This window comes from Nyctibius grandis, chromosome Z (assembly GCF_013368605.1).
Source record: "Nyctibius grandis isolate bNycGra1 chromosome Z, bNycGra1.pri, whole genome shotgun sequence".
NCBI classification, from domain to species: domain Eukaryota; kingdom Metazoa; phylum Chordata; class Aves; order Nyctibiiformes; family Nyctibiidae; genus Nyctibius; species Nyctibius grandis.
The window spans coordinates 43,272,043-43,385,562 of NC_090695.1; the positions used below are offsets into that span (position 1 = coordinate 43,272,043).

The 113,520-nt window shown below is 41.6% G+C and overlaps 1 protein-coding gene across 1 annotated transcript; it reads left to right on the forward strand.

Moving 5' to 3' along the window:
• Window positions 1-1,354: 1,354 nt before the first annotated feature.
• On the forward strand, window positions 1,355-102,480 carry APBA1 (amyloid beta precursor protein binding family A member 1). Its single transcript, XM_068422350.1, has 12 exons — window positions 1,355-1,485; window positions 60,439-61,643; window positions 74,321-74,422; window positions 77,881-77,920; window positions 80,964-81,109; window positions 87,533-87,619; window positions 88,203-88,388; window positions 91,706-91,885; window positions 92,697-92,909; window positions 96,804-96,923; window positions 97,561-97,701; window positions 99,040-102,480. Exons 2-12 carry the CDS (start codon window positions 60,492-60,494, stop codon window positions 99,109-99,111), a joined length of 2,439 nt encoding a protein of 812 aa, XP_068278451.1. The 5' UTR covers window positions 1,355-1,485; window positions 60,439-60,491; the 3' UTR covers window positions 99,112-102,480.
• Window positions 102,481-113,520: the final 11,040 nt, after the last annotated feature.

The window sequence follows — 113,520 nt, forward strand, 5'->3', positions numbered from 1 at the left end:
ATTTTGGCTAGGATAAAAAAGTACAGCTGTGCTTACAGAGTGGCCGAACCATGTCATAATAGGGGAACAGGCGCTACCCTGTTACCAAGAACCAGAATGTCTCTTTTGGGTATGTTTTTGGAAGGGGAAAAAACAGAATTATATTCCAAGCTAACACTATGTTAAAGTAGTTAATAATTACAAGGTGGTGATATGTACAGATTAGTTATGATAGTTTGCAGTGGTGCATGCCTAAACACCTCATAGATGTTTCTCACGTTCTCTGAAAGACAAATTCACAACACTGTCAAAATGTACCAATTTAGGTTACAAATACTATAATTTTTCATTAATTTTTTGGCATCTTGAAGTCTCACGCCTTTTTTTTTAAATGGAAATCCGATCAGATATCAACCTGGCTGTGAAAAAAAAAGTGTATTTCTTCTGATAGTTATGACTGTCCAGATATATTGATTTAAATACCATAAAATGCAAGACACTATCTTGAGGAATTCAGAATTTTGTTTGTACGTGTAGAATCACTGCAGCAGGGATGTACAGGGAGCAGCAACTTGGAGAAGCAGTAACGAGACAAAATAGCTGTTATAGCCTGGGCTATAGATGCAGCCTAAGGACTAATGCTGTGTTTATACATGCGCACATGCGAGTAAGTAGCCCTCTTTCACGAAAAGAGGCACCGATTAAGAACGTGATAGAGGGGAAATAAGCCTCCATACAGGCTGCTGGTGCACGTTGGTTAGGTGCGCAGCACCACGGTCTTTGCAGCCTCTTGGCAGCTGTGCAAGATGCCCAAGGCCGGCTGGCAGCTGCACGGAAGATGCACTGCCTCGGTACATCCACCCTTACACATCTCAGCTCCGCGGTGGGAGCCTGCTCCTCTCTCCCCGGGCACGCCAAGGCTGTGGGCCCGCGCGAAAGCCAAGGCGAGAAGGAAAGGTTCGTGGCCTGCCGGGCCTCCTTCGCTCTGCACTACCCACGCAAGAGCTGGCCCTCAGAGAGGGATGAGCGTTTCATCAGGGGCCACTTCCGCACCCTCCGAAAAGCAGCGCTCCTCGGTGCCGGGAACCCGCCGGGAGAAGACGAGCCGCCCCTCTCCCCGCATCCTGCTGGGGCAGCGCAGGGTTCGGCTGCCCGCCCCGGCTGCCCGCCCCGGCTGCCCGCCCCGGCTGCCCGCCCCGGCTGCCCGCCCCGGCTGCCCGCCCCGGCTGCCCGCCCCGGCTGCCCGCCCCGGCTGCCCGCCCCGGCTGCCCGCGGCGTGCGGGGCGGGGGCAGCGCCGCGAGCGGGGCGGGCGCGCTGACGCGCAGAGGGCGGTGCGGCGCGGCAGGAGGGGCCGGGCCGGGCCGGGCGGCGCTGGCGGCGGCGGCAGGAGGAAGATGGTGGCAGCGGGAGGAGTGGCTGCCTGCCGGGCTTTCCGCCCCGCGCTGCGCTGCCACCCCTGCCGGAGCCGCCCTGCCTGCTGAGGGGGCGGCGCGGACCCGCACCAGGTGCGGCGGGGCCGCGGCCGGGAGCGGGGGTTAGGGTCCGTCCGTCCCTCCCGCCGTTGGGTGGCGGGGAGGCCGGTGGGCCCGCGGGCGGGCGGGCGGGCGGCGCGGGGTGGGTGCGCGGCCGGGGAGCTGCGGCGGGCTGCGGCGCTTGGTGTACGCTGCACGGCCGTGAGCGCGTCCCCGAGCGAGGAGGGCGGCCCTGCACCTGCCCCCGGCTGCGGGGAGCGGCATCGGCGCGGACATGGACGCCTCGATGCCAGCCTCCGGCGGGCAGTTACGTGCTTTCGGTCGTTTTGTCTGTTTAATTATTTCATTTAGTGTTGATGGGTTATTCGTGGAATAATACTGCGTGGAGCTGTGCATACCCTAATGCACTGGTTTGCTGGTTTTGATTTTTTAATTATTGTTTTTTTTCCCCACTCCGCATCTTTTCTGTGGTGAAAAGGGAAACGAGAAAAGGGGCGGGGGGGTTGTGGTGCGGAGATCTTGCAGCAGCCGATCGAGTGGTCAGGGCCGCAGGCGGACGGGGAGCAGAGCCCTCTCGTGCAGGAGGTGCTGCCGGGCTCTCGGCTTGCGGACGGGAACCCAACGGGGCCTGTATCTTCCCATCCTCTCTGTCGGGTGCAGCGAGTTGCCTGTTCTGCTCTCCATCCCTGGGGTGGAGGTGACATCTGCTACCATCGTGTACTGGTTTCAGGAAAGGGAAGGCGTCTTGATTTTTTTCTTTCCGGAAAAGCAGTTTGATATGACGATTGCCTAAATCACAGTCGTGGTCAGTGCAGCCGTGTGTGCTGCGTCTGCTTTCTAGAAAGATCAGTGTTAACAGGAGCAAATTTCCAAGGCTTGTTTTATTGCCATCGTCAATAAATCTGCCTTTTAAGAGAGATGGAACTTGAGCCTAGGCTGGAAAACTACATCTTCTTGCTTTCCCGTGTTGTGGCTTTTTTGGGCTGTGGAATTGCAGTTTACTTTAGAGACTGTGTTGCAGATCTGGCTGTTTTCATAGCTGCTGAGAAACCAGAAGGCAGAGATGTTTGCCTGACTCTGCATATATTAAGAGTGAGCTAATGTGGGTGTAGGGCAGAGTGGGCATGTAGCATTTTTCTTGTCAACATGCATCATGTTATGCCAGCTGATAGGATTACACCCAGGTGGCTGCAATTTTGCGTCTGCTCTGTAGTTGTGGCCCGTGGGGTCCCAACCAGCTTGCCCTGGAAAATATTCCAGTCACAGTACTCCAGGTTCTGCTGCATTGCCGTTAAGATCTGGACAGGCTGCACCTGCCTGTGCAGCCCATGGCTGGAACAAGCATGTGATGCCTGATTTTCCCAAGCAGTGGCGGTGACATAGAACATGTTATTCTCTAGGTGCTACGTTTTAGTGGTACGCAGATAACCAAAAGTGAGGTGTGTGTTTACCTTTTGCTCTAATGTGTAGGGGCGGGGGGGGAAGGAGAAGGGTAGACTGCACGGAAATGCTGTTTGGGAGTGAAGAACAGTTACTGTTGAATTCTGTGCATTTGTGTGTCTTTAGGCTGAAAAATTAAATGTCCAGAAAATAATAATGGAAGGCCACAGGAAACTCTGCAAAAGCACAAAATTTAGCCTTCTAATGCACCTTGGGACGGATGTTGTGGATGTCTAATGAGTGAAATGTAAACCTGAGTGAAAGGCAGCTTGCCTTCATTGGACAATGTGATCTGAGACTGAGAGATCTGTGAGCTTTTAGGCCCAACTGATTTCTACAAAGTAACAGCAGTTCAAGGTTGGCTGTGTAGTATGAATCATATAATTCACTGGTCTAAGTTTTCTTGGACGTTTCTAGTTGTAGCTTGAAGCGATACTTTTATCTTACATTAATGCATTGTCCTCACTGAAAATAGCAAATTTTTTGGCTACTATGCTGTCTTCTAAGAGATGCAAGGCCAGCCTTTTGGAAGGCTATTAAAGTAAAGGTATTCACAGATTAGCCCTTTGGTTATAAAAATGTAAGAATGCTGGGAAGGTGATTTGGTACATCTAGGTAGATAGAAAAGATAGATTTGGTGTGTTGGAGAGGAGGAAGAGGCACTAAAGCTTTTTAGTATGACTCTTTTTGGTTACTCAATATAAAATCCTTTTCACAATTTCTTGAGTTAATAATTTAATTCTCAATCATTTGTTTATGATAAGTTTGCAATTCCTTACATGTTGGAAGAAGTGTAAATGCATTCCCAATTTTTTATTTGTTAAAACTGTCTTCACGTGTTTAAACCATAGGAAGAAATGCTTTAGAAGAAATTTCGTGATGCTGGATGTGGTGGCATGGTGGATGCCGGAGGTTAAAATCTTGGTGTAGTCCATCGTGCCCATATTCTCGTGGGACAGGGAAAGTGGGTGTGGATTTTTGGAGATAAGCCTGAGCATCATGTTTGCTCTATGTGGATGTAAAGATTCCATAATGCTTTGAAATCAAGTACAACTGATTTTGAGGCTAAATTCTGTGTCATCTGTCTAATAAGCAATACTAACCAGAAACCTGGATTCTTTGCATATGAGATTTGAATGGATTTTAATTGGACCAGAAATTGGCTTCTTCAACCTCAAGTGGAAGAAGAGGGTGTACAGATCATGGAAGGAGGGGCTGGCCACTTGGGAGGAATATAAGTCTGTTGTCAGAGGATGTAGGGAGGCAACTAGGAAAGCTAAGGCCTCCTTGGAATTAAACCTTGCAAGAGAGGTCAAGGACAACAGAAAGGGCTTCTTCAAATACACTGCAGGTAAAACCAACACTAGAGGCAATGTAGGCCCACTGATGAATGAGGTGGGGGCCCTGGAGACAGAGGATGAAAAGAAGGCGGAGTTACTGAATGACTTCTTTGCCTCTGTCTATACTGCTGGAGGCTGTCCTGAGGAGCCCCGGACCCCTGAGGCCACAGAAGAAGTCAGGATAGAGGAGGAATCTGTCTTGGTAGATGAGGGCTGGGTCAGGGACCAATTAAACAATCTGGACGTCCATAAATCCATGGGTCCTGATGGGATGCACCCGCGGGTGCTGAGGGAGCTGGCGGAAGTCATTGCTAGGCCACTCTCCATCATCTTTGCTAAGTCGTGGGCAACGGGAGAGGTGCCTGAGGACTGGAGGAAAGCGAATGTCACTCCAATCTTCAGAAAGGGCAGGAAGGAGGACCCGGGTAACTATAGACCGGTCAGCCTCACCTCCATCCCCGGAAAGGTGATGGAACAACTTGTCCTTGGTGCTGTCTCTAGGCACATCAAGGATAGGGGGATCATTAGGGGCACTCAGCATGGCTTCACCAACGGGAAGTCATGCTCAACCAAATTGATAGCCTTTTATGAGGACATAGCCCGGTGGATAGATGATGGTAAAGCTGTGGATGTGGTCTATCTCGATTTCAGTAAAGCGTTTGACACGGTCTCCCACAGCATCCTCACAGCTAAACTGGGGAAGTGTGGTCTGGATGATCGGGTAGTGAGGTGGATTGTGAACTGGCTGAAGGCAAGAAGCCAGAGAGTGGTGGTCAATGGGACTGAGTCCAGTTGGAGGCCTGTGTCTAGCAGAGTCCCTCAAAGGTCGGTACTGGGACCAGTTCTATTCAATATATTCATTAATGACTTGGATGAGGGAATAGAGTGCACTGTCAGCAAGTTCGCTGATGACACCAAACTGGGAGGAGTGGCTGTCACACCGGAAGGCTGTGCAGCCATTCAGAGAGACCTGGACAGGCTGGAGAGTTGGGCGGGGAGAAATTTAATGAAATATAACAAGGGCAAGTGTAGAGTCATGCATCTGGGCAAGAACAACCCCAGGTATGAGTACAAGTTGGGGACAGACCTGTTGGAGACCAGCGTAGGGGAAAGGGACCTGGGGATCCTAGTGGACAGCAGGATGACCATGAGCCAGCAGTGTGCCCTTGTGGCCAAGAAGGCCAATGGCATCCTGGGGTGTATTAGAAGGGGCGTGGTTAGTAGGTCGAGAGAGGTTCTCCTCCCCCTCTACTCTGCCCTGGTGAGGCCGCATCTGGAATATTGTGTCCAGTTCTGGGCCCCTCAGTTCAAGAAGGACAGGGAACTGCTAGAGAGAGTCCAGCGCAGAGCCACGAAGATGATTAAGGGAGTGGAACATCTCCCTTCTGAGGAGAGGCTGAGGGAGCTGGGTCTCTTTAGCTTGGAGAAGAGGAGACTGAGGGGTGACCTCATTAATGTTTATAAATATGTAAAGGGCAAGTGTCATGAGGATGAAGCCAGGCTCTTCTCAGTGACATCCCTTGACAGGACAAGGGGCAATGGGTGCAAGCTGGAACACAGGAGGTTCCACATAAATATGAGGAAAAACTTCTTTACGGTGAGGGTGACTGAACACTGGAACAGGCTGCCCAGAGAGGTTGTGGAGTCTCCTTCTCTGGAGACATTCAAAACCTGCCTGGACACGTTCCTGTGTGATATGATTTAGGTAATCCTGCTCCGGCAGGGGGATTGGACTAGATGATCTTTCGAGGTCCCTTCCAATCCCTAACATTCTGTGATTCTGTGATTCTGTGATTCTTTGATACCATTTTAAGCCACAGTCATGTACAATGCTTATGTTCTTAAACTTAAAAAGCCTGCAATATGAGGATTATGTGCATCTTTGAAACAAAGTTTGCCTTTTCTTTTTCTGAGCGGTGCCTGCTGGTGCTAGAGCTGACGTGAAAGACATGCGGGCGCAAAGAAATGGAATCTCCTGTTCAGCTGCTTATTTTGTATTTTTAACAGGCCAATGTGGTAGTCATTTGCAGTGATTTTGTTGTTTGGCTTTAGGTTGTCTCAGTGTGCAGTAGTGTTTATGGCAAACAAAATCAGGAAAAAGTAACAGTAAATCCAGAAAACGTGTCTGGAAAAATACACACTGCATTGTTTCTGTGATGTTACTGCGTGTATGTGAGCTCAAGGTTAGTATCCCAAACGAATGGTCATGTTTGTCATGGTTTAAGGCTGGGCCAGCTAATAAACTGGTGACAGACGCTCTCTCTTAAGCCTCCTCCCCTCCCGAGAAGGGAAGGGAAAGAGAACAGGGAGAGAGACTTATGGGTTGGAAAGTTAGAACAGTTTTAATGAACTATAATAATGAAAAATATAATAATAATAATGGAAATAATTAAATATATACAAATGTATCCAAAACCAAGACTGAGCTCCCCCGATGTCAGTCACGTCACCACCGGCACTGCAGGGCAGGCTCCAGGAAGACGCAGACTGGGCCCAGCTACAGACAGGAACTGGATTCAGGGATGCACAGATCGGGATCGGGGACAGCAGGAAAATGTCCTCTTGGGACACCGGCCATAGCAGAAGGTGGCGAGACCCTCGTGATCCCCCCACTTTATACTGAGAATGACATGTATGGGATGGAATACCTTCGCTGGTCAATTTTGGGTCGCCTGTCCTGTCCGCTCCTCCCTGCAGGTGCGACCCTCCTGTGGCTCTTCACTCGTAATCAGTGAGGAATTCAGCAGTGACCTTGGTTTCTCTAATAAGTACAGCAAGAGCCTTTCTGCATAACATCCCTAACGGGTACCTCAGTGATAACTACAAACTTTGAGCGTTATCAGTCATAGAAGCAGACACTGTCTGCAAAACATGCAGTTAGTTTCAGAAAGTGCAGTTACTTAGAAGAGACTTAGCTGAAAGTAAAAATCACTGAAAGGAAAATTAGTCTGGTTTAGGCCAAACCAGGACAACGTTAAAAAAAATTATACAATAAACTTTAGAGTCATCAAATATACAAAACAAAAGAAAAATCAGAGCTAAAACTTTTAACTTGCCTCTCATGGCCTAGATACTTCAGATCAGATTCAGCATCTTTTCCCTTGGCACATGAATTGTCAACTATTGATCATAGCTATTTTGGATTTATATGACATTATGAATTAGAAGAATCAGACCTTTTCTCTTATGCTAAAAGAAAAATCTAAAAAAAATTAGAGGTGCTTCAGATAGTGTAATACATGTTGTCCATAGGCAGTGCAACTTGATTAATTGAAGCTTAACTTTGGACAAGATCCTATTACTGTAGGTTTAAGCTAACCTTGATCTTCCAGTAACGCATTTTTAAATGTTTTTTCTGTTTTCACAGAAAATGAAGATTCCTGCTTAATGAGAGGTCTAGCAAACAAACGTCTGCTCATTTATTTGTGATAGATTGTGTGTAATTCATATGTTGTAAGGGTCAAAGGTTTCTGAAAGACAGATTGATTGTTTTTGATTCATAGTATTGGTTGATTGGATAAGCCAGCTGTTCAAAGCAGTGTGATAGTATTTTTCGGTTTCCACTGCATGAGACTGTATGCTTCTAAAAAAGCTGTATGTTTGTTGCTTTACTGAAGGGGCCTAGGGAAACATCTTTGTGTGTTGCTTTCACATATGCAGGCAAATGATGATAATACCTGTCCTAATACTGAAGAAATAAATACAGGAGCAGTGTAGTGGGTACGTGACAGCTGTGGATGGCAGAGGACTTATCTGAGGGTACTCTAGGACCGAAGGATGGTATTTTTCCACTAGACCCTTTCTGCTGGAGAGATTCCATCTTGACATGGGAGGAGGAGTGGGAATGGGAGTGCAGATCTGTTTCCAAGGAGCCAGCAGGGAGATGCTGCTGGGAAAGTGGCATCTCACCTGCTCCGTTGTGTTGTCCTTTGAGGATCATGTCCTACAAGGTGTTTCCTGTGCTGTGTTCTGTCTAATTGCAAATACTTACTGGGAGAAGTTTCCATAATCCAATACGCCTGTATAAATGGCTGTGGATAAGCAGTGGGGTTTTGTACATCATCAAGGAAACTAGTGAAAGAAATGGATTAGAAGTGTTGAAAACAATAAATAGTCGAGGTGAGGTAGACCACACTGGGAGACTCTGTTTTTCCCATTGCCTAGCAAAAGGAGGAGGTGATGTTCTGCAACATGTAGCCAATTATTTCAAAATGTTTAAAAAACTTAAGAGTGTTTACATTTATTTTTTTTTAGACATGTATGGTCCCCACCATGCTGTCCAGCATGCTCTTGGATTATCTGTTTGGTCTGTCAAATCTTGCTCGTAAGGCAGCAATTAAGCATTACTTGCTTCTTTCTTTTTAATGAGCACTTCAATAAAAATTACTCTCCATAGAAGATGACCACCTTGTCACATATCTGAGGAAAATTAAGTTAGAGTAGGGAGTGAGAGACCTCATTAAAAGTCTGTGGGTGAATGTGGCAGATGAGCAGCACATCCTTGGAATTTGGGCTGAATCCTTTTAGGGGTAATTTCTTTTTTAAACTGATTTAACTCTTCTGAACCTCCGTGGCACCCTTTTTGTGCATCAACAGCATCCCTGCTGAATTCGATATTTAGATTTTCAGCTCTGAAAGATGAGCACAGATCAGGAAAACACCAGGACAGCAGAGCCATGGAGTCTACAAAACTTGGCCATCTGCTACCAAGATCGACTGAGCAACTACCCTACATTAACTCACTGTTGCTTTATTTTTTCCATGCTGGGGATATCTATCAGGGGAAGAACTGCCTTTCTCTATATGTGTGGTTGAGGTACTGGTTTGATATCTGGGAGATACAGGTTTGGTGCCGTGTATTAATCCGGATAAATAATTTTGTTTCTCTGCAATTATTTTCATTTTTGTACATAAGAGAAAAGGTCTTTCTGATCTTCTGGTGATCATTCAGAATTTTTTTACAAGAAACATCCTTTGCTCAAAAATTGGTGGATATTGGGGTGGGCAAGAGCTTAGGGGCTGGGTAAAAGAAGGTATTTTTAAACAGAAGAAGGAGGAAAAAAATCAGAACATAATGGAATATTTAAAACATAAGTGAATATTATTTTTTTTCCTAACATATGCTTAGGTTTTATTCATGGATTTCTTTTTTCATTCTGATATGTGAGTTGCAATTCTTGCCGACAGTGTTACTGTTACTGTGTATTTATATAGTGTCTCTTCTGTTGGGACTTTGATCATGTTTGAAACATTGGTGCTTTGGAAATCTTAAATATAGCTCTTTAGACTAAATAAATATAAATTAGAAAAACATTTTTAAAAGAACAACTGAGAGTAATATCTAACAAAGCTCCCGCCAGAGCAGGGGGAGGAAGCGGAGGGTAAAAGATTTTGCTCTAGGTCTTCCTCAAGCTAACATAAGCAGAATGCTAACTAACACTCTTCAAATCCTAAGAACAGGCAAAACCAGTAGTTTGCTGTATGTTGGCTGTCTCAGGTGAGTTTTGGGAGCGTGGGTACTGCCTCCACTCTTGGAAGAGGAAAGTGGTACATTTTGTGTGATGTGTGTGGGGAGGTGAGTTGTTTTTCTTCTCTTTTCTTAACAGCTTTATCACACGAGCTTTTTTATGATCACAGAGTAACGTGAGTTGGAAAGGATCCCTAAAAGCCATCTGATCTAAGCCTTGCTCAGATGGGGTGACTAAGACGGGGGCTGCACATGCCATGTTTGTAGCTTTTGTCTTAACTAAAGCATGAAGCTCTGAAGCCTAAGCACGGTGCCTCTCCTGGGTTTCAAACACAAGAGTGTGCAGAAGGTTTTGCCTACTGCTCCGGCGGGATGGGGCACAGCTCCTCTGCCGGCCGAGCTGACGTGCAGAGAGCTGCTCACGCTGCCGTTGGGGCGACGGGAGGGTTGGGGTGAAGAGCGTCTACTGTGCGGGGGGAATGACAATTACCTCCTGATGGGTGCTGGGTTTTAAGTCCATCTTAGCATAGTCATTCCACCCAGGAAAAGGCTGAAATGCGGGTGTATTTGCTGTAGTAGCTTATCCAGTGATCTGATAATTTTTTTCTTTTTTTTTTTTTAAATTAGATTTTTAAGATGATCAAAATGGAGAAGAGTACGTCCAGAAGTTTAGAAAACATTTTTTTGCATTAAATTGTGTTGCAACAGATTAAAAATTAGAGCACTATTTTTAAAATTGAAAGATTTATTAAGCAGAATTCATACTAATTATGTGCTGTGCAGTTACCTTTTACCTAATGAAGAAAATCTCCCCCAATAACTTTGTGGTGAGCTGACAGAAACTTGTACTAAATAAAAGAGTCAGTGTAAAACTAGTCTGTAGCTTTGTAATTCCATTGCATTTTCTGTGGACATTTTACATACCCTTTCCATGAACTTTACATGTATTTCTGATATCCACAGCTCTTGTACCTTTTGTCTCAGAGTGACAAACAGGGATGAACTCAGGGTTCTGCTCTCGCTCAAGAATTATCTTCCCTTGCTGATAAATGATTAATGTAATCCACTTATGATATTGCCATGACATAATTCAGATTTTGGCATGCTTAATTTTATTTCATAACAGTGAGAAAATCCCAAAGTCCTTGAAAGCTTCTTCATGCAGGACTGTGCTAGGTCTGTGAGGAGTGTGGGAGAGACGTTTGAGCTTTATGCCTTCTTGGCAAGAAGTTGGGCATTGGTCCGAGGGGACAGCGCCGTACTTTGTAATGCTGGCTCTGCATTAGCTTCCACATCCAGGCTTTAGAATTTTAACTACAGCCTTATCATAATTAGTCTGATTGCTTAGCCCTTGTTTAAAGTCTTGTCCAAGCCAGACAGTTTTAATGGGTTGTATTTTGAGTGCGGTGGCCCTTTGGGCCACATCGATTTTGGAATCAGCCATTTTAGTTGCAGTTAAAGTTGAGTTAGGCACTTAACACACTCTCACATCTCGCCTTATTTCTTTACCTAAGAAAACTGTAAAAGCGGAATGTCTTTATTTCAGCTTAGGTCAAGGTGCTTTTGAATGCAAATTTAAAGGTAATTAAGGCTACAGAAAACACATCTGTACTTTAGGAGTTACACACATTCAATGCTTTGATATACAATACATCAAAACATGTTCTGGATTCAAATATACCTACTTTATTAAAAATAACTAGTATTTCTACTTAGCTACTGGCTTGATTATTTCTGGTTTTGGAGCCAAGATATCCCAGCCTCTTGAACAAATTTTTTGTCTCAAAGAAAGCCAAATAAGTAAGGTAGAAGGAGAAGAAAAGAATAAATTGATGAGGATTTCTATAAGCTGCATTTATCACTGCTTATTTTAGATAAAAAGTAGTTTCGGTAATGTATCAGGTTACTCTTTGGGTTATGTTGGTTATCGTAGGTGACATGGAGCATTGCCTCATGTCTTCTGCTGCACTGGTTATGAGAGTGCCTGTGTCACTGGGATCCCGTTGTTAATCCCTTTGTTAGCTGTCATTGACCAGGAATAACAAAACATTTCCTAGAGGAGACCTGGTTCTCTGTCAGACCCCTCTCAGGATAAATTACTCCCTGAAGCATTACCCCAATAGAAGCATTTTGAACTGAATGCCAGCATGGAAAGACAGTTGCATGAGAATTAAATATTAAAAGCACAATCCTAGCTTTTATACAGTTAATATTCATATAGTCAATTATCAAAAAAGTAGTAAGTTCTCTACTCGAAAAATGATTGCCTTTTGGTGATTCTCTAGGAATTAGAACTGCAATGAACAGCCTTTTTATGCATGGAGCACAGGCCATTTTTATATGTCACATTTCTGATATGCAAATGTGTATTTTATTGAAGGTACTTTTTTCTTCAGCATCTTTATCCATGAAGATAATGACTTCTTAGGTAGAGGTCCAAAGATATTTTTTAGTATTTTTTCTTTCCACTGTATAACTGTGTTGAAACCTCAGCAGTTCACAGCTCAGTTTTGATCTGCAGTGTTAAGCTCTGTGTTACGGTCTTGTAAGCAGTGGCATCCACAGGCTCTGTGGTGCAGGTTTATATACATACACTAGATACACTCTGGATAACAGAATAGCACAAACAGCAGTAAGGTAAGAGTTCCTTTTTTATTAAGAAAAGCACTTCATTTATTTGGAAAAGGAAGACTTTTTCAGCTGCCTGTCCAAGAGCCTCGTGTTTTCAAATGGCAGAGTGTGTAGAACAGTGACTTTAGGGCCATTGGGCACTGGAAACACTGAGGGATATGTCCTGTACTTTTGTAGGTGTCTTATACCTGAAACCAGAGGTGAAATTACTGGGAAGGAATTCACAGGGTGAGGTTGAATAATTCGGGTCTTTTTGTGATGCAAGGAAGAGAAAGATATTTTTTCAGTCAGTTAAGATACTTATGAAGTCAGTCTGAAGGTTTAGTAATCATATGAACTGCAAGGACTTAATGACAGTACACAAAAAAGCTGCTATTTTTCTGTTTTTTATAATATTCTGTGTCTCGGTTATTAATGCTTAGTGTGTCAAAAAATCAGACACACACCCCCCAAAGACTAACCTCCTCCAACTAGGTGCACATCTAGTGTCACTTTATTTACTCTGCCTGTTGAAGACTTTCCCTCTCTCCAATGTATGACAGGAATCCTGCGGCTTCATGGCCTTTCGCATTATTTCACACAGTTACTGCAGTGTAGTAGTGTACAAACCTTGGTGATATCCATTTTGTATTTGCTTTTCAGATTTAGCGAGGTGCTGAATAGTGGGCATACCTGATAATCCAGATAAAACTGAGTGCTTTAGTGGCTATGAGAAGAATCCAATGAAGTCTTTGGATGGATTTCGTTGGCCTTGACCTGGCACCTGTGGGGGTTCATGCTAGGGAGAGAAGACACATTTGCGAATACGAAGTCATCAGATCTTTGAAGTATGAAGTGGTGTGCTATGAAGTCACCTATAATTATTCATACTTAGTTTGAACGGCATGGGAGACCTGGCTGAGATGCTGGTGGATTTTAGGAAGGAAGGCTCTGCTTGCAGAGAAGAGTCACTCAACGCGAGGCAGCGGTCTGTCGCTGCAGCTTCACTGGAAACCCACCCGTTTTCCACTGGTGCCACCTGAGGAGGAAGAGATCTTGCACTGCTCTTGTGGTCAGTCCTTCCAGCAGCAGCAGTCTACGAGTGACATGTCTGCATAACAGGGAGGATATTGGAAAGGGAGGAGTCGAGTTAATTTCCCCCCCCCCACCAAGAAGACAAATTGGGATGTTGAAAGTCCAAAAAAGTATCAGTCACCAGTTAAGGCGATGTCAGGGGATCTTGCATGAGGTTGGTGGCAGGAGTGGATTATTTAGGGAAGAATCAAGCTTGCCTGAGACTTTCAGTTGTGCATAGTTCTGTGTTCATGCTGGTCAAACTAGACGTTCCTGAAGCCTTGCAAGCACTGCAGCAGTACAGCTTTGTAAACGGTTTCAAGATCAAGGATCAGGACCACATTTTACCATTAGTTTTGACTAAAGTAATTGGAGCGGTGATTACACTTTGGTAGGTAAGTAATTATCAACATAGGATTTTCCATGTTGGTGCCCACCATTGCTCTGTAAAAATCATATCCAGTTTGGAGGAAAGGAGTGGGGAAGGGAAGGGACTTTGTGTAATTGGATCATCCATCTGGTGCTTCTTGATGATACAGCATGTTAGTGAGTTGAGTTGTCTCATACTTGCTGTAACCAAGCCAATGCCAAATACATAACGAGGGCTTAGCATCAGTATAAAAAGTACCTACTGTTGTACCTGAATATTATATGTTCAGACTGTTATATTTCTGAAGTCTGTTTATTCTTGTACACTTGTTTATTAACTGATCTTTTGAAGACACCCTAAGATCCCATGACCACAGCTATTTAACAGCAATGTTCATGAAATGTGAGTGTTTTTTACCAAGAGGAAGGAATCCCCCTAAAAATCTCCACCATGCTTTTATTATCCAAACAGCAAAATCTTCTGGCTGCAGTCCTGTCTAAAGAGAAAATGTGTGGATCAACATGTTAAGCTTCAAGGGTACAAATCTGGAAGCCATTTTCTGCTGAGGAGAGACTAAAGCCTTAGAAGCTTAGTCTTTTGTTCTGTTGCTCATCAGCAGTGATACGCTTTCCCCACAGGCAGTGGTTTCTGAATTCTCTTTTAGTGGCTCCCAGATCGGTTCGTGCTGATATTTGTAGCTTACCAAGCACTGACACAGAGAACTGATGAGATTTTTGACACTTTCACTTGTGAGGGGGTATTTGAGTGTCAGAAGCAAACATGGAGTGAAAATATACCAATTTCAATTTGCATTTTATGAGATGGCAGTAGTATTGTTGCCACTTTTTGTCTGCGGCCTCAGGATGGTAGCACTGCTTTTATTTGTATTTGCAGGATTATCTTTATGATCACAGTTTCTTCAGTCTCAGGTCCAGGTACCTCAGAGGAAACCTTCCTGTGTGCTAGTTATAATTTTATTTTTCCTGTCCCTAAGTGTAGTATGTGAAAATTAAATTCCTTCTTGTAAGGCACAGCATTCTCATCCTTCAGCTCCATCTGCATGTGCACTGCACTTGTAACAAGATCTGGGAGGTAATCTCACATAAACATTTTATTTTGCATCTGGTGTGTATCTGTTCTAGTTTTGCTGTGAGTACTGTGTATTTTAAATGCCTTTGAATTGTATGCACTGAGGATTTAATCCTCTACTTTTTTTCTGTTCCCTCCCATATGTAGCTGGTTTGTAAATTACGTCTCATCGTGTTTTCCAGTTGTTCTTTTTTGTCCTGAGGAGGCTAATTCTTCCTCTTCTAAATGTAGCCCCATTCATGAGTTCCCAGTATGTGTGATGTATTCCCCAAGAAAAAGCAATGATGTAATAGTGGATTTTTATCTGTGAGGGATCGAGGTTAGAAAAAACATTTTTGCAAAGGATCTGATGAACCTGTAGAGGATGCATGGGGATAGAGCTGCATGAGTTCATGTCTGAATGTATATTTGGTCTAAAAACATACGTTTCAGGAGAAAATAACTTTATCTCTTGGAAATTATAGGAGAATCATGGACTGGGTTAATGGGAAAACCTTAAAGCTTAAAAATTGGCAGATGCTTCACCATTGTGATACAAACAGCTTCACAGTCCACAGTTTGGAGCCAGTGGCCCATAGTGTCTAAATAAATATTTATCTCTTCATGCTAAAGACTTGGCAGTGGGTGGTTACTGTTCTGCATAGCTCTAATACTCCAGGCTCAGCGAAAGTCTTTCCTTTTTCTGTGGCCTAGTGAATTTACGGTCAAAGAAAGAAATTTTTCTCAGTGTTATGTTTGTTTTTTTAATAATGCTGAATATAGTGTTGGGATGGTATCTATATGTACATGAATAAGATGGCATCTGGTTTTCTTCTATCACACTGATAAAGATGCTGAGTGAACTACAGAAACAGAGGACTTCATTGTGACAGCTGTGGACACAGTTTCCCTTGTTATCATCTGCGTATCAAGTACATGGCACTTCTGTAGTGTTCAGTTAGCAAAGGAGGTTACCCATTGTTGCTGCTGTGATTGTACGCTGCCTTATTCAAGGGTTTGTGTGATTTTTATTGATTCATTAGGGACAGATGCATTACTGGATTGCAGAAGCAAGCTTACTTCATTTTACTTGGTAAACTTTATGCTGTCAAGAAAAGAATTACAGTAATTTTGAGCGGAAATTGGGTTATTAGTCTACCCTGTGAAAATTACATTTTGTTTCAACATCAATAAAACAATTTCTTTTGTTCAACTCTTTGAATTGAGACATGACAGAAGTCCAGGGTTAGCGGTTTTGAATGTGTCTTGTGAGAAAAAGATTTCACTCTGCCAATTTTTGACCTGTTGAAGAGAGACAGCAAGGAATACAGGGAGTGAGTTAAGGGTAATGTTACACTCTTAATAGCAGGTTTCCAGTGTTGGAGCTTAGCTTGCCATTGAAGCTCTTTGCTTTAAAAGAACCTGTAAACTTTTGATCTCTGCCTTAGTTGTGTGTCTCTTACAACGTGGGTTGTTTGTCTTGAAATAAATAACACAGGGATGCTCAAAGGGTAGGAGAGATTCCTAATAATTGCAGAGGACTGAAATGTTATCTCCTTTTTGTTAACAAAGGGGAATAATCTTGCTTCCTAACCGAAAAGCCCTGGCAGAAGCAGCAGAAAGCAAAGCTATGTATGGTAAGGAGGACCTAACTGTGAATGATGGGGTGAGATACAGAAAGGAGAACTGAGCATTGGAAAAAGCTCAACACTGAGGTCTACTAGACTGTGAAATAGTCTCCCAGGGAGTGAGGGAAGATATATTTTTGAGAAGTGAATACTCAGCGGTGCAAGGGCTTCAACGATACTATAGGGAGCAATCCTCAACTTGAATGATCTCTTTCTGAGGGATTTTGACATGGCTTTGCTTTTCACGATCTGGGATGACTTCATCTTTGAAACTGATATAAGCAGATTTTCTTTCCTTCTGTTGTTTGTTCTTTGTTTGTTACCAGATGTAGTTTTCTGATACTGTTTTTTTTTCCATGAGAACATCCATTTGGTGATGTGGTAAATCATCTTCCATTTTAGTTTTTCCCTTGAAGCGGCATTCCATGACTCTTGCTGGTCAGCTGTTTTAGGTTGATATTTGAAGTTTGATTGAAATATAGTAAAGTTTAGGAATGAACATTGGTATGTTTGATCCTTGCAAAAGAAGATCAGAAGTTATTGGTGAGTCAGTATCACCTGTCTCATAGGTGTAGTGTAATTGCATATAGCCATGCTTTGTACTATTTTTTTTATTCCTTTGCAAGTTAGTGGAATGTTTCTAACAAGTACGCCCTGTACCGATGGGTCTATCTTTCATGTAATTCCAAACATGACCACAATTTGTGCTACTTGCCTTTCCTCCTTAAAAAAATACAGAGGAAGTAAAATCTGTAGAAAAATCAACTTAAATTGTAAGGATCAGATAAATGCACAGTGAGTGGCAGAGGGAGTGCAATACAGGTGCTGGGTAAAAAGAGATTATGAGAAAAATAGTAATGCTATACAAGTACCCTCAATGAAATAATGGCCAGTGTGGGAAGGGGGTTAGTTAATTTTTTTGAAAGTGGTAAAACAAAGAAGGATGATTGGGAGTTAAAGGTGTTAGAAAAAGCAATTCTGAATGTTAGGAGAAGCTGTGATAATAATGCTGGATTAGCTGAAACACTGCTATGGCATACTTTGGAAATGATTTATAGGATTTGGGAGTTAATATAGATCAACAAAGAGTTTTTTAGATCCTGATTGTTGTTTTCCAGGGACAGTATAATTTCTAGCTGAAGTGTCTTGATTGCCAGAGCTGGCTGTCAAAAGAAGGTGCTGTGTGTTTGTACACAAACTTTTTTTGCTGGAAACGTGAAGTAGGTACTATGATTGAAAGATGCCTTGAGCTGTTTCAGAACATCTTCTCTCCTTGCTTTCTCACAGGTGGTTCAAGCTATGCCACTGTAGCCCTGAGGATTCTCATTGACACTTCTCTCCAAATCTTGTTCCCCGTGCTTTTAAAATCTGGCATTGTGGCAAATGCTCATTAGTAATAGAAGACTGATTAACATTATTTCTGTACACTGTTGCTGTCTCTGTAGTCATCCTGAATTTCATAGTGTTCTTTATTGTATACCCACATTTACACATTTTACCCATCACTGTAATACCTTCAGCATGCAAAGCAGGCAATGCTGCTATTGAACACTTGCAACCCGTACTTGCACAGGATCAAAAGATAATGAGGCATCAAGCCTGACTTCATTGAGTGGTGACGTTTTGATTGCAAATGGTGTGATTACAATTGTGTGGAACTGACGGTGTGGCTTCAGTGCTACTCAGAATTGGGAAAATTATTGTACAGCATGTCATTACATACAGCATGAATTAGCTGATTCCTTGGATGTATTTTACTTGCAAGTATTTAATGGTCTAGCAGGTTGTACACACTGTTTCTCCTTCCCTTCCTCCCTCAACCTTTTTGCCAAAGAAGAGTCTAAGTTTTAAGTCAGAGCTGAAAAACTGTACAATCTCCAATAAAGCAGCTTCTATGAGTGGTATACAGCAGATACTGATATATTTTATCTCTTTAAGGTCTTTTTCCTGCTTTTGAAAGCTGTGTGAAATCCATTAATTGGACAGACCTTTCCACATCTTTAGCGTGGGAACAATGGTGAAGTAGGGTGGAGAAGCTGGTGTGGTCCGCATAACCATGAGCTGCACATGAGTTGCTCAGTCTGCTGAGGTGACCCAAAAGACTGCTGCAGCAATGGTTTCTGATGTGGAAGCCTGTTGGGTGAGACAGAGAAGTTACCTGCTCTACTGGTGGTCTGGCTGTCCGTTGTGGTTCACAACCGCTGTGCTTTTCCTGTGTTGTGTGAGTAGTTTGAGGAGTTTGAAGGCACACCAGTAAATCTTCCAGGGAACTGTCAACGTTTGTGTTTGGTTTTTGTTTCTAAGTTTGCTAGTAAATTGCTGAAGTTGTTGGTGCTCTATATATAACCCAGATCAGAAGTCACTGAGAGGGTGGTGGAATGGTAGGAGAGCTCAGGTGCAGTTTGTGACTTCCAGGAACCTACAGGGTTTAGAATAACATTAACTTTATCTTTTCCATAAATACAAAACATGTAATTAAACGACTACTGCCTGATGCCTGGGCCTTGTTATTGAGGCAGTTCAGAGTTTTCCATGAATTTTGGCTAAATTCACTGAAGTTTGTGCAAAGGTTTAACTTGTATGTGTATCGTGTGAAAAGTGCTACAAGTGCCTGGAAATGAAAAATATTTCCAAGTGCCCTTCTACTTGTTTCTTTCTGTGTAGAGCAACGAAAAAAAAATTAAGGTGACATTGCTGCCTTGGTGTTGGGAACGTAAGGGTAGAAGAAATGAATTGATAATCCTCTCTACGTGTGGGAGATGACCTTTTTTGTTTAAGGTAGCACTTAGTTTATTTTGACAGTAGTTATTGCGTTGCATGTTTCTGTTTACATTTTCGCTAACTGCTTGCTCTAGAATAGCTCCTAGAAAGACCCCATAGAGATGAGCATGTGGGTGTTTTCTGAGCCATTAATAGGCTAGCAGAGCATGGCATTGTGGAAGCCCTGGGTAGCAGCTGAGGCTATACTTTTGAGCAGTGAAATCCAAAATATCTGAGTTGAAAATTAGTGAAAGTGCAAAGGGTATTATCAAAAGCGTTCTTTCTGAATTTGTCTTCCCTAAGTGAAATTTTCTTCCTGGGGATTTCAAGATTGCAAATCCTTGGGAATTTGAAAAAGTGCATGAGTAAGAACTAGAAAATATCTGAGAGTCTCCAAAGGTCCTTTGACTTAGCAGGTCTCACTGATCTGCTTCTAGCATAACTAGCCAGGTCCCAAACAATGATTTTCACTTGCTCCAGGAATGTAGGAAGAAACAATATTTTTAATGAGGAAAAAACAGTCTAGAGGCATCTGATTTAAATATCTGTAGCTGTGCTGTAATCCTGTCAGTAACACAAAGCTGTATTCAATTTTGTGGAGTTACGTTTATTTAGAATCAACTGGAGGTCTACCCTTAGTATTTAATCATAGAATCATAGAATGGTTTGGGTTAGAAGGGACCTTAAAGATCATCTAGTTCCAACCCCCCTGCCATGGGCAGGGACACCTTTCTACTAGACGAGGTTGCTCAAAGCCCCATCCAACCTGGCCTTAAACACTGCCAGAGAGGGAGCATCCACAACTTCTCTGGGCAACCTGTTCTAGTGTCTCACCACCCTCACAGTAAAGAATTTCTTCCTAATATCTAATCTAAATCTACCCTCTTTCAGTTTAAAACTGTTACCCCTCATCCTGTCACTACTTGCCCTCGTAAAAAGTCCCTCTCCAGCTTTCCTGTAGGCCCCCTTCAGGTACTGGAAGGCTGCTAGATGGTCCCCCTGGAGTCTTCTCTTCTCCAGGCTGAACAAGCCCAACTCTCTCAGCCTGTCTTCATAGGAGAGGTGCTCCAGCCCTCTGATCATCTTTGTGGCCCTCCTCTGGACTTGTTCCAACAGCTCCATGTCCTTCTTCTGTTGGGGGCCCCAGAGCTGGATGCAGTACTCCACGTTGGGTCTCACGAGAGTGGAGTAGAGGGGCAGAATCACCTCCCTTGACCTGCTGGCCATGCTGCTTTTGATGCAGCCAAGGATATGGTTGGCCTTCTGGGCTGCAAGCACACATTGCCGGCTCATGTTGAGCTTCTCATCAGCCATCCCCCCCAAGTTCTTCTCCTCGGGGCTGCTCTCAATCCATTCTTCGCCCAGCCTGTATTTGTGCTTGGGATTGCCCTGACCCACATGCAGGACCTTGCACTTGGCCTTGTTGAATTTCATGCGGTTTTCATGGGCCCACCTCTCAAGCCTGTCAAGGTCTCTCTGGATGGCATCCCTTCCCTCCAGCATGTCAACTGCACCACACAGCTTGGTGTGTTACTGTCATGTGTTTGTTATCCATGTGTTTGTTACTGTCAAAGGCTTACTTGAGAACTAAGCTGAGGTGGCACTGAGGCATTGTGGGCATCTCTGGAGGATAAGCCCATATTCTATTCTGAAGCGATTTTGCTACATAAGTTTCCATGTTTCTTTTTTTTTTTTTACTATTCTCAAACAGAATCTGTTTAAGTAACTCTTTTCTTTCTCATTGGAACCTGTATACCATACTCTTGTCATGCTTGCACTCTTAATTCAGAATGACTTAGTTGATTAATGACTTCTTCAACTTTTTGATGAGCTCAAAAGCAAAGATAACTTTTAAAAATTTTGCACACTTACTTGTAGCTGAGATAAAAATACACCCAAGGAAATCTGTAAGAGAGCAAACATGCTGAATAAGTAGACTGTTTCCTAAATAGTGCTCTTATCCAAATCTTTTTTCAGGCAAAATGACTTTATTACTCTTCCGTCTCTTTTCCTCTCATTGTTTATTTTGATTCTGTTCTTGCTGGAAGAATTTGTTGCTTTGGTTTTGATTTTTTTTTTTTTTTTTAAGAAGAGCTATTGGGCAATATAATAGAAACAAACAAAGAAACAAAACCAGCCATGAACAAAAAAACCCACACCCTAATCCCAGAAATCAGTCAATTTGGACTTTGGGCAGCTGTTTTAAGGCAATTTTGGTATTAATAAGGTATTTTTTTTTAATGAGCAACTAAAAATCATTCTCCTCTAATGTACAGGTTTATGAAGTTTGAGGAAAGTAAAAAAAAGGTCATATTTATGGGAATGTAGACAGGGTGAAAAAAGTATTCTAAATCAATAGTTATATGGTAGTTTCCACATGAAAGACTAAGGTGTTTTAAGTTGCCTGCATTTAACAATGCTTTCTTCAGATGATGTACAGAACCTTCCAAAGCTTGTAATTATTGTTTTGTTTGTTTATTTCCAAGTTTCTACACAATCAGTGTTTCTGGCATTAATAAGCATTGTGAGAGTCTGTCGTGCAGGATTCTTTAGTCATTTGTCCACAGTGACAGAATGTATAAATTAATACAAAAGCCAGTAATGAAATCCAGCATATGCTTGTGGGATGGAAGAGGCACCACTTAACCTTGTTTTCTGGCTATATTTTTAACTTCTCCTTGGAACGATTAGGATGGGAAAATGCCCTTTCAAGTAATTGCTACTACTAGATCTGCATTTCTGTATTTGAGAAGTGCCCTTGTGCAGTTACTGCTATGCTTAATCTTTTGCTTTCTGTCACAGTTTGTCCTCCTTTGATGGTATTGTCAGAACACAGCAAAGTTCAATAGGCAGGTTGCAAAATTTCAAAGAATCAGTCCTGGAGTAAAGCCAAGCAGAAGCATCATTTATCAAAGAAATTATTGCTAAGTAGGTGGATTCTGTATACTGGGAAGGAACTAAGCTTTTGGGAGTATAGTGTTCAGACATTTTTATAGAATCACCTGTATTAAACTTGCAGTTGATAAGGTTACAACAGAGTATCTTCCATTGTATGACTTGTAACTGCATGGCATACCTCCTCTACTGCCCAGGCATCAGTGCCTGGCAGGCAAAGGGGGACGGCTTCTGATCCCTGCTGCAGTGGTGTAAAACTGTGCCAGTACCAGGTGTTTTAAAATTTAAAGCCTTTTCAGGTTCTCGTGTAATTCAAAGCAGCAGACTGTCTAGACTACTCACTTTCAAAATACAGTTAGTTTATGTTTGAAGATGATTGAAAGTGAATTTAGGAATCCTGGCACAAGTGGCTAGCACAGCTTTGCTCGGGGAGTGGGAACAATCCCTTCATCCTTCCCCTGCCAGAGACCAAATGGCCTTTCTGTGTCCTGTGCATGTCCCATGCAGAACCCTTGTGTGGCTCTTGAATATGGCTTCCTCATGCCTTTTCCCATGGGATTTTGGGGTGTATTTTGTAATGTGGAGCAGGTTTATTGTGTAGCATCATGGAGAAGCTGGGGAAGAGGGGGGCAGGTCTCCTGGCTGGCATTAAGGCCACACTATAAGTGACAGACAGGTGGGTGCAAGGTTTTAAGCATGGACGTGAAAGTGCTGCTTGGAGGGTCTGGGAGAGAGGTGTGGTCCGAAGCCAGGACTGGTTAAATGAAGGCAGCCTAGCATTGGGGATCTGTGTGATGCACTAAAGACAACCACAGGACTGCGATTCCCCTGGTGCTTTGGAGAAGAAAACCCGTAAAGACCTATACAAGCACAAGGACACATGGAACCTGATTTTCATAAGATTCATAAGGATTTCAAAAGTCTGGCTTTCTTTTACTGCTCTGTTGCTTTTTTGTCCCATTCCCTATACCTTATTACACATCCCCCAAGAAAGCCAGGAAATTGGTCTAGAAGCAGAAGAGGGTGAGGACAACATCAGGCTGAAGATCTGCTGAAGTTCGGCCTGGTCATGCCCACAGGTCTGTCTGGCAGCTGCTGCTGGACTTCTGCTTGCCTCTGCCCTACTGGGAGGGTGAACTGGGATTGCCTGTGAAGTTTAAAGGAAGTCATTATCTCTGCATGCCTGATTACTCAGGTAGACTATGAAAGAGCTCTGCCGTATCGGAAAGTATGCAGTTGCTATGGAGGCTATTTACTTTTTAGGGGTGGCTTGTTTTTTTTTTTGGTTAGGAGTCTAATGCTAAACTTTAGATTGAGTACTAAGCTTGTTTGGATCTCACAAGATTTGAATGTCTTTAATTTTCTAGCCTGTGCTTTGACCTTCTGCTCATTTTTCCGTTATTCTTTCCCAGTCGATAGCTTTCATTCAGAAGTTAATAGCTAATAATTCCACTTAAGCAGTAGACGTCAGAGTGCCAAACAATAGTCCCACTCAATCTTTGTAGGAACAGATAATAATCTGCCTTCAGAAGTATATCACCTTCTGTTAGCGTTAGCGTTGCAATTCCTGTTTGATTTGAAGAATGATTTCCTGGTTTCTTCAATGCCTCTCTCAGAGGATGCTGTTCAGTATCGTTCATGGAGGAGGTGGTACTTCACATCTCGGAGGTCAAGAGTGCCCTTTGGTGGTATTGCACACTGGCACTCTCTAAGTACTGGGGTTTTTACTGCTGGAGCACAGAACAAGGTATGTATGCTATGGCGGGGTTTACTGGCTGAAGCTGAACTGAGGCATTTTGTCCCTGTTTTCACACATCTTTCGTGGGTGAAAACTTGTTGGTTAGTGGCAGATGAAGGGATTTTTAGCCCGCTGCTAGTTATTATAAATTAGTGTTTGTTCTTCTGTGAAGTGCCTGCATACTAAAGTAGTGGGAGCTCTGTGTGTTGTTATAGTGAAAGAGCGATTCTGTCTGTAGGAGTTTTAAAACAGGATGCATCACGTTCTGTCATGTTTAGCGGTGTGCAAAACTACATGGTCCTTACGTTGGTGCGACACAGTGCTTTCAGAGGTTGTGAACTGTGGAACAAGGTTAAGTAGCTTAAGGAGATGTATGTGTTCTTTGTCAATGCTGAATCAAGAGGTTTATTTTGAAAACCAAGTTAAAGATGTAAGAAAGAATCTAATCACAGTACATTACTCTTTTTACCTTTTTTAAGAATTTTAAAGATTAATTTTTATTTTATCAATATATGATTTTATTAATCTGTTGCCTTCTACATTTTTAATTCCAGTCCCTGAGGGAGAATTGTTCAAAGACTGTGATTGTTTTGATGATTGATTATTTTGGCAACGTTTTTAATCTTTTTTGTCTGGTAAGTGTGACATACAGAAGTATTCTTGTTCTACAGGTCGAGTCAACTTTTTTTGGGTGATTTTTTTTTTTTTTTAATTTTAAATTTAGCATTTTTCTTCTCTTTGCAGAAGGTTTCCTGATACACTTCTGGTCTAGATTTATTTATTTGTTTCAGTGGCAATGGGAAGAAGCTGGGTGAATTCCACTTTGTGCTTCCTGTGAGATTAATTGTAATCTCGTCCATAAGACATATTATGCAAACGACAGAAAGGAATCCAGTAACTCATTGCTGAAATGGAAACCTGCATCACGGTGGATTTTGCAGGATTTTGTTGGTAGTACTAACATTTTAATTACAGGTGTGAGAACTAGAATAGGGAGGTGACAGCCTGGGGGTCCCACCAGGGTGTTGGATGACAGAAAAACAGTCGCATTAAGTCTTCAGAGGGGCAAGGGAGAGGGAGGTGCTCTTCAGCAGGGACCAGAGCAAGGTGTGTGGTACTGCGGTGAGGGAGCAGCTGGCTAAGTAGCAGGTCTGCAGAAACCTCTCTGGGTGTTGCATCTAATGACAATGTAAGATGGGTTGTCGGTGTGGTATTGTTACTGAAAGGCAGTTGCTGTACTGAGAGATCAGGAATATAGCCTTAGGAGAGGCACAAAGGATGCTTGGTGAGGCCTCAGATGGTATATCCTATTTGGCACGCTGTGTTGGAGAGAGCTGGCGAGAGTCTGAGAGAGAGTACCGGAAGTCTATAGGTGGACAGGTAAGACCATGAAGAGTGAATCCCCACTATCAAGTGAGGACTGTTTAGGCCAAAGAAAAGAGGGTCTGCACAGGGCACTGAAAATAGCTGTGGTAAAGAGGCGGCGGGCAATCTATGCTTGGTTTGGCAGGACTGGCTATGACTAACCAGCTTCCTCCGAAATGGTGAAGAGTCAGATGAGATCTTGGGAAAACTTTACCAACAGTAAGAATATTGAAACACTCAAATCTGGCCAAGTAACCATGGGTGCTTGGAGGCCTTTGAGGATGGGTAAATGCACATATCGGAAAAGTCATTGGTGTCACTGATGCTGACTTCAGGGACAGGGACATTGATATGATTGTGTCAGATGGCATCTCAAGATATGACTCAGTGATTGCAGAGTTTTTGGTATGCTGTCACATAACTGTGCAGTTTGATTGTTTTTGTAGATACAGGGATAAAATCAATCCACTGGAGGGGGTTTAAACATGCCCACTCTTTTTTTTTTTTTTCCCCCTGCAACGTGCTATAAAGCAGTAGAGAAATTTTCACAAGCTTCCATGTTCCTTTTTTTCTCCCAGCAGTACCCTTACTGGTTAGTTCCAGCGAAATTTGGAAGAAGAGTAGAGACCTCAAAAATAAAGTAAGCCATTAATTTTTAATGAAACTGGTGGTCAGATAATGGCAAAATGCGTTGACTTTCCCCTCTGAGAAGAAGACAAGCTGAACTAATTTATGTATAAATTTGGCAGTTGCCAGTTGACTAGACAGTTGTGTGTATTGGACAACCATTGCTTGTGTAGCTCTGGACTCATTGTAGCTTGTTCTGTTTCTTGTCTGATCAGGAGTTCTTCAGATGTTAGAATTAACTTTGTTATAGTAATAATAGAAGGTGGTGTAGAAGACGAAGAATAGAAAGCCATAGGGATTTGAGCTTCTTTTGAGTTGTCTGAGCAATGAAATTGTTTTAATTTGTGAAGCAGTAATCCCAAGTGTTCACTGAAAGAGTACCTCCATCACAATACTCATATATATCATTTTATGACTTCCTTTATAGCTCTTGACTCCGTCCATTACTTTTTCTTTTGTACTGATTAGATTCCATATGTAATCTGTAGCAGGAAAGATAAGAACCATGTATGTATTTGAGAGAATAGCAGTGACTTTGTCAAAATTGTAACCGGTGATTTCCAATATACGATTTAGATACTGAGCTGAAATCTTGTGACATATACTCAGGAGGCATCTGAAAAGGGAGTCTATTTACAGTTAATGATTTTAAGTGAGGGCTGTAAACCCAGTGTAACGGCTGCTTGTTTACTAGTGTTTTAAACATGTTAACTACATTCTATATTGAATGCTAGCTGTCTCCCATGTGCGTTAGAAATTGTAACACATCTGAGCCTCCTCTTTACACGGCTGGTCTGTAGGTGGAGTGGAACGAGTCTGGCTTTCTTGCTTTTCAAGTAGATCTGAAATCCCAGAAAGCTCACATTGGCTGAGCCTCTCTCTGTCAGAATCTTGAAGCCTCTACACTTGTCTGTACATGTGAAGTATTTTCGCCTGACATGGATCCTGTGTAGCTGGTAGTCTGACAAGAAGCTTTGATTTATGGTGGAGCATGGACTGGATTAGGACACATTTACTCTGTGAGCTGTGAGTATGGCTTGTTTCCTGCCTGTTTCTTTGTTTCCTTTGAATGCAAGTTCTGTGATGCAATTTAAAAGGACAGTAGATGTTTGCAAATTAATGATGCCAAAGCCACAATTGAAGCCTGGAGTAATCAGTTCTGCAGGCTGACGTTGTTGTTGCTCAGTTTTCCTGGGTGTTGTCTCTAAAACCAACTCTGCTCTCTCTTTTTGCTTACATTAGGGAAAATGTCCAAGATAGTTCCCAGAGGAAGAAAGTTGCAGGAGATTGGTTTGGTGCGAAATACTGTCCTAGCTCTAAGTAACTGAGAATAGCAATATAATTCGGTTCATGTCACAAATAGAACAGTATGCCTGAGAGAACACAAATAGAAATTGCTTATGCAGGAAGGGAGAGTGAGCTGCAATATGCTGGATACTATTTTGCAAATATAATCCGCAAATCCATTCTGCTCAGATTCTTATCCCGTGCCTGCCTCTGTAGTATTACAGAGAGCCTCAGTATAAATGAATGGGTAACGTAATTAGTTTATCTCAGCATTTCTGTATGTTGGGACATCTTGCTGTCTGGTGTGGTATGAAGTTTCTAGAGCTTTCAGAGGGAACAATATAGTTCCAATTTGAAACACTTTCATAAATTTAATTAAGTTTATTTTACTGTACAAAAGCAAAACAATAATGTGTCAAATCAAACCAAAGTAAATGAGTGCTAAACATGAGCAATCAGGAATCATTCTTGTTCAAGTACAACTGTTTTCCATCTTTTTTTAGTTTTGCATGGTTAGTGACTACACAGAAGTGATTTATACTGTGTTCCAGAAATCAAGTTTTAATCCGGAAGGATTTGCACAGGTGTTCTGTCATCTTTGAAGGTTCATGTGGATTGGGAAAGGTCCCCCTTAACTTAAGAAAAGCAAATGCTGTGCCCATCTTCAAAAGAAAACATCAGTCATGGAAACTGCAGGCTGATTACCCTCAATTCTGTCCCTGGAAAAATGCTGGAGGGAGTCCTGTTGGAACACATTTCTGGGCAAGTGATGGGGGAGGCAGGCGTCAGGAGCAGTCAGCATGGATTGACCAAAGGTGGATCATGCTTGACCCACTTGATTGTTTTCTGTGATAAAATGACCAGGTTTGCAGACAATGAGAGAGCAGTGGATGTTACTGACCTTGACTCTAGCAAGGCTTTGACACTGTCTCCTACAGTATTCTTGTATCCAACTGAGACATTACAGTCTATGAGGGAGGACAGCCAGATGGGTAAAAAACTGTTTGGATGGTTGGGCTCAGAGGTTATGGTTAATGGGTCATGTGCTGTCTAGAGGCCAATATCAAGAGGGATCCATCAGCGAGGTGTGTCCTGGGACCTGTTGTGTTTATCTTTCTCAGTGAACCAGAGGAGAGGGCAGAAGCCACTCTCATAAGTTTTAGCAAATGACACCGTACTGAGGGGACCAGTGGATATGCTGGAGTGCAGGGCTTCTGTTCAGAGGAACTGAACAAGAAGGACTTGATGAAATTTTAAAAGGACAAAGGCTGAACTCTGCTCCAGGGGTGGCAGAGCCCCTGGCAATGATACAGGATTGGGTAAAAGGAGGCAGAGAGCAGCTCTGCCGAGACCATGCACTACCCTGTGCCAGTGTGGTGGGTTTGACCTTAGCTTGCTGCCAGCTGCCCACCCAGATGCTCTCACATTCCCCCTCCTGAACAGAACAGAGGGAGAAAATAAAAAGCTCATGGATTGAGATAAAGAATAGGAAAATCACTTACCAATTACTGTCATGGGCAAAACAGACTTGACTTGGGGAAAATTAATTTCATTTATTGCCACTTTAAAATAGAGTAGGATGGTGAGAAACAAAGACAAAGCTAAACCACTTTTCCCATACCTGCTTCTTCCTAGGCTCAACTTCACTCCTTCATTCCCGACACCTCTACCTTCTCCCCACCCTGTGCACTGCAGGCGGATGGGAAGTGGGGGCATTGCGATCAGTCCATAACAGCTCCTCTCTGCTCCTCCTTCCTCCTCACACTGTTCCCCTGCTCCAGCATGGAGTCCCTCCCATGGAATAAAGACCTTCATGAATTGCTCTGTTACACAGCATGGGGCAGCTGCTGGTCTGTTCTCACAGAAGCCAGCCCTGCAGCCTCCCTGCTGCCAAAACCTAGCCATGTAAACCCAATACAGCCAGTCATGACCACTTCCAGCCACATCTAAAACTCATGAAAGCAACCTGTTGTGCACCAAAACCTCAGCCAGTCAGAGAAGCACGTGGCATTTCTGCTCAGACTTACTTAAGAGAGTGGCTGCTGGAAGGGAGGAGAAACAGAGGAGATGTGGCTGGAGATGCACCGTTGGAAGGAGGTGACCCACACTGGACCGATGTCACTCCCAAGGGACTGCAGCTCCCAAGCAACCCAGGCTGGGGCAGGTTGCCCCAAGAGATAAGAGGTCTTGGAGGACCCACACCAAGGCAGGGATACCTCTGACAGACTGCAGCCCCTGGAGGAACTCAAGCTGCAGTGGAGGAAATGAGTTAGAAGCAAGCAGCAGTGGAGGAAAACAAGCAGGAAGCAAGGAGCAGCAGAAAGAAACTATACAACACTGACTCCCAACCTCCTGCATTGCCTGTTGCTTGACTGTAGGAATTGAAAGGGTCTAAGTGTAACATGATGAAAACAAGAGAAGCTGAGAGTAGGAAGGGGGAGGAAAAGGTGTTGGCCTGAAGTTGAGCCTGGAGAAAGGAGAGGAAAAGTGTTTTCCCTAAGTGTTTAATGGCTTATTTTCTTTTCTCAATGCCCATATCAGTAATCAGAAGATTGTGTTGATTTGCAATAGTGAAATGAAGTAAAATTCCCTGAGTCAGGTTTGTTTTGCCTGTGACAGTGCCATAGCTGTTGTGTGATGCAACTGCTGAAAAGCCGGCTTATGATATGCCTTTCATTAGTGGAGAACTGGGTTGCGTGTTGTGAAAATGTTGATCAGCTAAATGCCAATCTGTTAAGTGTAAGCTATGTACAACTACACTGCATTACTGTAGCATTTTTGCAAAAATCTAACAAAACTACATTGATTAAAAAAAGCCCACAAGAATAGTTCTACAGTGTTAGTAAAGTCCATTATCCAAGTGTCCTGTTTCTAGCCATGAAAGTTCAGGAAAAAGTATAAAACCAGAGAGAGGGTGTTGTGATGCTTTCTCAGCCTCACAGCATTTCAAGAACTTCCTCATTCAGAAGTAGAGAGTTACCTTTTCAAAACAAGAAGAGAGGGAAACTTTTATAGAAATACCATGCTACAGCAATTTGGTGTGTTTTCACCAGTTTCTGATGTCTCAAATAATCCCTTACACAAAATTTTGGGGTTTTAAGAGCAGCCAGGGTTGAAGGTTTTTTGTTGCTTCCACTAGAACGCCCGTTTGAAAGCTGCTGCAGATCCAGCTTGTTACTTCCTGTCTAGATTTTATTTATGCCTGTTTGTCCTTTTACCAACATCATCCTTCAGTTTAAAAAGATTGGTTTTTTTCACTTCCAACTTCTAAGGTTTTTATTTTCTTAAGATGAAGTTCAGCTCTTCTAGACTCTTCTTGTAGGGAACTTGAAAGCTTGTCCTAATTATATCCTTGTGCTTTGCCTCTGTGACTGTTTGTTGTTTCTGACTGAGATTCCAGCTGGGGTCTGAATGAGGTCTTGTGATTTGGTTGTGAGTTTGTTTGGTTTGCTGCTTGAATTCTGATCTTGGTTCCTGGGAACTCCAAACAGAAGCAATCCTGGGCTACACAGACTGAGAAAGCCCTCTGTATTGAATATATGTTAAGTATTTCCCTTTGGCTAATATGTGAGGGAGCGTATTTACTGCCCTCTTGGCCCATGAAGATGTGTTTACAGCATTTAAAACTGATGCCTAGTCCTCAAGCAGTAAATCTTAAGATGTACTAGTCTAGAGAGCATTAGAAATATTTTAAAATATGCAAAAACCAAGTAGTCTAAATGATGAAATCAACGCAATTAGATATTTCATTCCTCTAAATTGTAACTTTACCTTGGTTATCCTGGCCTTAAAGGTCCTTATAGGTTTTCACATTTCATTATTTTTTTTTGCAAATTCTGTACTCTTTCTTTGTGCCTAGTAACCTTTATCTGAAATTTAAACTTTGATTCTTTGGGGCTTTTTGTCCAACGCTGAAGTTGTAGACAAGATATAGAACAGAACGGCAAAACAACACTTGCATTCAGAAAAACAGTCCTCAGTGTATTTCTGAAGTTAGAGCCAAGGAGGAGAAAGCAATAAGCTTTGACAGCATTTTTTGCTATGCTATATTTAAGCTGTTTCACATTAAAAGTATTTCAGTCTAAGCCCCGGGTGTTGAAGTACCTTTTCAGTCTTCCCAGGACACCTCTGTAAAGTATGTTGTGAAGGCACACTTAAAACTAGCTGAAAAAAATTAAAATTTATTTTTGCCAATGTGTTTGTATTTGCCTTGTGTAGAGCTAGATGCTGTGCAGTATAAGGTTCATACCTTGTTGGACTCTTGAATCAAAGGGAGGACTACAAGAACAGATCCTTCCGTGCATACACAGAAGTTTGCTTGTTTTGTAGCATGGGCTGTGGTGTTCACTTGCATGACTGATGTCACTGGGGCTGGAGTTTGCAGATTGAGGTTATTTTGTCACTCAGCTGCATTTGAGAAACATGAAGTGAATAGACTTGACCTTGTAAGTTTTCCCGTACAGGATGGTTGCCTATACACTGCACTCATTCAGCCTGATAGTGCACCTGCAACTTTTGATCCTAGATAGTTAAAATACAAGTTGTTTTCCGTATGTTCACGTGCATTCGGCTCTGGGGCTGTCTGCTGAGAAAGCAAACATGTGGATGACAACCTGTTGTTCGTACCTTGAATAGTCGTAAGCCATCACTGGGGACAGCGCACAAGTTTGCCATGTGAAACAGCAGTCTGTTTCAGGAAGGCAACTCATATGCTGCCCGTTAGGTTCCACCAAAGTCCAATCCCTTGGGATTACATAGTTAGCTGAGAAGCTGGAGCTGATATCTGTGATTACTTTTTGGAAGGAAAGAACTGATCCTTTTTTCCAGGAATAAGCTCTCTTAAGCTTGCCTCCCCCACTGTCCATGGAATTAGAAAATAAATTGCTTAAAGCAGGTGATGTTAATCCCTGATAAAATTCAACAAAGTTGAACTGGGCCATTATTTTGAGGTCAGAGCCTGTGAGATTATGTTTTTTAAATCCTATGTCTTGAAAACTATGTAGTCTTTTTTAATGGGTTGTAAGGTGGCATTGTTAATGCAAAACTTATGTTTGGAAGGTTTTTCAGCCTTTTCTCTTTGTCACCCCACTCTGCTGAATTGAGTGGGCTTAATAAAATGCTCTTATTGAATTCTAGAAGAAGAAGGGTTTGCCATTTTCATGTCATTTTTTCAAGCAATTTTTTAAAGCAAAAACAATTGGGATTTTAAATATTTCATAGCAAGTGACAAAGCCCGTGGCCGCTCATAGAGCTCTCATTGAAGCCACTGGCAGTTTTCCTTGCAAAGTAGTTTCAAGATTAGATAGGCAGCGTACATGGATTAAGGGGATCAGTCTGTGTCTTGGCCTGTGAGCCTTCTGAAGAGGATCTGGGTCTGCCCTGTGATGGGTGTGGAACTGCTGTGCTGTGAAACGGCTGAATTGCTCTCTGCTGTTAGAAGTGTTTCCTGTAATATGTAGAGACATTTACAAGGAGTCTGACCTCTTCCTGATGCCCATTCACTTCAGCAAGGCTACAGCAAATAGGACTGCCCAAGCAGTCCTAAACCGTATAAACTGAGAAATTCTGTACTTTTGCTGAAAAATTTAGCACCGGTTTCAAACAAAAAGCTGTACCACTTCAGCTGGCCTCCAGCTATTTAATATTTGGAGGACCTTAGTCTTGCACCATGAAGAGTAACTCAACTCACTCCATTTGTGACACCTCTTCACTATCTTACAAGCATACCTTATTGCAAGTGCTGTCCAGCTTGATTTAAAGAAAGTAAAATAATCCTATTCCTAACCTCCTGCATTTCTGTCAGGGTGCATAGAGAATCGGGTAATATATTTTACAGTTAAATTCACCTTCCCTATTTATAGATATTTAAATCTCAGTCAGCTGCAGTATGCCTGATTTAACTTGCAGTGAAAAATTCATGTCACATATAATTAATGTGTTTGAGATGTGTTTGACTTAATTACTGCTGTTGCATGCACTTAAGTACCAAGTACACATTTCTCATAAATTCTCCCAGATTGTTGTCTTGAGAAGATGTGTTTCAGGATTACGTCGTTTCTGTGTTTATGACCTAAGTGTTTAAGTAGACTGGCCTTATTTTAACTTTTATTTTTGTCCCTGCTACAAAAAATAAAATAGGTGAGGGAAATAGGGTGCAACTGAACTGTTCCCTATGCTTATAGAAATTGTATTTCAAAAAAAATGTTTCTCTTCCTCTTCCCAACTGTATTTCATGTTGCCAGTGCTGTGTCATTTTAGGACTCCTCACTGATGCAAATTGCCCTTTTCACTTTCAGAATTCACTACAAGTAAACACAGATTAATTTTCACTGCAGTCTAGCAGCCTGATAAATTTTTGAGTCATGTGATTTACTTGTTACAGATAGGGAAACTAAAGGAGAAATTTTATGTGACTTGCCCACTGTCAGGAAGGGATTAGATAGAAATCAAGAATTTCTGGCTGTTAGCTATGTTCTTGGAGCATCCCTTTCCATCTCAGTACAACAATAATCAAAGTATTACAAACTTGAAGCAGTGGCACCAGGTTTGTCACAGAAGTGCAGCTACCTATTTCTTTGTTAGTCTTAATGGAGAAAATTGGACTCTTACAATCACAGAATCACAGAATCACAGAATGTTAGGGATTGGAAGGGACCTCAAAAGATCATCTAGTCCAATCCCCCTGCCGGGGCAGGATTGCCTAGACCATATCACACAGGAACGTGTCCAGGCGGGTTTTGAATGTGTCCAGAGGAGACTCCACAACCTCTCTGGGCAGCCTGTTCCAGTGTTCAGTCACCCTCACCGTAAAGAAGTTTTTCCTCAAATTTAAGTGGAACCTCCTGTGTTCCAGCTTGCACCCATTGCCCCTTGTCCTGTCAATGGATGTCACTGAGAAGAGCCTGGCTCCATCCTCTTGACACTTGCCCTTTACATATTTATAAACATTAATAAGGTCACCCCTCAGTCTCCTCTTCTCCAAGCTAAAGAGACCCAGCTCCCTCAGCCTCTCCTCAGAAGGGAGATGTTCCACTCCCTTAATCATCTTTGTGGCTCTGCGCTGGACTCTCTCTAGCAGTTCCCTGTCCTTCTTGAACTGAGGGGCCCAGAACTGGACACAATATTCCAGATGCGGCCTCACCAGGGCAGAGTAGAGGGGGAGGAGAACCTCTCTCGACCTGCTAACCACACCCCTTCTAATACACCCCAGGATGCCATTGGCCTTCTTGGCCACAAGGGCACACTGCTGGCTCATGGTCATCCTGCTGTGCACTAGGACCCCCAGGTCCCTTTCCCCTACGCTGGTCTCCAACAGGTCTGTCCCCAACTTGTACTGGTACATGGGGTTGTTCTTGCCCAGATGCAGGACTCTACACTTGCCCTTGTTATATTTCATTAAATTTCTCCCCGCCCAACTCTCCAGCCTGTCCAGGTCTCTCTGAATGGCTGCGCAGCCTTCCGGCACGTCAGCCACTCCTCCCAGTTTTGTGTCATCAGCGAACTTGCTGACAGTGCACTCTAATCCCTCATCCAAGTCATTAATGAATATATTGAATAGAACTGGTCCCAGAACCGACCCTTGCGGGACTCCGCTAGACACAGACCTCCAACTGGACTCTGTCCCATTGACCACCACTCTCTGGCTTCTTGCCTTCAGCCAGTTCACAATCCACCTCACTACCCGATCATCCAGACCACACTTCCCCAGTTTAGCTGCGAGGATGCTGTGGGAGACCGTGTCAAACGCTTTACTGAAATCGAGATAGACCACATCCACAGCTTTACCATCATCTATCCACCGGGTAACATCCTCATAAAAGGCTATCAAGTTGGTTGAGCATGACTTCCCGTTGGTGAAGCCATGCTGAGTGCCCCTAATGATCCCCCTATCCTTGATGTGCCTAGAGACAGCACCAAGGACAAGTTGTTCCATCACCTTTCCGGGGATGGAGGTGAGGCTGACCGGTCTATAGTTACCCAGGTCCTCCTTCTTGCCCTTTTTGAAGACTGGAGTGACATTCGCTTTCCTCCAGTCCTCAGGCACCTCTCCCGTTGCCCACGACTTAGCAAAGATGATGGAGAGTGGCCTAGCAATGACTTCCGCCAGCTCCCTCAGCACCCGCGGGTGCATCCCATCAGGGCCCATGGATTTATGGATGTCCAGGTTGCTTAATTGGTCCCTGACCCAGCCCTCATCAACCAAGACAGATTCCTCCTCTATCCTGACTTCTTCTGAGGCCTCAGGGGTGCGGGGCTCCTCAGGACAGCCTCCAGCAGTATAGACAGAGGCAAAGAAGGCATTCAGTAACTCCGCCTTCTTTTTATCCTCTGTCTCCAGGACCCCCACCTCATTCATCAGTGGGCCTACATTGCCTCTAGTGTTGGCTTTACCTGCAATGTATTTGAAGAAGCCCTTTCTGTTGTCCTTGACCTCTCTTGCAAGGTTTAATTGCAAGGAGGCCTTAGCTTTCCTAGTTGCCTCCCTACATCCTCTGACAACAGACTTATATTCCTCCCAAGTGGCCAGCCCCTCCTTCCACGATCTGTACACCCTCTTCTTCCACTTGAGTTTGCCCAGCAGTTCCCTGTTCAACCATGCAGGTCTCCTGGTACCCTTCCTTGACTTCCTACCTGTTGGGATGCTCTGATCTTGAGCTCGGAAGAAGCAGTCCTTGAATGCTAACCAACTATCTTACCTTCTAGTACCCTGTCCCATGGGATTTCCCCTAGCAATTGCTTGAAAAGGCCAAAGTTGGCCCTCCTGAAGTTCAGGGTTGTGATTCTGCTAGCTATTCTGTTCCTGCCACATGAGATCCTGAACTCTACCATCTCATGGTCACTACAACCAAGGCTGCCCTCAACCTTCACCTCTTCAACCAGACCCTCCTTGTTAGTGAGGATAAGATCCAGCAGCGCTCCTCTCCTAGTTGGCTCATCCACCATTTGCATCAGAAAGTTATCATCAACGCACTGGAGGAACCTCCTGGACTGGGGATGGCTGGCTGAGTAGGCCTCCCAGCAAATATCAGGGTAGTTGAAATCCCCCATGACAACCAGGCCCTGTAATTGCGAGACTGCTCTCAGCTGCCTGTAGAAGGCCTCATCACCGTCCTCATCCTGATCCGGTGGCCTGTAATAGACACCCACAACAGTATCACCCCTGCCAGCCTGCCCCTTAATTCGCACCCACAAACTCTCAACTCGCTCCTGATCCACCTCTGGACAGAACTCAATACATTCTAGCTGCTCACTCACATAAAGAGCAACTCCACCACCTCTCCTTAGCGGCCTGTCTTTCCTGAACAGGACATAGCCATCCATGACCACATTCCAGTCATGCGAGGCATCCCACCAAGTCTCTGTAATTGCCACTAGATCATAGCCCCCCGACCGAACACGGATTTCTAACTCCTGCTTATTCCCCATGCTGCGTGCGTTGGTGTACAGGCATTTCAGGGAGCGAGCTGGACACACCGATTTCACCCCAGGCGGATGGGAGGCCTCCTGGTCTACCTCAACACTAGAGCGTTGCCCCAGTGGTGCAAGCCCAGCTACTACCCCATCCCCTTTCGAATCTAGTTTAAAGCTCTACAGTGTTTCTTCAAAAACACATTTCTAGTGGTGATTGGTAGAAATACTCCATATTTGTTAATACTATATTTATTTAATAATTTTTAACCCATAATAATATAAGTCAAACGATTTTGATTTAGCTTGGTCGGAGTACAGTGCATTGCTTGCATGTTGGGTTTACAGAGCAGATACAGTCTTGTCTATATTTCATTTAATACTACACTGTTAGAGGAAAATAGATCATGCTGCATCTGGCAGCCTGAAGGAGGAAAGGCTGCCGCTGCTCTGTGGCCCCACAGCTATCCCATAGCAAGGCTGTGTCTGTGTTCCTGTAGACACATGCACACATGCACACATGCACACAGCACACATGAACACCACACGTATACGTACACACATGGCTAGATCAGACGGACACACAGAGCACTCGCACAAGCACAGACAGCACCAGGGCCTCATCCTCCTCCTCTCTCTCACAGGGAAGGACTGGGTCCCCTAGTGAGACCCAGTGGGAAATGTGGATCCCGTCAGCAGCTGGGGTCACTCAGTGTGCCCTGTAGCTGCCCATGGGTCCCAGTTGCTGGCATCAGGGTGTATGACGCCCCGAGGCCACAGCCCTGCTCCAGTTGGTGGTAGTGACCATGTCACTTGCACGCACACACGCACACAAACACACAGAGTTGACCAGGACTCCCCCGGTCCTGTAGGTGACTGCACTGTGCTCTTGCCCTTGGAGATGCACAGGGTCTCTCCCACGCAGGGCTGGCTGTTAGAGGCCCGCCTGCACACAGACCCCTGTACACTCATGCACATCGAGTAGACAGTCCCTCACAGAGGAATGAGTTAGAAAGGCATTTAACAAGAAAATAGTACAGACTGCACTTGTCAGGCATAGGCCATGGCCAGACAAGCGTCACACACAACCAGCCCTTTTTATCCCCTTACTGCTCTATCTTCCACACTCATTCCTCACCAGATCACCTAAATCAATCCCTTTTCCTGTCTTTGTTTCCTCCCCTAAACTTCCTGTAATGAGTCCTGTGCAATCCCCAAGTGCTCTTCCCCTGCATCCATAATGTGTCCCACACCCCTGGACAGCAGCCCCACTTAGTGCGAAAGATGATCTAGAGGGCTGCTCCCGATGAACTCAGCTTGGTGAGTTTCATACCTGGACACGGGGGCTGAGGCTCTCCTGGGTCAGCTCTGGGAGGGGCCCAGGCAGGGTGTTCGTTCCTTAAGAGTCTGTAGTTTGGGTTCCCATCTGCAATTGCATGCCCCTGTGCTCCTCAGGGCTTGTGGAGGTGGGTCTTTGATGGGCTGAAGGCTCCTGGGATGGGCCTGGGGGTAGCTGAGACAGGGTATTATTTGAGCTTTGCCTCTGCCGTTGTCTCTCTGTGCTGCTTTGTGGGTGAGATTTTTATTACATAACCTCACTCTTATGTCCTGTAAGAACATCAAAAATAATTGCTATGTAGATTCATTTCTGTTACTGCCAAGGCTTGACACTCCCCCCTTTAGAATGGAGACTTGAGACTTAGCTGATGTGAACTATTAAGATGTTTATTGATTAATGAACACTCTTAAGAGGAAATAGTAGGGCAGCAAAATAGTCTATGCAAAGTAATCTATACACTTTGGAATCAAAATATACCAATTTACAATTTTATAATGAATTTATAATAGAATGCAGAGTCTAAGGAATCACGTATATGATTACTATTAAATTACACTTTTCTAAGCACTGAGGTGTAAATCTGTTTCCTGCTTCCACCACACCCCGCCAAATCTTAAGAACATAAACCTGATGGAAAGTCCAGCGTGTCGTCCAAAGGCGTTTCCTCCAGCCTCCTTGTGGGCTTGAATCCGCATGTCAGCATTACTGCCATCTGTAGGTATCCACACACCTGCCATTGGAAGACCCACCTTCCTTTTTTCTCCACTCAATTTGACATTTTATTCTCTATTTGGCATTTTATTCTCCATTTTTTTTCTGAGTTTGGGCTCAGCTTTTCATTAACCTTGCACCTCCTTGTCTTTGCCAAAATTCTTCCTGAGTGAACAGCCCTCTCATAATTACTTTTTTGACATTGGTCCCAGTTTTGCTACATCCATACCCAGATTTCATATTGTTATAGAGGTGATGTAAGCCTTATGTAGTGTTATCAACAGGATTGCCTCAGTGTGAGCGGCTTGGAGCCCGAAATTTACGTGTTATTACCAGCTTAGAGTGTTTGGATTTGGTTTACATTTTTGAATTGCTAGGTATAATTATTCCATTTTAGCCCTAGATCTCTGCCTAGATCTAATTCATCATGATCAGGTTCTTACTGTATGTGCTGGAGCACATGCCAGAGCAGCAGGCTAACTTGTTTTTCACTCTTCTGCTATGGGCTGTCATGGTTCCTTACTAGGGCATTACCTAGTGTGAGGCCTTGAGCTCCAGTTTGACTTACTCACAATTTCCTTTACGTACATCCATTTCTTACTGACATCTCTCTATTTAATTTACTTGGAAATAAGTGAGTACCTTGGAGAAAGATGTAGAGCTGAATCTCTTGATTTTTTTTGCCTTAAAGAAGCCTATAAATGTTTTAATAAGCAAGAAAAGCTTGCTGCTGTGAAATCGGCATATCACTAATGTGGAAGTATAGGCCCAGAAGGTTTTCCAGACATGAATCTAATTCATTCCTGTATATAGGTATGATAATCACTTAGGTCATCCTTGATTAGATATTTTTCTAATCTCTTCTTAGGTCTCCAGATAAGGAGACAAGAGATTCCACAGCCTCCAAAAGTAATCAGTTTTAAAACTTCATTATCCTTTAAAGTTACCATTGTATGTTTGTTTTGTTTGTTTGCTTCTTTTGTTTTGGTTTAGTTTTGTTCCCTAAAATCTGATCTCAATATTTTTAGTTGCCTTTTTAGGCTGATTATTTTTTTTTCCCAGGGGACTAAACTGACTCATTTCCTTCAGTCTTCTCTCAGAGGCCTTGTATTCTAAGCATCTTGTAATTATTTGTTCTTCTCTGGTGCCTCTCCCAAGTCCGTTATCCTTATCCTGTCACACTCAGAATCCTGCTGTTCTTACAATGCTAAACTTTACTGTTTTGTGATTGTAACACTATGATCTATCACATCTCGATTTTCAACACTAATTCCTCCATATTTAGTCAGAATAAAATGTCCTTTCCTGGTAACCTTCTCAACTTTCCTAAGCAACAAAGATCCTTGCATACTTCTAGTAACTATGTTGCATCACTTTCTCACCCAGTGCCTGAGTTAAAGAGTTCTTGTATTTTACCATCATTGGCTGTCTTTTGGGTAGCTGAGATAACTAGTTAAGAAAAAAATGTCTGTATCTGCTTCAAAATTTGAGAATCTGTTTCACTGGTAATATTGCCTTTGTTGTTTTCTTTGCTGCCTTTCATCTTAACTGCAGTCCACTCTCATATCTTTTCTTGAATTTCAGAATAAATGCACTATTCCTGAAATTCAATATAGAACCTTGTTACTCATTTCTCCTTGGCATGGTTGTCCTTCATGAACAAGCTGTCACCTTCTATGTTACTATTCCAGTTGGTTTTAGTTGTCCCTCAGAGTTTAACAGTGCTGGGTAGGACATACTGCAGAACTTCTCAGATGGTTTGGTATTTTTGGCGTTTGTGTAGACATCATTGGTGTTTTGGGAACGGTCTTTTGACATTCTGTCTTTGTTTCTTCCATAATCCTATTGCAATTTTCAACTCCTAGAGTCTAGTTCTAAGACAAAGTTACCATTGTCTTAATCTGTAAGGGCGTTTCCCATTAGTTCTCTCAAAAACTAATTTAATGCCTTTTTGCTGTTGCTGAGCTACAGCTCCTCCATCTCTGCATTTTTGGGTTCTCCTTCATTTGCTAAACAGGTGCTCTCAGTCGAGAAGATTAAAACCCTTCTGCTCATTCTGTTTGTACAGCCATGTGTTCATTTCCAATTATTCATCTGCCCCTACTTGGGTCTTTACACCTGACTAGGGGACTGACGAGGGAGCCACACCTGTGTCTCTGACTGCTTCAGCAGTCTGCTAGAAACTGAATATTTCTGATGTGTTACAGCCATATCTGGCAATGTCGTTAGTACCAGGTGACTGGGTCGCATAGGGCAGGAGGGTCCCCAAAGCAGACAAGAGAAAGGTAATTGAACTCTGAAGCAAATAGTCTTTTAATATTAAGGAACGGAATGCTACAGGTTTGTTTGGAAGCCTGTACTCTCTTAAAGTCATGCAGTATTTAAGCTTCCTAAATGGCTTTTGAAAATGAGCCTTAGGCAGTAGCGATCATATGGGCTTCTGAATATGTCTGGTCTTCAGCCATATTTCAGAGCATGAGTGCAGAGGAAATTCTGTTACCTTTACATTCTCAGTCTGTGCCCTGCATATTAATAGGGTGGTTGCTGTGGTTTCTCCTTTTTGTCCACCTGCTTGAATTGCAGAGAACTGAGACATGTTTCTGCAATGAAATATTTGCAGACAGAATAACATGCAGGGATCTATCAATCTATTTGGTGCAGGAGTTACTAATGTGTTACTCTGAGGTGTCCTAGAAACCATATTTTACCAACTGAAGCTTTTTGGAAATGCTGTGTTTGTTTGGTTTTGTTGTTTGTTTTTCCTCTTGCTGAAATAATGTGTAGTCACAGAATAATACCTTCTTGTTGTTTAAAGAAATGCAGAAACATAGAAATGTTTAGGAATGGATTTGAAGGAGAAGCCGATTTCCTCTTGCAAACTGTGTGACATCTATTTCTGAAAATTTAGCATATTGACTTAACCTCAGTGCACCAGATACCACATATTGGAATAAGGACAAGTAGGTGGCTTTTAGTCAAGGAGATTGTTAGTTTGCTTCATTTACATGAGTGTATCAATAATTTGCAAGTTGCACCAATGATTCTTTACACTGTTAATGAAAAGACACTCAAAACATAACAACATAACAACTTACGGGAAAATAGTTCTTAGTAAACATGTTGGCCTTTACAAACTGCAAATTGTTTTTTAAAAAAAATTATTGTTACAACAAAAGTCAGATATAATACATTATTTAGTTTAATTGAGACATTGTTGAATAGTTCATCAGATTTGGACATCAGCTTGGCATTTTATATAATCTGATTATAGCAGCCTTCCAGTACCTGAAGGGGGCCTACAGGAAAGCTGGAGAGGGACTTTTTATGAGGGCATGTAGCGATAGGACAAGGGGGAACAGTTTTAAACTGAAAGAGGGTAGATTTAGATTAGCTATGAGGAAGAAACTCTTTACTGTGAGGGTAGTGAGACACTAGAACAGGTTGCCCAGAGAAGTTGTGGATGCCCCCTTCCTGGCAGTGTTCAAGGCCAGGTTGGATGGGGCTTTGAGCAACCTCGTCTAGTGGAAAGGTGTCCCTGCCCATGGCAGGGGGGTTGGAAATAGATGATCTTTGGGGTCCCTTCCAACCCAAACCATTATACGGTTCTGTGTTCCTTACAAGAAAAACTGAACTAGGATTTTGGACTTCTGTGGAATTCTATGCCTAGCTCCAGGGGATGCCAAGAAACTTTTACTCGGTAGTCAGTGTGTACCTCTAGCTTGAGTGTAAGCTGTTAGTTTTATTAGTATGAACTTCCTGGGACAGAAATAACATCTTTGGTATTCTCAGTAATGCAGTTTATTTTTAAAAAATCCTATCAGTAAGTGTTTATACTGCTGATGATGTCTGGTTTTAGCACAGTGTATGATGCCTGCAGTTTAGCAGATTACTTAACTGATATAAAACATTGCAGTTCTCATAGAAGGAAAGGATAAATCTGGGCTTAAAATTATTATTTAATTTTGAATTCTGAAAGTGCTTTCTGATCTTTTGACTTCTTTTTGCAATTCTATTAAGGTAACACCATATGTTGCTGTCTGAGGCAGCTGAAAGTCACAAGTACCATAGAGTAGCCCAAAAGATTTTGAGAGTACTCAAGATCATGATATCTGTGTTTTGATGCACCAAAAAATCTAGAGAAGCTTTCTATTAAAAAAACGCAAAGCAATTCTGCATGGAAGTACTCCCACCTATGATAAAATGGCCTGGAGGAGAGAACGGTCACAAAACTTGCAAGAACCACAGGAGTTTGTGGCTGCTCATCTATGCTGCTTTTAAATGTATTATAGTAAGAAGGCACAATGGCTTTACCTTTTTCATAGTCCTACATTGGGTAGAAAGGTGTCACACTTTAGTGTTTGAGAGCCTTGTGACAGAAACTGTCTTCAGAGCTGAAAGTATACAAAACTATAAGCAAACTGTACTCCGTTTAGATTTTATTTAAGACAAGACTTAGCCCTCAGAAAAACATACGAGTGTAGATAAGGATTTTGAGGATTTAAATCACTGATGTTGCTGTTGTATAATAAGCTAGGTGAGGCAATTTCAGAGGGTTTTTTTTTAATTTATTCCTACAGTGCAGTCTGTAAAATGGGCTTTTCAGTGCCAAGATAGTTGGAGGATTGAAAAAAAGCCACCACCACACCTCTCAAACCTCAATTCTGTTGATATTTTTGTATCACTTCTACAAATACCATCTGTGTTTACTAATAGTGAAAGAACTTAGAAGGAAAAAAAATCTTTTGAGTATTTTCTCTGCCCTACCACCCTTTCCCTTAATTTTAAGTCATGTACCTGTTAGCAGTCTCTAATCTAGATATATATTTTGTTCTGCATTGAACAGACTTGCGAAGGCTTGGTCTTGAGAACGCTGCAGAGAAGAGCCTGGTTACCATGGGGAATGGGGGTTGCGGTCAGTCCATAACAGCTCCTCTAACACTCCTTCTTCCTCATGCTGTTACCCTGCTCCAGTGTGGGTCCTTCCCACGGGCTGCGGTCCTTCATGAAGTGCTCCAGCATGGGTGACCGCCATGGGGTACAATCCTTCAGGAACAGACTGCTCCCGCGTGGCTCTTTCCACAGAGAGAGCCTGCCAGAAAACATGCTCCTTCGTGGGCTTCTCTCCACGGGCTGCAAGGGAATGTCTGCTCCAGTGCCTGGAGCACCTCCTTCCCTCCTTCTCAACCGACTTTGGTGTCTGCAGGGCGCGCTCTCACACGTTTTTCCTCACTCCTCTCTGCCATGCAGTGTTTTTTACCCTTTCCTAAATAGACTCCCTGAGGTGCCTCCGTCTTGGCTGCGGGGCCCAGTCGTGCCCTGCAGTGGGTCAGTTGGAGCCATCTGGAACCAGCTGTGTCCAGCACAGGGCAGCCCCAGACTCTCCTCACAGGGGCTACCCCTCACCCCCCTGCCAGCACCTGGGCACTGCACCCTGTACAGAGCGACTGTGGTAGTTACCTCAGGGGGGAAAGTGAGGTGGTTTCTTCTTAAATTATGACTCAGATTTGGCAAGTGTTTGTACTAGGAAGGCTGGAGCCTAGAAGTGGTCGTGGCAGTGCGTAGCTGAAGGGTTGTGTGTAGCCTGGGCTTTGCTTAGGGGCCACGGGGTGGGTGGTTTTGGGATTTGCCAGGAGGGAGCAGTGCAGCTGCCTGAGACTCCAGGCGGGGGCTTTTTGTGAGGTGATGGGAGAAATGGAGGCCTTGGGACAAAAAAGGGTAGAAAGTGTGATTTATTGAAAAAAATACAACAAAAACCCCACATTGGTAGGAAATCTGGGGAAGCTAATGTGTTTGCAGATGGTCCTTCAATACCATCATCAGAGTGCTTAGGTTTGTGGTTGGTAATGCCCCTGCGCCAGCCGGTGCTGCAGGTGTCAGTCCGGTCGTGGACTGCCGTCCCCGCTGCCCGGCTCAGCTGTCGCAGAAGGGACCCATCTTTCCCCATACGTGTACACACATAGGAAGAATTGCCTGGCATGTGACCAAAAGAATTGGGTTTTTTTTGCAGGGCAGGCGAGGGACAGAAATAGTTTGTTTCCACATTCCTTTAATACTGTTATTTTTGAGGAGTTCAGATTCCTCTGGGCAAAACAGGAAGCAAAGGTTTAGAGCCACAGCCATGTTTTCTAAAATGCAGGAACGGGTCTGAGATGAGGAGAACCTGGGCAGTGATGCTACAGAGCCTGATACTGGCAAAGGCATCCCCTCTGGGACCTACGGGGAACGTGTAGGGTGGGGATGGAATTTAGCTGTGCTTGCCATGGCCAAGAGCCAAGGGAGCCATCGTATTGTCACTGCTTGGCGGCCTTCGGCTGCTGTGTTTGTAGTCACTCAGATACTCTCGTTCCCTGCATGGTCCCAGCCAACGCCCTCTTTCTTATTTTCCTTTTATGTTTTCCAGTGGTTTAGTTCTTCACGGTAGGTATGGATTATCGAGCTTGTTTACTCTGTGGTTGACTCTGATTTGTTGTGCCTTGAATTGGACTGGTGGGTTTGCTGATTTATTTATTTTTTTAATTTTTTGTAATGTTCAAGTTTCCTGCATGAGCCCTGTAAAATGTTTGGCTGCATGCTGTAACTCCTATAAGCTGAAAAATGAATCTGTATTGCAGCTTCTTAACATGTTTGGTTACCTGAATTATGATTGGTATTGTTATTCCCAAACCATGCGGAATTAAATATCGTAGCACAAAGAATTAATTGTTTTTCCTTTGAACCTTCAGGGGAGAAACGGATTTACTGTGTTCTTTATTATAATGTAGCAGTTTTCCTGTCACTACAGTGATTTTTTTTCTGTTGGATTTTTGCTGTTAGATTAGGTTTATCTATTTTGTATTTTCTCTCAACTTTGCTAGAGCAGGTATTTGCATAAGGTGTATCTTGCTTTGCACATGCAACACAGTGCTTATGTTTGTTCTGATGTGCTTGGAATTGTATGCAGAGTTGGGAATCTTGCTTTGCTGCTGCTATTTAGGTCCATTTCTATACTTGATAAAAGAATTGAGGTCATAGTTTATCTGCAGAGTTTTCTATTGCTGACCGTTTTCTAGCTTTCCATTTATGGTTCACACTGTCCCCTTGAGAAAATAGTCAGCCTAATATGTGCTAATTTGTGTTCTCCTCGATGACTTTGCACACCAATATAACTGATGCAGAATGTTTACTGCTTGCTTCCAGGCTGTCTAATTTATATACTTGGGGTTTTTTTTTTAATATACTCTGGCATCATAGTTGAGGGTGCAAAAAAACAGTCCAGTGTGAGCTATGCGAGGAAAAGCTATTTTTACCCTTTGGGTTTTTTGTAACCTGCTTTTAAGAGGAAAGTTTTGAATGCTTGCCTCCACCTTAAGAGCTTGGTGGGGTTGTGTCTGCTTCTGTAGTATTTTTCATGTTCGTGGCTGCCAGTAGCTTACAGTTAAATACACTGGGTTTGCAAAGATGTGCCCAAAGAGCAGCATGGCAGAGCATCATGAGATTCCTTTCCATGTGAATGTCAGAGGTTTTGTGATGTTGGGAGTTTGTGCCTCTGTTGCGTCTTTGCTCCCTGAAATCTGTAGTCGGAAAGTTTGCAGGAAAATCTGAAAGGTCTGTTCCACTTCTCTGGAACTGCTTTCGAGGAGTCAGGACATGACATCATTTGATCCATTCCCACTCTGATCCATAGTGTTCTGCAGCTTTTCCTGTAGTTGGAATGCCTGTCTCTTTGGATTAAAATAACCCTCTGATGTCAAATGGTTTGACCAGTGCCTTCTAGACGCCTGTTACGCACTTACTGTCTTTTGGTTTGTACATTTACCTTCCAGCCTGATCTGAGGTTTGCACGTGTATGCTTTGGTTAATGTAGATTGGACCCGCTGCTTATCTCCACTTTGGGGCTGATAATCTCTTACAGTGTGTGAAGTGTTTGGTGTATAGATATTTGAACCAAATTTCATACTGAGCTTTACAATAGCTGCATGTTAGTAAGTCAAAGTCTAAAAAAATTAGTTTTATGTGGAACATCTTCTTTTCTTTGTTACCGGAGATAATTCTGAAAATACAATTTAGGAGGGAATAGGTCACGTAAGTTTTGTAATTTAGTTTTTCTTTTGATAAATATAATTCTACAAACAAATTACATCAGAAATATCTGTATTTGCAAGGGTCATTCCCAGATATTAGCAGAAATTATAGGCAAATCTTATGTTGGCTGTTCCTAGTCTGGATACAGATTCTTACATTGCTCCATTTTTTCCTGAAAGAGATTACGCCTTTAACAATCCCTCTTGTGATGCAGCTAGCTATAAAAAATATGTTTCCAGTGGATGGAAAAGCCAACCTGCAGGCTTGAAAAGAGGGCTTTTGTCTGATAAAGGGATAGAGATAAAGAAGCCGCATCTTCAGCACTGAGCTTAGTTTTAGCTCATTTCTTGTAGAATCATAGAATGGTTTGGGTTGGAAGTGATCTTTAAAGATCATCTAGTCCAACCCCCCATGTTGTCACAAGGATCATATAACGTGGGGACTTGACCTGTGAACAGTGTTACCTTGTTCATAGTGCCAGATGACACACTACTGTAATCTTGGTTGGCAAAAAGTGAGATCTGCTTAGCTTAAAGCAGCTATCGTGTGCGTTTCTTAGCTCAAAACCGCACACAGAAGAGAAAACGGATTCAAACACTTCTTTGAAACAGTAACTGCTATTGAAAAAGACATGCATCTTTGTCAAATCTTAAGTAATATTGAAAGAACAGACTGTCATTAGCTGTAATCTGCTTCATGGGCAAGTCTTTTCTACTTGTGCCTTTTCTGTTTGTGGTTTTTTTTTTTCCTTAAATGTTTGGTCTTTTTACAAAGCTACTTGGGATAACTTGTGTGGCAATGTCTTTTGCATTTAATCTTTTATCTAGTGGTGGATGCTTTTCTTTTGGAAAGGTGCAGCCTGTTTTTTGATATCCTGTTAGATTATTTTGGTAGGACCTGAAGTGAAATTTCTGACTGTATCTTCATGCAAGAAGTACCACAGTAAGAAGAGATGCAAAAGTTGAAACACACAGGAAAACATTTTTGAACATGAAATACTTTTAAAAATCCATTGATGGCCATCAGTGATGGTTAAGCGAGAACAAATCTGACAGGTAAAAGAAGAAAGAGTTCTGAGAAGTTTTGAGTGGCATAGTTTCGTCTCATAGCAAAGCATCATAAATTGTTTCACTTTGTGCACAATGAGCCATGCTCCTTCATTCTGCCTAAGCTGAGGCTGGGAGGGGTGACAGAGCAATTGGTGCAGTTGGTTCAGGGGTGAATTTTGTCTGTTGGACATTACTGCATTTCCTTAATTTTATGGTTCCTCAAAGCAGTTTTCTTCCAGTGGTTCAGAGGTAAATTTACTTACAGAGGTGCAGTGTTGCAAGGTGTTAGATCAGACCCTTTTGGCAAATTACAGTGCCTTATTAAGGCTTGCAGGTGTTTTTCTGAGAATTGCTGCAAGACTGCTCTGAAGGCCATAATTTTGTACTTCTACAAGTGCAAGAGTCATTAGACTGTGCTGCAGCCTCATCTTGCCAGAACCATTAGTCATTTTAGGGAGTAGTATGAGTATGCGTAGGAGCCTGTAAACAAACCAACATGTAGACAGAGTTGCTCTAGAATTACAGGATGGATTTATTTTCTGGCCTGTAATATGTAGGAGGTCAGGCAAGATTGTTTACTGGTCCACTTGGTCCTGAGAAGAAATCTGTGTGCATGCATGCAGACTAGCGCTTACCTTTCAGGAATGACAGTATAAGACAATTAAGTCAGAAAGCTGTTTTGTTCTTTAAGTAGTGAAAAGTGCCTTCTTGACGATAACTGAAGTGTTACATTGGCAGAACTGGTACTCTTGTACCCTGTGTGTTTGACTGGCAAGGATTTGGTAGTGGGGGGGCTACAGGGGTGGCTTCTGTGAGAAGATTCCAGAAGCTTCCCCCATGTCCGATAGAGCCAGTGCCAGCCCACTCCAAGATAGACTTGCCGCTGGCCAAGGCTGAGCCCATCAGCGACAGTAGAAGCTCCACTGTGATAACATATTTAAGAAGGGGTAAAAACTGCGCAACAGCAGCTGGAAGAGAGGAGTGAGAATATGTGAAACAGCCCTGCAGACACCAAGGTCAGTGAAGAAGAAAGGGGAGGAGGTGCTCCAGGTACTGGAGCAGAGCTTCCCCTGCAGCCCCTGGTGAAGACCATGGTGAGGCAGGCTGTCCCCCTGCAGCCCATGGAGGTCCATGGTGGAGCAGATACCCACCTGCAGCCCGTGGAAGACTCCACACTGGAGCAGGTGGATGTGCCCAAAGGAGGCTGTGACCTTGTGGGAAGCCCACACTGGAGCAGGCTCCTGGCAGGACCTGTTACCCCATGGGGAGAGGAGCCCATGCTGGAGCAGGTTTGCTGGCAGGACTTGTGAGCGCATGGGGGACCCACACTGGAGTAGTTGTTCCTGAAGGACTACACACCACGGAAAGGACCCACACTGGAGCAGTTCATGAAGAGCTGCAGCCCGTGGGAAGGGCCCACACTGGAGAAGTTCATGGAGAACTCTCTCCCGTGGGAGGCACCCCACGCTGAAGCAGGGGAAGAGTGTGAAGAGGAAGGAGCGGCAGAGACAATGTGTGATGAACTGACCACAACCCCCATTCCCCATCCCCCTGTGCTGCTCAAGGGGAGGAGGTAGAGAATTTGGGAGTGAAGCTGAGCCCAGGAAGAAGGGAGGGGTGGGGGGGAAGGTGTTTTAAGATTTTGGCTTTATTTTCCATTATGCTACTCTCTTTTGATTGGTAATAAATTAAACTAATTTCCCGAAGTCGAGTCTGTTTTGCCCATGATGGTAATGGGTGAGTGATCCCTCCCTGTCCTTATCTCGACCCACAAGCCTTTCGAGCCTTTCGGCACTTTTTTCTCCCCCTGACCAGCTGAGGACTGGGGGTGATAGAGCAGCTTTGGTGGGCACCTGGCATCCAGCCAAGGTCAACCCACCACACCCTGGTACATAAAAGAAGAATCTGTTAATAGCATCTTGAAATGTGGTTACATGAAATTACTGTCTTTTGGTTTGAAAATACTGCATGTCTGCAAAGATACTGGAGCTGTAGTTTCACGTAACAATTCCGGTCTAAAATAATAGTCATTCAGAAGTCTGTGTTTAACTGAATTAGGTTAATGTGAGTCTTTGAAATTTTTCAGTGCCAACAGATAAATCTTAGCCAATGTCTATAATGATTCTAGACAATGAAATTCACAATATATTCAGGACTAAAAAAAGGAATTTCTAAATAGCCTTTGAAGAAATTAGATGCCAATTTTTCCCTCTTTTATTTTCTCCCAAGACTTCTTATTTTTCTTTATAGCTTATGTGGTTTTATTATGATTCTCAATGCACTTTAAAAAAATATTTTTAAAGGCAAAAAAATACTAGGACTCATGCAAAGAAAATGAAGGCAAAACATGGCCATGAATTTAGTTATAAGCAAGTGTCATTGACTCTCATGTCTTACTTACTTTTGCAAGAGTGAGGAATCCAAACACTAATGTGAAGAGTAAAGAAGAATTTAAATTAAACAATCAAAAAATATACCACTAGCAAGGTTTTAAATCTGAATGCCAGATCTTCAGCTACATTACTTGCAACTATTTGAATGAGACATAATTGCAGAAGGCACTATTATGAAGCAATTCCTGCCTTGTTAATATTCCGTGTATGTTGTATTCCCCTTCTTTACTGTGCCCCTCCACACTCCCTTTTTGCCTCAAGTTCTTCTGTCTCCTGGTTCTCTGGATGTTTTTCCCAAGCTCATATTTACTCTTATGGACAGGCAAATTACATGAACAAAGGAAGAATTTGTTGTTAAGGACAATTCTGATGTTTCAGCTGCACCAAGTTATTGTGGTGGTGCATATGTAGATTGATCATAATGGAAAAATTCTTCTTTGTAAGGCTAGTGCAAAACCAGAACTGGCTGCCCAGAAAGATGGTGGAATAACCCATGGGCAGAGGGTTTCAAGGTTTGGCCAGACAAAGCCATGACCAGCATGGTCTGGTATTGGCATTAGTTCCACTTTGAGGAGCTGATTGGTCTGGGTGATCTCCAGTGGTCGCTCCGATCAACATTTTTCTGACTGTGAGTTTGTGAGAACCATCTGAGTGTACAAGCAGGTACCAGAATATACTGGTTTCTCAAATATTTCACCTGTGTCCATAATGTTTTTGTCTTTCCTTTTCTGTATCTTCCCTATTCCACTAGTGAAAAAGCATCTGAGAGAAAATATTACTGTGTGATTAGAAGAGTGAACATAAGTTAGAAATGATGATTAATATTATTAAACAAATGTTTTTGTGGAACTGCTCTGGAGCAGTCCCTGACTTAGCTGCAGGCTGGAGCAGATCTATAGGACAAAACGTTTGGTACCAAGGACCTAATGTACAGCCTTACACACATTTGAGTAGCCTCATATCACATTAGCTCTGGACTGGTTCTGTGCCGGCATGCTCTGTTCAATGCAGATTGAACATATCAGGTGCACTCCTGGATCTCTCATCTGCCGATTGTTGTTTGAAAGAAATCCATTACGTGACCTTCAAGTCTGCTCTGCAATGTGCTCTGAAGTGCAGTGTGTGTGGACCATCAGAAGTTGCCCTTCAAAAGTGTACTTCGGATCCAGACTAAAACACAGATGTGGAGTCACTCTGAGAGACTGGCTCTGACAAGTGTAGATGACAACCTATTCACTCTTGCAAGCTGCAGATTTTTTTTTGTGCTCCTCCCCTTCCTTCCCCTTCCTTTTTTTTCCAGACTCTTTTTCCCCTAGAACTGATGAGAGTCAGAAATTCAGAGACTTTCAGAAAAGCCAAAACCCTGGTCATACGTCTGAAACAGCAAACAGTGTTTTCCTGGTACTGACTGTGATTTTTTTAATCGTGTGCCTGCGTTAATCAAATATTTGAAACATTACTTCAGCTTGTAGTGACTCACTTTTAGTTCCAGAGCTTGGATGTTGTGTATTTGAGCTCAGGATCCGCACGAGTAACTGTCTGCAGAAACTGGCCTGTTTGAAAGTCTTGAATCTTGGCTGTTCTAAATTCCTACTGTTGACCGGCTGCTTTTGTACATGAAAATTGTTCTATTCCAGTAACTGGCTAAACATCTTTAGAAGGGTGTGGCAGAAGAGCCTTTTGTACTCTTAGTTTTCAATAGCTACTATAACAATGCCAGAGTCCCAGAAGACTGTAAGGAAGGTTATGTTGTGCTAATATTTTAAAAGATGAAGTGAATGACTGGGTAATTGTAGCATGGCAGCTCAACATCAGTTCTGTGTAGGATAATGTAATGGATGTTGTTGCTTTTGGTTCATCAGTTCTATTTGGGCCATAATATCAGTTAACCTTCTTCTGGCAGAAGATGCATGACTTCAGATACTCCCAGAGTCCATTGCCTCTGTTTCTTATGTAGGCAGGACACAAGAAATGTTTTAAAAGTGTTTCTTGTGTTAAAAGGTGGTGGGAAGGGTCTTCCTTTTCTGATCAGAGCACTCTCTCTCTCCCCAGTGCCCTAAAGCATTACCAGGCCTGTCCTCAAGACACTTCTGTCTCTCTCTTCTTGCTCAGCTTTAGGCATTTACAAGATCTGGCCTGTCTGCATTCAAGATTGGTGAATGGTGTTTCTTACTCAAGTTTAAATTTTGGTTTTCAATAAGATGGGAATTGGAAGGGGAGAAAAGTTAAATGTTTTTTGAGACCTCATTAACTCTGATAATTCTATATCTGTTTGCTATTAAAAGTCTGAGGCTTTTTTATGTCAGGGGCAGGTTTCTCTCAGCTCTCCTTTCTTTTCATGGGGGCAGGCATGGGCCTGGGCAGGAAATGAAGGAGCTGGTTTTATTTTTATCCTGTGTCTGTTATGTTGGCTTCATCATTGACTGCATACTGGTCATCAGCTGTTCAGTGTGCTCAGGATAGATAGAACCGGAAACTGATTTTTTTTTTTTCAGATGTTCATTTTATTAATTAGGATGCCTGAAGCTGATTATTACTTTTCTAAAAAAATTTCTCATTAATTGAAGACTTGCAAAATGCTGCTTCTTATCTGTTTTAAACTCATATTAAAAACAGGTAGAGGTGATTTGCATAGGCAGTAAGTAATTTCTATTTTCGATAAGCTGTTAAATTTGTAGATATAATAATTTATCTTTGGATTCCTAAAGTACTTTTCAAATCTGATGAAAAGGTGTAAAGATGTTTGTCAGATAAATTGTCATTTTTTTAAACTGGTCTTCTATAGTTTCACTGGTTCAGTGAAATGGGAGCTGCAGGAGACGATATGCGAATGTGCTTTTGAAGACTTGCAGCAAGAGTAAAGTTGTGTTATCAAAACAAAAATTTGAAAACAAAAGTAGGTACATAGAGTTAAAAAATTGAGAGTTAAAAATGCTGTTGAGCAAAACTGTGGTACCATGGTATGGTCCTAGTACTCTGTTATCTGTTATCCGGGGAGTGATAACATTTCCAGACTCCACAAGAGAGCTGTGTGACTTGTTCAGGTCTCTTTAGTTATGATGTCACTTCAATTCAAAGAGATATTTAGGAGCTGATGTAAACAATTTTTAAACTGGAAGCAGAAATTCAAATTAATTCCCTGTAATCATAGGGTTAGTCTGAGATGATATGGTTTGGGAAGGCTGCTGCTGACACATGTTCACCCTTTCCACCACAGAATTTCATACCTTGGTGAGAGACAAAGTAGATTTAGAAACACTGGAGAACTGAAATCTGATGTATGATTTGCCTTTGAGTTACTCAAGTGCACACTGCACCTTAATCCAATTCACTTCCGTTCCAATGTGGCTTGTGTACTCTGTTCATTATTGTTCCATATGGATCTCTGATGTTAATAACATAATGTTTAATTATGTTATATACGGGGAACTTTATAATGACTCATATCTAAACAATAGATGTAATTATGTTCTTCCCAAGAATTTGTAGGTTTTATTTTTCTGCTGCAGACTTAAATCTAGTAGCTCAGTGGTTCTTTGGACATAAAATCATGGTTTTGCATTTTTTTCCTCTGTTGTGCCCAAAATCTGACTTCTTGTGTGCTTTCAGTTGTGCAGAAACCTGAATGGTAAGCCACTGACTCTTGTGCCACTGCAATATTTTCTCTTGAACAGAGAGTAGTGTATGTTTTAAACTTTGCTCCTGCTGAGTTCAGAAGCAGACTTGGGACTCAGAAATGGAACCTTCCAAGGTTATTATGAACCAAATTGGAGTAAAAGACTTTGCAGAAAATATTAAAGGCAAATTAGTGTTGAAACTAATGTTTTTAACTTGTTTAAAATCCAGTGATACAAGGATTTCACAAGCACTTGTAGGAAGTTTTTTGTGCAGAGCAATTTTATGCGTGCAGCTTTTCTGCTTTACAATTAAAATATTATGCGTGTTCATAGTTGTTCTGCCTCATCACTATGAACTATGTGTGTATGTGTGCATGTGGTGAGGTGTTAATGTTACTTTCCAGGTGCTGCTTTCGCTGACTGGCAAGAAACATATGTTTCACAGCTCTTTTTTTTTTTTTGCTTAAAGCTGTTTTGGATGAGTTTGCTTAGCATGTGGCAGCAGAAGCAATCAGATTTCCCAAGCAGGTTACAGTTCAGTAAGCAGAGAGTGGTCTAACGCGGGAGAAGTGGGGAATTCTCTCTAACGGGGCATTGCATATGCCATTGAATTCCCAGCCATTTTATACCATAGGGACTCTTTTTCAAAAAAAGAAAATATTTTGAAGATGTTTCTCAAAGACATATGTGTGCTAAAAGACTGTTTTGGTTTTTTGAAAGGTAGCTTGTTCACCTGTCTTGTCGAGATAACTGTATCTGTACAAGTGAAACACTGGTGTATTGCTGGAGTCTGGATAAACATTGGTGCTTTGTGAAATTCCTCAGAGAATGTGCCAAGACAACTTGCACTTGGGGTGGGATGCCTTTGCAGATTCAGTCAGAGGTCTCCGTGCTTCTAATGTGACTTGGAGTTATGGGTAAATATGTTCCAAGAAAAGCTGTTTTTTATGGAAGACATGAGTAAATATGTCCAAAGTTTTTTAGGGAAGACAAAACTATATTTGCTTACGTGCTCAACTGGCATACTAACTTTTCTCTGGCAAAAGTTCTGCAAAATAAAAGGAAACAGTTATAAATGAAAAAGTTAATTTTAAAAATGTATGTATGTAAATACCCCTCGCAATGATACAGGCTGGGGCTGGTGAGTCCAAGGAGCAGCTCTGGGGCACAGCCTGGGCAGCAAAAAAAAGGGAGAGTGGCACCTAGGGCAGTGTGAGCAGGACACGGCCCTGAGAGCCAGGGGAAGGCAGGGACAGTTCCCTCTGCTCAGTGCCTGCCAGACCCCACTGGGGTACTGCCCCTGCTTTGGGACCCTGATGGAGGAATGACACTGACAAACTGCTGGGACGTGAGGGGAAGCCACAGAGACAGTGGGGCTGAAGCCCTTGCGCTGAGTGGAGAGGCTGCGGGACTGGGGCTGGTTTAGCTGGGAGGAGCGATGGCTTCAGGGTCACTCAATAACAGCCCAGGGGATGGAGGAGATGCAGCCGGACTCATCACAGTAGTGTGTGGCAGGACGGTGGGTTAGAGACAGCTGGCACATGCTGAAACAGGGGAAATTCAAACTGACTGTAAGGAAGAAATGTTTTCCCCATGAGGACAGACCAGCAGTGGAGCTGGGCCCAGACAGGTTGTGCGGTTTCCAGCCCTGGAGGTTATCAAGCCCCAGCTGGATAAGGCCCTGAGCAGCCTGGTCTGAGCTCAGAGCTGGCTGTTCTTTGGGCAGGGCTTGGAGGGGAGACCTCCTCCGGTCCGTTCCTAACCCAGTTATCTTGTTATACTATTTGTGGCAAAAAGCAGTGTGTATGTGTGTGTAGGTGTAGTCTTGGTTCCACATGGCACACAGCTTTGTTTTGAGGCAGTAACAATAGTATACAGACTTACTGAGATTGTGGTCTTTTATTCCGAAAAGTCAGGATTAGACGGTGGAAATATGATGCATTTATTAAGTAAACTCTAAGAGGCATATTTGGAATAATGGACTGGGAAATAATAATAATAATAATAAATTATAATAATAATCTGGACTTGGGAAACAAATAACAAACCAAACTGGAATCTGAATACTCACATTTTCACCTTTTCTTATTGCATGTCATTTCCAGAGCAGCACTGGGCATGGATGTTGTGGTGTTGCTCCAGGATGAGAGTATGCCCTTTGGTGGTGTTTTAAATACTTCTTTTAATAAAAAGTAGCAGAGAAAAATCCTTAAACTTAGAGCTTTTTCTTTATTTTGCTTCAGAAATATGTGGAGATGTTTAATTTTTTGTCTTTGCAGGCAGGAAGGTAGTTTAACCTTCAGCAAATAGCTAGGTGCAGTAGTAATCAACCTTCGATTTCTCTGTTTTGGAGAAAGATTCATCCATCAAGTCCTGAGTGCAAAGCTAAGAGTGCTTACAGAGCTCTTTCCCATATATATTTGATTACTGGAGCACAGCTGCTGTTCTGAGTAATTAATGTGAGAGTATAATATCTTTCAGATGGGTGCTGTGTCTTTATTTCCAAGGTCAGATGACCTCTCTTGTTTATATTCTCTTCTGTCTATGGCATTTTATGTAGTATATTGATTTTTGTTGCTTGCTGGAAATAAAGTGCTTTTTCAAGGCCTGGTGAGAAAAATCAGGCAGACCTTGTCTTTGCTTGAGGGAAATGCTTCTGAGAATAAAAAAATGTGGTTTTTAGTAGTCTTCCAGCTATCATGTATGAAAAGGGATTTAGTGCCTCTAACCCCCAACCTTAATAGGTGGTTCTTTAAATTACTGTCTTAAAGACTGATTGTTAAACAGTCAAATAAATGTACTTGTCTTAGAAGCTTACTTTCCATTGAAGGTTATTGGGGCTTAGGTGACCTAAGGGCATTTATTCAGATCTACAATTTTATAGGTAAACTTATCTTCTTTTCCAACAATTAAAATTTCTCTTTTTTTTTAAATTTCAAAATACATTTGAAAATAATAATTTATTGTTTGCAAAATTAAAAAGTGAAATTAAATTGAAATTATTGGAGGAAGGGCAAACAGAAGAACCTTTTTCAGTAAAAAGCTTTGAGTAGAGCTTAAAGTTTCCTCCTCATCCCCTCAAAAGACACAACCTTGAAAATTTCAGGCTATCAATATTTGAAATTAACCTCAGATCATTCTTCAAGTGAGGGCAATTTCACAAGTGGAGCTTTGGAAACTTTCTCAATTTGCAAAAGGAAAATGTTGGGGCTCTCAGGTAGTTTTTAGCAATATTTTGTATGGTTTGTAATCTCTGTAATTTGTTTCTCACAGTTAGACATGTCAGTGATGCTGTCTGTCCGTAGTATGCATTATGTTGCGAGCCTGTATTAAGACTTCTAAAACAGAATCACATGTTTTTAGATATTATCAGAACTTTCATTGTTGTAAATATTGTGACATTTGATACTTTATTTGACTTGAGGTATAGGTAGTCTTCATGCAGTTGAATTTTGCCTTGTTTTCTAACTTAATTCAGTTAAAGATGTGGCAGGATACATGTGATAAAGATTTCACAAAGTTGGTCATCATCCTGTGTTTGTGTGTAACTTCATTTCTTTCAACTAGTACTGCCCTTTTTCTGTGGGTGAACAATGACAGTTAGGTGCGAGTCAGGGGCTACTTTGAATGCAACAGATTTAAGGTGGAATTTGTAAACAGTCCTCTATTTTAGCCTAATTCTGTCTATGTGCAAAGCAATGGAAATTTTATAACTGACTTCAATGGAAGCAGGAAATCCTGCTTGTGATGGGACTTTTGAAAGGTCTGTTATGCCTTGGCATCTTCACACATCTCTTTGTGGGCTTAAAATGGAAAGCCGTCTAATATTGTTCTTGTTTACTTAAATAATACGTCATACACTGCAGGGAAGAGAGTGTTTGGTTTGTTAGTTCTGGCACACATCTGCAAACACACCTGTATTCTGCCTATTTTTTCCTGATTTCTTGGAGGTCTTAGCTGGAAAAGACCTTAGGTTGTCACTGAAGGCTTCTTACTAACGTAACTTCTTTAGGTGGCAAAAATGGAGTTTTTTCATGGTTATTTTGAAAAAGGATTAGTTTGTGTAGGACATCTTTAGCTGTTCACTTAATGTGATTTATTAGCTATTATTTTACAACTGTATTTTTCATATACTGTATGATACACATTTTTCTCCCTTCTGATGAGGGTAGGAAAGGCAAGTCTTAGAGGTGAAACACAACATGCTAGATTTGCAAAAGCTATGTGTGAGCTGTTTCTGAAGATGAAAAGATCTGTCTGGGGCAAGGGCCAAGATGTATTTTGTTTCCCTTTTTTTTTTTTTTTTCAAGGACCCTTAAGTTTTAAAGGCTAAAACATTAGGTGTGACAAAAGCAAGGAGTGTGCTGAGCTGGAAGCTGCACCCACTGGATTATCCATGGAAGCGTAGCACAGTAACTCCCACCTAGCCTTGCCTGCCTGTCAGCTTTTCTAATAGAGGGCAACTGAAATTACCGGTGCTTTCTTGTCACAGGAAGTTATTCCCACAGCTCTTCTGCACAGAGCTCATTTAGTCAGCAAAGTGTCGCCTTAGCCTCTTGCCTCACTCACAGAATCACAGAATCACAGAATCAGCCAGGTTGGAAGAGACCTCAGGGATCATCGAGTCCAACCGTTGCCCTGACACCACCCTGTCAACTAGACCATGGCACTAAGTGCCATGTCCAGTCTTTTCTTAAACACATCCAGAGATGGTGACTCCACCACCTCCGTGGGCAGCCCATTCCAATGTCTAATAACCCTTTCTGAAAAGAAATTCTTCCTAATGTCCAACCTGAACCTCCCCTGGCGAAGCTTGAGGCTGTGTCCTCTTGTCCTATCGTTAGTTGCCCGGGAGAAGAGGCCAACTCCCACTCCACTACAACCTCCCTTCAGGTAGTTGTAGACTGCAATAAGGTCACCTCGGAGCCTCCTCTGCTCCAGGCTAAACAACCCCAGCTCCCTCAGCCGTTCCTCATAGGACAGACCCTCCAGACCCTTCCCCAGCTTGGTCGCCCTCCTCTGGACTCGCTCTAACACCTCAACATCTTTCTTGAAGCGTGGGGCCCAGAGCTGAACACAGTACTCAAGATGCGGCCTCACCAGTGCTGAGTAGAGAGGGACTATCACTTCGCTAGACCGGCTGGCTACACTTCCTAATAGAGGCCAGGATGCCATTGGCCTTCTTGACCACCTGGGCACACTGCTGGCTCATGTTTAGCCGGCTGTCGATCAGCACCCCCAGGTCTCTTTCCACTGGGCCGCTTTCTAACAATGCTTCCCCCAGCCTGTAGCGCTGCATGGGGTTGTTGTGGCCGAAGTGTAAGACTCGGCACTTGTTCTTGTTGAACCTCATGCCGTTGGTCTCAGCCCATCTATCTAACCTGTCCAGATCCCTCTGTAGGGCCTTCCTACCCTCCAGCAGATCGACACTCCCACCCAGCTTGGTGTCATCTGCAAATTTGCTGAGGGTGCACTCAATCCCTACATCTAGATCATCTATAAAGATATTGAACAGCACCGGTTCAGTAGATTTGGTTCAAGCTCTATTTTACATTCATGTTAATTGTTTTAACTGATAGTTGACACATGCTTTTATAGATCCTTCAAGTCAGAAGTCTTCCAACAGGTGCCTTTTCTTTTAGTACTTACCAGTAAGTCACAGGCTAGAGCTGTATTTTACTTAGGGATATGTGGTTTGACTTAGGGAGCTAAAAGGACATAAAATGTCCTTTTTATGACACTACATTTTAAAAATATAGGGCAAGGTTCAAAATAGCTGAATGTGTTACATAAAAATGAAACCTTCTGAGCTAGATAGGCCTGTTTGCTCTATGAAACTTGTAGAAGCTAATTTGTATTCTCATGGAGTTTTCCTGTTTCTGTGGCCTGCACATTTATTTTTATTGGCAGACCTCTCTAGTAATTATATAATCTTTTCAGATTTTTTACTCAAAGTCAGCAAGGCTAACATGCCTCACTAGTCTCAGTGTGGTCAGGGTTATGAATATTAGTAATGTCTTCTCCATGTTTAAGTAAGATGTTTGGTGTAGAAGCCATCTTAAGTTATTACAGGTACATTCCACAAGGTAACTATGTTGTTTCTAGCTGTCATGTGCTCCTCTAGGGAGAAGGAACAGGTGCTTCAGATACTCTGAGAGTGCCTTTTTATTTCTAATGATTTTTTAGAAGTGCATAGGGTGACTAACTTAGTTGAAGATACCATACTGAAGAAGTGTAGTGTTCATAGGTGTCATGTATCTGAGCAATTGCAGACTCCTGTGATGGGAATAAATCTGTTTTGCATTACAGCATCCTTCCTTTGCACTGAGTTAGTGAGCTGTAGGGAGAGCGGTGGAGCAAAGGTGGAATATTTCTGTCATATCTTTACCATGGTTGAGCCCCTGGCAAAAGTTAGATTTTCTAACATGCGCCTGCCAATGTCATTGAAATGCCACAGCAGTCCATAGAAGCATCTCCAGGGAGTTGCTTGAAGAATCATTTGATTCTTCCACAAAGAATTTGTCCATAGAAGTGAGAAGTGCAGTCCCCAAGGGGATCATTGTTGGTTGCTGCTCCCATTTGCATGGGAGGTCATACTGTTGTGCTGGCTGTCATCTGACTTCAGAGCTGATGAAGTCAAATGTTTTCTGGGGAAGGAAGGGTGCTTTTTGTTGCTTCTGTTTATTGACTCCACTTTTTTTTAAGAGTAACATCAGAGGTTTTTTTTATTTCTTTCCAGCTGTGATAGACAAAATGTCAATAGAATAAGTGACCTACCCACCAGAACTTGCCATGAACCATTTGGTTGGACCGCCTGAGGGGGAGGTAAGTGAAGAGCCAGCAAATGGAGCAGTGAACGAGTCAGTGGAGGCTGACCTGGAGCACTCAGAGGTGGAAGAGGAACAGCAGTATGCTACTCGCTACCCAAGGCATACAAACAGCAGCCAAGGGGGCCTGTCTGGACAGGAGGAGGAAGGGATGTTAGCTCGGTCAGCCAGTACTGAGAGTGGTTTCCACAATCACACAGATACTGCAGAAGGGGATGTGATAACCACAGTGGAGGACAGTTACAATATAGAGAGAGTTCAAGAAAATGAGGATGAGAGCGCATATGCGGTGCAGTACAGGCCTGAGTCTGAGGAGTACACGGAGAATGCTGAGGCTGAGCATGGCGAGGCCATTCATAATCGAACATTGCCCAATCACTTACATTTCCATTCCATTGAACACGAGGAAGCCATGAATGCAGCCTACTCAGGTTATGTCTACACACATCGGCTTTTCCACCGAGGAGAGGATGAACAGTATGCTGAGCCTTACGCTGACTACGGACTGCAGGAGCATGTGTATGAGGAGATAGGAGATACACCGGACCTCGATGTTAGGGAGGGGATCCAACAGTATGAGCGGGAAAGGGAGGAAGCTGACAATTACCGCAAGGAGGCACTTGGTGCCCGCCTTCACCATTATGATGAACGGTCTGATGGAGAGTCTGACAGCCCTGAGAAGGAGGCAGAGTTTGCACCCTACCCAAGAATGGATAGTTACGAACAAGAGGAGGACATTGATCAGATTGTAGCAGAAGTGAAGCAGAGCATGAGCTCCCAGAGCTTAGACAAGGCAGCTGAAGATATGCCAGAGGCGGAGCAGAGTTTGGAGCATGGTCATGCTCTTGCTGGTGGTGGGCATGAAAGTAATGGCCAGCTCCCGGATGGTGCTCGAGTTACATCCAGCTTGGGAGAATCTGTACAGAGGTACAGCAAGGAGAAGAGAGATGCAATTTCACTGGCCATCAAGGATATTAAAGAGGCTATTGAGGAAGTGAAGACAAGGACCATCCGTTCTCCTTATACCCCTGATGAACCTAAGGAGCCTATCTGGGTGATGCGGCAGGACATCAGTCCAAGCAGGGAATCTGATGACCAGAGGCCACTAGATGGAGATGTAAGTATAAAAAGCTTTCAGCTCTCAGGTTATGTATGCCTCGTTCCTTTAATTGTGACATACATGGCAGTGAAAGAGGGTGCATTTTGTTCTTGTTCTGTGACTCATCCTTCAGTAAAGTGTGTAGTGCTTTGTCTATTTTGAATGTGTACTTTAGAGGACATGTAAGAGGTAAGAATGTGTATTATCAGTGGGCCAAATTTTTCTTGAAGCACTGCTGACCCCAGTTATACTATACAAGAATTTGTCACATGAAGCTCTGCTCTTGTTTTTTTTTTCTGAAACAAATGCTGTTACATTTTTTTACTGCCATGGGATATTTTAGAATAGTGACCAGACACTTTGTGATCTATTATCTGACCTTGTGTGTTTCTGTTAATTCTAGGTTTCTAAGTTTCATTTTCTGTCACATAACAATCCTAACAGTTCCATCAGAAATCTGTTAATATTCTTTATGATGATGTCATAGATTAGCTTCATATTCCAGAAACGTTGCAGGGTTTTTGTCCACTTGCGGGCTCTAGAAATGTGTTGTGAACCTCAGTATATTACACTATCATTGTAAAGTGTATTCACTCTCTAGCAACTTAAGTATCAAAGGCCATTGTTCAGATTTACATCAGCATTTCTGAAATTCTGTACGTTTGGCATGAGGCTTAACTTGGATCAGAATCAGTTCACAGTTTGTGGTTCCAGCTGCCTGTATGATAATCTTTAAGTAAAGTTTTATGGGGTTTCTGCATTTCTAATAAAATTAACTCATAAGCAACTGTTAACTGCATTAAATTTGTACCTGATATGAGAAGAGCTGGTAGGCTAAATTTACTGGCCAGAAATAGTCTATCATATGGACCCATGCTATTACTTCAAGGATAACTGCACTGCAAACATCTGCTCCATCCTTTTTATTGCTGTGGCATGTTTTTTGTGACCTTTGTTTTTTTGGAAGAACACCGAAAGATAGAACATTTTGTGTATTGTGTGGTGTTTTAAACTGTGTTATTGCAACCTTCTAGGAATGCATCAGAACTATCCAAAACACCTCAGCCTCTGCAAAGGGAATTCAGATGGTGAAAAAAGATCACATGCCCTGTAGATCTATGACAGGCTACTGATTTTTTTATCTGCCTTCAAAACGATGAAGGCTAGTATTCTACAAATAGGAAGATTTTTGGAGCATGGTATTTGTGTTGCTGAAAAAACATGCAACCTGATTGAGACATGTAGCTTCCAGATTTTGTTTTTCCTTGAAAACTGTTGGAAACCCACTGTGATGAGTATGTTTGGGTTGGTTTTTTGTTTCTTCATGGTTTCATTTAAACTTTTTTTTTTTTAAAAAACAAACCTATATTGCAAAAATTACTTCTACAACTATTTTAAAAATTATGTCTGTTACAGAGTTGATTAGCAGTCATGTGAAGAGCTAAAGCAATCTTCCCAGATTATTCTGTACAGGAGAACAATTATTTTTAACTTAACTTCTTTAAAAATTTCAAAAAGCTGTAATTATTTCTCTCCCCTTTTTCAAGTAGATCACATTACTCTTCTGCTGTACATTTTGTTCACCATATTGTCTGTGTTTGTAAGTGCTGTCTTTGTCTGGGAGGATCAAAGAACTCCCTGTTGCTTCCTCACTGTCTGATTGTGACACCCAGTACCGTGATGGTCTCAGTGACATTAGGTTGGGGAACCTAATGTTAGGTGTAGTGTCAGGGGATGAGGAAAAGGCAGAGGTGCTCAATGCCTCTTTGCCTCGGTCTTTAATGTCAGGACTGGTTGTCCTCAGGAGACTCGGTCCCCAGAGCCTGAAGTTAGGGACGGGGGGCTGTGTAGACCCCCTGTAATCCAGGAGGAGATGGTTAGTGACCTGCTGTGCCAGTTGGACACCCACAAGGCTATGGGCCCGGATGGGATTCACCCCAGAGTAATGAAGGAACTGGCAAATGAACTTGCCAAACCACCCTCTATTATCTACCGGCAGTCCTGGTTAACTGGAGAAGTTCCAGCTGACTGGAAATTAGCAAATGTAACACCCATCTACAAGAAGGGTCAGAAGGATGATCCAGGGAACTATGGGCCTGTCAGCCTGACCTCGGTGCCAGGCAAGGTGATGGAACAGATCATCCTGAGTGCCATTACACGGCACATGCAGGACAATTGGGGCATCGGGGCCAGCCAACATGGATTCATGAAAGGCAGGTCCTGCTTGACCAACCTGATCTCCTTCTATGCCCAAGTGACCCACTTAGTAGACGAGGGCAGGGCTGTGGATGTAGTCTATCTAGACTTCAGTATGGCATTCGACACTGTCTCCCACAGCATCCTCCTAGACAAACTGGCTGCCCGGGGCTTAGGTGGGTGGACTCTTCGATGGGTTAAAAACTGGCTGGATGGCCGAGCCCAGAGAGTGGTGGTGAGTGGGGCAAAGTCCAACTGGTGGCCGGTCACTAGCGGTGTTCCCCAGGGCTCAGTTCTGGGGCCGGTGCTGTTCAATATCTTTATAGATGATCTAGACGTAGGGATTGAGTGCACCCTCAGCAGATTTGCAGATGACACCAAGCTGGGTGGGAGTGTCGATCTGCTGGAGGGTAGGAAGGCCCTACAGAGGGATCTGGACAGGTTAGATAGATGGGCTGAGACTAACGGCATGAAGTTCAACAAGAACAAGTGCCGAGTCTTACACTTCGGCCACAACAACCCCATGCAGCTCTACAGGCTGGGGGAAGAGTGGTTAGAAAGCGGTCTGGCGGAAAGAGACTTGAGGGTGCTGATCGACAGCCGGCTAAACATGAGCCAGCAGTGTGCCCAGGTGGTCAAGAAGGCCAATGGCATCCTGGCTTCTATTAAGAATAGTGTAGCCAGCCGGTCTAGGGAAGTGATCGTCCCTCTCTACTTGGCACTGGTGAGGCCACATCTTGAGTACCGTGTTCAGTTCTGGGCCCCGCACTTCAAGAAAGATGTTGAGGTGTTGGAGCGAGTCCAGAGGAGGGCGACCAAGTTGGTGAAGGGTCTGGAGGGTCTGACCTACGAGGAACGGCTGAGGGAGCTGGGGTTGTTTAGCCTGGAGAAGGGGAGGCTCCGAGGTGACCTTATTGCAGTCTACAACTACCTGAAGGGATGTTGTAGTGGAGTGGGAGTTGGCCTCTTCTCCCGGGCAGCTAGCGATAGGACAAGAGGACACAGCCTCGAGCTTTGCCAGGGGAGGTTCAGGTTAGACATTAGGAAGCATTTCTTTTCAGAAAGTGTCATTAGACATTGGAGTGGGCTGCCCACGGAGGTGGTGGAGTCACCATCTCTGGATGTGTTTAAGAAAAGACTGGACATGGCACTTAGTGCCATGGTCTAGTTGACATGGTGGTGTCAGGGCAATGGTTGGACTCGATGATCCCAGAGGTCTCTTCCAACCTGATTGATTCTGTGATTCTGTGATTCTGTGAACCTGAGAGCACTGTGTCCTTCCTGAAGGTGCTCCAGCTGCTCTCCAAAATCTTGCTGCACCTTGCAGAATTTAACTTTTCTAAGGTATGGTGCTAGGACTCAGCCTGGTATTTCATATAGTAAACAAAAGAGGTGTTTCCATTGGTCTGTATTTACATTAGGTATTGAAGTACATAGGGTTTTCCATTTCACACCAGAAGTTACTTTCTCACTCACTATTTTTCGTTGGTAGGTAAGAACTTGACTGAGATTTTCAGTGCTGGCTATAGTCAAAACAGTGAAGTATAATGACAGTATAGCTCAGTGCAAAGATAAATGATGGTTGTAGATGTGCAGACAGTCTGTGTTCTTGGAAAGAGGAAGTAAATTAAGCAAATAGTTTAGAAGATCTGTTGGAGATTGAGGGCAATACATGTTGTAGAAGAAGGGACTTGGGACTGGGTAGGAGTTTTGTTTTTCACTGAAGATGAGGTATGTATTTGCTTTACTGGATTCTTTACTTCAGGTGCCAACTCATGAACAGTCTGAACAACAGTCTGCTTTCTTTAACAAAGCATTCCTAGAATTGCTTAGCAGTAAATTGGGCAAAATTAGGTTATGTTGACTAAGTGACCATGAGTCTTCAATTATAATAAAAATATAGTTAAAGCCCATTCATCTAAATGTAGACTTTTCTTCTGTCTCCCTTGAGAAGAAAACATGATCTCAGACAGGAGCTTTTCAGCATAACCAGTATATGCCAGAGATGTTATTCAGTCTGATTTGTAACATTGGCCTTGAAATAAGAAGCGACTACATAAAGGGACTGTTTTACTTTCAGCCAGAAACCCTTTTTTTCCCCCAGAAATATCAAGGAGCTGAAGATAAGTGATGCAAATTGGGTGCTTTTATTATCTTCAGTTATTTTGCAGATCTGCTTTGAAAATTATCCCCACATTGTTTTTTGACAAAACCATTTTGCTTTTAGAGGTAGAACTTACGTGAAAATATTTGTAATCAGTTTGTGTTGTTAATCGTACGATATTGAAAGTAGTAAGACCTCTAGGTCCAAATAGCAGTCACTTTTTATTTAGCTGGGAGCTCTCCATGAGAGAGCAATGAAGCCAGGGAGCCAGAAGAATTATTTGCAGTTGAGACTCATTAAATGCAACAACCTCTTTTAGCTTTTTTCACAAGAAAGCAACTGTCACTCCTCCATGCTGAGCACTTGGATGATACATTCACAGCAGAATGTTTGGCAGAATACCAGTTGGAAGTGTCCAGAAACTATTTTGAGAAGCTAATAATCCAGAAGTGTTCAGCTGGCCTGCAGCTGGGTATATTTTGGGAAAGGAATGTTAGGAAAGACATGTGATGACTGTGATGGTAAGAAAGCTACGGATCACTGTATCTGTTTGTTTTTAAGATGCCCTGTTTTCAGGTTTGTTCACAGTTTAATCTACCAGGAATTTCAGTTATTCCTATGTATTTCTCCTCAAAAGAAATATTTGGTAGGTATACAAAAAAAAGAAAATTGCTCACAATCCATGGACAATTCTACTGTAATAAGCCTCATAGTCCTGTGATGTAGGAGGCAGGTAGCAGACTTCTGTAAATAAATAAATAGTGTACTGAAGTAGGTGCTTAATATTTAACAATGGAGAGTATTTGCTGTTGTGTGCTTTGTGCACCCTGGTTTAGTGATGCATGCTTTCACTTGAATAAGAGATGGTCTGGACATCTAGTTTTTGGGGAAGGTGTTGTATATTTGATAAAAGCTGAAAAATTCTCTCAGTGTCCTTTGAATAAATGTAGTAAGATTTTTTTATGAGTTTACCACACATATGAGATACGAACAATTGACAGGTATTTCCAAAATCTGTTTGTCAGAAAACTTTTTAAACCAAAGCAGACCATCACTTGGGTATGGCCCTGTGAGGATATCTTTTTCAAATACACTAGCAGTTAGAGCTGCACAACTGCAATAATGTGACATCAGGAAACTGACCCATGATGGAAAAGACTGTGGAACTGTAGTTAGGTTGTGTTTTCTGAGTATGAAAGGGGAAAGAATCTGTTCACATCCTACTGAATAATGTTCACAGCTGGAGACCAGCATGGAGCTTATGGTACCCCCATATCTGAGAGTGGTGGAGGGGAATAACGTTTAGCAAAAGGTGAGTTGCACACAGTTATCTCACTGTAAAAGAAGGCCCATATCCCATTTAGGTAGCTCTTGCCCATCATTCTTCTCTGTCAGATTCTCCACCAGAAACATGCTGTGAAAGTGCCTAGCCAAGCACAGAAACAGTGGTGTTTATAGGTCTACATAGAAGAGATCTGCAGTGCATGGATCTTGACTTAAGGATGAACACATTTTCAAGTGGAAAATGGAATAGTTTTGTGTAGTGAATATCTCAGAATACAATTAAATATTCTGATGTATAAACTGAATGGAAGGTCCAAAAAGGCATCTTTAAAATGTCATAGAGCTTTGAGAACAGTGGCTTGCTTAGTTGTGGAAGTACAGAGACATACTTAGATAAGCGCTGAAAGGCATAAAAGCTCAAGTAGATTTTTTTTTGGCTGGTATTTAGAGAGCATTTCTGTCCTCTCATGTCCAGAGAAGAGAAACAGGCTGCCTGCTTCACTTCTGCCATAATCATGAGAAAACAGTGGTTTGGAGCGAGAAATTGTCCATTTCAGAACCAAATACCATGACCTTTTTCTGAGGTCCATTCAGTTATCCATAGAGTTAGAGATCTGAGAGCCGAATTTTGTTGACCTGAATGCACCGTTTGTTGCTGCTTGCCAAGACTTCGGTTTTGTGAATCCCACTCATCAGTGTTCACAGTGTCTGTTCCTCTAGAGACACTTGAGGTGGTGCAATGTTGGAATAAACCCTAACATAAAGTAAAACCATGTAGATGGATCATGGAGCAGAAATTCAGAGCTGAAGACAAGCCTTTCAGGTAGAACAGAAATGAACTGCACTGTTTTGCTTCTCTGTTCTTTTTGATTACGTGTATTTTATTTCAGCCTTTGAGTTCTCAGTTGCAGGATTTTGTCAATTCTGATAACTCCAGAAGTGAAGTGTTTTCATGGAGATGAATTTGCTTCACTTTTTGCACAGCAGGAGTAATGTATTATTAACAAAGCAATAGAGAAGTCTGTTTTAAATAATTAAACAGGCTTCAGTAATAGATGAACTAAGGGGGAAAAAAAGAGAAAGAAAAGAAATTAAATAAACATGAATTTATATTGATAGGATATTTTTTTCTGAGTAGACCTTTTAAAACTGTTGGTTGAGCACAGAGAATACAGGTCATCTTTCCTTCATCTGTGAGAGACAACAATCTTAAACTTATACAGGAAAAAAACACCCCAAAAACCCAAACCAGAAATAATTTAAAAAAAAACAAACAAACAAAAAGCCTTTTACTATACAGGGCAGAAAGCTTTGTGCTGTTTCATCAGTCACACAGAAGAAGGCTTAAATTTATCAGTTAGTCTGCTTGAAGACACACATTCTCCAGGTGACTTATGGGCCTTTAAATTACAGTGTGCACAGGATACATAACCCCTTGATTTTTTTTTGTTTTACTATGTTTTAATTCTTGAAAGATGAAAGCAATATCAAGTGATTTTTCTGTGCTGTTGAAAACTAGAACAGCAGTTATTACAGTTTTAAAGTCTTTTGAAAACACAGGAGGGATCCACACTAATTTTTTCAGACTGGCGCATGAAGCTGCATTTGAACTGGAAGTTCAAGTGAAAGTGCAGCTAAGGAAGTCCGTACTTGAGAGAAACAGCCAGCGCTGAATCAGCTTCCAGGAGCCCTGCTGCACTGGCAGCCTTCCATCCCTTGTGCGTGCTGCTGGACAAACCCTGCCAGCATAGCGTGTGTGTGATCTGACGGACAGTCAGAGTCCGTACAGCCTAAGATTTTATTCACAGAGAAGTTACCAGCTCACGGAGTGTGACTGTAATACTACATGGTTAATGCTACTGACTCATGTGGCCAAGAGACTCTTTGAAATGGGCAAAATAAAGGGCCATCTTGCCATAATGGACTCAGTTACATATATTGTTTGCTCACTCAGAATTTTCTGTGTCAAATCTAAACCTCTGTGTATTCTTAGGTATATTTTTGTTTTGTATTTGAGGCTTAGTAATGTAACAAGAACCAGTGGAGGTCTTTCTTCAAAGACTTTGACAGAGGCACACAGTTATTGCTTAGGTCAAAATCTCTATTTTTTGTAACTTCAATGAATTTTACTGAAGAATTACGACTCGGTGTTGTGCAAACTCTGATGGACAGTGTGTTTGTTTTAAAAAAGCTAGTTTATTCAGAGCTTTTGCATAGTGTAACATGTGTGGACAGTCAGATCTCTCAAGTGAGATTGTCAATCATTGTCCAGGTGGTGGCAAGTGGCAGGAGGCTCCGCCCTTGCAGGGCATCGTCAGCTAGATCAGGGGAGATTCCCCAAACTAAGACTCCCTAAACTGCATTTGTTCTTGGGTGGGTCTTACATACCGCTGGTCTGCAATCCTACATGACCACTCTAGCACCTGTGATCCATTGCCGTAGTTTACCTTAAGCTACATACAAAACACCGCCTACGTTAACTGTGTACATAAGACTGTCATACATGATATTATCTGCATCTGCAGAAATAGTTTCTGGTGAACTGGCAAGTATCTTATCTGTGTACCTTTTGGTTGTTTTTTCAGCAGAAACTGCATAGGGAAGCTATTGGGTCAGCCGGAGTCCCTATCCAGGACAGTGGTTAGCACCCTGAACCGATGAATGGTGCCTCTCACTTGTCATAGGCACAGGAGGAGCCTGCTGAGGGATCTCTGAGGCTGCCTGAAATTCCTGTATGGAGAGGTCCTACAGCAATTAGTCAAATGCTTTGTTCTGAAATGAGCAGTTCAGTCAGTTACCTTGTCTCAGGTCAACTTGTTGTATCATCTGTTCACAAATGGGCAGGGGCAGGTCCTGGACCACCCAGCAAACTGATGGCTAAGTGCACTGGGTATGTGCAGAGGCAGTTACACCACAACGGCAGTTACATCACAACTACAGTACAAACTTAACTTTCACCCTTATGTCACAATTATAAATTAAATTGCATAGATTGTGTCATAGTATGCAGGTATGTGTACAATAGTTCTGAGTTGGTTTTATTCTTTCAAACCCCACATTTTTAACAAAGATGATGAATAATGACGACTTGTTATATTGTAAGGAAATTTAGCTTTCATCTCCATTCTTTATGGGTACTTTATGCCATCTAAAAGTTATAAACATATGTTGATGGTTTCACTCTACATTTTAGCGAATAGAATTTGAACTGTTCAAATCACAGTAGATATTCTGCCACAACATAATTGTGCTAAAACCTAAGAGATTTACTGCCATAGTTGAGCTATACTGAGTGGTGGTTATGAAATTATGCATCTGACTATACTTTCATGTTGGACCTGAATATTTCATATTGCTTTGACCTTTGCCTAATGTGTATGGGTACCTCTCAGGAGACTTTTTATCACTGAAATCAAATAAATTTAAAAGCCTTGCTTTATCCAGTTGTCTCCTCTGAACTAATATACAGGAAGACTATGTTTGCCATTCCTCTGCCAAGAAGCCGGTAGGTGAACATTAGTGTCTTATAAGTAATGGCCTTTTGTTTAAGTGAATCTTTCATTGCTGGAGTATTTGTTGATTTCATCCCCTCTGTTCCAGCCTTGTGTGTGATCGTGTGACCCACTAGGTTCTACTCTTTTCAGAGAAGCTGCTGCTAAAAGCAGGTAAAACAGCACTGCTTTTATAAAGCAAGAGCAGGTGGTTATATTTGAAGATGTTTCAGTGTCAGCTATGTTCGTCTTCATGAGCTATTCAGTAGCCAGCGGGGTTGACCTGGATAGGTTAGATGCAACACGATGCCACACAGTCCTCTCCTGTTACAAGTTCTGTTACTAAATCCCTCTGTGCAATAGCAAGGAAGGTTTCTCGGGTGGGGTGGGTTGCATGTTAGAGTCAAACACCACCAAAATTGAAATGGAGAATTTTTGGATGTACCAGGTTGAGTATCGTAAGAAAAATGTAAGTAGATATTCAAGAGGAGAAATGGGCTAACTAGTACTTTTTTATTGCTGCACTTAAACCACTTCATAATTCCATTGATGGACCTCTCTGTGTAATAACAGCGTGCTTCACATGAACTTACTGTGTTTGTTCTGACAGCATTTTTGTTAGGCTTCTAAAATTTGTTTTGTTAACAGACAGTGAAGTAATCACTAAGCATTTATTTTAGACTTCATTTGTAGCGTTTTGAGAAGCTACGCAAGTTGTCTATCCACTATGATGTATCAAAATATTTCTTGTTATTGCTTTCTGTGACTGCATTCTTCCCTTATGCATTTTATATGGTACTTCTAAAAGTGTATTTTGGTCCAGAAGAGAACTGAGTGTTTATTCTTCAAACTGAACTTTTTTTTTACAAATGTTTTTGGGGACAGCTCGCATATCATGTCATGTAGCAAACTTTGTAGGATGTTTGGGTTTGGTAGTTTTGGTATTGTATTTTTTTCCCCAGAAAAATTTGAGCAGACATTCAAACAGAGCACGTGGAAAGCTGTGTGATCATTTTGGTGGCTGCTTAATTCTGATACTTTTTAGGTGAAAATAGCTGAGTAAAGGTATTTACTACTACTGAATAGTGCTACTGGAGTAACTGTTAATACATTTTTAATGGTGCAAAATTTCTTAATGTCAGCAACCAACTGGTTTAAATTAAATCATTTATTGTTATCACTTTAGTGTCTGAATATGAGGGTTTTCAGACATTTTAAACAACTTTTTTTTTTTGTGGAAACATTTATGCTAAGATACACACTTTACTTTCTTTATCTAATATTTAAAGCTCAATCCTACAATATCCCAATGCCGTTATTAGGTTGATAGTATTGTGCACCTTTTATATTTAATCCTAATACAGAAATAACTATGTAACTGTTGGGAATGTGAGCACTATGAGGACTCTTCCTTAAGTAAATAGGAGTTGCCATTTGTGCAGTTGAGTCACTGTGGCACTGTAACTCTGGTAGTTACACAGCAAGTCAGGGGAGCCTGTATCTCTTCCACAGCCCCTGCGTGAATGCCAGCAGTGCAATAAGCAATCCTTCAGTCTGATGGCACAGGCACATGCCAGCATTCTAGGGACCATTTCACAGCTGCATCTGGTCAGGGACTGTTTCACAGCTGCGTCTCCTTTTTGCCCTGAAGTTGTAATTCAAAATATAGGGAGAAGAAAGGACTGCCGTTTTACCCAGGAGGTATCTGGGTAAGGAATTGCTTCTTAAATCTTTGGAATTCTTTGTTAGTTGACTAAAATGGTAATATTTAGTGATTATCCAAGATAGACCTTTTAAAGGAATGAGGGTAAAGAGAAGGAGGAGGAGAAGGGAATTTTATTTTCTTCTTTCGTTCCATATCTGTGAAGCTAAGCTTGCAAAACTTAGACTTCTTTGCACACTGTTTCATAGAACTCAATGTTTCAGCTGGATTGGAGGCATAGCAGGAGGGCACTCCTAGATTGGAGCTGCTGCCAGCTCAGAGCACTGGAAGTGTGGCCATTTTCTGGTATGACTCGTTGGCTTAGAAAAGAGCTGTGTCATGCAATTGTTTGTGAAACCAGAAGAATAGTATTTGGCTGCTTTGCCATCACTGATGAATGTTGAGCTGGCAAAGCTAGGGCCAAACTCCCTGTGTCAAAGGAGAGTATAGAATGCCAAGGCTGCTGGGCTAAACACCCAGCTTGCATAGCTAAATGCTAAACTTTCCTTTGAGGATTCACATTTTCGCATGCGCATTGACGTGTTTTGCAGGTATCTCCTTAAGATCTGCCTTTAAAAATGCCTGCTGGGTTGAAGTGTTATACTCAGTTTGGTCACCTTCATTAATTCCACGTTCTGTGTTCTTGTGGCATACCCCCATACCATTTCCCCCTGCTCTGGACTTCAGATGCTTCACTACAGCTTTTTAGTGTCACCAGCATTCATTAGGAATTGCCTATGATTAGAATATCCTTCCCAAAGCATTCTTTCCCTTTACCAAGATACTTGCTGATGGATCACATAGATCTAACTATTCCATGATACTGCTTTTCTATGCTGTTCCCTTTGTTTTTCTGCTATGACATTCTTGATGATCATGAATGACTAGGACGTGATTGGAAAGACAGTTTTTCCACTGAATTGGTTACGATGAAGGGATAAGAATGAGGAAATCTGATTTAGAGAGCGCGTATAGTGCTGAGATCATAGCACAAACTGTGAAATATTTTCCAAGTTTGTGCTGCGTCTAGGATGAGGAATCATAGTTCTTGATCACACTGGTATGGAATAGTCCTTAAATATATTCATAAGTCCTTGAATACATAGATATTACTCTGTACAATTTATAAAAATTGTTTTGTAAGATGGTGGAATAACATTTATGGACAACCACTGCAGCCTGCCTGTGCTCAGAGGAGGTTAGTTTAGCACTTCAGGTTAATTAAACCTGACAACATGTGTGCTTATGGGGAGATTGCAGTCTTTTCTTCACTCTCTCCAATTTGACAACTGAATAGTCTTTAGCTGAATCCCTGTGTTCTGGTCATGGTCAATTCACCTGTCTCCCATCACAACTTACTTCTTAGGGACTTTATCTTTTCTTTCCTAGAATGTCAGAGTTTAGGACGTCGATCTGCATTGCCTGCAGCCTTCAGTAAGCTCACAGTCATTTGCCTGCATGCAATAGGCATGTACTTGCGCAACTCAAAGTCCTGTAACTACAGCTTAGTTGAACGCTGACAGTAAGTGGTTGGCCCAGTACCAGTATCAGATGATCCCCCAGTCACCTTGGAAAAATACAGTTTTATGACACACATTTTTGGCTGAGTGTTGCTTGTCACTGAATACAGCTTTTTATCTTTCTAACCGCTTCATTTCCTACATTACTGACAAATAAACACAGACTTTTTTTGAAAGGTTTAGCTGTTCAGAGTAAGTCCACTGAGATATTGGTATGTGATCATTATGATAAAAAGCAAGTGTTACAACATTTTAAAAGTGTTCGTCTTGGGTTTTTTTGTTTTCTTTTGTTTTTTCTTTTAATCTCTTATTTCCACTGCCAAGTTAGAGGAAAATACGAAAGAAGAATTTCTGTATTGGTCACTCATATTATTATTTAATTTTCTTGCCATGTCTAGTCTCCATCTCCAGATTCCTCTTCACCTCGGGGTGCTGAATCATCAAGTAGGCAACATCACCAGGATGTCTGCAGTACAGCAGAGGCCTCCGCTAATAAAGAGGTAGAGTGAATACTTTTTCAAAGCCACAGTCTTGTTCATGCTGCTTAAGCCTTTTTATTTTCCTTTCCCCCTTCTACCTGTGCATTCCCTTCTCTTCTTCCAAAATTGTAACAAACTCGGAAAAGCTGATTTGTAGCTCCTTTCCCTTATGCTTGCCTGTCTGTCTGACTGCATTTCTAACATATTTAAGACGGTTCATCATGGCATTTCTGACTGTGTGCTCAGCTGCCACGAAATTTATTTAACAGGCTGGGAGGTATTGATTTACCATCAGCAAACATCACCTCTGTATTAGAGGCAAAAGGAAGCAGCCCTTTTCTTTTTTCCATGCAGAATGTCTTCTGGCAAACAAAAGAATGTTTCTCAGACAGATGAAAAGCTTGTTTAAATGAAATTAATTAGATAGTAATTTATGCTTCTTAATATTTTGTCATTGTAGAAACTGACCTGCCACTGATTCACAGTCAGAATTCAGTTCCTGATTCCAGGCTTCTCAAAATAAAGCTAAATACTTACTTTTTTTTTTTTCCTTCCCCCACACCCCCCCCTCACGTGGCAGCTTTTTACACTGCAGTTGTTCTACCAGTACACAATGAGAAGTGTGAGTAGAAATTCTCGCAGTGTGAAAAGAAAATAATTTGGCATAAGTATTTGGATTAGTATAGAATGGCTGGCTCTGTAAACACAAAAATCTGCAAATACTCGGTTTATTTGCTTTTTGTTTTTTAAACTTCAAAAAAATCTAGAAACTGTAGTCTATCAAGATACCATATTGTTACTTGTAGCAAGACATGAGTTATCTTCCACAATGAAAAAAAATGATCTACTATAAGTGGAAATATTGATTAAAATTGAAACACTAATTAGTAATCCATTCTTTCTTTTTTTTCTTTTGTTATTATCAAGAGATAAAAAAGCTTGTAACATGTATGTATTTGTGCCAGTCAGTATTTGCATTTAGAAAATAATGAAAGGTTTCAACAGATTTGAGAAACTTGTAATTTCTTATGTGCTAAAGCCTTCAACAATAGATTGTGCCATTAAATTTGCATCTACTATATTGTTAGCTTGTTAAAGTCTTTAGCTTTCTTCAGTACAGATATTGTCACTACAAATATAACTTTTAGCAATTTTAAAATATCAATAAACTTACACAGAGGAAGAAAACAAACAAGATGTTACTCATTTCAGTTTTTAGGATGTGCTCACACATAGTGTCAGAGGTGATATAAAAACAGGTTTCGCAGTAGGATGTGTCACGCTGTTTGTTTCCTTCAGGTGAACAATAATGCCTGCTTTAGTACTTCCAATGCAAGAACAACAGTGAGAAAGCAGCCTCATAATTTTTGCAAATGACTTTTAGGTCTTAGTAAAACCTTTTTTTTAAAATATAAATGTTATAATACTGGGTGGCAACGAGATTAACAAGCATAATGAAACATTAATGAATTTGATATTTCATTATTCATGGATATGTAAAATTAAAAGGTGTAGGTTTCCTCCTATTGGTAACTTTACCTGTTACTTTATTTTCCTGTAGTCTTAGTAGAATGTCTTTCAACCTAAGTAATGAACAAAACAACTTAATTTTGAGTGTGAGTTTTTGCAATAAAAGTATATATGGTGATGGTTTACACCACTCTATCCTGAAAAGAAGTTGCATCAGCTAGTCATATTGCTGAATAGTTGCCAAATCTGTAATTACAGACTTTGTTCACTCTGTTTAAAAAAAAAAAAAGTACTTTGGAAAGGGCATTTATATGCGTGAGCTGTCTCTTGTGTGTAGGGATTTGTCCTCTAGGCCTGTCAGAGTCCACTGGTTCAGTCTCCCTCTTTAGCACTACACCAGCAGCAATTACAAACAATTGTTGAAGTCTGTATGGGTAGGTGGTCCTGTAAAAACATTCATCTGAAGAGATGAAAGAGCCACAGATCTGAAAAGGCATGTCAGTGTCCTCACAGCAGCTTAAATGCTTTGGCAGCAGGAGATCGTTGTTTATTGACATCTTTATTTATGCTAGTACAATCTCTGATGGAGAGCTTTCTTGGTTTTGCAGTACAGCTTAGTCATTTTCATAAGGAACAGCAAGTACTTAAAGGCTGCGCAGGCTCTGCTACTGTGTCACACACCTTTTGTTTTTATTTCACAACTGTTTTATTTTATAGCAAGAAAAGCATCATTGGTTGAAAAATGTTGTTACGTCCATTTTCTATTTGTTACAGTGGAAAAGAGTGCCTGGGATTAGTTACTCAATCCGTCACATAACTGTGGCTTTCCTAGTTCACCTGTTTTTTCCACTAATACACAGAACCTTGTAAGTTGCCAGTCATAAGGAAAAATAATTCGGCATATATTTCAGTGTATATTGTCTGGAAATATACTGGAAATTTTCTAAGATATGCGTTATTCTGATCATATATAGATTTTCTTTTAATAAAATTATATTAAGCAGTCATTTGAGAAGTTACTGCTACTACAGTGTGTTGTAGGTTCATGTAAGTTTTGTGATCCTTGGACTATACAAAATTTTTATCTGCCACACATAGGATAGCAGCAAATATTTCAATATAACTATTACCATCTATATATCACCATATAGAATTTTCTTTGATTAATTTTCTTTTGTGTTTTACGTTATTCATTATAACAAAATGATGAGTCGTACTGGAAGTTGTAGCTTTCAGGTGTTGGAAGTGTTAGCCACAGTCTTTCACATAAAATTGCAGTTGGAAGTAAGGTCTTACTTTAGACTGTGTATTTACATATACAAGTGAGGGGTTTTTTTATTTGTTCACCTTTTACCAAATTGAAGCTGCCAGATGTGCTTGGTACAGTGTAAACATAATTGGTGGTGAGGTGTTAGTGAATTCAGTTACCCCACAGAAGACAGGTTGTTACCTAACCTGTTAAAATCTAGAAAGTTTTCCGTAGGCTGTATTAAGGTGAGGGATACATCTAACAACAGTCCTAATGAATAACAGAATTTGGTTAATGAGTAACAGAATTTTGTTAATGAATAACTGACTGAGCTGATGGTTTCAGTCATGAATAATAACAGTATAGCATGATTTTATATATTCCTGCATATATTTACCTGTAGTTGTAAGATCCAGTGTCTTTGAGATACAATGTATTTTCCTGCATACTTCTTGATTAGTAAAAGTAGAGCACCTATTGGTAGACAGTTAATATATTGAACACCAATAAGTACCTGAAAACTGGGGTAGCATGTTGCCTGATAGATAAAGACACAAACAGAATACATTGAATTTAACTCTAGTAGGTGCTTAGAGTTCGAAAATACTAAATATAATAATAAATATTAATAAATGGTGATCTGCCTTTGCTAATAACTATGACTGATTTATTTTTTTATTTTTTTTTGGCATGGAGAAATTTTTTATGCATATTTGTGCATGCTCTGTTCTGTTTGAAATCCTTCTTGTCTTAATTACAGTCCAGAAAAAGCTTGGCTTCATTTCCAACCTATGTTGAAGGTAAGATAGTTCTACAATTTCTAAATGTTTTTTCATATCCAAAAAACTCCAGTATTTATAATGTATAAAATTTTATTTTTATTTGCTGAATAGAAAAGCTGCTACAGTTGGGTATACTGATTTAGATTAAATTGTGTCCAATCTGAAACCTGAGATAAATCCTGCTATGCTCTTTCAGAAGTTCAGAATCATGGACCTTTTATTTTTTTGGTGTTTCATTTGTGGTTTCTGCCTCAGTTCTTCTGGGTTTTTATCAGTATCACTTAAAACACTACTAATTTTTTTATGGTATTTACACAACACATGGCTGTGTGTGGACAAGGAAAATAGGCTAGGCAAAGAGGACTGTAGTGCTCCTTCCAGCACTGATTTCCATTGGTAGGCTCAATCCAGTCTCAGCTGGATTAACTAGCAGAATTAAATTAATTGGATTAATTGTCAGGCCTACCAGAGGAAATCTGCACTGCTTTACAGCTGCTTGTCCTCTAATTAAGTAGTGCTTCCTGTCTTAGAGTTAAGGTTACACTTGTGCTGAATTTATTCAGAACAACGTGAAAAAGCAAGTTACCTGCTACATGAATTGCTGCTACCTTTTGTATGAGTCTGCATCCTGTGCATACAGGACGACTGCATGCTATAAAACCCAGTTATTTCATTACGAGAACATGACAGAAGCAGAAAATTCAAAGTTTCATTTGGTTTTTTTTTTCCCCTGAGAGCATTTGTTCCATATGCTTGATGAAATGCCAGAAATACAGTTGATGTGATACATGATTTGGACTGTCTTGGAACTCCTTGGATTGCTTTACAGTGTGCTGTGTTTAAATGATTGTGATCATTCTCTTTAGACTACAAACTGATCGTTGTTTTAGTCTTCAGTGTATGAGCTGCATAGTTTGGAGTCTGTTGCCAGAGTGTCAACTAATGTAAATTTCAGATACTGTTTTGAAACTAGCTGAGCTTTGGAATTTTGCAGCAATGAAGGATCTCTCTTAGAAATGAAATTCCTCTCCTAGTGGTAGCCCTGTCTATCAAGGGCTATCTTAAATAATCCTCCCCTCCTTAAAAAGAAAAAAAATGTAATCTAAAATTTTCTTAGATCTTGGTCCAGTGCAAAATTCCTTAAAAAAACAAATTTTCTATTTTTATGCACTAGCAGTCCAAGAAAAACTTGCTAGTACCTATGCTACACTTTCATTCTGATAATAATTTCATTGTCAGAGGTAATAAATGGAGGGGGTCTTATAAAAAGAAGTGCTGTCTGTGTGTTCATCTCTGATGAAAACAGAGCACATACCTTTTCTGGGTTTAATATGCTACCTTATGGGAAACTTATCTACACCTTTGTCAGTCTGTATGGTTTTTGTGTTTTGATAAGAAATTGTACTATAAAGGGTTTTGTACCCTTTATAGTGAAGTGATGGAAGTGGTGAAAAGGCCTTGACATGTAGAGTAACAAATAGCAACACTTAAAGTGCTGTATCGTTTCAGGACTGGAAGGGTGTGCAAATATGTAGTACTTCCAGATGCGTAAATTTACCTAAGGAAAAAATTCCATTTCTTTGGGTCACGTACTTGAAAGTTACTTGTTCGTTTTGAGAGTTTTCCAGATATGTAGTGTCTGAACCAATTCTTCACACTGGAGATGAGCATCTTAAAATTACTAGTCATAAATTTTCTTATTTAAAGAAACCATAAAGGAGACAAGCTTGCTCATAAGATTTATACATCTATTTCTGTGTATGTAGTTTCAGTGTGATACTTGTCTTCACCTCTTTCTTTTGTTATTTTAGTCTTAATAGTGACTTGCATTTCTTTGGGGCCAAAGTTAACCATGCTCATTCTGAGTGGTTGTTAATCTCTTCTGTTATAATTAGATCAAAATTGACATCTGAGTTAAACTTTAAGCCCCATCACCTTATATCTCAAGATACCCCTTGAACTAATAAAAACTCAATTCTGATGTTGCAGGGTTTTTGCTTTGTTCTTAGAGGGGAAAAAAAAAGCAAACCTAAAACCAGTTTATTTTTTTGATGATAAAATGTGGACACTTTACCATTAGCATCCTGTAAGATGATTTGCAGTTTCACTTGTCTTGAACATCAATTGTTTTTCCTTACTTGTAAGAAATCAAGAAGCTTCTTAGGTTAACCACCCTCCCCTTTGGATCATGACAATTTTAACGTGTAGCAAAGTGTTAAAATACAACATTTTTACATATACAATTTTTAGATATATTTGCCAAACACCAAAAGACTTACGGATCATAAATGCTGCTTTGTAAGGATTTGCATTGTTAGGCACTGAACACTTCATCACCCTCTGACTTTCCACAGAAGTTGATGGGAGGCAGAACATTAAGAATATGTGGGACTAAGAGAGTTGGTTTGCCACCAGGAGAGCCTGTGCTCTGTATATTCAACAATATTTTTATTTAACTCTACTTTACCTTAGTATCCTTGTTGAGACTAAGAACGATTTTTAAAGGTCTATGACATAAAAGTACTTTGCTTAATTGAGCGATCAGTCTTCTTGGTAAGGGGCGGCGTGTTGTACCTGTAAAGCATTCCCAGGGAGGTTCCTCTGCCTGTGATACTAACTGCGGCTAACACACAAGTGAGCAAGTGGCTGATGGCTGTTATTAAATTGCACCATTCCTCTTTCTGTTTGTGCCCGTCGGTCTTAGAATTGCAAGGCTGGTTTTGATGGGTGAGGGGCGAGCTGAGTAACTGTGTCTGTCCCTTTATAACAGTGAAAACTCACAGGGATTATTTTGCTCGAGGGTGATCCCTGGTCACAAAAAAATGATCTATTGTGAGAGACAGGCTGGATTAACAATTACAGCTTTTGCTGGAGAGGTGTTGAGAGCATTTGCTTGGTGTTTTGTACCTTTGAAAGTATGGGTTGCCATATCATCATGCTAAACTGAAGTATTTCAGAGGAGGATTTGCAGCCATCAGGTCCAGGCTCAAGTTGTCAGAGCACTGCTGTTTTGCCGTGGTTCAGCATGATTTTCTTCAGTGATTGCTTTCATGTGTTACAGTTCCTGGACCTTGCGATCCTGAAGACTTAATCGATGGAATCATTTTTGCTGCCAATTACCTTGGCTCGACTCAACTCCTTTCTGATAAAACCCCCTCCAAGAATGTGAGAATGATGCAGGCTCAGGAAGCTGTCAGCAGGATCAAGGTGAGGAATAGTTCCTGCTGCTTCTTATACGGGTGCCTTAAGGTTACGGATATGAACTTCTTACATATGCAGTAGGCTTTTTGGGGGGGGTTATCTGTGGTTTCAGAGATGTTAAGTGCCTCATCTTTATTTCTGCAAAATAAATCACATGTTTAATCCTGCTTTTTGAACAAGACGGATAAGGAAAAGTTACCAGATCATTTTAATTCCCTATAGTAATACTTGTGCCATGTACTCTAAGCCAGAATCTGAAGGGAGTGGTGGTCTAAGTTACATATTACCTGGGCATTGAGGGTAAACAGGTTTAGGGTATAACTAGTAAGCTCTGCAGCTGCTTCTGGGTTGGCACTTGATGGAACTGGTACTGTGGTAATGTCTGCAGTTATTTTTGACCCTGCTGTGGATACTAGTTTCTCCACCACATAACAGCTATGAGCTGATTTAAAAAGAAAAAAAAAAGCCTGTGATGGTACAGAGATGTCTGGAAAAAAAGAATTTGTCCTGGAATCTGGTATGCTTTCTTTGTTTGGAAAACAGAAATGCCCACCGATTTCTGTACTGGCTGTGACAAGCAATGGGCATGCTGCTGTGTTGTAAGTTACAATGATGACATTGTCAAGTGAAATTAAGGTGTGTGGATGAAGTATTGCAGGGTTGTAGAGGATGCTGCAATATTCCCACTACCCATACCTAACTGTGTGGTAGGCACACAGCTTCATCTTCTGCTAATTAAGCCAACCAACACAATCTCATCTGCAAGTTTTCCTTAGTTTAATATTTGTGTGTTCTTCTTTTGTATAGTTTATTTTGGATTCCAACTCAGACTCTGTGTGCAATTGTGTGAAAGAGAGAGGAAGAGAGGAAGCATGTTATCAGCAAGGCCGACAGCACTGCCTGTTAAGGTCGTCTGATGCTTCCTACTGTTATTATTCCTTTCAGTGTTTTCCATGCCAGGTGTTCGGTTTGGTCTGTGTATGAAACTTTCACAGGGAAGCTCCAATTAGAACCATTGAGACACTTCCAGAAATTGTAATTTTGCTGATGTTCAAATACCTAAGTTGTTCTAACATTGTGTCTGAAAATCACTGACACCTCTAGCATTTTAGAGGCACAGATGTAGCCTTCCTGTTACAGATAAGTCATCTTCTGCCATCTCTGTAAAAGTTTCCACAAACTTAAGCAACTACTGAGCATTTTGAAAAAGAATGATTTATCTGTGTCCATTGGAGACTCTGAATTCAGTGAAATTTTTTAAAAAGATTTTTCACTCAGCTTTCTAAACCCTGGCAGGTCTTGGTGGGTTCTTCCCAAAGCTACAGTGGAGACTTTCTCTTACAGATTCTGCTTCTTTCCTGCTCTGGGTGCAAGTAAGGGTGTGCCTGTCTGTTTAGTAGTCCCCGTGGGTTCTTTCCTGACGCTTGGACACATGGTAGAAAGGTTGTCTGATTTGAATACAGAGGAAACTAAAGGTCAGATAGAGAAGGGAGAGAAATAAGGGCTTCAGTGAGGCTGGATCTAGGAGGGATGCATCACTGGAGGTTGAAAGGAAAGATTAGCATCAGCTGTTAGAGAAAACTGGTATCAGGAGTTGAACTTGAGCCTGACGCTGGGCAGGAAGTTTGCACCTAGGAGGTAAAGCTTGCGTGGGAGTACACAATAGACAAAGATTGAAGGGATATGTTAGAGAAAACTGGAAGAGAATTAATTCAAAGCAGGTCTATGAGGTATAAGAGTGTAAAATCTGATACTAAATGTATTTCCTAGAAATTCATTAACAAAATAAAGTTCTTTCTGAGCATTCTGTTATGCCTCAGCACTGCTATGCCTCAAAACAGAAGTAGTCTGTTTAGCTCATTTCACTCATAAAACCTATAATTTATACATCCATATAAATTAGCAAGCATGCATATTCTTGGTTGTAGTAAATTTATCTCAGGGTGGAGACCCGAGTAGTTGCATTGTTGACTTGATAAAACCCTAGCTTGTGCATATAATTTTCTGAAGCTGTAAGTGTATTTCGGAAAATTGTTGCCTTACTGAATGGCACACAATACCATCGTACACTTCTTTGACAGTTACTGCTTTTCTGCTTCTAAGTGAAGCTCAGGCAGTGTAAATGTACCTCCGTGCACCTTAGGATCATTAGTTTATTAGGATTGGTTTTGGCTGGTTTTGTTGCTGATTGCCATTAAAGCTAAACTTTTTTAGTGAGAAATTTGTTATGACAGATGGAGTTCCTGCTGCCAGATTAATCACTTCATAAGACAGCCTTTAGCCCAAATGTGTAAAATACTGTTCGCACAAGGACTTGTGCCCTACTTGTGTTTGTTTCCAGTGTGTATTAGGTGCTGCACTTGAAACATTTCTCTGTAGTTAAAAAACCACAAAGGTTATGAATTAAGAGTGAGCTTTTAAAAATTTGCAGAATTGAAGTTAAGAGCATTAAAAAGGGAGGGAGAACTTTAAGGCCCACTGTGTACACATACCTTCCATACAAGTGTGTTCCTTTTGAATTTAATAATCCCTGTAATGCTTCATTTTAGCAGAGCCTTCAGACCACATATTCATTCATTTAGAATATGAACGGATTTTGAAAAAAATTCTCCATGCTGCTTCTTTAAACAAGTATCTCTTCAGTTAAAAGTACAAGAGTTGAAGCTTTTCTTGCTTGGTTGTTCATCTCTGTGAAGTCCAACTAAGTTAAAACAGATACACTGCTTTGAAGGCATTCATCAAATGTAGTTATTTTGTACTTCCACTAGGAGGTACTTTTAGTGATAGAAAAGGTATTTCATCATTTTCAGACTATAGTCTCATTTCTTTAGATAGCATAGAAGATGCTATCTTCTATGCTATCTATGCTAGCATAGAATATCTTTTCACATTTTACTCGAAGTGGATCTGTAGTACTTGTAACAGTAAAAAAGTTGATATTCATGGTTACAATTCATAGCTGCTCTGTGCTGTTACATTTCACACATGAACTAACAATTAACTTTCCTTTTTATTTTTCATCAGCAGATTTGAGCTGTGTGGCAGGTTTGAACATTTTTAGATAACAACTGTTTTAATTACTGAATGTAATTTAAGATAGAACCCGTATGTGGAAGCAGTTTAATATTCTGCACATTTTGTTTACTCAGTGTCATCTGGGTGTTCACTGAGTTGCTGTACATTTTTTGTAGAGATTAAATGGGCTGAGTATATTGAAGACATCCCTGTAGCAAAAGTGGAAGCTTGCTGGTTTTTAACAATTTATGATTTTGGAAATTGCTACTAGATACATAGTTACATTTAATTTGCCTTAAATGAAAAGCCTGGACTCTGTATATTTTTTAAAAAATATTTTATTTAGATTAAGTAGTTTCTGGTTTTTTCTAAGAATGTAGAAAGAATCTTTTGATCTAAATTAGCAAAATAATATGGTAATAAAGAGGATTTGTCTGGTGAGTATCTTGCATAGAATTATCCTAATTTTGTTTTTTTCCATGGACCTTAACTTCTTTTACGACATTTCTGTGCAGTGTTAAATCACTTATTAAAATCGGTTGTTCCATATCATTACCTTAGTTTTATGAAATATTTGAAAGTAGTTCCTCAAAAAAATAAAATACCACTAAGACCAAATCCTTCCATTGCAAGAGCAGAATTTTCAATAAATTAAATGATAGTGTATTTCGATTAATCTTTGATTCTGCGTTGTAAACCTCTAGCTCAAGGATTTTTTTGCCCCTCTTTCTTCTTTTTGGCCTGTGCTCTTCTTCTCTTGTGAGGTCCATCACTCTGTAAATTTTGGGGACATGGGGAAATTGTCTGAAGGGGAGCTTGATTTTGGAGAGCAATTTAAATACTTTATCTCATGAGTGTCTCCCCCTTGCCCAGTGTATGGCAGGAAGTCATTATTCAAGAAGAGTATATTAATTCTGAGTACCAATGTAAATTAATATTAATGTAATGAAGAGCCTGCAGCATGAGGCAGTTCTAATTGCTTTTGCAATAGTTTGCAATCACCAGGCTATCAATTATTTTGTAGTTTGAAAAAGGTGACCGAAAGCTGGTGTGAGAATGTTTATATTTGTAAATAAGCAGGAATCTCTAAAGTTTCAGTAGCTGCTTTGAGATTTATTTAGATGAAACCTGACAGATACAAGTTGTGAGCATCAGTATAAAACATTTGATTTGTCTTGTGATTCAGGCCTCCTGTTTGTTCTTCATAAAAATAGTTAGCCATAAATCTCTATGAAGCCTATAGTAGTAAGCCTCCTTCCCACCACAAGAACACCTGTTAATTTAATTAGATACAAGGCTGTTACTGTTGGAAGTAAAAGGATATCTGCCAGCCTGGTGAGTATTGCATTTCTTCAGTAAGCAGGTCCATAAGTTCAGTTCACCTTGGTTTGAGTTAATGATTGCAAGACTGTAAGAATGATGCTTATTTGTGGTGTTATTGTTGCCACAGTGGTGGCACATAGGGAGTCAGTTTGTTGCAATGGGTTGTTATATCTCTGGATGCAAACCAAATAAACTACTTAGTGTCAAGAGACCTGTTTTGAGGTGTTTGTGGAACTGAAGTACATGCTCCACTGCCTTCTTGAAAAAATGTGGTAGTATGGCCATATCTTTGTGCAGGTGTCACAGGAAAACCTGTTGTCCAGATATGCAGTGCTAACGTTGATATGGATATATTTGCACAGAAGGAGAAAATGGAGGTGAAAGTTACATTCTGTCATTTTAGTTTTCCACGAAAATGTAGCATAGTTTTATGGAGGTTATTTTTTTAAGACTGTTTAAGTATGAGAGCATTAGGAAACTTGAACCTAAATTCTTTAGATCTGAAAAAGCTGGAATAATAATGGTTAAGATTCTCTTGTCACCTTTTACCCTGGTATTACTTCATAACAAGTAACGTCATGGTTGACACTGCTGTGTAAATGATGTCAAGCTCTGCTTTTTTCCCCTTAAAAAAAAACCCAAGAAACAAACCCAAAAAAAACCCCTTGTAGCAAGTGACATTTTAAATGGAAAAAAAAAATCCTTTTGTGTTCTTCCTGACTCTTTGGTGCAGATTCTTTTCATTTTTTAAAGTAATTGTGCTAAACATGAAATTTTTAATTTTTTAAGCCAAAAAGAAAAGGAGGAAATTAATCTAAGCAGGGTCTCATTTAGAACAGCTAGCAGTCTGTGAGCCCTGGCGTTAGCATGCAGATTCCTGCTTGACTTGGAGTCTCTGTAAGTTCTTCTCTAACTATTCTCCTGTCTCTGTTTGTTCCATGCTAAGCAGATGGCCCAGAAATTAGCCAAAAGCAGGAAGAAGGTGCAGTACAAACTCCATCAGCTTGATGTTATGCCTCTTCTTTTGGTTTTTGGGAGGGTTTTTTGCCTTTCTTTTTATTTTGTGTTTTTATTTTCTGCATCCAGCAAGTTTTTTTTAGATTTATTTCCGAGCAACCATACAAGTTGACATTTCTCAGAAATCAGTTGCCCAATTGGCCATTTTTTGTTGCTTATCATTAGCCATTTCATGTTAGAAATAGAGTAAAGACTGGATTTATCAAATGGTTACAGGCAGTACCCAAAAATGCATACTAAAGAAACAGGACTGACATGGTTTTAACTCTGTAAAATGATAGATTAAAGTTAAGTCTTTTTTTTTAAAATATTTTATCTTTCTATACGAGAGTGCTTTGTTTGATTCACAGATGTGTCAAGTTGCTGGATGCAAAAAAGAAAAAAGTTTATGTATATACACACAGTAATATGCTGAGATTGACTCATCTTAGTAATAAGTTTTGTTTATGGAGTTTTTAAGTATCTTTTAACAAATTAATTTTTTAAAAAAAATTCAAGCATTTGGTTTCTGTTAACAAAATATGACTTCTAAAGTGGGTTAGTGCTTGAATAGTATGTTGTCTGACTGTGAAGGACTTCTTACCAGAACTGCATTATGGATTGCTTGAACTGTACCCAGCTGTGGTATAGGTTTTCCATTGGTCTTGGCAGTCACTGTTAGCCCACATAGAAATTCCTCAGGCAAGAGATGCTGTTAGGCCTTTCTATGCCTTGTGTGAAAAACTTTCTTTAAATTTGGATTCTTAGTGCGGAGAAAATGGGAGAATCATTTTGATTTTCATGAAATCTTTATATAGTTCATGTTTCAGTCAGGTATGATTTTACTGAATCAGGAAAAATATCAGGGAAGCTTTTATGAGGTTAACAATTTTTCAAATAATATCCAATTCACTTTCACATATATGTATATAGTTTCCATATCTTTGTGTTTATCTTTAGCTTCTGCAGTCTAATACTCTATCCTGCATTGCTGTTCTGGTGACTGTGTCTTACTGCGTCCCTGTTCGTGAGCTAACATCATTAGTAAGTATGGTACCTAATGTGTTCATTTGACTCTAATCCATTTATTTGCAGGCTCCAGAAGGTGAATCTCAACCCATGACTGAAGTGGACCTCTTCATTTCTACACAGAGAATAAAAGTACTGAATGCAGATACACAGGTATAGAGAAAGACGCCTTTGTCAGTATTGTGGTAGTAGGCTGCTGAAATAGATTTTCATCTGCCTGCCAAAATTTGTTCTTCAAGAAGTGTTGGCTCTTGTATTTCCCTCTAGGATTTCCTAGTAAGAAATCCATGCTCAAGAACCGTGTCAGACATGCGGTTACTCTGGTGTGTCTAACTGTAGTAATTATTAGAATTTGCGGGTAAGCTAATTAGTCAGTTCATTTCTTACGAGCCGTGATGTATCAAGTACTGATTGTGCCCAGAGTAGCCCAAAATGTTTGGTTGTGATAACTTTATAGTCCTTTGCACATACATACCCAGCATGCTCAAGTTCTGATATTGAGGTCTTTATGTGCTTTTTCACAGAAAACACAACTTTAATTTGTAAAACTTGCTCTTTGCTTTACGTTTGGAAAGCGCAGCTTGTTTTCTATTGGCATCTCCCTTCATGCATGACAGGTATTACAGACCTCACTTAACAAAGGTCTTATATTGCCGTTTGTTTGTTTTCATAATGCTAGGTGTGCAGTAAGAACTTCGTTGAAACAGCTTCTCATGTTGTTTTTTGTATTCCTCAGGAAACCATGATGGATCATCCCCTGCGGACCATTTCTTACATTGCAGATATAGGAAATATAGTTGTTTTGATGGCTCGCAGGCGAATGCCACGGTCTAACTCCCAGGATAATGTGGAAGCATCTCACCCTTCCCAAGACGGAAAGAGGCAGTACAAAATGATTTGCCATGTCTTTGAGTCTGAGGATGTAAGGAATTTCTCTGTCTTGTAATTTTCTAGGGGTGGAAATGTAACCACATTTTGGTAGGCTTGAAGTCCATTGCAAGTGGTCCTGCTTGTTCATTAACTGCAACCAACTATTTGATCTAAGCAGAGAAACTTGCCTTCTGTGTGCATGTTTGGACCTGACCTTTTACTCACAAAACTGGTGTTTATAGAAATGCTTCCCATTTTTAAGCTCTTTCAGTGCCTTCCAGTAATAATGAGAGGAGGGTCCAGTTGCCACAGCTTACAAACACCAGCTCAGATTCTGCATGTGAGAGTGAAAGTCTATCAGAGATGCTTATTTTCCTAGGGAAATTCTAATCCCAAATCTTGCATCAAGAATCATTGATACGTACTAGAAAGGTGATTTTTTTTAATATAGGACCTTATATAGGACTTGATATCCTGTCTTCACAATCAGCGTGCATAACTTGCTGACTTTATGTCCTTTTTAAAGCTCAGTAACTGAAAGGTAAAATGAAACATATCAGATTGAAGTGTCTAGGTATGTGGTTGTCAGGATCATAATCAAGTTAGCACTAATAATTTCAGAAAATAAAAAAAATCTCAGTTCTAAGCCCTCCAAATAGCAGGGTATTAGTTAAGAGAAGTAAGGCAAAAATACCAATTTCTTGTAAAATCCTCATATGTCTTCCACTCTACAGTGTATCAGCAAGGACTTTGAGATGGGAAGGTTTTGAATAAGCAGCTGATTTATGTAATGATTGATCTGTTTGAAACCCATGTGTGGATAAATTATCTGGTTGTAGATGAATGTACATGTGCAAGCCACTACTGAGGTTAAAATATAAGGACAAAAGTACTGATAGAAGTAATCCTCTACCAAAATTTTGACAGCATAAAAGAGAGCATAAAAAAATGTGGATTTTTTTCCCAAAAACACCATGTAAGCCAGTTTTGCAAAGCCTTTCAAGAAACTGGTGTGAAAATAAAAAGAGTAGCCAATGTTATTTGGTTTAATATCGTTTGTTATGCTGCCTGCTGTGGGGCTGCTGTTCCTGTATTTGTAGTCACAAGTTTGGACACTGTTAGCACTCTTACTGGCCAGTTGAAAAAGCAAAAATCAAACTGTCAGATGCCAGAGGCTGGGTCTTATTTTTCTTCAGCATGTGGTGGTCTGACTATGATCCAGACTGCCTGGGTCTGTTTCCCAGGCTGCTATCAGTACTTTGGCTAGCTGGAATCTATGCTTCCTTTTGGGGATCATGCATATTACTTCCTGTAGTTTGTTTGGATCAGCCCATGTTTGTGTCAGATGTGGTCCTCCCTGTGCCACTAGATATTTGCCTGTAAAGTACATGCCTGTAGATCTAATAAAAGCATTGCTCAGTGATGTGAAAATATGCTGAGGAATTGCAGGAGATTATATCAGCTCTCCTTAGTCATGGTATAGTTCTCAAATAGTTTGCAAAATTTAACTCAAATACCCAAATGACTAAGAAAGAGTTAGAATGGAAACACTGTAGTACCTGTTATCAGCAAGGAGATGGAAGCTTCAAAGATTTTGTACATCCAGTGGAGTACTACAGACTGTTTATATTATAAAACTCATGAATGTATCATTGTCACCCTTTCTTTTTCTGGGACAGCTGAGTATTTAGAAGAATTTACCCAGTAACTGACACAGAAGCTGTAAGCCCTCACGTTCTGTAGACCAGAATGTGTCTCTGCTTGGAAGAGTCCTTATCTAAGGAGGACAGCACCAGATTTTCCACTGTGTTTAGACCTGGATCTTCAAATGAGCAGAACGCTAGTGATGGGTCCAAATGCTGGGGGTCTAAATGGGAGTTGATCTCTTCTTGGAGAGAAGATACATGTGTGTGAATGTAAAGTCCGCATTTATCTCCTCACCCAGGTTACTGAGCTATGGAGGTGTGGATTTCCCATTTTCTTGCTGTCTTGTTCTTGCTGTCGAAACTAGGTGGATCTGAGCATTGTTAAAATACTGCCAGTCTAGATATTGGCCTTTTCAGCACCAGCAATCACACTATTCTCATCAACAGGTTTAGTGCTAGTTCGAGTTGCTTTAAGGTACAATCAACTTTTTATTTCAGGGTTGGGAACCTTTATCAGGGTCCAAACTGGACTTTAAATAGAACTGGTAGGCTGTATAAAAGTACACCTCAGCAGTATTCGTTCATCACCAGCACTCCCCCAGGCCTACCTTGTCAGCTGTAGAGCTTTCCTCTGCCTCTCTTTGCCACAGCCAGCAGTGTGCTCCAAGGGACTGTTTCAGTACACATTGTGACAAACTCCTGTGCACTACACAGTACTTACCGCATGTATCGCTGCAGTCACGCACAGCAGTACTTTACACCATGCTGTGCTGCTTTCCTCCCCTGTCCATTACCTGTCTCATACTAACCATGGTCACCACCTCAAAGGGAGGCATCCCTCTAGTCTGCTGTTTTCAGCTGCATCCCCCACCTTGCATGACACAGAGCTTTCCCCGTGTCTGTCTCTTGCCCAATTTCTCTCCCACTGCTGCAGATGTAGAACAGCTCATGGTGGGAGCAGTGCAGTGTAGTGAGTGGTGCATTTGGTGGCTTTAGTTGTAAAGAAGGCTACAGGAAGCTGCAGGTGCAAGAGGGTGCACACAGAGGACAGGCTGAGAAGGAAAGGGGCAGGGAACTGGCAGAGTCGTGGGAGTTGGAGGGAGGAAAACAAGAAATGTAGGGGAGAGAGATTGAAGGAGGTAGCAGGGTGGAGAAGGAGATGTGTGTGACTGCTCTTTTCCTCTTTCATCTGAGATTGAGGTAGGAGCAGCCAATACGGACGTGATAGTTTTAAAGGAAGATAAGGAAGGAAGGAAATACCCTCTTAAATGTGGCTGTGTGTTTTCTGGTAGACATTTTCATTTTCACTGCTGGCTCGTCAGAGAACGGCATTGCCTCTGCTAGAAGGGAGAGCCATCTGGGAGCTGCACGTGTGGGAAGAATTGTAGGTGTGAGCTACAGTCACTGCAGTGGGTATACCTTTACATTTGTATTAGCAGTTCATTCTTGTGAAAGGATGGCTTTATTTCTCTTTCTCATTTATAATTGCTTACCAAGCTGTATTCATGGCACAGGTGAATGTGTTGACATTTTGTGGGTCTTTTAAATTAATTTCTAATGCACAAATATTTTTTAAACTCGATTGCAGTAACTTAACTTGTAGGTTCGTCGGCTTGACTTGATGGTCCATTTTACAGTGTGGCTGTAACAGGAAGTGTCAGTGGACAAGACCATCACAATGTTTCACTTTTTTTTTTTTCTCTCTTCTCTGGGAACACTACAGGCACAGCTGATTGCACAGTCGATAGGTCAAGCATTTAGTGTGGCCTACCAGGAGTTTCTGAGGGCGAATGGAATCAACCCAGAAGACCTTAGCCAGAAGGAATATAGTGACTTGCTCAATACCCAGGACATGTACAATGATGACCTGATTCACTTCTCCAAATCCGAAAACTGCAAAGATGTATGTCTCATTTTTTTCCATAATGGCATTAAGCTGCTCTGTACCAGTTGCAGGCCCATGCTGGTAGAAATCAGAAAACCATTAATATTTCCTATAAGCGACCTCAGTGAGCTTAGAATATCTGCCCAAGTAGGACACCCTGTCATCAGTTCTGTTTCAAAGGCAAACAATGAACCCAAAATTTATGAGCAACTAAATGATTTACCACTGGTGTTCTTTTTACCAAAAAATTTTCAGACATGTTTGACATTGTATGTTAATGAAATTAATTTAAAACAGATTAACAGAGTAATACAATTTAACAGATTACAGTAAATGCTATAAAATTTATAGAGACAACGGATGTTTGTGAAAGTGGCTCATTCCAGATTTTAAAGAATTGTATTTGCTGAAAGAATTTGCAGCTTGGTCAATAAAGATGAGCCAGTGCACCACTGCAACACACAAGTAGTGATTTTCCAATCCACAGCCATAAACTTTTGCCATCTCTTCCTGTTTAGCTTTGTCCACTGAAGCCCATGGCACCAGGGTTTCTTCCACTCCAGTTTCTCTGCTCATATGCAGAAATAAGTTGTGTGTTTCGCATTAAGTAAAATCTATATTATGTAGTGTTGATTATTTCATGTGTGAATACAAATTAAAAGTAGTAAAATGTGTACCCTATTTTGGTTTGCCTTTGAATTAGAAATCCAGGTTGCAAATAAGGAGAGGTATGTGTTGGTTGGTCATATGAATGTTTGGGAGGGGGTGTTAAGTCAGTTCCATAGGTGTGAAGAAGCTTTTTTTTGAAACACTTTTTCTTATGATACAGGTTTACATTGAAAAGCAAAAGGGAGAAATCCTAGGTGTAGTGATTGTGGAGTCTGGCTGGGGATCAATTTTGCCTACAGTTATCATAGCCAACATGATGCATGGAGGACCAGCTGAGAAGTCTGGGAAGCTGAACATAGGGGACCAGATCATGTCAATCAATGGGACCAGTTTGGTTGGTTTACCCCTCTCAACATGTCAGAGCATTATAAAGGTATGGAGACTGTTTCTGGAAGTTACATGTTTTAAAAGGGTTACGTAGCAGGAGAGCAGAAAGTATAGAACTCTTAAGTAATTTCTTACCAAACATTTGTACAGTACTTTCCATTTCATGGTCTTTAAACTACAGTGGAAATTACACTACACCAATTTTCTTACTTCCAGAAAATGAGCTGTGCCATTTACTTGTATAGACAAGGATTCTGTAGAACTTCACTCCACAAGAGAGTATTTTGTTCAGAAGGAAGATATGATTAGATGTATATCTGAAGACACTTAAAATTTTATGTGACAAATGGAGGCACCGGTGCCTAACATTGTCCTAGGCCATACTGGCTGTTTAAATGCCTCCTAGTATCTGGCTGAAATAGATCCTTTTGTTGATGTTGTAGTTTAGAACTATTTTTAAAACTTTTAAAGTTTGAATTAAAGACATACTTATCGTCTGTAGAAACTTTGCCCGAGTTATTTGAAAGTGTGATGCTTCTCTTCACTTGGCTAAAAGGGATATTTTAATTAGAAGAGCCTTCCTCTAGTTGTCAGAAAAATATGTTGACTGCAAAAAGCATACAGGTCAACTGGAACCCAGTGTCTGGGGTAGCTGTAGCATACAACGGAATAGATATTTAAACATAAGAGTTTCAAGATCTGGAAAGATGCATCACTAGGCAATGAGTGAGATGAAGCTGTATGGACTTTGTTATTTATTAAAATAGCCCCATAGAGCCCCTGCAGATCATAACATGTAGACGCGTAATGTAGTGCTGGTGGTGTACTCTACAGAAATCCTTCTGTGCTTTCTAGGAATATGCCTGTTAAACTTACTTATTTAGGCAACTTTCTGGTAAGAAGTTGTATTATGTAATTTTTTTTTTGCATTTTGTACTTTTTTAAATCGCAAAGTAAATGTTGCATTTGCAAATTAAATTTACAAGTAAACAAAATCTATAAAGTACATTTTTATTTTTTGTCCATGGATTAGTTTCTTAATACTTGAACTAAGATGTTTGCTATAAAGACTTCCCATTCTAGTTTCCAAAAATGTTAATTCTGAGTTCTGATGAGTAATAGATGCATAAGTCACTGAATCAGCCATTTTAGGTTCAGTAAATAGCAATGATAGCCTGGAAATGTAGCATATTAGAAACACAGCAAAAACAGTCTTACATTTGTTGAAGGAAGGAAGAGAAAAATTGTATTAAATATCTTTGTGCCAGCTTCAGTGGAACATAACTAGCTGCATATGTAGGCTTTTCATGTTAGCCGTACTTGTTTCCTATCCCACATCAGTTTTATTTCTAAAACTGTGATGAGTTACACTTCTCTGATTCAGAGCCTTTTCAGGTGGAGTTTTGTTGTGCTCATCTGTACTTTCTCAAAACAGAAACAACCAGCTTTGCTGTTTCCAGCTTCTGAAGACCTTTCTTTTCCTCACTGATACTTACTGCTGTTGCCATAGGAACTGCTAGCCATTTATTTTGTCGTTCTAAAGAGAATCACAGAATCACAGAATCAGTCAGGTTGGAAGAGACCTCTGGGATCATCGAGTCCAACCAGAAGATAGTCTGTATGTTTGCAGGTCTTCATAACCATGTATCTGGAGCTGTTCATATAGAGCTTCTGGTAGCATCTATACCACTGAATGATCTAAGCACATATTTAAATGTGGCAGAAATATCTCAGAATTTCAGATTTCTTTAGCATGCTGTAAGGACTCCTGTGAATAGACAAGACTATTATGTAGCTAAGAAAAATATCCTGCAAGAACTTCAAATAAGATAATTTCGGTATTATGGATGTAATCTCTGCTGCTAATCGACCATAAACCAATTGCAAAATGACAGAGCTTGGAAAAAGCTTTCCATATGGGGTGGTTATTCCCTAATTGTATTATGCTATTTGTATCTTTTTCAGAAGCATCTGCTGCTGGCTTCTATCAGAAGCAGACTCAGGGACTAGATAAGCAAATAAGTTGGTCAAATGATGCAATTGTTTTGTTTCTGATCAGCATATATTACCAGTCTGCATAATACTGGAAATGAGCCACTTTTGAAATATATGCACTTTCTGTAAAATTAGAAAATTATTTGTTGGGGACCACATTACTTTTTTTTCAAGGAATATATATAAATGACTTGCACATTCGTCAGGGAAGTATGAGTGCAATGATAATACCAACTCTGTTGAGGGCATGTAACCTGAGTGAACTCAGATGACTGAAGTTAGACACCTAAGTTCCTCATAGAAATGGGCATCTCCAGTACTCTACATGACTCCTACCCTCCTGGATTTAGAAGGCTGAGGCAGAAGCCCGTGAGACTTTTGAGCAAATATCATACCCACAGCTTAGTACAGGTTGATTGTTGTTGTGAAGACCTGCCTATAGAAGACAAATGGCTCTTGAGCATGTGTGGTGTGCTACTAACTCCTCCCCAGAGCGGAGGACTCCATAGTCATGGAAGAGATGGCGTTCTGACCTTCTTTCTGCTGAGGGTTGAGCAGAGGCAGTTTCCACAGCCATGTGCTTTGTTGTTTTGTGTTCGCATGCCCATTCTCTTGGAGCCAATTTCAACAATGAGCCAAGCTGAGCTCAGCACTGTGTGAAAGTGAGGGCAGCTGTTTCCCATGTGATGACTGCATCAAGTTTAAGGCACTGACAAGAAAACAGACTCTAAGGCAGTTCACTCTCGCAGGATGCCAGTGTAGTTATTCAAGTCCCTGCTGGATCTGGAGTTTAGCTCAACAAAATTAGCAGCAGCAACTGGATGTAGAGACTTCAGTGTGTTACCTTAGCTATAGTAGGAATTATTTTTCAAAACTGATCTTTTGAAGTCAGTGTCAGATACCTGTTAGTTGCAGTGGAACCCAGATTTCAATTGTACGTATAAAAGGAATTCAGAAGTAGGTACTAGAATTTGTTAGGTGTTGTATTGAGTAAGGCGGAAGTTGCTGTATTCTTTATAAAGCATTTACTTCTTGATGTGGATTTTATTTATGTATTTATTTATGGCTAATCCTTTGTGTGAATGAAGCATTATCTTAATGATCTGCAAGAGCTCTGAATACTTGAAGTTGTACAAGGGGTCAGATTGCAGTTACCTGCATTTCTACATTTGAGTTTTCATGGAGCCATGCAATCACAGAGTCTCTGAGACTGGCGGTCACTGCTGAAGCTGGTCTAGACCAACACTTTGGTTCAAAGTAGAGGAGGTTGCTTAGGGCTGTGCCCACTAGGGTTTAAATATCTCCAAGGCTGGATACTCCACAACCTCTCTGGGTAATCTGTTCCAGTGCTTTACCACCCTGAGAGTAAGAATAAATTTTCCTCCTTCAGTTTTCTTCTGGTAGCAAGATGTTCATTATGAATGTGATATAACTCATTTAGAAGGGAGGAGGAGGAATGGAAATTAGGAGCACTGCTTATACAAGCATGGTATGAGCAGGAAGTGCCATTTGCTTGACAGAATTGAATAAATCCTATTAGGGAAGCCACTTATTTGTAGCTATCTTAGCTACTTATTTAAAATTTTATTTCCCATCCACAGTCATTGGCTTTTTTTGTGAGCTGCATAGACATGTTTAATATTCTTTTTATACATGATTTGGGTTATCAAATAAGAAATTACCAACAGGAAGCTAGTTTTCTTAAAACAACTGTGTCAGCTTCTTGGCAAGAAAAATTTGATATATTATCACTCGTTTCACTGAATATTCTGATGCTTGTGTCTGGCATTCAGTGATCAGATTCTGTTACAGTGCATACAAAGAGCTGTTTATTCAGGGCTGTTCCCATATCAAGATCTTAACACTTTTTTTTCCCCCACAGTGCTTATATCAAATGTTTCACTCTGTCTTTGCCAGTATTTTTCATGGTGATTTCTTTTGACAGGGTTTGAAAAACCAGGCCCGGGTTAAACTGAACATAGTTAGGTGTCCTCCAGTAACCACAGTCTTGATCAGGAGACCGGACCTCAGATATCAGTTGGGCTTCAGTGTGCAGAATGGGATTGTAAGTAGTTTCCACAGTCTCTGGTTAAGCTTTAATATACATGAAACTTCTTATAGATTGTGGCTAAGTTTCAGTGTGGGAAGAGGGAAGCTGCCATTTTCTCCCCTACAGGAAGCAGGACTTTGCACATGTGTTAAGTTTAAGATATAAAAGCTGAGTAATCAGAGTCATTTTATTTCTTTAGCTCTACTTGCTTCACAACTTTAGAGTCAGCCAGAGGAACAGAAAAGCTGGATAAACAAAAATGTGTAGCAGAGGCTGTTTTCAATCTGCATAATTCGTGTCTCCAACCAAGCCATTGCATGATCTCAGAAAAATCCTCTTCTGTTGTAAGGCATCTACATCCTGAACATTGTTAAACTGTGGTCCTTCATACACTTGTAAATTTCTAAACCACAGCACATGTGATGAACAGCGCAAACAGCCTTTTCTGACATTTGTTCTGCTCTTGGAAGAGAATATCCAGTAGTTATTTGTCACTAACAAATTTTACTTTGAATCAGTGATCGATTATATTTTAGAATTTGTTGCAAGCCTCTGTGTTTAAATGCTGATTTACACTTTACAGGCAAAAACGGGTAATCTAAAGCCTCTCTTCCTTATCCAGACCTCAATAAATTTCTCCTTTCCCTTCCAGATCTGTAGCCTTATGAGAGGAGGCATAGCAGAGCGAGGAGGTGTGCGTGTCGGCCATCGGATCATTGAAATCAATGGACAGAGTGTTGTAGCAACACCCCATGAGAAAATTGTTCACATTCTCTCAAATGCTATTGGTGAGGTAAGAGAGCAGGCAATGTGTCTAGGCAATATAACATAGTTCATTGCCATTACCAGTAACGACCAGTGGAAACCAGTAACAAGTGATGTCCCTCAAGGGACCATACTGGGACCAATAATTTTTAATATCTTGATCAATGACATAGACAGTGTTTCCAGATGACACCAAGCTGAGTGGTGCAGTTGATAAGCTCGAGGAAAGGGATGCCATTAGAGGCACCTTGACAGGCTTGAAAAAAGAGGGCCCATGTGACCCTCATGAAGTTCAGCAAGACCAAATGCAAGGTCCTGCACCTGGGTCTGGGCAATCCCCAACATCATTACAAACTGGGGGATGAATGCATTGAGAGCAGCCCTGCAGAGAAGGACTTGGGTGTATCGGTGGATGAAAAATTGGACATGAGCCAGCAATGTGTGCTTGCAGAGCAGAAACCCAACCATATCCTGGGCTACATCAAAAGAAGTGTGGCAGCAGATCGAGGGAGGTGATTCTCCCCCTCTACTCCACTCTGTGAGACCTCACCTGGAGTACTGCACCCAGTTCTGAAGTCCCCAACACAAGAAAGACAGGGACCTGTTGGAGCAGGTTCAGAGGAGGGCCACAAAATAGTCAAAGGGCTGGAACACCTCTCCTTTGAGGAAAGACAGAGTTAGGGTTGTTCAGCCTGGAGAAGAGAAGGCTCCAGTGACACCTTATTGCAGCCTTTCAGTACTTAAAAGAGGCTTATAAGAAAGATGGAGAGAAACTGTAGTGACAGGACAAGGGGCAATGGTTTTAAACTGAAAGAGGGTAGATTTAAGCTAGATAGAAGGAAGAAATTCTTTAGTGTGAGGGTGGTGAGGCACTGGAACAGGTTGCCCAGAGAAGTTGTGAAGTTTTCAACCATCCCAGGTTGGATGGGGCTCTGAGAAACCTGATGTAGTGAAAGATGTCCCTGCCCACAGCCAGGGGGTTTGGACTAGATGATCTTTAAAGGTCCCTTCCCACTCAAACTGTTCCATAATTCTGTGATTCTACCTCTATTAGCATGTTGCTATTCAAACCTAAAAAGTGGAAGTGAGAGCAAGGCAGCACACCATTTCGTTTATTATTTACCCATAGTTCTCCTACATTTTAGAAGAACCCTGATCTGAAAATATGAATTGTCCAGAACTTTAGATGGCTCATTGATACTAAACATACTGTTTCCTAAAATCACCACCTGCAATAAAGAGTTTGAAAACTCTCAGGTTTTACCTTTCCCCTTCTGTCCTGTACGGCCATAGCTAGTTCCTTCCCAGGTGCTCTGTTGTAGTATGCATCTTAGGAATGTTGATTAACTTGTCCTATTTCCTCTAGATTCACATGAAGACTATGCCGGCTGCCATGTACAGACTGTTGACTGCACAAGAGCAACCAGTTTACATCTAAAGCCGACACCTCGCTGTCGCAATATGCATGGGGGATATTTTCTGTCACTAGTGCTTGTCTCTCTAGTGCTGCATTTCTGTGTCTGCAGAGACATTGCTTTTTCTCTCTCTCTCTCCCCACCTCCCTTCACAGACACAAACACACTGTCTCTCTCTCCTCCCTCCCTTTTTCCTCTTCTCCTCACCATTTTCCTATATTTTGTGAAGGGGCGAAATATGTCTGTGGGACTATTTTGGCTGCATCTTTTTACAAGTGAAACTTCATGCAGTTCTGCAAAACAGGAAAACAGGAAAATAACAGCAGCATTGTTCACAGCAGGATTCACAAAGAAGCTTGACTCTGCTTCCTGCTATAATCAGTCTTATTTTTGTGGCTATAATTTGACAAACTGAGTAAATTAAATGTTGCTGAATGAAAGATGTCTTTACCAAACAGATAAAACTATAGGGTGCAAAGTGTTCTCTTGGATGTTCTCCATGTGACTTTGCTTTTCTTACGCGATTTTCCCACAGGCACTGAGCTAGGTATTAAAGGTTTATGTCTGTAGGGAAAGTAAAATACCAAAAGGATAGTTTTGCCCTCAGGAAGAATTACCTCCTTATGAAGACTCAGCAAGTGCTGTTGTAAAATGCACTGTCCAAATACACACCTTTTTATTCCCTTCTGTCATCAGTTCTTCATGGTAGTTGGACCCCAAAAGGTACTCTGTGAGTTGCTGAAACATGTTACACTTGCATTACTTACACTAAGTAATTTGGGAGGCACTTTTTACAGCTGCCTACCCCTCTCAGTCCCCAGGTTTTCTTCTTTGTTTTCTTCTACTTTATTTTTAAATGCAAACATGACTTTTATTGTCCCTTGACTATTTTAGAGGTTAAAGGGAGTGGGGAAGATCTTTAAATGTCTACAAGATTAATAGTGAGGGGCTTTCCTAAACAGCTACACTTTTTCTAGGCTCTTAATTCCAAATTTGGTGCACACAGCCATGTGTGCCAGTGTATATAGACATTTTTAAAATTGTGCTTGCTATTTATGAAGTTTGAATATAGGAGATCTGCAGACTATTCTAAGTAATTTTGTTCTCTGAGCCAGTTTTAACACATATTTTTGTCCAAAGACCTGTCTAATTTTATTGACTTTCTATTTAGTTCATGATATAGATAACAGTGGAAGGGGATGAGGTGAGAATAAACTTATTTATTTTGTTACATAATTTAACTTGTGATTTTTTTCCACATGTATGGCACTTAAAGGAGATATATGTGTACTATATGCACTTGTATGAAGATGATAAATTGTAGGGATGTATGTAATCTAGGATTTGATTGGCCTCTAACTTGCATGCTAGAGACAAAAGGGGGAAAAAGTGGCTGGTTTGTTTTTTTTTTTTAAGAGGCTAAAAAAAAAAAAAAACAAAACAGTGGCTTTTCTTCCTAGTGAGAGGAAAATTCTCCATTCTCTGTAGTTACTTTTTACGGGGACTATATACTGATGTTAGTGCTGAAATTAAACCATGCATTTAGTCCAGGCTCATATGTTGCTTGCTTTTAAAGACACAGTTTCTGTTGTGTTTTAATGTGGTAGAAAGGCTCAGTGAAATGAAAATAAGAGCAGACTGCACACAGCCACACACCACTTCTGCTTTGCAAGTGTGCTGTTGGACGTAGTCACTTGTTTCCCAGTGGTTGCAGGGTGGGGTGTGCAATGTAAGCGTTTTTTTTGCGATCCAGTAATGTTACCGCGGAGATTCGTAGACGGGGATGTGTGTGTGTGTGTGTACGTGCGTATGCACGCTTGGTGCGAACACTGCTGAGAGCCGTTGAGCACTCTTGCCAGAGGTCCGTTTTTGGCTTTAGAAGTCATGGATACCCATGGGCTGATCAGAGGTGAAGAATAAACTTTGTATTTCAGTGGGAAGTAAATATTTAAAGGAGATAATGAAGTGGTGCATAGACTATTGTAGTAAGTGAATGTGTTTTAGTGTTGAGATTAATGTATGATGACTTGATTTTACTGCAGTTCTTGTTGTTATATAATTTAATCCCAATCTCCAGAATAGCAGATTGCACAAGAAAGCGGTGTTAGTATTCCAGGTTAGTACTTACCTCTGCTACCTGACTGATGCAACTAGATAGTGAATGAATTGTGAGTATATTGTTTAACAGTAGACATCTGGTTTACGATAATTTGAACTTTTTTCCAGAACTTTACATATATATAGTGATATATGTAAATATGATATATAACCATGTACAATTTAGAAGATTATATACAGTGCAGCCTTTCCATAAGTTGCCTGAGGAAACTCAGTGAACTCTTGAAGACACAGTTATCATGCTTCTGGTTCCTGCTATGTTTACACCCTCAGCTGCACTTGTTTCTGTGGTTCTGTCCAACTCGTGTGGTGGGGTCTTTAACTCACTTCACTGGGAAATGATGAAGACCTGAACATGCAAACTTATTTCAGGATGAAACAACTGTTTCTTTGAAAATCTTGCAGCCAAGATTCTGTGAAGTTACTGGCACTTGAGTGCTTGAACAGTTCGTGGTAAACAGGTGCTTAACATTAAGCAAATGAATGCTTGCAGGATCAGAGTCTAGCAAAAAAAATCTCAGTTTTTCCCATTACAGTGTGTGCATAAGATTTCTGAACTAGGAGGTCCATAGTGTGTGCACACTTCTGATAACAGCCTTGTAAACAATCCCATTTTACTTTGTAAAGGGAAAGAGTTTCAAGAAAAAGGAGCTCGAAAGGGAAACTTGGCAGTTCCCTAGACTGTTGCAGCAGTTTGTTAGATTACATGTGTGAATTTTTAACAGATTCAGAGGAACAAGCTGCTGGTTTACATTCCTTCTTCAGTGACAGACCTGAATTCTTTTTCATCCTTGCTGCTTCATACAGTCTAATTAACTCTTCAGTGTTTACATTAAGGATGAAACATCCCTTGTATTTTTTTTATTGGCAAGTTTCACACATTTGTTTTGAATCTCGTTTGAATTTGAGACTTAGTGGGGATTTCCAGGTTAGTTTGCTTTCCTTGTTTTCTAAATGAAATGTGTTTCTGAAGACAGCAATGTGGTTGAGAGCTTTTGCACATATTTAGCACAGTACCTAGACTATGAAGTTGTACTGTTGTTCTGTAAAGAGGGTGAATAGAAATTATTGTAAAGCGTTGGGAAAAGTATAGTATTGTATTTGTAACAATATTGTTCTTTGTAAACATTTAATGATCTCTATATATAAATATAAATATATATATAAATATATGTGAGCCTGGAATGTTGATACTGCACATCTACTGAATGTAATTCCTCTGATGTTTTTTGCCACAGGTCTCCAACTTCTGTAACGAAGCTGCAATGGTTTGATTTAGGGGCGAGGGCAGAGGGGAGAGGAGTGGGCTTTTTGCTTTGGGTGGGGCAGGATGGGGGGCTTCTGGACAGCTATTTTGTTGTGATGTATTTATTGTGCTACATTCTTTTATTTAACAGAGCGCTACTGTCTGTAAGACTTGCAACAATAAAATACAGAACAAAAATACCTCAGACAAGGCTGAGAGTTTGCTCATACTGGTTTAGGGGTTGGCTCGCCCATAATGAATGCGTGAATGCTTGAAAGGTGTCTCTTTTGGCACTTAGTCTGGAGTAATACTGTATCTGTTTGTGCAGATGTGAACCAATGCTGTTAACTTTGTTTTTAAAACAGCATTATTTTCAGGTACTGAATGACACCAGTGCTCCTAAATGAAGCCGATTCCTTATTTGAGGTTGCATCCCAGTTTTTACCATGTGAAGTGTCACCATGTTTGAATCTTCCAAAAATATGTTATTTCAAGATGCCTTTTGTGTCACAGAAATATTATTTCATTGTCTGAATAACTTTAAATGTGCTTTTTTCATAAATGAGGTCTTGCTAAAAATTCTTCACACTTTTCTGAAACCACTGTTTTTCTTCAAAGGTCATCAGCGTGGTTTGTTCTTAAAGACCTAATACCATTTGAATAAATAAAAAGTAGAATTGTAATATATCTGCCCTTAGAATAAATCCTGGAACTGCCTGTGTTAAGGTTAAAAAATATTTGTATAGTGAGAAATTGATTATGAAAAACATGATAGTATTTGAAAGTCAATCCGCAAAAGCCAACAAAGGAACATTTTTTCAGGTGAGGCTTCATAGGATTTTCTATGTGTCATAGGTTATCATGAGTACTTTGAAACTACAGAAATGAAACCATATACCACAGCTGATTCATAAGAAAACTAAATGCAGGCCTTCAGCCACTGGGTGGCTATTCATAACATGAAATACAAATATTGCCAACATGGGAGAGTGAAGTATTTCACCTTATTTGCTTAAATGATAGATTGGAGAAATTGTGAAGTCTCTGGTAAATGGTGCAGCAGACAGGCTGAGCTTGCTTTCTCTGTTTCCCTGTGTACCACCCTCCATCCTCCTGTTTATTACCATTCTCGTTAATGCTTTACATTCCCATTTTTATATTACAAACTTGTCACATCCCAGTGGATGGACTAACTCTGACTTTTCCTTTAGCAGTACGGATATAAGTCTCACAGATTTGCTGTCGTGATGGAACATTTTTCTTGCTGTCACCTCCAGTGTTTTAATGGTCTGGATCCCCACGGGGAGGATGAGCGGACCCCACCTCAATTCCAGCACCCTGTAGTGCCTTGCAGGCTGGAGAGGTGGTGCTGATACTCTGTGGGGAGCGACCATGTCTGAGAACAGGACTGGGATTGTGATTTGCATGAACGTTCAGTGCGGGAGCATATGGCAGCAATCCTGACTGAAGAACATTGCACATGGAGGAGTCGGCGATCCACGTGTCAGTTAACCTGAGTAGGCGCTGTGCTGCTCTGTGCTGCTTGTACTGCGTGGCCTTCAGGGGCATCCCTCAGCCACAGCATAAATTTAGCTGGTTGATTAGAAGAGGGGAGCCTGCAGGCAGCCCCCACTTGGTATTGATGGTGACACCACTTCTGTGTCCTTGCATTTGTCTAGAAGTGCAGCACGCTAAGTTCTCATGTGAACACCCTTTTTGTTTGACAGTAGAACTGATGAATGGGGTGGTTTTCTTCTAAGAAAATCTTGTAATAGCCTAAATGACCAAAATGGGGTAACTCTTGCATGGATGCAATCTGCACAACTTGTTGCACCCTGATCATACCTGTTTGATGCTGCATAACTTGGGGTTCCCAGCATCTGAAGGGTTATAAAATTAGCTATACTCTCTGCTTTCTTTATAGCATTAGCTCTAATAAATAGCATTTAAAATGAGACTTTACAGAGTGTGAGTGCCTTTCTTACTGGGATGACAACAAACCAGCACCTCCTGGTGCAAAACACGTATGCTTTGGCGTTTTGGTTTTAGCTCTGTCAGGAAGGCGAGAAAAATGCCCTACCATTAAGTGACAAGGTCACTGAGCACTTCTTGCAGACAGTTTGTATTTTAATTACAGTTTGCAAATTAACAACCTTCTTTTATAAAGGATAGTTTTAGAGCTCTCAACACTCATTTTTACTGAAAGCTTGCTTTTTATCTGAAGGTCTGCATTTTATGACTGGAGCTTTTAATTTAAACCATAGTACTGATAATTTGCAAGGTTCTTCGATACTGCGTTTGACAGCTGCTTCCACAAGAATAGTGTATAATCATACCCCGTAACTGCACAGGTTACCGAACTTCAGAGCCCAGAAAATGTTTCTGTTTTGTAACTTCAAATAAGGTGGCACATGAAATGCCCAGATTGTGAATGTGCATCCTTGTAGATTTTCTTCCTGGCTTTTCACCAATGTGACAACCACTGAACAGTGGTTTCAGTGGCCTCCACAATGAAATGTGACTGTAGGTTGTAAGTTGTATATAATAGTCGTAGCTCATTAGGGAAACTGTTAGATACTGATGCACTTGGTGTACAGGAATAAGGTGTATATATACATCTAGCAAACAGAATTATGTGTAAAAGGGCATTATCCATGAATCTGCATGCTGACTTTTTTGAGGGAGGGCAGCAGCAACTTTTAGGAAACCAAAGAATTTTAACAGCATGTTACTTAAGAGAAATGCTTCTCAGACCTAGTGCAAAATAAGTAGCTGCAGCACATATGGGAAGGGAGCTGTGGTTCATTCTTAAAGAGGTTGATTGTTGCTGTAAATGTCAATCCTAACTACTTCTGTTTCTGTAAAACACTCTAGAAGGGACATATTTTTTCCTTCTCCAGTACAATATTTGTGGATACCCTCATTTTCTCTGCCACTGACCTCCTGGCATGACTGCTCTCCTGGAAGTCTCCTGTCCCTTGAAACCTAGCATCTATTTTAAATGTTCGTATGCCAGCTCAGCCAGGCACGTATCTATAATTTATGCTAATTCTTATGCTTTCACAGCAGCAATTTTCTGCAGAATTTTTCCCCACTAGATGATTTTATCAATGAGCAAACTAACATGGCAGAAAAATGTCTCTGAATCCTAAGCAATTGGCTAACAGGCTTGTGCCCTCTCCCTCCACCACCCTGTCGTTTCTGATAGTCTGTGTGCATGTGTGTACAGGGGTAGGGGGAACAGGGGAAAGACATAAGAGTGACTTTCAGAGAGCTGAACTGAATCCAGGTACCATTTTTTTCCACTTCAAGTCCATCTTCCGTGCTTACCCTTATGATAAGTATCCACTTAACTCTTACCCACTGATGCTTCTTCCTACCGTCTTTACCCTGTCAGTCACAGCCTGCATGCGCTCTGCCTTTCCTCCCTGTTCCATCCCATGCAGCATCTTCCATGGCTTGTGTTAATTTCCCCACTGAGTAAGAAAAGATATGTATGCTGCTCCTTCTCCAGAAAGGCATCTTCATGCAAGACCATGGAAGTTCAGATGTATCCTGGCAGCAGGGGGAAGAGAGACAGTATGACACATTGCAGCATTGTGTGCCCCCCTGCTTTAGAACGAGAAGGTCTGGGACTAAGAGGGCAGCATCTCACCCACTAATAAATTCACATTGCTCTTAACTGGTGGTTTTTCCAGTGGGTGAGAGTTGCAGGAGGAGTGGTGAAGGCACCTGTGTTTGAGAGAGTGCTGTTGATGAAGGGAGACTTTTCATTAGTTCTGAAGGCTGCCTGGATGGGAAATGAGTCCACATTTGCAAAAGGGAAAGAGCATGAGAAGTTTATCTTTTTCTGATGAAAGAAATTTGTATAAACTTTTCCTTGATGGACAAAAAAATGTGTTAGGAAATGAAAATGATTCTTCTGTTGCTAAGGGCTGCACTGTCACTGGAACTGTGGTAATTAAAATTAGCCACTAAACACCTTGCAGCTCTTGAAATCTTTGCATGATTTAAACAACTTGTTGAAATAGCATTAAGTGTAGTAAGTGTCCTTTACATTATCTCTTGCCAAGATTATAATTATGACTAAGAAAAAGAAACTGGCTATGGTACTGTATTTCTCGGTGCCTGAAGATAATTAAATTAAAACTTGCTACATTGTTTGGATATATGGGTAACTCATTTTTTTTTGAAACTTGCAATGTTATTGTTCTAATACAAGTTAAGTTTCTCTACCAGTATCTTGGAAAACATCTGCGTTTGCGAGAGCATTATTTTGCAGTAGATTTGCTTCCTATCTAGTAAGTAACATCTTTTCTGGATCAGTATGCCACAGTCAGAGGGGGGTGTGGGGCAGGCTGTAACTTCATGGAAGTCAAGGTGCAGTATTAGGTGTAGTGGCTGAGGGGGGCTGGGCGCTTGTGGACAAAACAGCGTCCTGAATGATACACAATCCTTGCAGTTAGCAAGGACCTGCCTGGCCAGTCCATGGCTAGTAAGATTGTCAAGTCACTGGTGCAGAACAGAGCACAGCCTGGCTACAGAAACTAGCCTGCTTGGTGTTCAGGCCTGTCTCCAAGAAATATGGGAATTCCAGTATTTTTCTTACGCACTGATTCGGCTACAAAATTTGCAGGTATGAAGTTCAACAAGGCCAAGGGCTGGGTTCTGCACTTGGGGCACAAACAACCCCCATCCAACACTACAGGCTTGGGGAAGAGTGGCTGGAAAGCTGTCCAGCAGAAAAAGACCTGGGGCTGTTGGTCAACAGCTGGCTGAATATGAGCCAGAAGGTGTAGTACGGGGAAAACCGGGGGAGGATCTCAATGTGAGTATGGAAGCTTCTCGTTTATTAACAAAGAAAGCAGTGGTTATATAGACTATGCATATGTTAAGCGCGCGCCCCGATCGCACTTGTGATTGGTCCATAGGTTTACATATTCAGAGCCGTGACCGCCCCCTCCCCTCCCGGATGTAGTTTTGCTTCCCGCAAAGCAGGCACCACGAGGTTCTTTGTTCTGCTCCGTGCAAGGGGAGTGCAAGGTCGCTAGCTCTGGGCTTAACCCTTGCTCAAAGCCTGGGTTGCTCAGACTGCTCAGTGACTGACACAGGATCGTGCCCCTTCTCACTCAACCAAACCTCTACAATTCCCCCTTCTTGTTTGTGAGCAAGCCAGGCCTGATTCACAAGTTTCATTAACGCTTTCTGCAAACAAGAAAATAAACATGGTAACATTAACAATATAACTGCAATCCCAAGAACTGTAAGAACCATTTTTACCAGTTCCATTACCCATCCGATTTCTCGGGGAGGTGTGGTTTTACTGATCGGCTCGGCACCCAAAGTGGTCCCTGGTCAGTGGCCACGCACATATATCCCCGGCCACTAAGGATCACTGGCACCGGTCCTTTCCACTCCCCTGTAGCAGGTTCCCGATAAATCACCTGTAACTGAGGTATAATGGTGTTGTTATTAAATTTCAACTGCTGGTGATGTACAACAACCGGTGGTTCTTCTCGGTCCCCTGTTAAACACAGAAAATTCAAAGTAAACAACACTTTATGCAACCGCGATGTTGGATCAGTATCTACCTCCTTCTGTCTCCTTAAATATTCCTTTATGGTTCTATGGGTGCGTTCGATGATCTCTTGACCTGTCGGGGAGTGTGGTATACCAGTAACATGTTTCACTCCCCAGCGTGTTAAAAATACACGAAACTTTTGGCTGGTGTATGCTGGCCCATTATCTGTTTTGATCTGTTCTGGCACCCCCATAACGGCAAAACACGCCAACAAATGTTTACAAACCTGTTGCGCCTTTTCTCCGGACATTGCAGATGCCCAGATTAACCTCGAGAAAGTATCTACTGTGACATGTACATATTTTTGTCTCCCAAACTCTGGAATATGTGTTACATCCATCTGCCATAGCTCAAGTGCTGCCAAGCCCTTCGGGTTTACACCAATACCAATGTCTGGTCCCTGAGCCCCACACCTCGGACATGGTTGAACAATAGATTTTGCTTCATTTTCTGTTATTCCAAATTGTCTCTGTATTCCTTTTGCATTTTGATGGAAATGCTCATGACTTTGTCTAGCTTGTTGAAATTTGTCTAAAGGAGGAATATGGCAAGCAGGGCTAACTAGAGAGTCTGCCACCTGATTGCCCTTCCCCAGACCAAGATCCCATTGATGACTCCGCACATGTATTATGCAACAAGGCGCACTGCGTTGTCGCATAATAGACCGTAATTGCAAGAATAACTGCCCAAGGCGGGGATTTTGTGTGTTTCGGAGCAATGCCTCCTCCAATCGTGGGATGACACCTGCTATGTACATAGAATCTGTGACTATATTTATAGCCCCATCCAGCCAATTTGTCAAGGCCCAGCCTACGGCAGATAGTTCCAGAGTCTGTAAGGTATCATCGGTCTGACCATACAGCATGTGGTGTACCCAATCCCCTTTTTCCTGCCACACACACACCGCTTTGCGCTGTTTCTTTCCCGCATCTGTATAGACCGTTAACCCTTCCACTATTGGTGTTTTCTGTACTTTAGATTTTTCTATCCATTGATTTTTCTGTAATATCTGCCATAATTTACCTTTCGGTTGCTGTGAATGGACTCTTCCTTCGTACCCCAAAAACGCCTCCTGAATGGGTCGAGAATTGCGGAACCACCATTCTAGGTCTACAGCATTAACAGGAATACTAATGTCCGCTGGATCCAGTCCTGTTAATTCTACAGTCCTAGATCTACCCTTTCTCACTAGTTCCCCTGTGGCTTCTGGTCTAGTCTGTATGCTTGTCTTTGGTTGTACACTAAGAAATACCCATTCCAACACGCAAAAAGCTTCATCTTTATCATGGCATTTGTAGTGGCATTGGTTGTAGCCCTGGGGGAGTTCCCCCTTTTTGTTTTGCCACTGACAAATGACACCACAAACCATATTTTCACTGTTAATTACAAGCAGAGACACAGGTAGTTCACGAATGCGTTGTGATGACCATGCAGTTTGTAATTTGGCGATGATTGACCGCAACGCGCTTTGTTGAGTCTCAGACAGCTGTATGGTGTCAGCAGGGTGTGATCGTCGCAGCAGTTCGGTGAGGGGGGCAATCTCGGTGTTCGAGATACCGACACAGTTACGGACCCACTGAATATCTCCGAGAAGTGTTTGTACATCCTTCAGGTTCTTCAAATCTGTATGTAGCTCCACCTTTTGAGGCCGGATTTGAGCATCCGAAATTGTCCATCCTAAGTATTTCCAGGGATCAGTTCGTTGAATCTTTTCTGGTGCAATCATGAGACCTTTCTCCGCCAACGTTGTTGTTAGTTTGTGGAGACTTTCTTCTGAAAAAGGATCGGTCTGACATAACAAAATATCATCCATATAATGATAGATGATAGTCTGTGGCCATAGCTGGCGCAATGGTTTCAGTGCCCATGCCACATAAAGCTGACATAACGTAGGTGAATTTTTCATGCCCTGCAGCAGAACTACCCATTCATACCTTTGAGCTGGTTCCGCTTTGTTGATAACAGGAACAGAAAAGGCAAACCTGATGGTGTCCTGAGGATGTAAAGATATGGTGAAAAAACAGTCCTTCAAGTCTACAATCAATATATGCCATCCTGCTGGTAACATGTTAGGTGACGGAATACCTGGTTGCAATGCTCCCATTGCTTGCATTTGCTCATTAATTTTCCGTAAATCATGTAATAATCTCCACTTTCCACTTTTCTTAGGGATGACAAAAATGGGTGTATTCCAAGGACTGAGGGTTTGATATGTCCTGCTTTTAACTGTTCCTCTACCAGTCCCTTAGTAATCTGCAGTCACTCTTCAGTTATAGGCCACCTCAAAGCAGTTGTAACATTAGGTTGGTAAATTTAAATACTGTGGCTCCCTGTTGGATATACACACAATCTTTACACCCAAACATTAATGCATACAAAGCAACAAGGCATTGTTGAATAAATCAGCAACAAGTTAATTACTGCAACTTAGGCCCTATAACCAATTACACATGACTAAAATTACTTCCCACATTCACATCCACAGTACTCCTCCACCATTTAACATCTCAACCAAAACCTTACACATGTAAAACATTCACTAACAGGCAAAAAAAGTACTAAACCTGTATATTTGGTATTGCTACAGCGTCTGATTTTACTCCATACTGTGTAGCTGCAGCTTTTGTTTGTTAAAGAATTTTCCAATCACGTGATTCCCATGCCGGGAATCGAACCTCGGTCGCCTGGGTGAAAACCGAGAAACCTAGCGGATAGACCACTTTCGCAACGGCGCTTGGCGATCTTGATTGACAGGGCCAAGGCGGGAGGGGCGGGTACTCCGGCGGCGCGGAGGGGAGGGACTGGCCCCCCCTCTCCGGACGCTGGCTGAGCAGGGTGAGGGGCTGACCACCCCTCCCCCTCCTGTTTCCGCTCCCTTTGCCACGCGGTCCCAGGAGCGCCACGTGGTTCTTTGTTCACAGCCTCCTCCTGTAAATTCTTGCTGCGCCATTTCTCCCGGGAGTTCGCCGCTTCTACCGCTGTACGGATCTCAGCCACGGATGGCTTTATGTTTGCCGACATGTCTTTAACCGCCGGTAACCCGAAGAAACGAGCCAGAACCCCAGGTTTCTCTGTTTTAGCGGGGGGGTTGGGCTCCGGCGGCGCCGGCCGCATCTCAGCAGCCGCGCGGGTGACCTCTCCTTCTGCCCTCATATTTTTTAAAGTCTCTATCACGTTTTGCCAGAGTTCACGCACCTCCTTCATCTTTTTTTCTTCGGGGTCCCTCTCAACAGTCTTTTCCCACATAATGTCTCCCACTTCTTTCCATTCCTCCACAGAAAATACAAGCGCTGTGTCTTTAAAATGTCCCCAGCGCTGGCCCAACTTTATCAGCTTAATTAGCTGTTTCTCCGCTGTCTTGCTCCTTCTCTTAGAGAAGATATATGCAATCAGCACGACTGCAGCCTCTATTTCCATGGCTGCCCTTTTTTCAGTGTCTGCTCTGCCCTTTTGACCTGAACAGCACCTGAACTCTGGGAGCTGGGTGGCCAACCCTTCCAGTGTCTGTTCTGCCCTTTTGACCTGAACATCACCGCTCCCAGCCGTCTTTTTCCCAACACCTCCTTTTTGCTGCTTACCGCAGTCTCGGAGAGAGCACGCCGAAGGGAACCATCCTCTGCTACCAGTTGTAGTACGGGGAAAACCGGGGGAGGTGCACTCGCGGGTGCTGGGGAACGGTCTGGAGTAAACTTCACGATCTAAATGTGAGTATGGAAGCTTCTCGTTTATTAACAAAGAAAGCAGTAGTTATATAGACTATGCATATGTTAATCGCGCGCCCCGATCGCACTTGTGATTGGTCCATAGGTTTACATATTCAGAGCCGTGACCGCCCCCTCCCCTCCCGGATGTAGTTTTGCTTCCCGCGAAGCAGGCACCACGAGGTTCTTTGTTCTGCTCCGTGCAAGGGGAGTGCAAGGTCGCTAGCTCTGGGCTTAACCCTTGCTCAAAGCCTGGGTTGCTCAGACTGCTCAGTGACTGACACAGGATCGTGCCCCTTCTCACTCAACCAAACCTCTACAAGAAGGGTGCCCAGGTGACCAAGAAGGCCAACAGCATCCTGGCTTGTATCAGAAATAGTGTGGCCAGCAGGACTAGGGAAGTGGTCCCCCGTACTCGGCACTGGTGAGGCCGCACCTCGAATACTGTGTTCAGTTTTGGGCCCCTCACTACAAGAAAGACATAAAGGTGCTGGAGTGAGTCCAGAGAAGGGCAACGAAGCTGGTGAAGGGTCTAGAGCACAAGTCTTATGAGGAGAGGCTGAGGGAACTGGGGTTTTTTAGTCTGGAGAAAAGGAGGCTTAGGGGAGACCTTATCACTCTCTACAACTATCTGAAAGGAGGCTGTAACAAGGTGGGTGTTGGTCTCTTCTCCCAAGTAACAAGTGATAGGACAAGAGGAAACAGCCTCAAGTTGTGCCAGGGTAAGTTTAGATTGCATATCAGAGAAAATTTCTTCACTGAAAGGGTTATCAAGCATCGGAACAGGCTGCTCAGGGAAGTGGTGGAGTCACCATCCCTGGAGGCATTTAAAAGACAAGTAGATGTGGTGCTTAGGGACATGGTTTAGCGGTGGACTTGGCAGTGTTAGGTTAATGGTTGGACTTCATGATCTTAAAGGTCCTTTTCAACCAAGATGATTCTATGAGGTACCTGGAACACAGATAGGCTCCTATCCTGACATAAAGTGCCTCAGCTTGTGCATGCTCCATATGAAGTGAGACTGGTTACCCATAGTGCACCCTGGGCATAGACCTGGCTGTCAGCTCTCTGCAACACTCCTCTGGGACAGGGAACAGGGCTTCCAGCAAAGCCTGTGATAACAGAAAGCTGAGTATTGTTCAGAAAAGTTGATGACTGTGAATATGTTTGTTTTTCTCTCTTTTCCTCTGGTGGAACAGCTGCTGTTGCCACATTGTGTCTGTTAGGGCCTGTTGAAGCATGACCTGCTAAAAAACAGGACATGTTTAGTGCAGGTCACTAAGGAAACAGCTTACCTGGGTAATAACTTGATTGATAGGTTTTATAAATAATTGTGGTGCTTGTCCTGCAGTAATTACCTGGTCAACTCAAAATTAAAGAGCTATGGTAAGCAGATAATTTATTGAAATCATATTTTTTTCTTTCCTGTTACCTGAAACGCACCTGCCTTTAGAAGCACTGTCCAATGACTGATAACTTCAGCTCAGGTCAGTCCTGTTCCATTAGAATAATGAGCAATTAACTGAATTGTGATCACGTCTTCCAAAGCATAACCTTGCACTGCATCCTCCCTTGGACCCCAGGGACCTGTGCAGACTTTTCTCTCAGTAGGGTTGCAGGGAGGTTATATATATAGACAGCAAGGTAAGAGCTGTCAAGAGCTACTGAAAGTAGTTTGCAGTGATGGCGCACGCATAATTTTCCTCTTCCACAACCTAGTTTTGAAAGGGCAATGATGAACTGGGAGAAGGAAGGTAATACTGAAGATCTGAAAGAACTCCCACTT

What these genes read in the sequence shown, in the direction of transcription:
- APBA1 (XM_068422350.1), top strand. Translation starts at nt 60,492, where the DNA reads ATGAACCATTTGGTTGGACCGCCTGAGGGGGAGGTAAGTGAAGAGCCA. An exon ending in AGAGGCCACTAGATGGAGAT is followed by an intron (nt 61,644 to 74,320) that starts GTAAGTATAAAA and finishes TGCCATGTCTAG; the next exon opens with TCTCCATCTCCAGATTCCTC. An exon ending in ATTTCCAACCTATGTTGAAG is followed by an intron (nt 77,921 to 80,963) that starts GTAAGATAGTTC and finishes CATGTGTTACAG; the next exon opens with TTCCTGGACCTTGCGATCCT.